This window comes from Anguilla rostrata, chromosome 19 (assembly GCF_018555375.3).
Source record: "Anguilla rostrata isolate EN2019 chromosome 19, ASM1855537v3, whole genome shotgun sequence".
NCBI lineage: Eukaryota > Metazoa > Chordata > Actinopteri > Anguilliformes > Anguillidae > Anguilla > Anguilla rostrata.
This window is the reverse complement of record NC_057951.1, coordinates 5,083,797-5,226,633: the sequence shown is the minus strand read 5'-3', so window position 1 is coordinate 5,226,633 and position 142,837 is coordinate 5,083,797. Positions and strand designations below refer to the sequence as shown.

The following is a 142,837-nucleotide window of genomic DNA, read 5'->3' as shown; positions in this document are numbered from 1 at the left end:
GTCAGATGAGACCAAGATGAATTTGTTCGGCTCAGATGGGGTCCAGCATGTTTGGCGTGAACCTGGCCAGGAATACCACAGTGAATGCATAGTCCCGACAGTGAAGCACAGAGTGTGATGATATGGGGCTGCATGTAAAATGTGTTGGGGAGATGACATTTATAGATGGCACCATGAATGCCTGTGGATATGCCAAAATACTGGCTGACAAGATGACTCCCAGTCTCCAGAATCTTGGCAGAAGAGGAATATTCCAACATGATAACGATCCAAAGCACACTGCCAAAATGACGAAAGAGTTTCTAAAGAAGAAAAAAGTGATAACTATGACCCTGCCAAGTATGTCGCCTGACTTGAATCCAATAGAACACCTTTGCGGTATTTTAAAGAGAAAGGTAGAGCAACACAACCCCATCCAGCAAAGAGCAGCTGAAAAAAATTGTCTCTGAAGAATGGCAGAACGTCTCTCCAGAAATTTGTGCAACACGGGTATCCTCCATGCCGAAGAGGATTGAGTCTGTCATCAAAAATAAAGGTAGACATACGAAATATTGAAAAAATAAAAGATTTGAATCTCAGTAATGAAAGGTGTACTGACTTTTGTTGCATTGAGTTCCTACTGTGGGGCCTGTATTTTTAATATAGTAAATCTAAACTGTTAGTTTTTAATTTTACATAAGAGCAAATACCCTACTGCTCAACTTAGAAGTAATGCAATTACCGTAAGGTGATACAATTTTAAATCATTTGCCATTTAAGTGATATTGCACAGGGGTGTACTCACTTCTGTTGTATACTGTATATGAAGTACTGGAGAAGCAAAGGTAAGATTTAAGCCCCATTGCACTGGCTCCTAGCGGCCGACGGTGAGCGGAAGTGATGTTTTAGATTTTTCGGTCTTAGTTTTTAGTGTTAGTTTAAGTCTAGACTACATCCCTTTAACATCGCACAGAACAGGAACCCGAGCGGCAAGATCGACATACTTCCTCTTTCTCAGAAATAGAAAAAAACGTTAAGTCTTATACATCCTCCACCTGCCGGCTGTTTATTAAAGAGCAGTTTTGAGAGGTGTAAAAAAAAAAAAAAAAAAAAAAAATAAATTGTTAAGATACTCAGGTTGGCTGGGAGAGTGAAGTAACCATGCGCCATAACTCTTGGCTGCCCCCTAAGGACCGAAGCAGGACTTTCAGTTTACGACTGATGCAATACCTCAGGAAACTGACAAATCCTCAAAACGCACCCCTCAAAGTCTTCTTTCGTAATGAATCGAGTCACTCTTACAGTATTCCCCCCAATAAGGTTAAGGGCACCTGGAGCTTCTCTATTTAAAAAATAAATTAATTAATTAATTAATTAAAAAAATAAAAGTTATTAACAAAAGTCTCCGTCTGAAGTAACTCTGTTTCTAACTTCTGAGGGGAAAAGCGTACGCCTCACAAGCCAAACCGATTCCGTTGCTGTTTTTCCAAAGGACTAGCGGACCGCAGACTTTCGATTGGCCCAGAAGGGATTCGATAGCTAAGCTGAATCAGACTGAATCACAGCACACAGGAGGCTCCACCGGGTCACTTAGTCCACACCCGGGCCCAATCTGACGTGACTCACCTACCCTACATGCAGAGGAGTCGGTCCTGATGGTACATGTATGGGCCCACCCTCGTATAGAGACCTGGTCTTTGCTTCAGTGTTAATGGCTCAATTAATAATACTTTTATGAGTCATTGAGAGATGGATGTTATTTTCAAAGTTCAAAAGAAATTCACACAGACCTCTCAAGCCGAGTTCTTGAGTAGAAACATGAGCGAAGTTTACGTGAACTATCGCGCATTCACAGATAGGTAGGTATAATGTTGCTCCTGCTTCCGCAGGTTATTATGTACCCCTTGCCCAAGGGGTTAGGCTTTCCATAAGCATGCACTAAGAATCTAATATTATAAAAAAACCAAATGAATCCCACACTTAAAAGGCAAATCCCTCTGTTTCTCATCTTCCTGTGGTCTCACTGGAGGGAAGAGTCGCTACTCAGACAAAATGGGAGTTGCTTAAAAAATTTTTTTTTTTAAATTGTCCTCAAATTGCCGTTTTCTTTGCATCTGTTCTTCTGGTTTTGTTAATCTTTAAAGGCCATTCTGCCGCTCTAATACTCTTAGCCTCTTGATATCTTTTTTCCCGCCCTTTCCTCCAAGCCACACATTTCCTCTGTGACATCAGGACGTCCTTTATGACATCATCAACAGCTGCATTTACTCACAGCATATCAGAAGAATTCTACTCGTATCCTTCATACACTCCTCCATTTGTTGTCTCATTTGCTGATTCACATTTACAATCTCATTTTCTGTCTTTTTGACCTCTTCTTGCTCCATTCATCTATTTCTCTTCTCCTTTCTTCCTTTTGCGGGCAATTTTTACACTTCCCCGTATTTGTTCATCCTGGCTGTCGCGGTTCCTCTTAGCGAAACGGGTTGCGGTTGCCCCCATCTTTGACCTTTGCCCCCTGGACGGCTCCACCCAGCGAGGGCTCCTGTTCCTCCTCCTCCTCTTCTGGTCCTCCTCTCGTCCTGGCCATTTCTGCACACGCTCACCCTTGAAAGGCCCTGGCCTCCTCTACATCACGACACCGCAGGTGTCTCATCATGAATGCAAGGGCCATGGTTTTTCACACGTGTGAGACAACTGGCATCTGTAATTCTCAGACTGTGAAGAACCACTCTGTTTTTTTTATGGTTTGTTACATGCGGACAAGTCACAGCGAACAGAAATGTGGCATAAATAAAGGTATGAGACTTAGAGTAAGCCTGATATGACCTCGTCAGTCTTGCCTGGAAACCAGTGATGTCATCCTGACAAATAAGGAAACTTGGTCATACGGTTTGACTTTGCGGAACATGCAATGATGTCAGAGGAGAACGCAGGGAGAGAGTCACAGGTATACAGAAAATTATTAACCACCACTGGTGCTCTTTCAAACCAAAAAGAATCAAGCTACTCGCATAGGGCTGTATTCCTGCCTTCGCCCACTGCATGCTGGGATAGATTCTAGCACTCCACGCAACCTGACCAGGAATAAGTGGGTATAGTTAATGGATGAGTGGATGGATTATTTTTATTTTTGTAACGCTACAATTGCTAAGTAGACAGTTGTTGTCTAAGGATACTTAGAACTTATGAGACAATTACATAAATAAGTGAATAATATCTGTGTTCACATACTTCAGTGCAAAGCGGTTTGGCTAGCATGCCGACACAGCACAGAGATTGAAGTTACTCTCGGTATTATGACTGCAGGATGGTTTGGCTAACACACGCTCACAGCACAGGGAGTGAAGTTACTCTCGGTGTTATGACTGCAGGATGGTTTGGGTAACGTAGTCACAGCACAGGGAGTGAAGTTACTCTCGGTGTTATGACTGCAGGGTGGTTTGGGTAACGTAGTCACAGCACAGGGAGTGAAGTTACTCTCGGTGTTATGACTGCGGTGGCTTGTACGTAGTCACAGCCAGGGTGCAGGACTACCTCGTGTATGATGCAGGGCGTTTGGACACCGGTCACACACAGGAGTGAAGTTACTCCGTGTTATGACTGCAGGATGGTTTGAGGTACGGTACAGCACGGAGGAAAGTCTCCGGTTGACTGCGGGTAGTTTGGTGAACGAGTCCAGCACGGAGTGAAGTTAACTGCGGCTGTTGACTGCAGGGTAATTCGCAACGTCAGTCACAGACAGGGTGAAGTTACTCTCGTGTTATGAACGCGACCTGTCCGAACACGGCCGGCTGTAGGACACCGAGCCCTGCGAATAATGCACTGGTCAGTGACCGTACTCGAGCGCAGACGCGTGTCACGACGGCTGAGGAAAGAGCGATCGCGTGACGAGAAAGCGTCGCTCAGTGACTCTGTGCCGCCTTCCTTAATAAGCGTCGACAGTATTGCAGTCAGTTTGAACGTGAATTCGAAGCAGCTCAGACAGGAACCAGTTGTTAGGCATTGAGTCTAACAAATTCGTAAATAATAAAACTGCAGTAGTAGTAGTAGTAGAAGTAGCAGTAGTCGTAGTCGTAGTAGTAGTAGTAGTAGTAGTAGTAGTAGCAGTAGCAGCAGCAGTAGTAGTAGTAGTAGCAGCAGTAGTAGTAGAAGTACTAGTCATAGTCGTAGTAGTAGTAATAATAAAAATGAAAATGTACACTGTGAGCAGTATGTCTGAGAAACAATGACAGAAACCGAATCCCAGAATTTCCATGGAAATTTTCAGCATTCCTCATGTCCAGCCCGTCAGAAATGGGGCAGCACTGATCAATATTATTGGATTGATTAACTAATTGAATTTTCCCATGCAGTTTTTTTACACAGTGTTGCAACAATGCAAAAGCAACCGTTTAAATGCTGGAATCTTATGACACCCAAAGCAATTACAAAACAATTTCAGTCCTTTGCTTTAATTTATGTATTTACAGCCTATTTGCTTTGGTGTAAAAAATTTCATCCATATTAAGATGAACTATAAATTGGTTTCTGGTGTGAGGGGAGTATACTCAGTGAACATGGCCGCCATATCCGGCAATATATAATAAAAGAGTGCCTTGTTGACTTTGAAAGGAGAAAGCCAATGGCTTAATATATCCGCTGTGATGTCACACAAATTAATCATCGGCTAATCAGATCTGCCCCCTAAAGTCCAGCTCAGCAGTGGCTCGTGCTTAACCTCCCCAATCCGGGAACTGGGAGTCCATATCGCGCGTGACGCACCGGCGGCTCCCTTTTAACACCGAACCCCCCACCCGGCTACAGCCCACAACAAAAGATAACGGCGCTAATATGGAATTTAAAGGTCCGATCTCAGCTACGCCCTCACATTCCTGGGAATGAAAGAGGATTAACGCTCTCTTTGGAAATTGACGGTGTCACGCGGTGCTGCGTAATCACGAGCGCTCGGGTGTACAGTACCGCAAGAGTTTTGTTTTGTGAACGGATTCGAGCGACTCCAAGCCGTTGCCTCAGACGTTTGACTGCAGACGCGGGAACCTGTCGTAGAACCTCTGTGGCTGAGCAGAGCTTGTCAGTTTAATCAGCGCACGGACTTCTGCAGATTGTTTCATTCTAATTAGGGGATTCGGTGCAGTTTCTTTACCCGAGTTAATGGGATTGAAATTTTTTACCAGAACAAAGTTTTTTTTTTGTTCTTTCAAGACAAAAATAAAGAAATAAATGTGAAGGTGCATAGGAGAAGAACAGTGGGTGAATGAGAGGAAGAGGGGATAGAGAGGGTGATCTGGGGACATGGATGAAAACTGTGCTTTCTGCTTGTGGAAAATATGGTACTAAGTTCAGCAGAATAATGAAGAGGTCTGTTGAAGTTGGGGGGGGGGGGGGTCTAAAGTTTATTATGTTCATCCCAAAGCTATAGAAATGTAACATTGTTCAGAAAAATGCAATTTCTTATTCTTATAATAATATGATTATGATGAATAATTATCATATTTAGTGTCATCTTTACACTTTACATCTTTCATTTTTATCCACAAGTAAGGAAGGTGCTCATCTTGATCAATTTCAACTCCTTCAGAAAGAAAACCTGGCCACGCTTTTCCTCAACCCCCAAATGGAAGTCACAATGAAGTGCAATTCCTTCACGGAAAGAAATGCTCCCACGCAACCCCATGCTCATTAGCGCAGAATGTCTTGAACCCGTATAATCCCGGTCTAATTGAAAGCAGCCTCCGTACACCTAGTCATAATGCACTACAGTCCGAGGCTTAAAAAAGCCTTTTAAAAAAAAAAACAAGGAATGCCGCACCTGAGGATTTGAGCTTTGTTAACGAGCCATAATATGAACCAGCTGGCCTTGAGCTTTGAGTGAGTTCCAGTATGTTTCACTTTGAGGGGATTTACCCAGATAGGGCACAGCACAACTGCAAATGTGGGAAAAATTTAACTAGCAAGAGAATTTACCTCCGCAAATGGCTATGATTTTTGGCGATTGTTGTTATTACCATTTATTATTTACATGTCTTGCATACAATGTGAACACCTTAATTTCAGACTATTAACACTGGCTGAGCGACGTTGGGGTTACATTTCAAAACTACAAGCTTGATGTGAGTTTACAGATCTACTAACCTCTGATCCTATAGTTTTTTTAAAAATGCCCTCTTGGCAGAAGCATTTTTATAACTTAAATTTTGGAAAGAAAAAAGTACTAATTACTTCAAGACTAAAAAATACATTTTCATTCATTTATTCACTTTTGTTATTACCCTATTACTGGTCTCACTTCACTGCGAGATTATGTTCTACTGTGAAGTCGAAATCACCACAGATATTCGTGTCTTTTTCTATATCGGCTTCAGTTTATTTGTAAAGTCGAAGGCATTTCTCCCTACTATTATAGTATCTACAATTAATGGTAAATGGCTACCCTCTAGTGGCCGTTACCTGTAATAACACAGATTACATAACCTTTTCACGGAAAAATGGTTGGAGGTGGGGGGGGATACTTTTACCATTTTCTATTTTATTTTCCACCCCGTTATCGTCAGTTTAGGGAAGATGTGACGGTGCAATATCAGCTAAACACGAATTTGCGTCCGTGCACACAGGAGACTTCCCTATTTTGTCAGCTGTTGGCAAAACCCTGCAAAGGAAACGCTTCAAGCCTGTCCTGGTATAATATCGGCAAAAGGCCGGCTACAGGAGAGACCGTATGCGGAGGGGTATTGATGCTTTTATCATCTTTATCAAGTTCACGATCAAAGGCTGTCAGGTCCTAGCTTGGGTTCAGTTCGCCTGCAGCAAAGGAACCGAACACCTTGCTAACTGACAAATCACCACAACGCAAGGTCTGGTTATGCGGTCGTTATGAGCCAACGAACTTAATACTTTGTCCAAACCCGGCGACACAGCATAACCTGGAGGGACACGTGCGGTCTAAAGATGTGCGCGTTTTTACACGTAGGCTATAGTTTTTTCATGGGTTTTCTGGTGTGTTCTTGCAGCCAGTAGAGTTACAAAACGTGTAGGGGCTCCTTTGATTGACAACACGACAGAGTGGAGAAAAAAGCAGTTGACATCCTTTATGCAATCGCAGCGATAATGCAAACGAAGCTATTATAATGTGATGTCTTGTAATAACTTCCGCCCGGCCAACCCTTTGCCGCGTTACCTCCATTAGCCACAAGAGGGAAACAGTACGCCGTACTACAGCTTGGTTGGGTTTGCGTCGATGCTTGCGAACAGTGTTGACTGGTTGGATTATATTTGTTCCACAAAACATATTCATGGAGACAGCAGTGAGATACGCTCTTTTTATTTCCTTCCAGTTACTCTGAGAAGTGATTTGCTGTGTGTCATCACTGACATGGGCAGAGACTGAACAGGAAAACTGATCAAGTAATGTATTTTACACGAAGAGATACAAATAAATCAAGACTAGTACGTAAAAATAATTCACACAGGCACTTAGACCCCAAGTCAAAGCTTTCTCACCAGTAACCTAATACACACTACTGCCCAAGGAAATAAAACAAAACCTCTTTTCAACCATTCGTGTTCATAACAGTACTCTATATAATGACTTCCTTGTTTTACACATTTAAAATAGGGAAGCCATTCAATAATAATAATTATAATACAGGATCAGGCAAACATAGGTGACACACTAGCCTTTGTTATTCCAGGTGTGCATATGCACTGTTGCTAGCAGAAAAGGCCCCTTGGTCTTTGAGCAGTTTCCCTTGTTTGGCTTTCCTCTTTATATCCCGGAACAAATACAAACTGAGAACAAACTGGAGGATCTAGAAAACAGCAAACACTTCAGTGCAATGTTACATTTTCAAGAAGTCAACACACAAACGTTACGCTTTCAAGAGTGCGCACGCTATTGCGACCTTTTCAAAATAGTAGCCACGCTAATGTTACGTGTAAACATGCCAATGTTACATTTGCAAGAGTTTAATAACCACACTATCTTCTTTAAAACAATAACACATTGCTGTGACCTCAAGAAACCAAACAAATGTTACACAGACAGAGAGAGAGTGAGTAAGAGTGTTCCATGTGATGACATCTACACCCATTTCCCCACAGCATCCTTGGTTCCCAGGTTTTAGAGATACTGAGATACGTATCACCATCAAGGGCTACTTCTTGACAACAGTGCGTCTGAGTCTCTGTCTCTCGTTTTTACTAACCCCTAGCAAATCCTCACTTGCCCCCCCCCCCCCCCCCCCTTTAATTGGCTTGATAATCCCACCTCTCCCAGTGCACTGCTCGTCTTTAACTCTCATCAGCATTAGGCACTGTATAGATGTACGACCGGACGCGCTTGTGCAGGAGTCAGTGTGTGTTTTTCTGTTACCTGAATGATCACCAGGCCAGCGTCCATGCCCAGTATTGCGTAGCCGTTTTCTCGAAGCCAGGCTTCGATGCGGTCCTGGCAGCCCTGCGCACGAAACCGTTAAGACTCCGTTAAATTCGTTAGCACTAAAGCCTGAGCAATCACTTAAATTTAACACGTCACAGTTAACATCCAGCGTTATTTTAAATGCCTTTCAGTGCTATGTTCCCGTGCTGTCCTACCTCGGTGTAGAAAGCCGACCCATTGCCAAACCTTTGCGTGGAGTCATCATTGAGGTGCGGGCAGGCGGATTTGAAACACGAGCACGGATACACGTTTTCGTCGAGGAGAGCTTTAATAAACGTGTTGTTCTCCCATTGAGTGTAGTTGGTTCTTCCACAGCACTTGCTCTATAAAAAAGTCATATGACTTAGTTTTGGGACAAATCGTAAATATTCATCCGTTTTGATTTAATGTAATGTACCTATAGACAATCTCTGAGGTGTTTTACGCACATTATGTTGTACAGCGTCGAGGACATTCCAGAGATTTGTTGAAGTGTTTGCGTTTTCGGTCCCGTAGTCCACAATTATATCGTCCACCTCCTTCTCCAGTGCCTTTATAACCTATGGATGAACACCGATTAAAGTGTATTTGCAAAAGTCGTTTGCCCAGGGAAAACATTTCAGCCATAGGCCTATGTCACTTCGTACAACCTTGGAAAAAAGAACCGTAATATTATTTACTATATTAAGGTTGTATTTTCCAAAGTTTCACAGAAACTAGACAAGAAAATGAAACAGAAATTTAATAGGACATTACTTTTTGGAATTTTGGGGTTTTGGAATGTTCACTAATGGTAGTAGCCTACTACTGGGTCCTATACAACAGAACAGCACAAGGAATAGGCTACACGTAAAAAAAACATTTCATTAATTATTGTGGCAGTGCAGAATAATGGGTAAGGAGCTGTTCTTGCAACGTGAAGGTTCTGGAAAATGTTAGTACAGAAAACGCGAAATAACTGAAATATATTCTTACCGTATCACGTCCCAAGAGCAATACGAAAGTGACGAAAAGCTGGCCAAGGAATATGACGATTAAAAGGATCATGTACTACAAAAAGGGGAAAAAAGGTATGAGATAAACATAAAAGCATATTCCAAATGAACCGCAATCTTTCAAATGGGTTGAGTATGGAATGTATGGCTGTTGCGCGTGCTGTGGATGGAGTGGGTTGAACCGAAATAAAAAATAAAAAAAAAACTAAAACACCATCAAACGTTTATAGAGATACTTACCAAAACGATAAGAAGTCGTATTTCTTTAGCTGTGGCTATATATCCGAGGACGCTGACACCGACCGCAACAAGACCGACCATGAAAAGCCCGCCGGCGACGGTTTTCATTTGGCCTGTGAAGAAAATGGCAAAAGGCCAATACGGCGACAAATGACGGGTAAAAAAAAGAGGAAGACTTATTTCCACATGGGACCAATCACAATTCACTATGTATCCATGCTGTTCATATCTTTAAAAACCCTTCAGCTGTCCCCCCATTTACAACAAGATTGATTGTAATATTTGCTCTGTAGGACAGGTGAGCAGGCCGTAAAAGGGTTAAGGAAGACCATTACATTACGTTACAGGCATTTAGCAGACGCTCTTATCCAGAGCGACTTACACAACTTTTTTGCATAGCATTTACACTGCATCCATTTATACAGCTGGATGTATACTGAAGCAATGCAGGTTAAGTACCTTGCTCAAGGGTACAACGGCAGTGTCCCTACCCGAGAGCTGAACCTGCAACCTTCAAGTTACAAGACCAAGCGGTGGTCCCATCCTGAAACTACTCTACTGTAGGGTTTTTACATTCGCATAGCGAAATGAGTCTGAGCACACCGACGTTGCCTTCCTGAGTCTTCAGCCCTGGTCTAGAATCCACATGACCTTGTTTCTCGTGTCGGAATTGGTTTCTGACTTTAAACTGAAAGCACAAAACCCACAGACCCTGCGGCCTTGCAGGTCCATCTTTGCAGACGGCAGCGAAACGGCATCGCTCAGACTGTCGGGGACTGGGTCTCTTGAAAGCCGCTTCATCACGAGATTCGCCCCCCCCCCAACGACCAGAGTGACCCTGAACACTCAAGAGCGCTTTCCCGCCAACCATGGTCCGGCTCGCTTTCCCGCCATTGCCCGCCGATACGTTTATCCGCGACGGGCTCGCGGCATCTCATCAGAAACCGCGCCCGTCTGCGGCGGCGGCGACCGTTCGGTCACTCGTTCGTTTAAAAAAATGTGCGAGGCCATGAAAGCGATTTCCCCTCCGGAGGAGGATGATGATGATGATGATGAACCATCGCGTTCTAATCGGTTCTACGGCACACCGCCCTTCGACCGCATGGCGCGTGCTTCGCGTGTCCGGTCTCAGTAGCTTTAGGCTGGAAGTTGCTCTTGTTTAGGAGCGTCTGTGCGGACAGTGAATGTGAATGAAACCAGGACGGAGAGTCGGTTTGCTTGCATTCGTTTTCTGACCTCCTTCGGATTTTGGTGCTCGGACCGGCTACGTCAAGAGGACGACTCCCAGCGGATCGGCCATCTTGTCTCAGTCCAATGTTCCAGTGGGTTTGGGTGTGAAGGACGCGTTGTGACACTATCAGTTTCTACATTTAGAATCCTGGTTTATAGGGTTGTGAAACCAGGGTGTAGGGTGTGTAGGGTGACCGGACGTCCCTGTTTTCCGGGGACTGCTCCCGTTTTTGGTGCCCTGATTGGCCAGACCGTCTTCACACCTGACCCCCCCCGCCAGGTAAAGGGAGGCTGGAAGACCAGCACGGCCCTCGAGGACCGCGATTTGAAATCTGGTCACCTTAGGTTTGCAGGGGCGTCCCTGTGATAGACCTTTTGCATTCAGCGATGCTTTAGCTACCAAGCAAAGCCGGCAGTTTCCGGACGTTGTGCCAGTTGCGGGTCATGCCCTCGGTCCGACCTGAAAAAAGTGACAGCGCTATTTGTTGACCTTTACTTCCTGGTTGCTCCCCGTTGCTAAGCTCCCGTTCTTCCGCGTGCGGCTCGCGTAGCGACGGACTGAGCAAACGCCACAGATTTACATGCCCGCCGTGTCGTCTCCGCACAAACAGGAGAGCTGCGGACGGCACGGGCAGTACTCACCGTCGCCTATGGTCACCACGAAACTGCTCTTGTCAAACAAAATCCATATTCCACACCCAAAGACAGCCAGCCCGATTATCTAGAGAGGGGAGAAAAAGAGTTACACGTCACACAGGGCACACTGAGACTTAAAAAATGGGTTTGTTGTTTGCATGCACGGTAAAGTTATTTTATGACAACTTGATTGGTGGAAAGTATTAATGTGTATACTTTTTAGGCCACTGATTTGTTTGAGCAGGAAAACAGCTTCTCGGCGGAGCATCAGAAACTGAATTTATCCTCTTGGGTTTTTTTGAGATGAAAGAAAGTAAAAAATATTTGAGGCCTCACCACAAAGATGCCGTTGAAAACCATTAAGAAGAATTTCAGAATCTGAATCCTCTCTTCCACCTTCATTCTCCAGTTCAGTGTGATTCCGGCTCGACAAGCAGCAAACAGAAGGCTTTGAACACTGCACTGGAGTATGCTACCTTTGGTTTACTTCCTGGTTACACATCAAAACATGACAAATGACATTAAATATTTAATACATGGTGCCTTTACAATATCTGTATGTATATCTGTACTATTGATATATGAATTAAAGAGAGATTATACATGGGTATGTGGGTTTGTACTGGGTATGGGTTTGTATGTATTCTAGTCAGCATATATTATATGTATGTTAGTGTAACAAGAAGACAAAAGGCACTGCAAACAAACCATATCTATACATAAGTAAAAAATATATGTAGGGTTGAATAGAAAATAAACATAAGCACCATTACTTACTTTTGATACGGCCAGTTCCTAAAGGAGAAGTCTACCTATGACGAACCATAACACGTTTGTTCCCTTTAGTAGTTCATTCTCCGACTTGCCTGCAAGTCTGTGCAAGTTTCAGTTGGCTACAAGAAATGCAAATCCATATCCAAAGTCCACGAAAAGTAATTTCAAAGTGCAGCCTGCTGCTTCCTTATAGCCGTCTAATAGTTAACTGCGCGCCATTAAAAGCCGTTAAGTAAAGTGTCAAGCGCGTTCCATCGTCTGTCTACCGGTTCCCAACCCCTAGGGGGCGTCCTCCCTAGAGATGGTATCAACAGTTCAAGCGCAATCATTTTCGAGGATTTTAGGCTATTTTTTTTGTCCGCGTCTCTCCATTCTGCACTACGCCCTCGCTCCCATTTTTTCCCCCGTCTATTTGTCAGGGTGGGTGTTGTTATTAATGATGCACGTGATGATGTCATAACTCGGAAAACCTTTTAGTTTTAAAGCGTGGCAATAGAATAGAATACCTCTATACCCATTTGCTGTTATTATGTGTGGGGCCGTTAAGTGGTGATATTATAGGGGCTTTTTTGAACGGAAAAATATCAGGTGTATTTGTAGTTGAAGTTGTCATCATTTTCTTCTGTACAGATTGTGAATCAAATTGGTGGGGCTGGAGCCTGTTGGATGCTCTCACTTTAAATACACTGCAACTTCTTCCTGCTCTTGCCTAACCATCTAAACATGTGTTAAAACAAGAAAACTGCCTGACCACCTGCAACCTACAACAGAAAAGTACCGACACAAAACATACAGAAAACAAAACGTGGCAGCGGCAAACTGTAACACACAAAAGTAAAGAGAGTCTAAAAAAAAGAGTCTGAGCCAAAAAGGAATCGTTCAAAAGCCCTTCAGCTGAGGTGTCTTCGGGCTTTATCGCACACAGGTGCACATCGTCAAGCAATCAAGCCCCAATCAGCTCCACCTGCAGGATTAAGACATGCATGCAGACTCCAAAGTAAGGGAATGTAACGGTAACATATTTCTGAATGTGTAAATCAATTATATATTTCTCCATATTGCTGATTATTACCAGGCGGAATACTTGAGGACCGCTGCTGATCCATGCAGGTCACAGATCAGAAAGGCGACAAGAAGGATGAGGTCATTTGCGAGAGGTTAATTGCACGTAGGTGGCAGAATGTAGATTTTTCATTTACAATTCTGATCTATTTAGAGTTCCCATCATTCATTATAAGGCATGATTATGCAAACATACATGAAATGGGAAATGTATATTTGTATAACTACCAAGCCACTCATTATCCCCAGTGTTCTACTGCGTGGCCAAGAAAATGTATGTCTTGTTAAAGAAAAAGGGAAATAGACTCAATTACAAACCTTCGCCACAAGAGGGAGCATGGTACCCGTACAAAGTAATCTAAAAAATGTGGCAACACGTTTGTCTCAAGGTCAACGGTTCTCTGAGAAAAAATAATAATCATTGTTAGCCAATCTGCTTCTTGTACCACAGAGATTCACAGTTGTGGGAGTAATTGCTATCTTGCAGTTAGCTGTGAACATTCTGATTGCTGAGACTTACCCAGTTGAAGTCTGGGTCAAGTGTAGACATCTGTGTTTACTGTTCAGCGAAAACATACTTGATGTTTACATTTTGAACAAGCGGAACCATAAATTAACTTACAGTTTTGTGCATTGAGTTCATGTTGTTGGTCCTCTGGAGAACAGTTGCTTTCAAACAGACTTGGCAATTGAGAAAAGATTTAAATTTCAGTTCAATTGTATTAAACATTATTTAATTAGCTGTTAAATATTATTTTGTTATTTTACTTCAGTTACGTGAATGAACATTTAAATAAACTAAATAAACTATTATTTAGTTTACAAAATAATAGAATAATTATTGCTTTCTGGTTTCGTTTTATGAATGGCTTTTGCATGTCCATCACATTTGACTCAAAGGTGTTCATTTTGTACTGTACAGTTTTGCAGCATAGAAGTGAGTAGTTTGTATTTTTAGTTTTGCGCTTTTATTTTGAAAAAATGAGTCATAGCCGCAGATCTCTGTGGGGTGTTTACAGACGAATGTACATGTTTTTGTACTCATCCGCTAAAAATTAATTTTGAGTCGTGCGCATTAGCATGTTCCAGTTTTAATTCACGTGACTTTACCTTACCTATTTTCCTTCCTGATCTAATTTGAATAGCTGCCTGCTTAAAGCTATATGAGATCATGCAAAAAATCTGGGCCACCAGCATGCGTCTCCTTTAAAAAATCACCTTCAAACATGGCTCTAGATATCAGAGTCAGAAATGAAAATGATAAAAATACTTCGTAATATATTAACGTAAAATCCCAGTGATTAAGAAAGTGTAAAACGCATTCAAAAGCACACATTTACTGGGAATATGATGACAAAAATAATCTGTGTGTATACCTGTATTTTATAATGCAGTCTCATATTCCGCATAAGTTCCATTCCTGCAATCAGACGCACGTTCTGGAGGCAAGAAGATACCGTTATTTTACAATTTACTGTCTTACCGGATCCTGGGCTAAATCACAAGCATTGTCACCATCGGACATGTTGATTAGAGCTTGGCCAGAGGAGGTTTGATTAATGACTTTGAATTGACATGGCTGTCTTCAATTAAGTGTTGGCCAAAGACGATGGCCGGACACAACAAAGATGCACACTACAAACTCCTTCCGCAGTGCATCCTTCCCTTAGGGGCTACAGCTTGAAGTATTTTTCTTATTTCCAGGGAACATCAAACTCAAAAAGTTGCATGCGACTAAATATGCAACAGTAATTTCAGTCGTTTTCTTGAAGGCGAGGACAGGGCGCATTCTGCTGGAACTGAAGAGACGCCTTCTTGACTTTTATTCTGGGTAGTTAAAATGTTTCCACGGGCTTTTAGATGTTGTTGTTTTTTCTACATGGATTGTTTCCAACACTCTCAAAAATAAAGGCTCATTGAGGGTCGATGTTTGTTCTTTAAGGAACAAATTTGCCAAATGTACCCTGAAGGTACAATAATGTTATATTTTGGTACTAATGCGTGCCTCTTCCAAGCAAAAATGGTACAAATGAATTATGTATTTCTACCTAGGGATATAATTTCATGTACCCGATACCTCTGTAGTGACAAGCGTTTTACCGTTTTTGACACATTTTCATGCTTTTTTTTTTCCTGAGACAGAATCATACGCGATGTTCAGTGTCGCGGGTAAGGTCGAAGGGTCGTAGCCGCGTGCAAAATTACGATTGGCCGGGGCCTCGTTATTAATTTCAGCTGACTCTCACATTCCTGGCATTCTGGGAGTGACCCGAGCTCGCCGTGTTTACCCACCACTTTCGCTGATACCGGGTCCCCCCGGGTTAACGATTACAGGAACTCTGCGCTCGCTTTCTAAACCAGTGGGTAAACATTCAGGCCCTCGGGTTTTGTGAAAAGACTTGCACGTTGACACAGCTTCAAAATTACACCATGGTTATCAGCATATGATATGAGCGCACTTATTGCAACAATGTTAATGGGCAAAACTCATTATACTTTGAAAATTCATATGATAAAAAAAAAAAAACACCTGAAAGGAGTTTGGACATGATGTTCGGGTTGGTAATATTCTGTTGTGACACTTTTGAACTGATGCACTTGTTGTACGTCGCTCTGGATAAGAGCGTCTGCTAAATGCCTGTCATGTAATATACCCGACGCTGTTGTAGCATGAAATAGAGCAGGGCCCCGTTTCGTGGAGCTGGATAACCGTTCCGAGTAAAACCCGGAACGGCTCTATTTGCTTCAGTCCATGTTCCAGATTTGGGAGGTTTCCGGGTTTTGCTCAGAGCAGTTGCCCGGCTACCTCAGTGATCCTGCTTTTGTGATATCAGGCCCCAGGAACGGGGTTCCCAGTGGGTAGGTGGACGTGTCTGTCCGCTTCCCACGTAAACCGCTTCCTGCAGAGTGTTCTCCTTTCTAAACGGGGGTGATGCGATTCCTAGCGCAAGCCCGCCGCAGCCGCTACCAGGGCGCTACGCTACATCAGCCCAGGACAGTATGAGCTTAAGACTGGGGCCAAGGACTGACCTTATTACACTGCACGTTGGTCACCTGTGTTCTTCTAACCGAGAGAGTTTCTCCCCCCCCCCCCCAACTCTTGCACCAGACTTTGTTATTACTGCTGTTGAGCTCTCTGCTCCTCCTGTTGGCTGAGTTGACCGCAATGCAAGAGGAACGCTTGACGAGTAACCATATAATCAAGAATCATGAGGGAAAAAAACGGGTTAAACTGTGAATTGGTTGTGCATTTTTGACTGACCCCTTGATTTGAAATCTGGGGAAGCTACTAAGGTTGGAACGGGGGTTGGCCAGAGGTGGAAAGTCCAGGGCTCAGAAAGTAAAAGTCCCATCACATATTTCTCCCATCCTAGAACTCAGCCGGCTGATTTCACTAATTAGATCTACCTCCTGTCTGAGGAATTGTGCTAATTGGCAAATACAGGTGGTTGAAACAAAAAACAAATTATGCGTGCAGAGGTACGTGTTATACACATTTTGCTTCACAGAGAACAAAACCTTTTTTTTTAAAAAAAAAAGTCTCTTGTAAATCCTTCAGTAAGCAGGCCTGAGGGGTTGGAATCTGGGGGAGAGGAAGGGGGAAGGGGGAATGGGGAGGGGGAGTTAATTTCTTTGTCCCTTCTTTGTACTTTGAACTTGTATTACTGTTAAAACCGCACCTGTCAGTCTTCCAGACCCACGTTACTGGAAGTGCCATACAGTGAGGACTACACTTGCCTGATATGACACGTGGTGGGTCATTAGTGATCACAATCATCCATAAGAAGTTCTTTCGTGTGGTTTCTGCAAAGTATTTTCTTTTTCTAGCTTGCGTGAAAGAAGCAGGAAGGTCCTTTATTCGGTTCTTATTAATTTATTTTCGCTGGTCCTGTTGTTTTTTTGTTTTGTTTACTGACATCCTCCTGCTGATAGATTGACAGGAAATGAAATGGTTGGGTGGGATTTTGAAGCCTACGGTGAGAAGCGAAAACGCAGGTCCGTGTTTTCTCTACAAAGCCTGTTTTCCGCTGCGGCTACACGACGGTCGCCAGGAGAAAACAAAGACCGCTTACAGGCGTCTGTCATCGGGAGATGTACGGCAAACGTCTGTCCCCGCATGAACCGAGCCACTTATAACTGGAGCGGTCTGCAGGAGGAAAAAAAAATGATGTATTGGTTTTATTGCGAGCATGTTTATACAGGTAGATGGCTGAACGTGTTGGAGTAGGTGCAAATCTTGGTCATGTGTGCAAGTCTTATGTAAAATATAGGACAGTAAATGCATTGTGGTCATGATGTTTGCCTTTCTATTTTGGCGTTCATCAAGATGCTCTTACCTAGAGGGGTTATGTTTAAATTCACAGTTTAATTTGCTTGCCAGGATATGACAGCGGCACCACAGCCTTTGAGTTACATACCCAGTTCCAGAGACCGGAAACACATCCCTGATATGCTAGAGATAGGGGGGAAAAAAACAGAAGTAGCCCCCCTTCACCGTCAAACAATTTAATCTGGACCAAAGTTAAAAATTCTGGACACAAAAGCCGAAAACTGTTTTTCTGACCTTGCCACACCCAGTTCCCTAACCGCAATACTGCAAGTTTTGAGATCTCATTTGCTAAAGCTGTGATGTGACAGTTGTCTCACAGTAGGGTTCTACCCAGATCAGTTGCTTTGAGAGGTACAGAATCTGTACTGGCCAATAAGATCCGTACTGGCTTATTGGGGACAATGCTTTGCACCAAAGCCTTCTATGTTAACCGTCAAATCATGGATAATATGAAAGCCGTCAATATTTCCGCCAGCACGTCACACCGGAGTGTTTTCAAGCATTTGTTTTTTTGAAAAGGGAGGAAGGAAAAGAGCAGGTCTATGGGTGGAAATGGACCACAAAAGATACCGCGGGAAGGGTCAGCGTTCCATCCACACTCCCGGGTCCGAGACTGACGTCACGCGCGGGTGGAATCTGCTGACCTTGCCGCGCGGTCGCCCCGAGGCAGGAAACCCAAACGGAAAGCAGCCATTGTGTGAGCAAAATAGTCGAGAGGCAAAATTAGCGAAATTTATTTTTTTATTTATTTATTTTTATCTCAGCTGTTGCACAACATTATAACAAAAGCTAGGGACAGCTTCCTCGAGGACTTCAAGGAACACGGCGGGTGACAGCAGAAGATTACTTCTGGGCGGAAAATAAAAATATTCTCACTCAACCATGAAGCCACAAACTGAAATCTTTCTGCGACTTTATCAGCATTAGCTACATTCCGCATTCTCTTACCCGGTGAAAATCTGCTGCCAGTGTCATACTGAATACAGGCATACACGTGGGTTCTCTGGCTGAAGATGAATGTGTTTGGCAAGACCGGTTTGCATTTGGCTGCAGTTCTGTAATTATTAAAAACTTCGCAGGAGCAGATGGTTCAGTCACTCTAGTGTTGTCTCGTCTTGATAAATCGGTTTGAAATGGAAAGAATGTGCGCAGATAGGATCGCGTCCAGCATCACATTATGATTGTATGTGACCAAATTACTTAAATATGTTTGAATGAGGGAGCAGTAGTACTAGTATTTTCATCTGGGCTATTTTACGGAAATGCATGAATTGTTCATTTATTCTTCACAAGTTCATAAAATGCAATGCTTGGACCAACTTCACGAATTTCCTTTCCAACTCCAAATGTAATTCCTTATAACTGACAGCTGGGTTTGATTAATGCAACCGTTAACTGCGCGCGACCTAATTGTAACCCCCAGTAATTACCACAGTCAACGTATAGGTTGGTTTATAGCTGGCCGTTTAGTTCTTAATTCTCTTTTGGTGGTGTTTGTGGGTTTTCTTTGCAAGCACGGGAAGTGCGACGAGGAATACGGAAAATTAAAGGGAATCGGTTTCATTTCCCAGTGATATAGTGTCAAACAAAAAGCAATGCGTCCAGATTTTATAGCAGCATACTAGCCGCAGAAAGACAGTGCAGAGTATCAGAGACGGTTTTTCTCACGTACACCACCGGACACCTATTGAGCTGTACCGGGGGGGTTAGGCTATTTACGAGCCTCTGTTCGGCGCCCCGGGCCAAATCAAATGCGAGCTTTGACCACCAGCCGAAGATGAATTACAAAGCCGCCGCCTTCGGCAGGTCGCTCGCCTCCGTCGTCTGATCTCTAAAATTAACTATTAATGGGACTGTCAAATCAACAGCGTTGCTCGAAGAGCGCTGCCAGCACAGGAAAAAATTTACAGGGCGCGACGTTTCCCAGTCAGAAAAGGAGACCCCCCCCCCACAGTAAGAAATGACGTCATCCGAACCGCATTGCAAGGCTTTGATCCGGTAAATGAATACATGTACGTATAGGCTTACATTATTGGAGATTATGAGCAGCAAGGTGCTGCTTTCGCTTCCGAGTGGATGCACTTGCCGTCATGACTGGCTGCTCTGTTTCAGCACTGCCACGTAGGAACAGGAAATCCAGACGGACATCTTTCATCATTCAAACTGCTCATCGGCAGATGGCTTATTGTCTTTCCTTAATTACACGCCTTGAACCAATCAGCGTTTGCATCCTTACAAATGCACAGAACGACTAAATTTCTCATGGGACCTATTTGGGCCTAACCGTAGAGCCTTATGCATTTTTCTAATTTTTCTTTGAAATGCAGTTTTCATAGAATATGACTTCAGCATACTTAGAGTTTGGAAACCGCTAAGTGTGAGCGTTGATGCAAGATTCAGGTTATGTTTAGGAGCTAGGGAAATGATTAGCCTTTAGGATACTATACCCTGATAAGTGTAATCAATGTGTAGAAACATTTACACTTTAATTGCACTTGCAAAAACTGTATCTTGACATTTTAACGGCACTGATGGTGTGGCCCTGATGTTTTAATGGTCGGACTGCAATCAAACCTTGAAACAGAGATGCAAACAAGTTTTGAAGTGCTGTGTAATAAATGTGTATTTACACAGTAGTTACGCTGTGCCTACCTCAGTCACTAATGTGTAATTACCGCGTAATAACACTCCTCTTCCACTATTTACGAGATCAAATCATTATACAGCGAGCCAATACCACTTAACATTCAAAATGGTTCAGAGCGCATCTTAACCGGGACAGATGGCTCTCGACTTGGACGCGTGATGTCACTTCCTCCGGAGTGACGCGGGTATTCAGCCAAGGCCGAAGCCTGCTCGAAAATTCCACCCGTGGTTTGACGGGTTTAAACCCCAGCGGTGACGTTAGCGTTGACACCGCTCAGCCTGCATTCGTACGCGGTCCGCAGAAAGCAGGAAGAAGTCGGTCCTGTCTTTACTTGCTTGCTCCCGGTTTCTTTCATTGCCCATAATAGGGAACATTAAGTCCCTGAAGGGTAAATGCGCACACAGAAATAAGTCACTGGAAAGATGTCAGGTGCATCTGTTTAGAATTCAAAGGAGCGCACCCACTCGGCACAAAAAAACAGCGTGCCGTTGAGCTGCATTCTGTGCGAGGATAATGAGATTGTCTTTTAAAAGAGGATGTTCGCACAAAGAGTTAGTTTTTACCCCGGTTCCGGTGCTCTCTAAAACACACAGAACCTGACTCTTACGAGACTCTATTTGACATTGTTGTGTGGTCATTTTAGGTGTTCTTCTGTACGCGAAAGCAAAACAGCTGTGCGTACACTGTGACACAAGTGGATATACACACAAATGTATATGTGCACACACAAGAATGCAAGCACAGAGAGAGAGAGAGAGAGAAATTAGACAGGTATCCTAAAATGTATTATATAAATACCTACGGAAACATGCACTAAGCCTCCTTAATATTTAAATGACACTTAACGGATTGTCGGTTTTTTCTTGGATTTTGTTCTATTGTAGCACTCAAACCTTAATTTAAAAACGGCCTTTGTAAAAAAAAATTCTAAGAGCCTAAAGGATTACAGCTGAAACGAGAGAATTAAAACCTTCCGTTTACTGTCAATCCAACATTTTTGTAGGAGTCAAAACTGACATGCTCACACGGGTGACTTTGCATGTCATTTTCACTGTTAGTGAACTGCACTAAAACCCACTGACTGCATATAGTTGGTACACTAAAATGTAAACAGGAAGATGCAGTTAATTATATACAGTGAATGTCCGATCCTGTGTAATTGAAGCAGCAGCTTTGGAAGTACAGTATACACTCGCGTACTTCCGAGAAGGTTCGGGGATTAAGAGCAGAATTACAGCCGAGGTTTGCGTCCCGGTGCCTGAGCTCGGGGTATCCGCGTCGACCGCAGACCCGCCAATGCTCCGCGCCGAGCAGTGACAGGACGCGTATCGTATTAGCCGCGGGGCGCGTGGAACGAAGCGTCCTTTTAAAGGAGCGGACTACGCTCGCCGGAGTAATGGGGGGTGCACGAAAGGGGCGGAAAAAGGCGGCGGGATAACGGAGAGGGGAACGAGGGGTAGGTCAAACCCCCCCCCCCCCCGTTCCAGCTCTGGAAGAGACGCTTCCGCAGATTAAAAGGGGGCCAGCGGCACCCACCGCAGACATAACAATGAGAAATACCTGCAGGCCTAAAACTGAAAGAGATACTGGTACTCTTTAACTTGTGGTGCGGAAACGTAGGGGCACAGTGATTTGGATGGGTGGAAATGGCGTTTTTACAAAGACACCCAGACACCCTCATACATAACTTTAGACATATATCCCTGTGTATGTAGGCATTTGTGGGCGTGCGTGTGTGTGTGTGTGTGTGTGTGCGTGTGTGTGTGTGTGTGTGCACGCACGTGTGTGGGTGTCTGTATTTACACACAGGAATGATATAGGGCCTTTGAGGTTTGAGAATGTTGTATGAAATATAAAGAGAAGGTTATTGTTTGGAATGAATGCAGGGTGGAGTTTAACCCAGGGAAAGGGCATCAGTGATAGCAGTCGGGGCAGACTTCCTGCAGGAAGGGAAGTGGTGAGGTCAAAGCCTAATCAAAGCTGCGCTGCTATTGGCTGTGCGAGCCTCGCGGGGGGCGGGGTTACTGCACAGGAACAATGGAGGGTGTTTCCTCTGGGGCCTCCTCAACTTATTTAACCGTGCAGGAATTTGTGTGTGTGTGTGTGTGTGTATGAGTGAATGACTGACTGTGTTTATGTGTGTGTATGCACGTGCGGAGATTGTGTGGAGATGTGAGATGAAGATTTTGTGTCTGTGTGTATGTGTGTGTGTGTGTGTGTGTGTGTGTATTTGCATAAGGGCCACCCTTTACACACCGTTACTCACAGGGATATCACACAGACACACGGCCCCTTCCTTAGTTCCCAACGCCCTGTGGAGAGGTCCTGACCCCCCCGCCCCCAGCCTGCAGGTGTTCCCCACACTCCCCGCTCACACGTCTCTGGTTCAAAGACCCGAACCCGCGCTCGGCCGCGGCCCCACAAAGCGCTTCGGAGAGAAACGGCCGCGGGGACCTTCCGGAAGGAACCGGAACTCTTCAGAAGCCCGCTTTAGCCTCTGTCTGGAACGAACAGCGCGGGCCATGCTGACGTAACGCTAACTAGCTAATGCTAATACAGCTAATTACTGTATGCTAATGCGCGACGGGCAGTGTGTATTATACAGAACACCCTGTGCGCGTCTGTGGGAATTCTGGTGCTGGAACAGGAACAATGTCATGTGATGGGATTCTTTGAAACCCTCCAAAAATGGGGGAAGACCTCTGACTCATCCAGAGTCTTCGCTGTTATGGTTGGTTCAAAACGGCGATCTTGCTGGTGAAGTCAAGAGAGGATGCAGGAGTGTTGAGAGGATGCAGTTTTTGCGCTTTCCTTTAATTCTGAAGACCTTGTGCGAATGCGTTTAATTGGTCCATTAAGCCGCCCGTCAACAGAGAAATTCCATTTTGTAAATGCCTCTGTTTAAAGGTGTCTGCTAATTGGCTGCGGTGTAGCGTTATGCAAGCTGAACTTCTGGGTGGAAGCCAGGGGTTTGGATTGGTCGTGGCGGAGCCCAGGGAGGGAGGGAGGGAGGGAGGGACACGGCCAATGGGCTTTCTCCGCCCCCTTATCACATGACGCCGTCCCTCCGTTCGATTGGCCGAGGAGCAGGAAGTGTATACCCCCCCGAGGCGATGACTTGCGCAGCTCAGCTGGTGGACTGAAAGTGAAAAAGGACTGGCAGAACGCCTCCATCGCGATGCTCCCTGAAGCGTCTCCCTGGGGAGAGTTTGGTTCATACTCCGACGGGTGTAGATAACAGGTCTGACAGGATCGGAAGGAACCCTGCTACTTAAATCCTGTCTTTTGTGATACAGTGTTTTCTTTTTCGAAGTTTCTGAATTCCAGTAGACAGTAGTGGTTCTGAAATAGATTCGATAGAATCCTGTTCTATTAAAAGCATTACATTACATTACATTACAGGAATTTAGCAGACGCTCTTATCCAGAGCGACTTACACAACTTTTACATAGCATTTTACATTGTATCCATTTTATACAGCTGGATATATACTGAAGCAATTTCGGTTAAGTACCTTGCTCAAGGGTACAACGGCAGTGTCCTACCCTCGGTTACAAGCCCAGTTCCTTAACCACTGTGCTACACTCCGTCCAAGCGATCATCTTCCCGGTTTTTTTATTTAGCTTTAAATACCTCCCTGCACTTCCAGCCTCAGGTTCCTCACCCTTCTCTAGCTTCTCATTTTTAAAACACGAGAGAATAACGACAACATCTGGGCTCGCCGATGCCCATTAGAGGCATTATCCGTGGCCTGGGACTGAGGAAATGTAGTTTTAAAGACTAAACCGGGCTTCTAATATTTATTTATGTTTTCGGCGCGCGGATAAGGCTAATGAGTTCTACAATGGCGTCTTCCTTTTTGCAAGGCTAGCCCTGGTAATTCCTCCATTGTGCGGTGTCGGGGAGTTATTTTTTCCGGAGCGAGGGGAGATTTAGCCTTTTCTCCCCTCACCCTATTGTTCCTTTATTTTTTGGGGGGATTTGTGGTAATACCCCCACCCCCCTCCCCCATTTCCATGGGGACTCTGTGGGTGGCTGGCCTGCCAGTCACGCAAGGGGGAGAGAGAAAGTTTGGCGGGACAGGACGGGACGGGGCGGGGCGGTGTTTGCGCTCGTGCGTGTTTACCGCCGGCGGGGATCTCGCGTGCGGGGGGACGGGGGGGATTACGGAACGCGGAGCCGCGATTACGGCGGAGGCTAGCGCTAAGCCGAAGCCGGGAGGCTCCGCTAAGGCTCCGCTAAGACGCTAATGGTTTTTCGGTTTCTGCGGCGGGACGCGTCTTCTGTTATGCTCTGGGAGGGGGTCGAATTGGTGGGAAACTTTGGAGGTGGGGGGGGGGGCTGTGGGGGAATTGGGATGGAGTACAGAAATTAAGTGATCGTGGTTTTGGCGTACAATGTCGCCTTTTCTGTGTTTGCCGTTGCGTCCTCCTACTTAGCCTCCCTTCTTGTTATTCTGTTGCACCTGACAAGGGTTTGGCAACAGCTCCGCTATTGGCACTTAGTGTATAACCAGGCAGCCAATTGGTGCGCTTCTTTAAAATGAAAAATGTGTAAGTAGTGTATGTGTGTGTGTGCGTGCGTATGTGTGTGTGTGTGTGTGTGTATGTGTGTGTGTGTCTTCTCCCTACAGGCTCACAGCTTCTCCTGATTTGACTTGTGTGGGTAACTTTAAGCTGAATCATTTCAGTAAAGCTCCATTTTGGTCAAGGAGGAATGTCATGTCTGTCACACACACACACACACACCTATCTCTCTCTCTCAACCTAGGGCACAGTTTAGGGTCAGAGATCCCTCCTAGTGAGAGATTCATGAAACTGTGTGAACCGTGTGAAACTGCGGCGATTGAAAGAGAATGGAGGGACACTGCACCCTGAAAAAGATCAGGAAGCGTTCCAAAACCTGTCAGGTCCGACCCGCACTATTGCAGCATGGCCTCGCATGGCTAATTATGTATACATGAACGCGGTTTCAGTCCACCATTTTACAAGTCGGGGTTTTGGATGGTATACAATTTGGATTTATGTATGTCAATTATTTTTTTAACAATCATGTTTTGAATCAGCCTAACAGGTCTTACCTTTCATGTTCACATAGCTTTCAAAATAATTATTTTTTTTATACGCCACCCCTTTTGTGAGCGGAGCCAAAGGCCTTAGGGGGCCAGGTTTCGCCCCCGGGGCCACAGTTTGGGCTTCTCTGTTATAAAACATTCCCTCGCCGCCATGGCAACCCTCCATTGGCGCTGCGTTAGAGATGTAAATGAATTAGCCTTCGTTCGCACCGTGAGCGCGAAGTCAAACGGGGGGAACGGGTGATGACCGCGGTGACGCTACGCTCCCAGGAGGCCGTCCGGGCTCGTGTCCCGAGCCTGCTCGCGGACGCGTGCGTACGTACGCCGCGCCGCGGGCGAGAAATCGAAAGTCCTCTTTCTGGAAATTTCCGACGGGCTCCCCAGCTGCCGTCTTGTCGTGCATCGCAAGAACATTCCAGCAAAAACACACTTGGAAGCGCAGCTTCCTCCATATTATTATATATTCTGTATCTGGTTAAAAAATAAACCCCACTAATTAGCTGTCGACAATGCGAGCCCTGTACTGCAACAGAATGAATCCCTGTGGTTTACAATCTGCGTGTTCTACGTGCACAGGAAGCTCTTAATTGCGCTGCGCTTTGGCTTCTTATGAAGATGATGCGTCTGTTCACGCGGAACACAAGGCAGGGATGGATCTTATGCACTGATACTCACAGATTCTGGATTCTTGTATTGTTGTCCGAATCACTTCCTTATCAGAACCCAAAAATGAAGCGCATTATTTGTAGGTGTAGGCTCTACGTGTCCAAATGGACACTTTTCCTGGGTTTTCTTCTCGAATGCCTATTTTGTTATTTTGCACGTGCAACAGGAGAGCGCACAGCTCTCCTACTGCGTGTGCTATATCAGCTAGAGTGCTTTGTTTTATCACAGAACAGCCCATTCTGTTTTTCCATTGCCAAGTTGTTCTTTGCATTGATTGCATTCGCATCAGAAGGAATGGGGAAGGGTGGAAGAGAAGTCACGTGACCTCTGACGTGCTCCTCCCAAATAAGGCGCGTGTGATATTTGCATTGCATACATGACGACGGTATAATATTTTCCCAATTTTTCAACGTTCGTACCGCAGTGCAGATGACCCCCTTGCCTCCAGAGCAAATCTAAAGGGCTCTGCGACGCACTTCAGCATTTTGATGCCGCAAACGAACCACTAATCAGCCTCTAACTAACCGCGTCCAGCCTGTGCCGCCCCATGCGTTTGGCCTGGCCCGTGCGGCTCCGAACGCGGTGAGACGGGTTAAAACGCGCGCGGCGGCGACGGAGTCCCACACACGCGACAGGACCGTTTGATTCACGAGCGACCGCGCCCAGCGCCCCGGGTTCGGCCCGTGACCTCGTTCCAGGCGCGAGCGCGCGCGTCGCTTCTCGTATTTCCCGTTCCTCAGAAAGGCGCCCGGGGGGGGTGGGGTGGGGGGGGGTCGCTTCGAGAGCAAAAATCAAAATGGCCGCCGGGGACTTAAGCCTGTGAGGGGAAAAAAAAATCTTGTGTTTCCAGAGATGATCTGGGTTTTTATGCTTTTGGCATCTTTACCTTTATCGTCTCAGCAGTTATGTGACACCTAATGAGGGCGAAAAGAACAGATTCTAATTCACACGTTTAGCAATCGCTGCACTGAATGCCTTTCTCTGTGGACCCGCGGTCTCTCCCTTGGATAATGGAAGGTTTCTGACTGGCTGAACCGCTGTGGCAAAGCACAGAGCTTCAGAGGAGCAGCCATCTTCAATGCTGGTGCAATCTTTAAAGTGAAAGGCAGGGTGCTCGATGAAAAGGGCTGTGTGAAGTTCGAACTGAACCGTGTGTGTGTGTGTGTGTGTGTGAGTGAGAGAGAGAGAGAGAGAGAGAGATGAGGTGTGTGGGTTCTCGAAGAGAAGCAATTTCTCCTTGCGGCATGACACCTCATCTGCTATACATGTGAAAAAATTATTTAACACTTCTCGGCAAAATCCATGGATTAAAGGGAAGTAGAAAAAAAACCCCCCTCTTGCTTGGAATTCTGGGACATTTTGTAATTGTGTTCCAGAACTTTCTAGCCCCACTGGGCCCAGCTTCAGTGAGCCTCTCCTCTCTTCCGGCCCACTCTGTCAGGCCACCTGCCTTTTCTCAATGCTTGCAGCTCATTTCATCTTTTATTTGACATCGTAAATTTTGTGAAATTTGGAACTGTTATGGAGGCGTCCACATGCTGTTTTGGCTGAGTCAATTGCAGTCATAATAAACGTGTTCTGTCATGTCTTCAGCAAGGCTGCATATGATATGTAGAAATGGCCTGTTTCCTGAGGGAAGAGAGATGGCTTTGAGCGTGTTTATTGTTGCTTCTTTATTGGAGAGAAAGAAAGGCATATTTATATGGAAACTCTGAAATCATTTGGGACACTACTGTAGCATTCGTGTTCCATGAGAACACATACACACACATAGACATGTGGACGCGCACACACACGTGCAGACATACATGCACAGACACACAGACGCACTTGTGCACACACACATTCAAGCACATGCATGCACACAGATGCACACACACAGACGCACAGACAGACACACACATATACACACAAACGTACCCATGCACACACGCATACACGCGCATACAAACACATACACATGCGCAAACACACACACACACACACACAAATTTAAACACTGCATGTTTGACATTATGAGCCCTACCCAGAATCCAAATATGTCTGAATTATGGCGTACATACATTATTATATCCTTTCTGGTATATTTCTGAGTTGTGCAATCATTTCGCTGGAGTGTTTGCCTTGTGTTCATTTCCTGAACTCCCCTCCATGCCATTAAGATACAGGTTAAACTGAGCCGTATATGGGCTATATCAGCCCTTACAGACAGACTGATAAGAGTTTGCTGGGTAAAGACCACCAATGCATAAATGAGTAGTGATGTACCTAAATACTGACCCTATATTGGAACTGTGGTATCTCAATATTGACCCTATATTAGTACTGATGTACCTCAAAACTGATCTTATATTAGTACGGTTGTACCTCAAGCACTGACCCTATATTAGTACGGTTGTACCTCAAGCACTGACCTATATTTAAATTGTGTAAGCCCGTAAGTGCTAAAGCAATGATAATGCTCAAGCACTGACCTTTTAGTTTTTAAGTACTATGTATGTGTACCTCAAGCACTGACCCTAGATTAGTACTATTGTATCTCAAGCACTGACCCTAGATTAGTACTGTTGTACCTGAAGCACTGACCCTTTTGGATTGGATGTCAGGTGTCCACATACGTTTGGCCATGTAGTGTACCTGAAGCACTGATCCAATATCAGCTTTTCACTTAATAGAAAGAATCAGACGGACAAGGCGATCCATGTTTTATCGTTCTAACGCCAAAGCTCTCAAAAAAATGCTTTCCAAATCAAATATGTCCACAAAAAAGTCAAATTAAATTGAGTGAAACTTAAAGTTAGATGTTGGCTGGAGTTTCATAGTCTGGCACAGCATCACCCTTCTAGGTATCATAAAGACATTTTGGAGGTTCTATGAAAAATTAAATATAATTTATATGCACTGTAGTCTGGAATCAGTGTGACAGCCATAAACAGCAAGAAGTGAGTTATTACAGAGTTCAAACAGGAAAACCATAGAAGGATTGCGTAATGACTCATTTAGTTTTACGGTTTTCAAAACATCTCATTTTAGTTTTACTTTTCATCCCCCGTGAATATACCGAAGACTGCATCCCAGAGAAACACTGCCTTCAAGTCTGGAGCGTATTATTACCTGCTTTTATCTACCTGTGAGCATTTAAGGTGAAAATTTATGCTTGGTTTTATGTGTTTTTACGACATAATTATCGTTTTTTAATAGTATTGTCATAAACTACAATAAACCGCTAACAATTTGGCGATTGACAGCCAGCTATCAGAGCTAATTAAGAACGGGCGTCCGGCATCGATCCAGCACAAAGTTATTACGCGCGATTTACAGCTGTCACACTACGGCTTTAATCTCCCTAATTCTACGACTCGCGTGAGAATAGGAGCCGCGAGCGCGCGCGTGTCTGATACAAATGCTTTGAGAGATAGCGCTGGTAACTGGAGCTAGCACACGGGTGAGATCACGCCCGATTTAATGCAGGAGGCTTTGTTTCGCCAGTCGTGCTGTCTGAACGCGCGTCTGCGTAATTGCGCGCCAGCGCTGCTCCAAGTCATTCTGCAAGGGGAGAAACCTCGGCCTTTCGCTCGCGCGGCGCTGAGAGGAGCACCGGGGGCGATTTGCCGGAGAACAGGGAGGAGCTGCCTTGTGGACAAGGGATCAGAGCCTCCGGGCGTGAAAAGAAACCTTGAAGATCACAGCTTCGATAAGGTGTTGAGTCGGTGGTTGCGTTTTGAGAGCTGGCGTGCTTGAGTCACTGGTCTTGGTGCATGTGAAAGTGGGAAGGTCCTTTTTCTAAGACGATGCATTTGGAGAGCTAAGTTTGTAAAGAGGAGGTTGCAGGTTTGAGTCCAGGATCAGGCTCTGTTACATATGGTTGAGCCTGGTAGCTTGTATTTTCGCTTAATTACTACAGTCTCCCTGAAAAATAGCACAAAGCTGTCTGTAACATGAGCACTACCTATACCTATTCCTATACCTGTACCAATACCAGTTCCTATACATGTACCGCAGTCGCTCCCTATACCTGTCCCTGCCAGTCGCTGGAGTAGTTTGAATAAACATATGGAGGAGGTCAGAAAGAGGAGCACAAGACATAGAGTGAGAAAGGGACTCTGACTCAACGCAGACCGCTCTCTGAACCAGTAAGTCAGGTGACCCAGGGGTCATGCATACACAGATAGCGCCGTCGTAGCCACAGCGACTGCCACCTCCAATCATGACACCCTAATAAAAAAAAGCCATCAACTGCAGTTATCGCCATCACATGACCAGATCGTGGCGTGTCCGGTCTTGTTGTGGGCTCGGTCGTTTCCGAGTCTCCGCTGTCCGGCCGATTCCGGGATGGGACGTCCCGCTTTGCTCAGCGGCTGAACCTGTCGAAACTCGAGCCGTTGGGCCGAATCCAAGTTAGTTAATGAAATTCGCAGCGCCGCCTTTGAGCCGATCACAGAACTGGTTATTCTGATCCCGAGCACACAAACAATTTGGGAGCGCTGAAGGAAAAAAACCAAACGAAACTGTTTTCGTTCGCATTGAGGCGCCGATTCTCATTTGGAATTCAGTTACGCCTCAAGTTTCTTTTTATTAGCTTTATCAGATTAAATTAGGCCAGAGATTTTGCTTTCATACCCGTAGTTTCTTCACCTTGCTTACTCATTAACTGAGAGTTCGGATAGTTCATGTTCAAACACAGTCCAAAATTTCCATATCAAAAACAAACATAACATCCTTTGGCATAATATGAGATCTGAGTCTTTTGTTTTTGACTTGAGAGCCAAATTTATTTGGCATCAAAGGTTCTAGGAACATTACACAATTTACCTTAAATAGCAAAAATGTTATTTTTTGTGCTGCTTAAAAATGATGGATTCTGCTTTCATGTGACATTACTGGCTATCACCTGTTTCAGTTGTGATATCACATGTCCATATCACTGTGATATCAATATTCCAATGAAATGGCATACCAGTTAAAAAAAATATATAGATCTTATACTGCAGTTGTTTGTAAATAAGTCTGAAATGTTCATAACTCTGAAGCGTACAATGCTTCCTGTTTCATACTGGGCTAACCATCAGTCCATATCTTCCAAGGTATAGGCTGGCCGTCAGTCCGTAACTCAGAGTTATGTGCTAATCATCAGTCCATATCTCAGAGGTAGTGGCTGACTGTCGGTCTGTAACTTTGCAGTACTGCTGTAGTTTCAAATACATTTCTGGATTTATCATCAGGAAAGAGCAGCTGTACGTTATCCTGTGCATTGAAATAAGGTTTGCAATATAACAAAGAGGGCTATTTCCAAGAAATATTTTGTACGGAAAATATTTATTTTAGACATTTATGGAACATATTTAACATATTTTCTATATTAACAAACAAATTATGTCAACATCATTCTTTGACACCTCACCGCACAATACAAAATAATTACTGAAGGCACGTGTGAGATAAACTTACGGGTATTTGGCATGTTTTAATATAAAACAACTTAAATTTCAAACTTAAACAATTATGCACATCTTATCAAAAAATATGCCAACTATTTTAAGTGCTAGTTGTTTTACATTCAAATTTAAACTGAAATTTAAGCCACGTGGAAACAAAAATGAACAGCAGCTTGAAGAATCAAAATGAAAATGGCAAAAAGTATTCAAGTAAGGAATTCTAACAGAAATTAATAAACAAGCACGAAACCGTCCAGACCCACGGCACACCTCTGTAACATTATTTGTTGTCCTCCGTGTGTCCATACATCTGTATCGGTGGTACGTGCTAACTAGGTTAACTAAAGTAGGTGAAACGCTAACATGTTAGGGTTAGCTAATGTAATGTTAGGTGACAAAGCTGTGCCTAAAAATCTCATGCCGTTCGAAGTGGTGATTTTGGGAGATGCACCTGCGCATGCGTCCTACTAAACGAAGCATCACATGCGCATGTGTCCTACCAAACGTCCCTCTCAGGTCGCCCATGAGTGAGTGAGTGAGTGAGTGAGTGAGTGACCATTGTTTGCCACGCATAGCCCACGGCAGCAGGCAGTCCTGCACCGTGGGAAAAAGACTTTAAAAACTATAATCAACAACTGTACAGAGAACTACATGCCTTCAAAAAAATCGAAACAAGTGCAGATTGCAAACCCTGGCCAGCGCCCCTTGTGGTGAAACTATGTTACTGCGCTCTTCTCTTGCCTAACCCCTTGGGGTCTCTGTAACTGACAGCCAGAACCTGGACAACAGCAGCCAATGAAATACTGAGCAATTCCTCTAGCTTTTGGATTCACCTTAAAATGATGCAGATAGTAATAATGATAATGGTAGCTTACTTTGATTCACACAGTGGTTTGATGGACCTGGAACACACTAAAAAATATATTCCAACAGTCAACATACTGCAGCGCTTCACAACATACGGGCAAATATACAAATGATTCAGTTATCGCAATGTACGTATTTTTAAAATACGCTGCGGTGAAATATATCCACGGTGTACACTTTTCCGAAAGGTCGGTGTGTTTATAATACGTCGCAGTGCGTTCGCCATCCGAGAGGGCGATTACACTTGAGTCTCCAGTGGGGGGCGCACGTCCCCGCAGGGGGACAGGGAGTCCTGGCTGTGGGTGGAGCTTATTCCCGTGTCCGAGTCGGTGTCCGTCCCGTCGCCGTGCGAGAGAACCTTCCGGAGCTCGGTGTGGGCGGCGCCGGCGTGGCCGGGCTCCTCCGTGAGGTGGGCGGGGTCGTGGGCGTGGTCGCGGGCGGGGTCGTCGGCTCGGAGCGCGCTCAGCTGCTCGGCCAGCATCTCGCACTCCCGGCTCTTGGAGGCGAGGACGGCCTGGTTCAGCTCCAGCTCCCGGTCCAGGTCGGCCAGCTGCGCGTTGAGGGCGAGGCCCCGGTACATGCTGTGCTCCAGGTCCCTCCTGACCCGCTCCGTCTCCGCCGCGTCGTCCGGGGGAGGGGGGGCGCTGGAGCCGAGCCCCCCCCCGCCCGCCGGCTCGCCCGCGCCCGCCGCCGAGCACGCGCCCCGCATTTCCGCGTCGATGTCGCGGGTCAGCCGCTGGATGAGGTCCCTGTGCCGCTCCAGCTGCCTGTCCAGGCGCCCGAGCCCGTCGGCGCCGCCCGGGTCGCCCGCCGCCAGCCGGGCCACGCTGTCGGCCGAGCCGAGGTCGGGGGGGGTCTCGAGGGCCGCCCCCAGCCCCCACTCGGCGCGCTCGATCTCCCGGTCCAGCTCCCGCATCCTGAGGGCCTGCTCCCGGAGGGCGCGGTCCTGGGAGATGATCAGCTGGACCAGGCCGCCGATCGCCCCGTCGTCCCCGGGCGAGGTCGCCCGCTCCTGCTCCCGCATCTTCCCCAGCTTCCGGAAGGCCTTCCTCACCATCCTCTTCTGCCTGTCCACCGGCAGGGACCTGACGTACTGCGCCGGGGCCTGGTCCCCGACCTTCGACCCCGGCGGCGACAGCGGCAGCGGCGATAGCGGTGATAGCGGTGGCGACCCCGCGAGCCGAGGCCCGTAGTCGCGCGCGCTCACCAGGACGAACTGCACGAAGGGCCGCTCGTCCCCCCAGGCGGTCCAGAGGCGCAGGATTCGGGTGAGGGGCGGGAGGGCGCGCTCGAAGCCCTTCCACCTCTCCAGGAGGCAGTACTCCGCGGGCGCGGCCCCCCCGGCGTCCGGCGGGCGCGAGGCCCGGTCCTCCAGCAGCGCCTGGACCACCTCCGCGCAGGTGGTGTGCTTCGTGAGCCCGCACACCGTCTTCTCCTCCCGCCGCACCCACACCTGTATCTCCTTCCCCGGCTCGCCATCTCTGCCTTCGGACCTGTAGCACAGAACACGGGAACACGATACCCCTTCAGTCGCAAATCGCCGTTCGCTTGTCAAAAGCGCAAACGCAGGGCAGCTCGGTTACTTCCTGGAATTAAACGCCGAAGTTATCAGGAATGGTTTAAGACACTTAATCTCTCCTGTTCAGTAAAACGAGACTAAGTGGAAATTAACTGAGATTTTCTTCCATTCATGAAAGATTAACTGAAAAAGGCCATTCGGGCTGAGTTCTGTCAGTAGGACAATGAGGCTTCGGTGGAAACGAGCCAAAAGTAAATAGCGTGAAACTGCACGGATATCAGGAAGTATTTATTTTCACTGAGAGTCCCGTCCTGTGTTTCTTCCACCCATGAACTCAGCCAGCTGATTTCACTAATTAGTTATAAAACCTGGCTAAAGAATTATGCTAATTAGCAAATACAGGTGATTGGAACAATACCAGGGAGGACTTTTGCTTTCTGAACCTGGATTTTCCAGCTCTGACTGAGAGTTGTCAACGTGTGGAACTGCTTGTCAGGTACAGTGGGGCCGATTGGCCTACAGTCCTTCTGTATTCTTATAATCTTAACTAATTTCTGCATTAGGAAACATTTCAGCGATAAGTTGCAATGAAATGCAATCATCAGGCTCTCTCCTCATTTCAAATCAGCGTACAGTTCCACCTGATCATTATCAGGGGGACATTAAGCTTCAAGTAAAATGTGGGAAATTCTATTCTATTCCCGAGCAATAAGTAAATAAACTAAATTTGAAAAAGAATCTATTAGGGTGGGCTCACTCTCTGGCCTATTTAATCAGAGCGTGAGCAAACGGGAGAGTGAATTTTAAGGGAGTGACCGGGCATTTCTTCGTGCTTAGCTACACTCAGAAATAAGGGTACGGTGGAGGTACATTTTTGTTCTTTAAAGAACACATTTCGCAAATGTAGCCTGAAGTTCTATTTGGGTACTAATAAATACTTTTTTTTATGGGCAAATAAGGTAAAAATGAATTATGTATTGGTGGCTAGGGGTACAATTTTATGTGACAAGCGTGTGTACCTTTTTAGACACTTAGAGTGCACTCAGAGAAGCTCCGCCTGCGAGAAGCACACACGGGCATGATCAAAGGACACCGCAGTCCTGGAGGAAGGGTGGGGGGGGACCTCAAAATCCTCAAACAGGAACCGCTCCCGCAAACTGTCATCGGCGTCGTCGCAAGATCGCGGTGTTTCTCCGTAATGCGGAGAGACCGAGAAAAGGAGATACTGGGCTCTGCAGAGTCTCTAGGTAACACCGTACACACATTCACAGGTTTCGCACGCAAATATGCACCCGCCCACAACACCTTAACCCAAACCGCTTTCAACGCCTGCAAGTCCGATATAATCGGGTCAATCAATCCAGTCCGGTACAAAAACCAGTCCTTTCTCAGATGAACAGAAACACACCTGGAGGAAGTTAAACTTTCACACGTTAACAGTCTGATAATTATCCATTCCCACTTCTACGCGCGCGCCACTTTTGTCTGGCTTCTACACTAAATTTACTCATCTGACAGAGCCAATTATGGTTGAATTAATAATTGGACAGTCATTTCCGTCTCTCTCAGTTATAAATATAAAATTGAAATCTGTTCCAATTAGGTTTTAAAGTCCATTCATCACATTTCTTATGACACTACAGAAGTGTGACTCTAGCCTTGCACACAATGCTATACCGTAAACATGTATTTCTGGTCAGTGCAATGCATTTAATTTGTGAAAATGCTGCACAATCCAGGATATTTTATACTGACGATAATAATTTATGTGCAAGAATGTATTACTTCTGTAAAGCATTACTACTACTACTACTAATAATAATAATAACAATAATAATTTGCCCAATATGTTGCAGCATTTAAATACAGCTTTGAACTTGCAGCTCCCTGTGCCCTCGTCATGTGTTACTGCTTCTATGGCAAGGTCAAAGATTTTTCTTCAAAGAACATTTCATAGTCGGCCAATTACCGTACATCCCTCTGCCACACCAGCAGTCGGAATGTGTGAGTCCAGCCAATTAAGAACCAAAGATAACCCCACGACCTGTTATATCTCGTTATTTAAATTCAATGGGAAAACCATCGCATTAAACGTTTCATAAATAAATATTTGGCACAGTTGTTTCTTTCTGTCATTTTTATCGTCCGATACCGTAAGAGGATAAAAAAACAATTAAAAAAACGCAAGACATGCTTTGTGAAAGCGCGGCTTTGAACAGCGACAAATGACCTCGCGGGAATGGAATGTGCGCGCAATAGTGCACGGGGGCTGGTTAATGTTTACGCGCTCGCCGAGCCAAATCTGGCACTGTAAATAGCAGCGCCCGCGCGAGGCAGTGAAAGAAAAGGATCGCTGCGTTCCACCGGTGTGTGAATGCAACCAGTAGGAAAGCATGCCAGCAGCCGACTCCCATGACTTCTCCTATTGGAACTCAAATACAAATACATGAGATCACATGCATATATGGGGTTGTGACTGGGGGGGTCATTTTTTACCACATCTTTGATTTTTGATGATTGATGCTCTGAATCATGGGCATAATAATAATAATTCTAACACGTTGAATTAATAAGTTGGTAATATATTTAATTAGCACTGTTAGTGTTGAATTAACACTGGAAATTTTACTGTATGAAAGGCATTTGCAAAAAAGAAATAAAAAATATATAAACATTGAATAACACAGGTCAAATAGTTAACATAAGGAAGTAAACGAGTTTAAAAATGGAGTGCCTGAAAAAAAATCACCCAATTATTACAAAAAACTGGAGTCCTAGCCGCAAAATCCCTTACCAATTTACCCAGTGACAGTATAATGAACGTGCACCTACGAACATGCACCTTCGTTCAGCTAAAAATCTCTGGCGAATTCAGCCAATCAGCTTTGTGTCTCGCCTCGCTCAAGGGGATGACAAAGGGGCCCCACCCGAAAATCTGAGCCCGCCAGTTTAGCTCCCTCTTCACCCCTCACCCCCCCCCCCCACCCCCATAGGGGCTACCCAAACGCTTAGAAACGCCGAGCTCATAATTACAACTCTGCGGCACGAAAACTCGCTGTTCACCGGTCACATTCCCACATCCGTATTAGCGACATACGCGCGGCGCCCACCTGCAAAAACATATTTGAGTGACAGCCGCAGTTAAGATAATCACGGTCCCTACTGTCACTTTGACGTATCCAGTCGTTGCTGGGAAATACGTTTTTGACATGCCTGACAAGCACGTCCATTGACCGCCCCGGCTAGCAACCGATGTCATTAATAAAGGAGAGGTGGAACACTCTGGAGGACTCTGGAAGGTAGCATTCCGACAAATGGTGCTTTATATAAGTTTGGGCAGGAGCACATTTCTTGTAGGGGTGAGTGGGCGAGAATTTAAAATGGGTTTCTGTCGTAAAACCTTATTAACTTGCTTCGGACTGGCACCAGACTAGAGAGATGGAAGACTTAACAACCTATTATTACAGCTTTACTCAGCCACCTGTTCTATTGATTCTTTTGCAAATGCTTTTTTATTTTTTATTTTAATGAAAACCCATTGTGTTTTTTATGAATGTAAAACCTTGGCTTTTTTTTTCCGCCCGTGATTTTAGGGATTGTAAACTGAACACGCCCCCGGGCCATTGTTATACGGTCAGCTTTTCGGAAACAATAGATCCTGCGTTCTAAAAATCAATTTCCTGCAATTGCCTGAAAAAAGCTGAGGGAAATAAAAACAGGCGCTGATGTCTCCAAAGCTGTGGAACAGCATATTGTTCAGACGCAGATAGAATAAAGAATCTGAGCCTTCAGCTGGTGCAATGCACTGAAATGCCTCGGTCCTTTTTCCGGAAAAAAAAAAAAAGAGAAAAACCTGTCAAATTTTCAAATAACACAAACGCCGCACAAAGCCAGATGAATGCAGAGCTCGTGCTGTACACTGACCATTATTTCTGAGGGCTCGTCGTCTTACTCTATCTGGGATTGTCTTAAACTGTTCCCAGCTGAACTTGACCTCTGAAGTGGAGGGGGTGCATTTTGATGAGCTGGAAACTAAAGAGCCGTGTTCAATCCTCTCTTATAAAACCACTTCCAAAATACAATACATGGCCAAAAGTCTGTGGACACATGACATCCAACATCTCATTTAAAAACTATGAGCATTAATACAGAGCTGGTCCACCCTTTGCCGGTATAACAACCTCCATTTTTCTGGGAAGGCTTCATCCTAGCTGTTGGAGCAGCGCTGCAGGGATTTGCTTCCATTCAGCCAGAAAAGCATTAGTGAAGTCGGGCACTGATTGGGCGATTAGGCCTGGCTCGCCATTTGTTTTCCAATTGATCCCAAAGGTGTTGGATGGGGTTGGGGTCAGGGCTCTGTGCAGGCCAGTCAAGTACTTCCACACCTTTCTTGACAAAGACTTTTCTATATGGACCTTGCTGTGTGCCCAGGGGGCACCGTCATGCTGAAACGGGAAAGGGCCTTCCCCAAACTGTTGGGGAAGCACAGAATCATGATTTTGTGCTGTGGCATTAAGATTTGCCTTCACTGGAACTAAGGGGACCAGCCCAGACCACGAAAAACAGCCACACAACCAGAGGTGTCTAGATACTTTTGGTCATATAGTGCATTTACTGTGGTTACCACGGTCTTTCACAGATATGACAATTTGATATTTCACAGATATGACAACATTCTCTGCCATGAAATGATTTTGTTTGTTAAAATATATTTTTTTGGTATTTTGGAGTATTTTACAGTCAGTCCGTATCAAATTTTGAATGGTGCCCAATACCCCAGAAAATTTAAAAGAATAAACTTATTTTTGTCATGATTGGACTGCAATGCAATACTCAAGTAAATCACACATACTGTGGAAATACAGTTTCACTTATAATGTGAAATATAACACTAGCACCATGTCTGTATTTGGGACTTTCCAGTGTACAATTTAGTTACTTTTGATATCTGTACAAATAAAGGATATCAAAAGTATCCTTTTATCAAGTAAATCTGTCAGCAGCAACATGAAACACGTGTCCCTGCTACTGGACTATCCAGTAACAAACAGACTAGATAGATCTTGGCAAGCAGGCCCAAGCCTTATTTGAAGGTAAACCTAATCAACTGCATTCGATGCAAAAATCATAGTAACCGCAATGAACGGGTATAAACAAAAACAGAAAGACTAACGTAGTCATTTCATGGCTGTCCACCCGCCACGTGCGGCCACTACAGCCTGGATGTGCCATGGCTTAGAGTCTTCTGACGCCTAGGGTTCTCCTTCAACAGAAATACCACACCGCGCTTCTACGAGAAAGACAATCAATCAACATACGCTTCGTTGACGGGAAGTACACACGCTGCCTTGAAAACTGTTTCAGAACATTACGCAAATGCGTAACTGGTTTCACTTGTGGTGACTGTGAAGGCCTTGACCTATGGAGAAAACCGCTTACACCGTGCTCCTTGGCCATGGGCCAGTTAATCAGTCCTGCAGAATTCCTTTCCAATGATTGGGCGATACACAGACAGAATATCGAAGGCCATTACGCGAACAGAGAACAGCGCGAGAAGTTTAGACCTTCCTAAACTTCCACAGTGGCCAGTTTAAAAATTCCCATTGACATACTGAACCACATAAGCAACTTAACACCAACTGCTTCGTTTGCCCACGTCTTAAATCGTTTAATACATGTCTGCAAACGATTATTGTCAAGTACAATGTTTGCACCTGAGCTCAAACAGAATTTTAAAGAAATGACACGAGCATGACACGATCACAGGCATAATCTGATCTGCTACCAACACGAACAGGGTGCCAGTTTAGTTGAAACTGATATGTTTGGGATAGATGCCAGCCATCTAAGCACCTTAAGAACAACTGCATAACAACAAATCTTTAATTTGTCACGGGAAATGTACACTTAACTACGTTATCAACTTTTTGACAAGACTAATTACAAAGTAGGCGCTACTGACAATACGCACACTTGAACTCTGAAACCCTGCTTTGTAAAATGACTATCGTGTAAACTTTATCAAATTACTATTGGGCAGTAGCATTGAAAAATCCCTCACCGAATTATAGCCTACAGTTTAACAAGTTACCACCAACATCAGTTATGGCAAAAATGTAAAAAGTACAGAAGTAGTGTAGCGTCATGCATATTTTAAGATCATTTTAAAATCATGTGAGGAACCAAAGTAGAATAGAATTTTAGTAGAAAATTAGTATTTCCAGTTTAAAAAGTGTAACTACACTGATTTAAATCCGACATAAAAGTAGTTTCAGAGGTACTTAAGGACAGTGGTTTACAAATCAAAAGGCAACCACTGCCCAGAAATCTAATAATAAATTATTAGTTTCGTAAAATATGCGATACAATGCGTGAAATGAAGCTTTATACTTATGTGAAATAACACAAGTAGACTATACCGTTGCCAAATAACCTTTCCCACGGGTTAAGTAGTCTATATTTTCAATGCTACAATAGTGCTCAGACTAGGGCTAAATTCACAGAATAAACACGTCGCTTTAGAATTTTCATTGTACCTGTTTTTCAAGCGCGCTTTCAGAAACTTCTTTCCGAACGGTGCCATAGCAGCTCACGCATTTGCAACTCACTCAGATTATAATTTGGTGCTTTAAATCAATCTCGCAGCACGGCGATAGCAGCCTACGGTTAGCATTGCCCCCAACCAAATGTGAAGTGAGAAAAAAAGTTGAGAAATTCTTTGAGCTCTCGTGGGATTCTTACGCACCCAGCTTTGAAGCCCATCCCAGTTCAGTAGGTGGCGTTACAAAATGACTGCGCTCGTAAAATCTTATTGTGCTGCACAGCACCTTAATGTCCTCGCTCAACCAGTTCCGTGATATCATATATCAAAAATGATTGTATAGTATTATATCTTACTGCGAGCACAAGAATTGGACCATCAGACACCAACTAAACAAAAACAAGGATTATGTTTACGGTTGTCAGCTGGAGACTAAACCCCCTTCCCAGCAACATGTGGACATTGATATGTAGCCTACTGTCTGCACAACCATTCTATTCTATTTGGCGTAGGACGCACTATACTTCTAAAATCGTATTTCATGTGTGTAGATCGCATTATTTCTTTATCAGCCTTCTAAAAATCTGGACTAGAACGTGACACGAATAATATGAAAGCGCAAGGTCGCACCTCGCACAGATTCTTGTTTTATCCTTGCTTCCGAGTGTTTACTTCAATACGTTCTCTAAGAGACAATAGTTTTCAGACCAATTGAACCCAGTGAGAAGTATGTCGCTGCCAAGCAACGCTGTGCAAAACTTCGCAGGCGGGCCGACGTTCCGAGGAGTGACACGGGAAGGGCTGCGCGCGGCCTACTAAGGGCCCGTATAATTCCCAATTATCTTGATTCTGTCTGCATCCAATTGAATATAATAGCATTTCTGTTGTCGGTGCGATTATATTTTTCACATGAAATGAACCTAGATGGATAGTATCCTGTATTTTAATCATTTATAAGCACGCACAAAACAATTTATTTATGAGGGTTGAAATGAATAGATGATTAGTCCAAACTGGTTGAAATGGCAGCTAATCTGAATGTTGGAGGTTTGATGTACTGTAGTGGAACTGCAGAACTGCTGAAAGTTGCGCGTGCTATTGTCAAGTTTCGACCCGCCTCTTGGTACCCTTATGTTCATTCGTATCAGCAAATATCCGACAGTGTAATTAGGAGATTGATGTCACTATTTAGAAAAAGTATGTAATCCAGTGGTTTAATAACTTGTTTCCTGATTCAAATATCTTTATCCTTTCGTCTGATGGTAATTACCTTACTCAGTGGTGCTTGTAATTATGCAATTATAAGTGTCATATGTTATTGTGTTCTATAAAATCATGTTATCACACGCTACCAGTGAGTCCACAATGAAATGTGCCTGTCAAAAAATGAAAAAGATCTCTAAGGCTCATCCGTACAGTACATTGTTCATAAAGTTATGCGGTCAATTCTGTACTCTACGCATTTTCTCAGACCCTTCTGTGTGTGAAGTGGTGAGGATCGTGAACAAGTCCACGCGCTGCTAAACATCGACCACGAAACGACTGCAGGCGTACATTCGATGATAGCTGGTTGCGCGGCGTGCGCGTGCTAATTAACCGCAGAGATTTCACAGCTGTGCTCTGTGATGTCACAATGGCACTGTCTCACGGATGGAAGGTGGGTACCTTCTTTTTTTGTGGGGAGGGAGGGGGAGCGCCCTTGACATCAGACTGCTGCTTATATACAGAGTGAATGGAGTTTCGAACCTCTCACTTCCAGCCCAAGGCAATCGAACGGGAGAACATTCCGGTCCTCTCCTCCCATCCTCTCTCTATGGACCTAGCCGGCAGCTAGACACACACACACACACACACACACACACTCATCTTCCGATGATGAAGGTGCCACTTGCTTGCCTGCTTTTCATCTGCTTTCCTTTTGATGGGATGTGTTCAGGTGAGTCTTGTAGTGATTTCCCTTTCGAAATTGTGGATTTTGCATGCAGACAGCTGTGTATGATTTGATTGACAGGCTGAGTGTGATGCAATCTCTGAAAGTTTTATTTCACACTTTTATGAAAAGATTTACTGCAGTATGCCAGATGCTGAACACAGAAGTTTTGTATTTGTATAATTTGCTGTCTGTAGCAACTATATGCACAATACTGTATTGCCTGCATATGTACAAAAATGCATTTGGTTGGAAATGAATAACATCAAAATGAGCACTTTTTAAAAAATTAAAATGGGTCCTTGGACAATTTCCGAATCTTTAGTTAAAAAAAATGCTTCTGTTATCAACAAACAGGACCCTGTGTGCCTAAAAAATAAAACCACACTTTCCTAGAGGGAGAGAGGATGCTCAGTGTAATGAAGGTAAGGCAGGAACACATAAGTTAAATGGATTCATACAATCTTTTGCTGGTTTTGCAGAATGGCCTCATTGCAAAAGACCTCATTTCAGACACGCTAGTCCACTTTCACAATCTGACCTGAGGCTCAACCTTAACACTTGCGCTGCTGGGATCCTACTGTAACGTTCAGACCTGTGATTCCACGCTGACGATCGAACGCTACGATTCCGCTTTTGCATTCCGACCCCCGAGATTCGGCTTCTGCGTTCGGACCTGCGGATTCCACTCACAGTCAGGCGCTGCGATTCCACTGCTCCCGTGTAAAAGTCTCAGACTCAAAGGACATCAGAGGGATTAAGCTGTAGGATACGCACAGGATTTCTGTCAGCCCCACAAACCCGTCTGCTAGAGAACAAAGCTTGTGTATCTTATCATTGATCTGACTTCAACTTGCTCAGGATTGTAAGTATTGGGACTGTGTTATTGATTTTTACCCGTGCAATAGCGAGAGTGGTAAAAAAAAAAACTGGGACATATGAAGGTGGTAAAAATATTATCTTGACTTGCACTTTTAATAGTGCTAAGGGTAAGTATTCTGTTGATCCAAAATTGGTGTCTGTTGAAATGATGAGATTTTGCATTACAAATTAAATGAATTATTATTATTATTATTATTACATCTGGTAAGGAGGTGCTTGTTCCACACCCACTGCTCCACACTGCCAGCCAACAGTAAACTGACGGCTTAGCATCACGCATTCGCAGGACACAGAGTAACTGGTGTGTTTGCCTTGTCTCTTCATCAGATGCTGACCAGGAGCAGAGGGCAAGAGAGGAAGATTTGCTGAGTGGTCTCTTTAACGCAAAGGTACCATTCTATGTATCCTGTTTCTGTGTCTGACAATAGGCTTAACCTCACTGTGTCTACCAGCTCTTCCTTCATAGGAGCTGTACTGCCTGTTACTTGTTATTAATTCCTCCCTTCATTAGTTTGTGGATTTTAACAATCATGGACATATTTAACGCTGGAACTTCAGAATTCAGTAATACAAGGCAAATGGGCTTTATTTGCTGCCACCTAGTGGTAGACTCTGCATATTTCTCTTTTCGTTGAACACCGGAGTTTATACTCTTTTTGTAGTGTCAACTGCCTGTTTGATTTTCCAGCGTTTTCCAATGAAAAGCAAATAGGAACCATTCTATGTGCTATCCTGGCAGATTTCAGCACGAGGAAGGAAATTATGTCATTTGCTTGTCCAGCTTTCATTTTGAATTTTCTAACTGTCATTAAGGTCGAGGCTCCAAATGGTGATCTTAGTGACTACTCTTCAGGGGGCATTATTGTGGCATGTCAGAGGTCAGAGGTCAGCTCAGATTCCAGCATATTCCAGAGCAGGTCTGTCCACCCACTGGTCACATGATCACTGCCATCAATGCAGGTCCACCCAAGCACTGGTCACATGATCACTGCCAACCATGTAGGTCCGCCCAAGCACTGGTCACGTGATCACTGCCCACCACTGCAGGTCTGCTCACCCTCTGGTCACATGATCACTGTCACCCATGCAGGTTCACCCACCCGCTGGTCACATGATCACAGCCCACCACTGCAGGCCTGCTCACCCACTGATAGAGTGGATATCGCGTTACCTCAAAGTGCTCTCATTCAGCAGATGCTCTTATCCACACCTATTCACAATGCGTCTTAATCCTTCCGACAGCTTCTCTCACCATCCTCTCAGTGTGGCACTTTACTCCATTACAAACTAGTCACTAAATTATTTATGTACTACTTGAGCTCTAATATTATCCATTATCATACAGCTGGGCAAGTGCAGTTAAGGGTACAAAGGTAGCATCTGGCTTAGGTACCTGCTACAGGCTCCAAACTACTTCAGCATTAAATAACGTACCTGGAAGGACTTCTTCAAAATGCAGAAATCTGCTAATGGGAAATAGCATGCTGTCTTGTCGACCGAGAGAGGTGCATTAGGGGTATGATGAAGTGCTCATGGGAGATGCGGTCCGCAGGCGGGTGTGTACCTCTGGATGGCAGCGCTGCGGACCGTGTGTGGGCGGAGCCCCTGGCCAGACCGGCAGGCGCAGGAGGTGTGGCCTCGGTACAGGGTGAGCCACCCCAGCACCCAGCTCCAGGGGATACAGAGGCTTTCCCACCCCCAAAAACCCTGCAGGCTACTGTACCTGTGGGAGGTGAGAGCACGCACACACACATTTATACACACACACACAAGCACACACACTCGCATGCACACACAGACACACACACACGCATGTGTACACAACTCACACACACACACACACGTGCACGCACAAACACATTTATACACATACACACGTGCACACACACACACATACACGTTTCACATGCATACACGTTAGACCATAATATTAAAACAAATTTCCCTTTCATATTTAGGCCCCACTCAGTTTTATTATTAGACAAGGTGCCATCTCCACACTGATGAAGATTGTACATGTTTGTACTGAGATCTGCCAGGTTGCTTGACACTACATGTAGTGTATGCTGCATACGTAAGCTTATTGTCATGTTGACGAGCAGGTCATTCCAGAACATATCCATGGAGACCGATCCTAATTATCAATGACTGTTTACTTTGGGTTTTACACTTTGGGAAAGTGCTTTGAATGCTATGTAAGTGCTTTAAAAAGTTCCGTATTATTATTATTATTATTATTATTATTATTATTATTATTATTATTATGTGATCTTATTTCAGACTGCACAAAAGGAGCACGCAGGTGCAAATCATGTAGAAAAGAAGAGAAATCACAAAGGGAAATCACCGTACACACCGCGAAGGCGGTTTCACGCCAACGCAGCAAGGAAGCCATATCTGCTCAAGCGGAGAGGAACGGACTGATCCCCTCCCCAAAAACACTGCGTAGGGGAGGCCATGTAAATACTGCGAATGTCTGCGTTTGTGCTAGCTCTGTAAACTCTGCAAATGTTAGTTCTGTTAAAAAATAATATATATATATATATAAAATGTACAAAGTTACAGGTTGGCGGTGCATACCCCATACCTGCAGAAGCTGAGTAATTGGCACTTTTCTGAGTTTCCCACAGAAATAACAGTAATAGCTTCAGACTCACTCCTCATATACTATTTGACCTCTGACCCCATGTGAAGACAAGGAATTCAGATACAGCTAACAGCCACACAAGTGGTGGAGGAAAAAACAGTTGGACCCAGGGGCATCTTAAGTTGGGGGGGGGGGGGGGGGGTGGTTGGTTGGACCTTCCACAGAACTATTGCTGATTGGAATGGGCCATCTTGATGTCCATTTTTGTGGAGGAAAAATAGATATGAAAAACCACATCAGTAATAAAAATGCTACTTTTTCGGACGGCACCCTATGTAGACTAAATACATTGTGTCTCAGTCAAGACAACAACAACAAAATAGACTTCAATAAACTATAATACATGTAACAGAGAACGAGAGAGAAATAATGCAAGATATACGAAACATACAAGTGTAGGCAGAACCTGCGTTGCTTATTAGGTCGCGTGCGGTGCTGAGGCTGAGGGAGAAGCGGGAAGGATTTAAGTCAGAGCTAGCTAACGTTAAAGAGAAACAGAGTTAACTCATGACAAACTGTCATAAACTACAATATTAGGGTACACAATAACATAGTATGTCTGTATGTAGTTTTATTATCGGTGTGATGTGTGAGGAGACCAGGTAGCGGCTCAACACGACAGGCGAAATTTCACCAGGTGTGTCTCATCAGAAGGTCAATGTCATAGCGTGGCCGACAGACATATCGGCTATATCGTAGCGTTTGGTTTGGGCGAGTTAAGCCTATTTCAAGTTTAAAATGTACAGTAGGCTACACGATAAATTAGTTATCCATCGTATTAGCGACCCAAGATGCCGGGAAGATTTAGGCTTTCTCGTCAGAATAATGTTTTGTCAGCGACGTGGGGACGCTGCGCTTGAACCTTCCTTCTCATCGGCTCGCCTGCCTTCCTCGCGGACCTTCGCCACTCCAGAATCGATGATATCGTGAGTACAGACAACACCCGTTAAAGCTTTTGTATGAGGACACTGTATCAGGTTGTGAGGATATCTGAAAACTAATAAATAGCTAGCTGAAATCCTTTTAAGAAACACACTAAATGTCATAGGCAGGCGCATAGCGGCAGCTTTACGGCTGTGAAACGTTTAGCTTGTTAATAAGCAAAGCGTGTCCACAATAGTAAAGTTTACAAACCAACTTCACTTGTGATGCCTTTGTTTATTACTGTCTGTGTCAAAGCATTCCGGTGTCAGCGAGGTCCACTTTTTGAGTGTTTCATTTTCGACTAAATTCGTAGCCGACTCTTGAACCGAAAAGACGTTGGTGTAGCATATTAGGCATATAAGCATGGTTTTAAAAAGGGCGAAATGCTAAGCAGTCGCATATTAGAAACATAAGTTATGTTCTTGTTCTCCACAAGTAATGTGTAGCGAGTAGACAAAGTTTGCTCGCTGCACGGGTAATGGTGTGTTGTGGAAACTAATTTGATTTCAGTACGTGCCTCTGCTTCGCCACTTTTCTCATTATGTAATTGTCAGGAACAATAAAGAAGCAGAGCGAAATGAAGAAGAAATGCAAAATAACAGTGTGCATTTTGTGATAATGTGAAGTTGTATCTGAATTCTGTTTGCTTAATGCTTGGCTACATGAGGTCAAAAGGTCCCCAAATTAATGTTCGGATGGAGTGAGAGTGTGACGTCACATTGCAGTCATTTCTGTGGGAAACCACGTGGTGTATAGGCATGTGTATGATCCCCCAAATCTGTAAATTACCTGCCACCCCAAAATGTTTTATCCGTGTGTGGGGGGCACAATTTCTGTGCGTTGTTCTCAAAGTGCTACAATGTGTGCTGCTGTTCTTGCATGACGTCAGATTCAAACATCAAGGAATTTGAATGGGTAGGACATGTATTAATGTTTGGTAGTTTGAAGTGCTGGACTTAAAAATAACCAGCAGTGTACATGGTGGAATGGGTGGGGTGGGGGGGGAGGGGAGGGGAGGGGAGGGCGTCACTGCATTGTGTAAGTGTATGATTGGATCACTCACTTCAGCCAGCCTGGATGGAGGCGCCAAGCCGTGGACCAGTCAAATAAGGTAAAACAACGAGAGACATCATTACGTTTTCCAAAAGGCCTACTTATGTACAGTACAAATACAGTGTATTACATTTCCGAAAGGGTTACAAGGATTCAGCTTGCTCCATTAAAACTCCAAACAGAACTTTTAATTAGTGGGTAATACAAGGGCAGTCCATCAGAGCGCACTCTTCATTGAACAGGGTTCCCGATGGAACAGTCTTGAGTAAACTGGCTGATTTACCCACATTATATCTTGTCTGTAAAACGGCAAGACTGCCTAGGACCCGGAGAAAGTAAAATGGACGCAGTGTTCCTTCGCCACTGTGCGCAATAATGAGCTCATTATTAAAACCAGTTGTCATCCTGATTGGCAAAAAAAACTCCAGCGTGACCCTTCTGCCTGGGGATTCTCCTCAGTATCTGGGTTTTAAATCATCAAACATTTCAGTGTGTGGGTTGCAGCCCAGGCGATGACACAAGCGGAAGGATTTTCAGCCAAGCAGCTGACAGTTTCAAGTCCGAAGAGCCAGTTTCCTAATTGTGATCCCAGAGGAAGTGTTCTTCTCTTTTCTTCTGTGGTACTGTCATGCACCATTGAGCAAAAGCTGCTCAAAATAAAAGTCTGAAATATACCCGGTAATCAGTCACTACATGACAGTCTGTAGCCATTTCTCACCTCTAAGCTTAAGGCAAAATAGTGAATATTTTGGTCTCCCTCCACACGGGGGAAGCATTGAACAGCAATGTTTTACAGCTTCGTTTATATGATGGAGAGGGTGATTTAAATTAGAATCAGTTTTTTTTTTTCAAAAACAAAGATAAAGAGTCAAAAATAAAGATTAAAATATATATTTAAGAAGCACCCAGCATTCAGTCACGTTAAGTATAAGAAATGAAAAGCCGTCTTCTTCCCAGAAATGTTTCTTTGTTGCATTTATCAAAAACAAGATGGAACGTGTAGGTTTCTTTAAGGTGTTGGTGTTTCTAAATATACTGGATCACGTCTTAATTTAGAGAGAGAAAAAAGACAAGACGAAAAGGGCGGGTGTTTTGAAAATCAAAAGCTTCGCGAATTTTAAATTGAGACTCGGATTTACGTTATCTTCACGATTCAAAAGCTTTCTCTCTGCTAATTAGGCTGTTATCTTTAAATATACCTCAAGCAGTTTGACTTTAACTACTTGTGATTCATCCTGTTACATATTTCAGAACACCCAGTATTTAATCAGCAGAAAGATTTGGGATGGTTCTGTAATTAACACAGCTGTTGTGGCTGCAACAGGATAAATGCCACGCCCTTTGTGAGTTATTGTGTGGATTATGGGGTCTATACATTGCCTTCACATTTAAATGGTGGGAGGATGCATTGATAAATCCGTCACTCAAAGTATGGGAGGATGAGTAACGTTCATTCCAAGGGTGAGTGTGAGGACGAGTGCTGTGATAAGCGGTACTTAATCACGGACAATGAAATGAACAGAAAATTAGTTTTGTGTTTATAAGCATTGCCACTAGAGGGAGCCGTAACCACATTGAATGACTTATGTTGTTTTCCGTGGCGTTTTTTGTTTGGTTATTATTGTAATTTTATACATAACACAATACCCCTGTACAGCGCTGTGTCCTGTGGTAGAATAATTAGTTTGGGGAATAGTTTCTCCTCTCTGCCTGGGAGCTCTGTCGTTTTGCACCAGAAGCGCTGAAGCAAGTTTGTTCACTTAATCCAATTTTCAAGCTTTGATGGATTTTCTTGTAAACTCACCAAATAACAACATGAATCGAGTGTTTTCCTCCCCCCTCACAAACACAAACCCGTTCTTTGATAAATCACAGAACCCGTTGTCCAATTACCAGGGAAAGTGCAAAGACCGCTAAATTGCATTATTGAACGTTAAGGACGAGCTGCATTGCGCTACGTCGAGTCTTGCTCGCTTGGATTTTATGCCAGGTCAGATTAGTCGGACACCGGATTGACACCTCTACCTTCTCGGAGTGTCGCGGGAACATCTTCAGTCAGACTAAGTGGAAGTGACGCTGCGGTCCGAGACGCGCTGTAGGTTGCGTTCGATGCGCTCAGATCTTAATTGCTTGCGAAGGAACGAGATTAGTCCCTTTGTGAGTGGTGGGAGTCCGCGAATTAGACGACGGCATAACAAGATCGGCCTCGTTCAAGGGTCTTTGACAAACAATCAGGGTCTATCCCGGTAATGATCTCGGCGAGGCCATAGAAACACGCAGAATGCTTATGGTACCGCTTCTATTGTCGGGTATGGAAGTAAATCGCCGGTCTTAACTAGGTCCGCTTTGTCATGATGAAGAGAAACGCTATTCCTCTCGAAAAACAAAGGAAAAATGCTTTCCCAGCGAGCGACGCGTACTTAATTAAATCTGTTATTCGGAAATAACTGTTGGCAGTCAGAGTTACGCAGTAAAACCGGCTGCTTCTGTTGGGCATATTGTTAAATCAATAGACAGTTTGAGCCTTTGGGGGCCAAACGGTTTGGAGTTTAAAAGCAGTGTTGGGTAATTATTCCCCCGTCTACAGTTTCTCCTGCTGTGGTAGATGACTGTTTGGTCGTAAGATTTCTTCCCCCGGCTCGAGCCACTGCTGTTTGATGCCCTGCTTTATGGTAGGCTTTGTGATTCTTTGAATGTGACAGATCAGTGTGGTTCCTGTCCACTAATCACATCATCTGAGTATGCCTCAGAATTCAGGGTCCGTTACACAAGGCTGGACTCGGATCGCACACAAGCACGAGCAGCGTTTAATCCACAGGGGGCAATCATAAACAGACGTGCAATTAATTTGTATTTGTGCGCATGGAGAGTTTCCAGACCTGGAATGCTGCAGACAGGCTGAGTGTGTGTGTGTGTGCGCACGCCTGTGTCTGTGCGTGCGTGTGTGTGTGTGTGTGTGTGTGTGGTGTGCTGTGATGGAGATGTGGGAGGCTAATGAAAATGCTCTTTGTGGCAGATGGTGAGGTCCCGTGTGACCTGTGTGGGGCGGGAGAAGCTGCTACGTGAGGTCCTCTGTTTACTGAGAGCGTACGTTTCGCGAGTTACGGCTGCATTCGAGCCACCGTAAACATAACGACGCCGACGGCACTGTTTGAGAGGAAAAAGTAAAGGGTTTTATCACAGCTACCGGGGAGCATACAAAAACACTGCAGCCCAGCGGGCGAGCTCAAAACAGAGAGAGAGAGAGGGAGCCTCTGAAGTTCCCCAGTCCACCTCCTTAAACTGGCAGCTTCTCATGAGGAAGTCTTTACCTCAGCTTGCAATAGGTGTGCGGGAATCTGCAATTAGAAATGTGACACCCGTGCACACCAGCGCCCCCTACTGAACTCGTTAGGGTCTCTGTGACATCCCTTTTCACCACTTGCAGACGGGTTAGCCAAGAGAAAGAAGTCACTCTTTTTTTTCTCTCAGTCTCTCAGGTACAGTAGCCATACCCAGCACTGTTATGACTTTATTGCTGACTGAAAGCAAAGTCTCAAAGTCTTCATAAAGGGTTATGCATTTCCCCTTTGTAAACGGCCTTTTTGCTATCCAGTTGGTTTGCTTGAAATCCACAGTGCTCTGCCGACTGTCTTTGTTCAGTCTAGCGTGTCGAGCGTAACTGCTGTCACGTCCGGCCCGGAGGCCCCCAGTGGATTGTGGGTCCTGGAAGACGCCGGAACGGCCCAGATTAAAAACCAGATTTTGGGCGTGGCCCGCATACGGGGTGAACCGCCTGTCAACGTATTTTCAAAGCGCCGTTCGGACAGCAGAGCGTTCTTCGTCGTCCTTCAGTCGCACGTTAAAACCGAACATCCGACGTTACTTCAGCAAACGCGTTCGATCAGCGTAATAACTGGCCGCTTTTATTTTGAAGGCCTCGAATACCCTGCGTGACCTCGCGGGACGGTAAATTGAGAGATGCGACCTGGACGCGCTCAGCGGGCTGTAAAAGCGCGGTATCTTTACGTGGATATCGGGTAGCGGTCGGATGACGGGCTGTTTGCTTTGCCGCTAGCCGCTCGAGCGACCCCCGGAATCGAACCGTTTCATTTTTATCGGCCCTGAGCAGATCCGAGTTTTACAGCAGGCCCGTTGGACGGTGTCCAATCTCGCGGACTCGGTGAATGTTGAGCGTGATGGGGCGTGTGTGGTTTGAAGATCAATACATTTTTATAAGTAAACCGAGCAAAGTTCGGTGCTGGCGTCTTCAGGGTCCCCGTGCCCTGTGCGTTCAGAGTCGTACCGAGGGTAGGTTTTCAGGCCTCTGGCTCCCCCTGTGGCCCCAGTCTGCAATTACAGCTGTCTCTCTCCTTTGTAGCTCCTCAGTTAACCCATCCACACACTAGAACAGAGCTTTAACAGAAACCTCATCATGGGGCCGTAAGTATTTAAATAAAACCGAACGCTTGGTTAAATACGGCACTTAAAGGTAAAGACGAAAAGCAGTGTGGTCTTCCAGAGCGCACAGTCTTTAAATCGGAAACCAAAACCAGCAGCTGCGACACGCCGAGAACATTCTCCCCCCCCCCCTCCCAACGGCTCTATGGACATGGAGACCGGGAGATTAGAATCGGGACGACAGCACGCGGGGGCGTTGGCACAAAAGAGCACTCTTTTCGTAATGAGTGCGATCATAACCGTTTGGAGAGCGGGGCTCCCGCCAAGGACCGTTACAGAGAGTTAAACGCAGGTCGCACTTCCTTAGCACGAAATACGGGGAGCCCCCCCCCCTCACTGTGCCGCTAACGCGCGTCCTCCCCGCGAGCCATCTCTTTTTTTGGGGGAGACGAAGTAAGGCTTTAAGCGCTAACATCAATATTCGCGCCTCGTTTTTTTTTTTTGGGCTACGCTAACGTCTCGTCTAGAGGGGAGATTTACGACCTGGAGCCGGGAGCCCCGTCGCTAAGCCTCCCCTTAACGGCTCGACTCCGCGGAGAACGCGTCCGCGATCGGAGGATCAAGGGCAGCGCGAGCGTGGCATTCTGGGTTCATCTCGGAGAGGCGGAGTTTTTCCCCCTTTTTTCCCGCGCTGGCGGAATGGCTTCCGCTAAATGAGAATTCGTCTGAAAATGAGAACCTGTCCTCAGCAGACCGTCCTGGTTGAACAGAAGTCTCCCGCTCTGAGCTTTTTGGGGGGGGGGGGTCATTAACCGTAATCAATACTTAACGACGGAACGCAAACAGGAAGTAAAGTTTCCGTCTGGGCGAAAGCCGCGCAATGGGCGAGTCTCGAATTCCCCCGCCGCGCCGCCCTGATTTCCCAGCGTACCCGGCGTTCGAAACAACGGGCTCCAAAAAAGATTGCCAAACCCCCACTCCTCCCCCTACCCCCCCCCGCCCTCCCCGTTCCCCACCCTCCCTGCCGCTTCGTTCGCTTCTAACGGGAGAGGAAGGAAGCGTTTCGACCGGAACGTTCCGCGCTCCGATGGAAGCGTTCCAGGTTCCCCCCCTCCCGTTTGGACTCGTTAATCCCAGTTTCCTCGCGGGAGACCCCCCCCTGAGCCGCGTTCGGCGGGGGGGGGCGGGGGCTGGGGGGCGGGGGGGCGCTTTTGTGGAATAGCGGAACCGTCTCTGTGGTCCCCACGGCCCCATTAAGGAGGATAATGCGGCCGGGCAGGTGTGTGTATAAATGGGCGTAATTAGAAGAGCTTAATGTGCCGCTGGAATGGGGGCAGCGTTTAGCCCCGAAGGCGCCGCCGCCTCAGACTGCCTGTCAGCGACAGCGCGGTCGGGTAGCCCAGCTCCCATCGTGCTTTGCTGCGCGAGTAAACAAAGCCAAATATAAACAGTGTGTGGGTGGGCCCCACGGTCTGGTATCTGTTATAAGGCTCTGTTCCAGTGTGTGGATGGGCCCCATGGTCTGGTATCTGTTATAAGGCTCTGTTCCAGTGTGTGGATGGGGCCCATGGTCTGGTATCTGTTAAGGCTCTGTTCCAGTGTGTGGATGGACCCCATGGTCTGGTATCTGTTAAGGCTCTGCTCCAGTGTGTGGATGGGCCCCATGGTCTGGTATCTGTTAAGGCTCTGCTCCAGTGTGTGGATGGGCCCCATGGTCTGGTATCTGTTAAGGCTCTGCTCCAGTGTGTGGATGGGCCCCATGGTCTGGTATCTGTTAAGGCTCTGTTCCAGTGTGTGGATGGGCCCCATGGTCTGGTATCTATTATAAGGCTCTGTTACAGTGTGTGGATGGGCCCCAAGGTCTGGTATCTGTTAAGGCTCTGTTCCAGTGTGTGGGTGGGGCCCATGGTCTGGTATCTGTTGAGGCTCTGTTCCAGTGTGTGGATGGGCCCCACGGTCTGGTATCTGTTAAGGCTCTGCTCCAGTGTGTGGATGGGGCCCATGGTCTGGTATCTGTTGAGGCTCTGCTCCAGTGTGTGGATGGGCCCCATGGTCTGGTATCTGTTCCAGTGTGTGGATGGGCCCCATGGTCTGGTATCTGTGAAGGCTCTGTTCCAGTGTGTGGATGGACCCCATGGTCTGGTATCTGTTGAGGCTCTGCTCCAGTGTGTGGATGGGCCCCATGGTCTGGTATCTGTTAAGGCTCTGTTCCAGTGTGTGGATGGGGCCCATGGTCTGGTCTCTGTTATAAGGCTCTGTTCCAGTGTGTGGATGGACCCCATGGTCTGGTATCTGTTGAGGCTCTGCTCCAGTGTGTGGATGGGCCCCATGGTCTGGTATCTGTTAAGGCTCTGTTCCAGTGTGTGGATGGACCCCATGGTCTGGTATCTGTTATAAGACTCTGTTCCAGTGTGTGGATGGGCCCCACGGTCTGGTCTCTGTTATAAGGCTCTGCTCCAGTGTGTGTATGGACCCCATGGTCTGGTATCTGTTGAGGCTGCTCCAGTCTGTGCTGCTGTCCCCATCAGCTCGTCGACAGACGGCCGTGAATAGGACGGGAAACCCGCCGTTCCGCCAGGACGCCCACCAGCGAGCCGCCGGCCTCCGCCGCAGCGTCGTAATCAGAACGGAATAATCGCGAGCGATCCATCATCTGCGCCCCTCTCCCCCCCGCCCGGCTGGCTGTGCGCAGCGGCCTGAGAAGACGTTACCCACAATCCCCCGCGCTCTCCCTGCAGCGGCGCTCTATTTCGGGCGATCCTTATTTATTTATCTGCAGAGTTTCTTTGGCCGCCCCGGTTCTCGCCGAGGTCACGGCGGGGGAACGGCTGCCGGCTCGGCGGTAAATTAAAATGCGCCGCTGGGAGAGCCGGGCCAGGACGGTGCGCCGACCGTCTCCCTCTCCTTTCCATTTATTACTTCTTTTTTTTTTTTTACACACCAAAGTAGATTAAAGTGAAGATATTCATCACTTTGGGTTGTCCAAAGAACCCCAGTAAGGTTTATTGCAGGGTTCTGAATGTAAAAATGATGACAGTAAAATGATAAGTTCATAATGGAAAAATGATTATGGGTGTGTGTATTACGACTTTTCTTTGTTCAGTCACCAAATAGCTACTGACCTCGCCTGTCCCGCCCCCCCTCTCCTCTCCCTTCAGCACTTTCCTGTAGATCCACAGGAAACTGGCCCTCCAATGCTTTTCTGTTTCCTGTAGAAAGCTGTCCCTTTAGCACTTTCCTGTAGACCCACAGGAAACTGGCCCTCCAGTGCTTTCCTGTTTCCTGCAGGAAACTGGCCCTCCAGTGCTTTCCTGTTTCCTGCAGGCTTCCTTCAGGTTCTCACCGTCGCTCCCTTTGCTCCGCCCCCCTGACTCCATGGCAACCGGCTGCTCACGAAGGCACAGAGCCCCACGCTCGCACATTTAGGCTAACCAATCGTCCTTTGGCTGACCTACCTGCATTGCAGTTTCATATTATTTCCACGTTTTTTAGTAATTTATTCAGTAAAAAATGTCTTGAAGTTTTAAATTTGATGTCTTACTTCACGATGTTACAATATTGAAATACGCCACAGAATTGCCCTCGGAGCCAAATATTCCATCTGTGCGGTTCTTTAATGGAGCGGCAAAGAAAAAAAAAATGATGGGTTGTCTCTTTACAAATATTGTCAAAGGTACCAACTGCATTAAAATGTAGATTGATTTTTTTTTTTTTTCCCCTACCCAAATGTCTGCTGCCGTGAAAGTGATAACTATCGATTTGTTTTCCCTGCTCGTAATCTCTGTTTTTCCATTACGCCCGCGATGGCGGCGGGGTCGTAATTATTAAGGGGAAGAGCGGCCGTCGCATCGACGAGCGCGGTCGATCGAAACGCGGGGGACCGAGAGAAAAGGAGTTTTCTGTCCCTCGTTTGCCCACCTCCCCCCCCCCCCCCCCGGCGTTGACCAGGTGGTCTCCCGCTCTTATTGGCCTCTTTACGATGGCCCTGCCTTTGCCACGGCAACCGGGGACCGTTCGGGCACCTTCGGGACGGCACGCGGTCGGCGAGGCCTGGGTTGCCGCGGTAACGGTAGCGACCCCGCCCGCTCTCTCTTTCGCGGCTCCGCTCGCGCCGTCCCGACGGGAAACCGAAAATCGCGCGACGTTAAATCCCGCTAGACGAAACCCCCTCCAGAAAGCGGCAGACGCAGGCGCGTTTTCGTTCGAGCCCCGAATCCGCCATTCTTTTGTTTGACAACATTATTTACTCTGTTTTTTTTCGTTTGCACGGTAAAATATTCAGTGCTAAGTCAACCGTGCTAGAGCACGTTTTTACTCGAGAGACCATTTGATCTCTCTCGGAGCAATTTATTCACAAGGAGAAACTGACTTGCACGTTCGCATTAACACGACGAGTGTTAAAATTGGCGGAATGATGTAATTATTACCGTTATTACTGCAGATAAATGAGCTGTACAGTGTTTTTCAGTTCAGCAGTCTCGTGACCAAAGAGTCACGACATCCAAAGCTATGATGAATATGGCTTTTTATCAAGTCAAGCCAATTGGCAACCCGGTATCTACAGAAAAACAATCGAATTGTGTGATTTTTTTTTTTTTACGATGAATTTCATGGCTGTGGTATTAAAGCCCTCTAGGCCAGATCACCTCTGTAAATGAATCCATGATCTGAACGTGACCTTCCTGGGTAAGTTTTCTTTCTTTCGATGGGTCCCATTGTGCGTCCGTGCGTATCACGTCCGACGTCTTTCGGCATCGCAGCCGTTCGCTAAATAAATTAGCGTCTCTCGCTGAAAACAGTTTTCAGACTTCCGACAGTTTTCAAGGCAGTCGCACGGGTCGAAATTTCTGTAAGTAAGGTGTTTGTCCTTTCCTGAAAGCAAACACGGACAGTTAGATAAAGAACTATAATTCTGAATATTCTTGAGGCAAATAAGCCTGTATGCTATGTATTCATTATTCATATATTCAAATATCTGAAAACTTATGTATGAATAAAAATGAATAATTTATGTGGGGAGTTTCTGCTTTTGGCAACGGAAGCTTCAGTAAAGCTCACTGAAGGACTCTCCTATGAGTGCATTAGATTCAATGGACTATGAGTCTATGAACAACACTGCAGTTTTTTTAATTGTCCCAGCAGTTATTGCTCATCTACACTATAGTTATCGTTGTTTATCTACACTATAGTTATCATTGTTCATCTACGCTATAGTTATCGTCGCTTATCTACACTATAGTTATCATTGTTTATCTACACTAGTTATCATTGTTTATCTATACTATAGTTATTGTTTATCTACACTATAGTTATCATTGTTCTTATATAGTTATCCCTATCACAATGTCATTGTTTATCTACACTATAGTTATCATTGTTTATCTACACTATAGTTATCATTGTTTATCTACACTATAGTTATCATTGTTTATCTACACTATAGTTATCATTGTTTATCTGCACTGCAGTTATCATTGTTTATCTGCACTGCAGCTAATCATTGCTTATTTACAGTTGTTATCATTTCTTATCAACACTAGGTATCACTGCTTATCTACACTAGTTATCACTGATTGCTTGTGTGAGCAATCACTGTTCTTTGGAAAATACTGTAACAATCCTGGCCTGTGAAGTAGACTTGCAGGAGGTCTATTACACACCTGTATGCTGTAGAGCCTTACTGAAGGCCCCTTGCACGCAAACATACGAATGCGCAACCTTGTGTGTTACCGCTGATGTTAATGCAGCCATTTGCATACAAACACACACACCGGCATATTGACACACTCTCTGGCACAGCCATTCACTCACCCGCACCCATCCGTTCTGTCTCAGGTGCGCAGAGTGGATCATTAACGCTCCCACAAACGCACTAACGCGGTCACGCCGCCGCTCGCTCGGCTACAAAGGGGCGCGTTAGGACACCCGCGCACCGTCCCGCTCGAACGCACCCCCCTCCCCGCTCGAACGCACCCTCCCGCTCAACGCACCCCTCCCGGCTGAACGCACCCCTCCCGCTTTGAACCACCCCCCTCCGCTGCTCGACGCACCACCCGGTCATTAACGCCCCCCCGCTACAACCGTCACCCCCCTCCCCGCTACCGCAGCGCACCCCCCTCCCCGCTCGAACGCACACCCCCTCCCCGCTCGAACGCACCCCCTCCCGCTCGAACGCACCCCCCTCCCCGCTCGAACGCACCCCCCTCCCCGCTCGAACGCACCCCCTCCCGCTCGAACGCACCCCCCTCCCCGCTCGAACGCACCCCCCTCCCCGCTCGAACGCACCCCCTCCCGCTCGACCACCCCCCTCCCCGCTCGACCACCCCCCTCCCCGCTCGAACGCACCCCCCCCTCCCCGCTCGAACGCACCCCCCTCCCCGCTCGAACGCACCCCCTTCCCCGATCGGTCATTAGCTATGCATTAGCATTAGCCAGCGTTCACTCACTGAGGCAATCGCTCAAGCACACATTCGCTGGCGTGCCCACTCAGTCTCCAGCACAGCCAGTCTGTGGCAAACTGAGCCACATAGACGCTGGCGCATGCAGTGACTGTCACTCAGCTACCTGTTCACACACACACACACACACACACTCTACACACACACACACACACAAGCACAGGCACACACTACACACACACACACACACACACTCGCTCTCTCTCACACACATACTCCTCTCACACACACACACGCACACCTCACACACACACACACACACTCGCTCTCTCCTCTCTCACACACACACTCCTACACACACACACACCACACACAGCACACACTCTCTCCCCACAACACACTCTCTTACAACCACATTGTCCACCTACACACACAACACACTGCAGCACATGACTCCACCAAATTGTACTGCCACCTCTAGCTTGACTTTAATATCTGAGCATATCTGCACCGTTTTTCCTCATTTTCTTTTCAGACAATCAGTCATGTATTGTGAAAGCAGCATACTGTCATGATGATGAAGATGATGATGATAATAACGGAACAAATAATATATCTTTGTAAGAGTTTTGGCATTCATTTAATTCAAACACAATATGAACTCTTATCCATTACAGTATATGCAGTTGAACAACTACATTGAGACATACTTAAAAAAATATATGTCATTATCATTTTACAATATACATACAGTACAGTGCAGCCTACAGTGGGGGGAAAAACACTGAGAAAGTGAACACCTTTCCACGTACTCTCCACTTTAATCACAACGTACCACGTCAAGGGAAATTACAACAAGTAATAAATATACTGTACATGTGATGGACAAAATAAACAAAACAAACAAACAAACAAAAAAAAACACTTTGCCAGTAAAGGCCCAGATTTCATCCGCCCACAATGCACTTTGAGTTTGACTTTGAGTGACAGATTTCAGCTTTTTTATTTTTTATTTATGCATTCGAAAAAATTGCTCCAAAAATGGAAAAAACACCCTTAGCTCATGCTAATCCTACAGTTACTCCCGACGCTATTATCGTTGTTGCTGTTGTTCACGACTCAAAGTTAAGCTGAAAGTACGCTGTGTTCAGAACGAGCGAGCGCGGGCTCCAGTTCAAAATGGCGGCGGCGGGATGGCCAAGCGGCGGTTTGTAGACGCGCGCCCCGATTTCAAGATGGCGGGGCCTTCTGGAAGACGGTAAAAAAAAAAAAAAAAGGACCCCTTTTCTCCGCTCCACGTCGACGCTGATTTCATCGCGGATCGTCCGTTCGCAAAACCGCCGTCGGTCGTCAGACTCGTCCGTACGTTTTTTAAATGAAAGCAGGCTGGACGCACCCCTCCACGCCAATTAGAGTTTGTGGAACGCGGCCGATCGTGTGTTAACGACTTGCTGTTAATTAAAGTCTGTCACTAAGGGTCGGGTAGTAACAACGGGCACTTTTTTTTTCTTTCTTTTCTGCACCCGGACGTGCAAATACTGTAAAAATGGTATGAAACCGCACTGCGGCGTCACAAAAATACTCAATATCTTTTTGTTTTATTTTAATAGCAGAGCTTCAGTTTGATCTAAACCGTCACCGTGTCATTTACCTCGTTCCCATTCTGTCTCGAGTATTCTTTGTTCTGCGATATTGGCGCTTCCTCTCCACGACGCACCCTTTGATAACGTCTGTCGATCAGCCATTTTGATTTATTCTGGAAACGCGTCTTGTTTTTTTTTTTTGTTTTTTTAAACGGCTGCAGCAGAGCCGGTTCTAGGCACCGGAGACGCACGCGATCGCCTAGGGGCCCCCCTCTGTCGGGCCCCCTCCCCCGGGGTCCCTAATCGCGAAACGGCGACCCCCTAGGGCAACAGAAAGGCCACAGCCGAGCCTGAGTAGAATTTAACTCCGAAGGGGGCCTCCAAACAACAGAGTAGAATTTAACTCCGAAGGGGGCCTCCAAACAACATTTAGCCTCGGGGCCTCCGATGGCTCAGAGCCAGCCCTGCCTCACAGTGTACCAGCGCACCGTCGTTTGAGGGACAGTTCGCAGTCGTTTGGCACCCAGATTCAGCTAACGCTCACGCGTAACTTTGATTTACAGTTTTTCCCATTTCGCTTCACAACCGTGGTTGGTAAGAGTCCATTTTAGTCCTTAAACTTAGCTTTAGCCGCGCCGCGTCAAAGCCGTTAGCACGTTAGCACGTTAGCTGCTGCCGCCTTGAGGACCCGGGGTCGGCCTGCGCAGCTTGGCTTAGCGCGCTCGGACTCTCCTCCACAGGTTAGCGCTGCACAGCCTGGGCCCACGCAAGGCCCTGTGACACTCTCTGAAGCAGCAAAGCCCACCTCTGAGTCAGAAGCTGGCTACAGCGCACATCACAGTCTGTCAGTGTTCTTGTTCCATTTGCTCCTTTGTTCTGCGGAGCTATTTTTGAAAGGATAAGCAACACGTTGGCGCTGTTACTCGAAGAGCAGCTTGCGGTAATGGTTTACTGTAAGAAAACAAGCTTTTTTTCCCCCCTCAACATCTCAGTATGATCACACAATGAGCGCTGATTCGGTATTTTCAGTGCAGTACAGAAACGACGATGGTGTAGCGTTTGTGGGAAACAGATTTCAAACATGCAGTGAGGACAGCAGTGAAAGGAGAATGTTTAATGCAGCACACACAAATTCACTTGTGTGTACACACACGCACACACTCACACACGGACACACATCCACTCACACACACACACACACAAACACACTCTCTCACACTTTCTCTCTCACATACACTCCCTCTCTATCTCTCACTCACACACACACACACTGACACAGACCCACACTCTTTCACACACACTCTCTCTCTCTCTCACACACACACACACAGGGTGGAGCGGTGAGCCAGTCCTCAGAAACGCGGTCGCTCGCTCAGTTCAGTAAAACGTGGGTGGGGGGGTACGTGTGGGCGGGACGACGAGGACGGAATCGCATTATTGAGTGATTTAAGACCGCACCTCCCGGGCGCCCTTTCCTCTCCCACACCACACACAGGGGGGCCTCACAGTTACCCAATTTGTACCGGCAAAATCGCACCGGGGTGAAAACCTTTAGCTCCACATCGTTTGTCACTGAGAACTCCAGCCACAGATCAGCAGCGGGCAGGCAGACAGAACAAACACTGATAAACACAAAGCGGTTTGAACAGAAATAACCCCCCCACCCCAAATACTGAAGCATGAATGGACTCAATGATTTTAATGACAGTAGAGATTAAAATTAAAACCCCTGTGAAATCAATAATCATTTACCGTGGAGGAAAAAAACATTGAAATCGTTATAACAGACGAAAAACAAACAAACAAACAAACCCAAAAAAAAAAAGATCTCCTGATGTTGTACAGCCAGCCGTTTAGCCGTCTAACCAGCTGCCGGTGTAAAAAAATGAAGTTCCTTGCTGTCTTCCTCGAACAAAATGGAACGCAAACACCGTGTAAGTGGCAGATAAAGTCTGAAATAAACACCGAGGGCCTGCTCCGAGCGAGATTGCCTCCATTTTGGACGTTTCCCCAGAAATGTAGCCGCGGAGCCAGAATCACCTCGGAAGGTGGCAGGCGATGCAAAATAGCGCGCGGTATAAATATAGCCGGGGCCTGTCAGTTTGGGTTTAACTGCCCCGGGCTCTACCGAAAACCCACGTTAAACTCACCGCGGGAGCGTCTTATTGTAACGAACACTTTTATTTCCCGGGAACACGGTGAATATCTGACCCAGCATGAACTGCTTGAAAGGAGCCGGGTTTGTCAGGCTAAACTTCCGCTCTCGTCGGCCGGCAGTATCTGTTAAGGTTTTTGAGTAAATTAAATTGACGGTTCACTGTGGAAATGAGCGCAAACTCCCGAGTTTTATGCATATGTTCCGGAATACCGGACCCAGAAAGGGGCCCTTGGGGCTTCCTACAGGAGCAACTTGCAGCCTACACCAAGACTAAGTGCAACTCACACTGCACCATTTTTTTAAGCATCCAGGCTGGCTGCCAAAAAGACTAGGCCCTACTAAACCTTTATTTTTTTAAGAAACTTGGTAGTTAACTGAATATACCACAACTTGGTGAGTTACTGGAATGCTATTTTGTTTTCAGGGCTGCTAGGGCGTGAATAAATGTAAGCGCTGATGCTTTTTAGAACAGTGCTGCCTCGCCCTGAACTTTGACTCGCAAACAAAATACGAGTTCAACTTTTTTTCCAGTCCGAAAGCCGTCGGTTTCGTTCGTTTAGCGACAGGAGGACTGGCCGATCTGTGTTAAGGAAGAAAGAAGAAAAGGGACGGCCGCGGTTGGGTTAGAGTGAATTTCAGGGCGAACGCTGCCATTAGCTGGCCGCTCAGGCAGCCCGTCTAGACGACACCGTTAGTGCCTAAGAAATGCCGGTCGAGCGAATAAAGGGGGGCTGAGAAGCGGTCGTGACGTTTCGCGGTCCGTTTGCGCCGGTCGTGCGGGGGGCGGTCGTCCCGTTCGGTCGACTCGGCGCCAGGGAGGCACGTGCGCTGCCGCTGAGAGCACGCACGAGGAGGCGCAGGCGCGCCGGGTCCTGGGCGGGGCTCGGACCGCGAGGAGCGGCAGAATTCTCGAGGACTCTTCCCACGCCGGACCGCTGGAGCAGAAATCCTTTTTTTGTTTTTGAGGATTTTTTTTTTTTTTGTCCCTGACGGAGAAAGGGAAGCAAAGTAGCGTAACAAAACCATTACAGTGTTTTTCAGTTTAATCAAAAGCACGTTTTCTTTCGGGTCAGCGCACCATCGATTAAAAGCTGACCCGCCTGAATTCAAGCGTCATTAGACCTCTTTATAAATAAATAAATACATAAATACATAAATATTTAGAGAGGAGTGAAAGTGCTGTCACGACGGCCGGGGGGGGGGCTGCGGCGCCGCTATTGGCTCGCCGGCTGCGTAGTCCAAACGCTCACGCTCCTGATGATCAGCCACTCCTTCTGGCCGGCCGTGACCACGATGCGGACGCACGAGACGTCGAACGCGATCTTGCGGTCCACGTCGCCGACCTCCACGTTCCCGCTCCGGAACTCCCCCAGGGTGATGTACGACGGGCACTGCCCGCCGCGCCTGGCGCCCGCCGCCTTCTCCCCGACCTCCAGGGCGCCGTGCCGCAGGACGTCGCTCTGCCGGTCGTCGGAGCCCGTCACCACCCTGATCCTGCCCACCTTGGCCGGCTTGTCGAAGACGACGAGGAAGAAGTCCCCCGTGGAGGGCGCCTTGCCCCAGAAGTACTCGTCCACGTTGCTGTAGGCCTTGGCGGCGTCGTACTTCTCGAAGACGTCCATGTTGGTCTGCAGGCTGGCGGGCGGGTTGTCGGGGATGTCGAGGGAGTCCTCCTCGAAGTCGTCGTCCTTCAGCTTGTTCTCCGAGCCCCGGTAGGACGAGTAGTAGCCGGTGTGCTGGAAGAGCGACGGCTTGAAGCGGATGGCGTCCTTCTGCGCCAGGAGGCCCCGGAAGTGGATGAGCAGCCAGTCGCAGGGCATCTCCTGGTAGAACATGAGCAGGAAGTGGGCCAGCCGGGGCAGGTCCTTGGAGTGGTAGAGCTTCCCGATGTAGCCCAGCTTGGAGAACTCCAGCGTCACCCAGGAGGAGCCCTCCCGGGAGGCCACCACCTTCCTCATGGCCGTCAGGAAGTTCTTGGCGCAGCGGACGTCGTCCTCCAGCATCACGTAGAAGTGCGAGAGGTTGGTGCAGAAGTTGAGCAGGAAGGCGTAGTCCACGTTCTGCTTGGACCGGAAGCGGACCCGGTCCTCGGGGTCGCCGTAGTTCCTCTTCAGCCCGTCCAGCGAGGGGTAGGACTCCTCGGGCGCGTGTATGACCAGCAGGCGCCCGGCGATGACGTGGTGGGCGAACCTCCGGGAGATGTCCCGCACCAGGCCCTCGCACCAGGCCAGGTCGAAGTCGGCCAGGTGCACCACCACCACCATCTCCTTCAGCTCCTCGTAGCTCGACTGGTCGAAGATGGACTTTATCGTCTCCATGAGGTAGTTCCCCCTTTTCCTCTTGACGGACGACAGCCCGATGGTGAGATACTCTGCGGAAGCAAAAAACAGCGACAGCGGGGCAGTCAGGCGTTGAAAACGCACGTCACGTTCCGCATTTCTGTTTACTGTTTCGTGAGGTCACGCACTCATTGATTTTTGGCATTTTTGAAACAGTGACATTTTCTAATTCGTCTGTTTCGACAGCTTGTTCGGCATATTGAACGCGTTAGTCAAGGCTTTACGGCTTTTATTTTCCTTCATTACTCATTATCTGGAGTCATTTGATGGTCACCCGAAATCCATTGTATTATATATATAATATCGGCACTGTGCATCTGTGTCCTTACAAAACACACTTGGGCTTTTGAACCAACTTTATTAGTTCTTGAGTTACGAAGCAGTGACAGAAAATATAGCTGGACAAGAACTTTAAACGCGCCCTTAGAAAAGAGAAAATGGACAAAGAGACAAAAAAATGGAGATACGAGGTTTGTGCACAAATGCACATATACAACCGGTGAACGGACCGAACGGCGCCCGGGGGGAGTCGGGGGTGGGGGTGGGGGGGGTACTCACTTTTACGCGGCAAAGGCGAGCCCGCGAGGTAGCGGTACGTGACGTTTATCGTCCCGGAGAAGTTGGAGATGTCCCTGAAGGTGTGAACGTAGCGCTCGGAGTTCAGCTGGTGGATGGACGTCTCCCTCAGCTGCCTTCTTTCCTCCTCCTGAAAACAAAAACAAAAAAACGCAAAACTCACGGCTAGCGGTCTCACTTTGGGCTTTTTTGTGTTTACTGGGCGGCGCGCGAAACGAAAAACGTACTTGGCGAAACCGTGCTAATGGTTGCTAACGGGGAAAACGGGTCGTGATTGAACACTCTTCTGTCGCGGAGCTCCTAAGGCTACGCCAGCTGCTCCGCCTAATCGTTTCTGCAGGCTAGGGAGTCGCTTTTTTTTGCCAGTTAACGGAACACCAGTTTTGACTGAGCCCCTCCCTCCCCCCGGGGTGACGACCAATCACGCGCCGGCTTGCAGGGCACTCAGGGTCAGTCAGGGTCCAGTTCCATATCGTGGGGTGCGGCATTAATGCTTTATCTGAATTAACCCTGCAGTCTTCATATAGGGGTTTAAGACCAAACTGAAGTTTTCAATGTAAAGAAATAAATATTATATTAATAAATGCACAGTTTTTTTACGTAACCATTTTTAAAAATCATGCAGTTAGATTATGTGGACTGGGAGTCTCGTAAGGACTCCTGAAGACCATGTTTAAATGCGGTTGAATAAAAGCCATAAGAAACTTCGGCGACTACCAAAAGCTCCAATAAGTACACGCATTTAAACAGAATTTCTAAAATAAGCTCGGCTCTTTAATAATTGAAAGGGCAAACACAGAAGACGTGTTGCCATCTCAGAGTTCCGATGGCCTCATGAATAAGAGATGCATTCTGGATCCGCATCGAAATTGAACAGTGTTGCATTTGAATGAAAAAACGAGTCAATTTTCAATTTTGCAAAGTAATAGGAAGGAAGTTTTGTGTGTGTGTGCGCGTGTGTATGGGGGTGGGTTGTCTGGTCATAGGTTCTGGTGTCTGCTGCTTTCTCATTGCATTCACTTTCCTGTGTCTTTATTATTTTTGCCCATCTGACCAACAGAAGAGAGACAACACTGAATGGTTCTGGTGGTTCTGTGGCAACCGACCCTGTTCCTGGAGGTCTACCATCCTGTAGCTTTCCACTCCAACCCCAACAAAGCCACACCTCACTCAACAGCTGGAGATCTCATTGAGCTGCTAATTAGTAGAATCAGGTGTGCCAAATTAGGGGCTGGATTGAAAACTTACAGGACTGTAGATCTCCAGGAACAGGATTGGTTACTACCGTGTTCCAGTAGTATTTAGTATATACACCCTGTATGCTGTAGGGTGCATATTCCTGGCGTGGATCAGGTACAGTCTTGCCCCTAGAGGCAAGGTCACAGCTAATTGCCACTTAATGGCGCAGAGCGATCACCATCGCTCACGCCCCTTAGAAGGCCGACGTTAATCGCTGCTTAATGATCCCGAGTGATCGTCTCCACCCCCGTCCCGCAGGGAGAGGAGGCGTCTTTTAAGATGGGATTTTTAAGGAGCGCAACGCTGACATCGACGCCCATGCGTGTCACGGCCTTCACCAGATCCTGAACCCTGTCGAGAATTAGTGGGATATGTGTGGAATATTCTGGAATGTGGGATATTTTGAAGTGGAACCTTCTATGGTGTTTTTCCACCCTAAGCTAAGTCTGAGATGATGTATTTTCTCATGAAAAGGTCCTTCATCAGAATCCCACACAGTGGTACATTTAGCCCTGTGGCTCATACTGGCCAGACTGGCCGCACATGGCGGCCCAGCCCTCTGTTAAGCAACTCTAGACAGGCGCTTCTAGATTCTATTTATCTACGACGTGTCCGTGCACCTGTACACGATTAAGCGTGGTAAATTGAGAACATTTTTTGGTCACGTAATAATTAAGGCGTGGCGGTTTACATGCTGATTATACGGTTCAGCCTTAACACCCCCACCCCCCCACCGCTTGAGCACTTTTAACCGTGACCTTTTCAGACACGCGGCCGCAGTCTACCAAAGTGAGAGGGGATACGCAGAACCTCTCTGCATCTGTAAAAGGCAGTTAAATCCGAATTGTCGTAATTATATTTAGAATGTTATTGCGAATGGAAAAGAAAAGGCGGATCGCGGTTTTATTAATATTCGGAGTCACCGTTGGGGTTCAAATTGGATCGAATACCCAGGAAAGAAGACCCCAGCCCCCCCCCCCCCACCAGGAGCCCCCGCAGAGCGAGAGAGAGCGGGCTTACCAGGACGTAGCCGTCCTCGATGAAGAGGTTGAGGAAGAGGAGGCCGGTGGCGAGCACGCCCAGCAGGGGGATGGCCGAGCGCTTGCGGAGCCACCTCACCTTGTCCAGGTACTTCCAGAGCAGCCTCATGGCGGACGGGCTCCCGCGGGGGTCTGGAGGGGAGGGGAGGGGAGGGGGAGAGAAGGAGGTGGGTTAGCGGGCTGGATAAGAGAGACTGCTAAGTGATGGTGAGGTAAAGTACTGTCTCCGGCTCTCGGCCGCATGTTTTACCGTTCTCTGCGGCTCACCCACACCCGTCCCTCCCATGTTTGACCGGGCCGTATGCTTTAGAAGGCTGTGGGGTGGGTGGGGGTGTCCTCATGTCCCGTCCTCCGTCCCGTCCCCTCCCCAAATTTAACCCCAACGAAGGGACAAGGCCTGTTCTCACGTACATGCTTTGTGCGTCCAACCATACGTCCCCCCCCACCCCCCACCATGTGTTTTTTTCTTATACTCAATCACATTCTGTACCGGATTCAAGCCCTAAGAGTATAGACACCCATTAAAATAAGACTAGACGGGCTGAACGGCCTGTCCCGTTCATAATCCAGTCTTATTTTCTGGTGCTCTTGAAGGACTGAACGGCCTGCTCTTAATACAGTCAGAGACAAAGAGATAAACGGCACCTCGCTCTGCCGGTTCAGCATTCGCAACGCAAAGCGACGGGGAAATTGGCATCGCCTTTGAAAGTGACCGACGCTAACGCCGTAGATCTCACGCTCCGGCGGTGGCGCGGTCCGCACGGCCAGAACACTCACGTCGCCCGCACGCAGAAATACGCATAAATAAAAATAATATATAATATAAATAAATATCAGCGAGCCGTCCCCGGAGACGGAGAGGGGAACGCGGGACGCCGCTCTCCCCCGTTCGGCCGGCCAGACGCATATCGATCCCGCTCGCTTGACCCGCCTTTTTTTTTTATCAGAGTGCATCTCATCTTCTCCTCCTCCTCCTCCTCCTCCTCCGCCTCCGCGCGCGGAATGCTAAAATCCACACCGCCCGTCGTTCCGCTCCGGAACGCCGGGCTTCTTCAAACTCAAACCCGCGCGTCACGTTTGTTTGCGTCGCGCTGCCGGACAAAAAAGCGTTTCGGAGTCTCTCAGAGACGCGATGCGAAGAGACCGCGCGATTAAATTAGAGCGTCCCGAGCATTCATCATCCGTGCGCGCGTCAACCCGAAAAAAATCATTTTGTGTACCGCAGCGGGACAATAAATCAAACCCCCAGGAAAATTTGAGCATTGAAGTAAACCGTACCCCCTCCCGGCCCCTCCCCCTCGTGTTCATTACCAAATCCCCACTGACTTCGAAAGTCTGAAACGTTAAAAGCTTTCGCAAAGTTTAATTTGCCGTATTAGCCGCGTCGCGACTGCACGCAAAATTTCTGAGAGCTTTTCGGAGCCTTGTAAAGCGGTCAGCGCTCAGAAATGAGCTTGATGCCCAACACCCGCAGTTTAATGCAGTGTTTTGGGGGGGGGTTCTGGTGGGGCCGGTGCCATCTCTTTGAGCCCTTCAACTTCAGGACCAGCACCTCACGACTTTGCCTTTAAGAAGCCCAAGGAGAGTCGCTCGGAGTAAGGACTTGCATCCTGACAATTTTTTAACTGCTACCAGGAAATGAAAGATTTGCCTGTGTTACCAAATGAATCCTGATGAGACTGTTTTTGCAGTCAATTTCACAAAGGGGGACGCGCGGGGGGGGGACTGTCTGCGGAATGACTTATCGCCGCTTTCAGATAGTTTGCGGAGCTAACAGTGGGGAAAATTGATTTGCCATATATGGAGTTTTCCTCAAGATGGAACTGTCGCACGCGACTCCACGCAGGGCTGAAAATTGAGAAAAGTTTACCCGGGATATAAAGGCAGAAACGAAGCATTCGAAGTCCCCGTTGCCGGAAGAGCGGGACTGATATCCCACAGTAACCCCACTCGAGGTTTTTAAAGGTTCTTTTTCTCTCTCTTTTTCTCCCCCAGTTTGGAGCGCGTCAGCCTTGGTAGGCGCACGAGAAGGAGGAAAGCGCTTCACGCTCAGTTAGACAAAATGGCGGATGCCCCATCGACCAGTCGGTGGCGGGTGGGGCGGGGTAGTCTGCGTGCCGTTTCGCTAACAAGCATTAAAAGAGTAACACAAATGTGTCATTCAAATTTAAACACCCTGTACACTCAATTTTTTTTCTCTTGTATTTAAAGTGCTCACATAACCAAAAGCTAAAGTTGTTTACAGTCAATCAGTCAGCCATCGCGTAGCTCTTTTTCGCTTTGCGGAGCTCGTTTTCTTAAAATCGCTATTTTAGTTTTTTTTAAATAACCGTTTATAAGCAGTTAGGTTTCCGTGGCGACGCTGGAAACCGGGCCGAATGGCCGTCAGATGGGATTTGGCGCGACGGCGGCGGCGGCGGCTGGGAAACGCAGATACGAGGGACTCCGTTTTCCGTCTGTCCTTTCGATTACGCGCAGGCGAGCTCGACTCCCGCTTCGCCGCCGCCGCCGCCGCCGCCGCCGTCTCTCTCGGCCGGGACATTTTCCCGCTCAATTTCTCCTTCGCAAAAAAGCGGTTTATCTCCGGGCTCTTAAAATAACTCGGGAGGACGTGCGAAACGCGAAACGTTTCGGGGGCAGAAGGGCGGCTCTCCGTTTCTACCTCACCGGGCCACGCAAAGAATTTAGTGTCGGGAGGCTGAAAGCTGATCTCGCCCCTGAGTTTGAAAGCAGGGAGACCACCGTTAAAAGGGGCCACTGAATTAGGCATTTCTTAGAGTACTTTTCTCCAGCCGTAAAACAAAAGCGAGAAGCTCCAAAGGGGGAAAAAAAGGACAGGAAGGAACAGAATGAATTAAAAAGCCTTCATTTGAAATGGCTAAAACGTTAAACAAATGGTAAATGGTAAATGGACTGCATTTATATAGCGCTTTTATCCAAAGCGCTTTACAATTGATGCCTCTCATTCGCCAGAGCAGTTAGGGGTTAGGGGTTAGGTGTCTTGCTCAAGGACACTTCGACATGCCCAGGGCGGGGTTTGAACCGGCAACCCTCCGACTGCCAGACAATCGGTCATACCTCCTGAGCTATGTCGCCCCTATGTCGTAAACAAGCCCCAGCACTTAAGGAAAGCCAACTCGTTTCAACCACAACTGGTCTTCATCACAGCTTAAGAGAAGCACAAGTGTGGTTTTACTTAGTGTGCAGTATATAGAGTTAAACAAGTTAAACAACAAGAGGCAAATGTCTCGCATATAAGCAGACTCTACATGTACAAAATACCGGCCGCTAACTCATCCTTAGCAGCGTACAAAAAAAGAAGAAAAAAATAAATGAATGGAAAAGGTGAGCGAGGACAAATCCGATAAAATAAAACGGGGGGAAAAAACTAAAATAAACGCCCGTCTCTCGGGGACCGCAAAAGGGTGAAAAAAATTAAAATAATTACTTGTTCATAACCGCCGATATGAATCTCAAAGAACCGCCCACCCACCCACCCTTCCTTCCTTCCTGCCTCCCCCGTATCACTTCATGAAATCTCTATTAGCCGCGCTCGCTCCTAACGACCCGGGGAGCTGCGAGAGGCTCCTCTAATGGGGGGGGGTGGGGGGGCCCTTAATGAAAAACCCATTTAGAGCGAGGGAAGGGGAGAAAAGATTAATAAAGGGCCGGGCGGAAGCCGCTTTCCCACGTTTAATCTTCCTCCCTGTTTTACATTATTTCCCCGGGCGCCCTGGAAGCTAACGGACGGCCGCGCGGCGCTGCACAAATAATCAATTAGGCCCCGAGGGAGCCTCCCTCCCGCGCTCCGCAGTGGCTTTGTGTCAGAGCTGCTGCCACTCTTATTGATTTCTCTCTTCTTCTTCTCCTTCTTCTGCCCCCCCCCCCCCCCCCTTTCAGAGCAGAATAAAGGGTTTTGAACGGTGCCTCCCCGCCGACAGCTAAAACGTTAGCGTAGCGTCTCCCCGCCGTCGCCACGGCACCGGGGCAATTACAGCGGCAATTAGACGCCAGGCCACCCGAGCGAGGACCGAGGCTTTGGTCCGGCCTCCGCGTTTTACAGAGACATGGTGCAGACACACACACACACACACTCGTACTCACACACGCACCCACACACACACTCACACGCTCACACACACACACACACACACACACACACACACACTCTCACTCACACACACACACACACACACACATCATACCACACACTCGCACACCCCAACCACACACACACACACCACACACACAACTTGTCGAACTGACCAAACACACCATCAACCCACTCGTAGTCTCGAACATATCTGCAAATCCGACCACCACTCTCACAGTAACACAGGCAACCACACAGACACACCCGCCACACACCAGCTCACTCACACACACACACACACACACACACATTCATACTCACACACGCGCACACTCACAAACTCACATGCACACACACACACACACACACACTCTCACTCACACACACACACACACACACACACTCGTACTCACACACGCACCCACACACACACTCACACGCTCACACACTCACAAACTCACATGCACACACACACACACACACACTCAAACGTTGTTCGAGCCACCGCCATCTTTAAAGTCCTCCATGGCCGTGTCTGATAAATGTCCTTTTCTGAAGCATCGTCTGCCTTTTTTGGCTAAATCCGACGCAGTTTTTCCTTTGTGAGCTGCTTTTGCTGTACAGTTGCAGGGTGGGCTACAGGGGAACTGACCCTGGCTTCATATTCCAGCCATGTGCTTAGAGCAGCTGTAGAGACTGAGCACGCTCAAAAGCAGTCCATATATATATATATATTTAACCAGCTACAATGCTGACATATGTTCTCCACACAATATTGATCGGGGATATATATGAAATACTGGGGGGGGGGGGGTGGGGGGGCTGAACTCTCCTCAAGACCACGTGTCGGCATGTTCTTAGTTCAGATTGTTCTCGTCCATTAACTTTTGCAGACGCACATACACCCTCCCCCCCCCCAACCCCCGCTCCGTTTTACTACCAATTTTGAATTCCCGATTGTAGATAAAACCCGTCGGATTATCTTGACATGGGAGAATACGTTCTTTTCCCATTAGAACTTAGCGTTTAATGAAGGAAGCGAGGTCACCGAGGCCCGACTAGGTCTAAAGAGCGTGGGAACGGGGGCTGCGGGTTCGACTCCCGGGCGCAACGCCCTCGAGCGAGGTGCTTGACCTCCATCGCTTCGGCGCACGTCCAGCCGTATTAAAGGACGCTGAGCAGAGAGCCGCGTACGTCGCTCCGGATAAGAGGCTCTGCTGAGTGCTTGCAACGCGAGGTGACGACCACTTCAGCGATCGCCCTCTCGATTCGAAAGAACCAAAAATAATGTGCTAGCGGAGAGCGTCAAGCTTTTTATTGTGTGTGTGTGAGACCTCACCTGCCTTCGCTCCGCGTCTAGCTGTCTGGTACCCGCTGAGACGCTAGTGCTAACAGGCCAGAGCGTTAGCACGGGGCCGGCTCTTACCAGCTTACCTGCCCTGGGGGGGAGACTGGAGCCGCTGCTGGATTCGGCGGCGCATGGGGAAATTGCTCTTTGATGTCGGATGAAAAATATTCATAAACTTCAAATGGGAACAAAGAGGTATATGGCGAACGTATACGTGGAGGGTATATCTTGGAGAAAGGGTCGTGTTTTGCCGCAAGAATCGGTTAAAATATATGAAGTGAATATAAATGTGAATATAGTTCGACTACCTAGCTAGCGCACAAAGCCCTGGTTGCTGAAAATGGTAAGACGATGTTATTGGCAGTGCGTGGCTGTCACCTGCTTTAAACGTGTTTGAGTGTTCGCACCCCAACCGCTAAATGTCTACAAAGCGTGACATCCGTTACAAAACAAATGGCAGCATTAAATATTTCCACAAATAAGCAAGCGTAGAAGAAACCGCGTCCCTATTTGATGAGATGCAGTTAATGCAGTGGATAGACGCTTTGGGTAAGGACGGCTATGCCTTTCAGGGGGAAAAAAAAAAAGCTTCTGGAGAAAAGAACACGGGGAAGGGTTAGTCCTTAAAAGGTTTTTTAAAAGAAAAAAGAAAACGTCCAAGGTCAGTCCTTGGTCACAAATCCAAACTGAGGAAATTGCCCGGGGGCCAGTGGGGCGGCTGCAGAGGCGGTGGGGGGGTGGGGTAGGGGGGGTGCACTATCTCATGTGACCACCTTCAGCGCTGAGCACATCCGAACCACGGCCTCCCCGACTCCCACTCGGAAAGCAGCCCACAAACACAGATAAAGGCCCTGTCATCTCCGGTGATTCAGTGGTGATGCACCCAGACCCTGCGGGAGAGACCAGAGCTTTATATCTTTATATATAAAGCTACATTCTATGTAATATGATGCAGTGAGAAGGTCTGTATGAGCGACTGTCTTTTTCCCCCTCTTCTGATCTTTGTTCACCGCACAGCTAAATCATGGGACACAGTATACTAAAACTGACAGGAGACCAAGGTTTTAGCAGGCTATGTCAAGCAAAGGAGGTATTTCTGAATAGATAATAATCTGTCAGGGCTGATTTTAAAAGAATATCTACAGTATATGTACGAACATATAAGCCAATAAGAAGACAAGCTGTTTCAAACTCGATTCCACACATTTATATTCACTGGTAGAGGCACACTGAAACCAAGGCATTCAGAACGCGCTGTTACTACACTGCACACCGCACACTGCATACTGCATACTGCACACTGAACACTGCATACTGCATACTGCACACTGCACACTGAACACCCTGTTCTAGAAACTGCTGAACTGAAAACTCAATCGCGATGATCCCCCCTCCCCCAAGGTTCAAAACTCCAGCGGCCGCGGGATCTCTTTAGCCAGGTCAGGATGGAGCGCGGGAGCGCGCCCTCTCCCTTCCGATGAACATCTCTGCCGGTGCGGCAGATGACCGACAGCGAAAGAACACATCTCAAAGGCCTTGACGTAGCGGACACGCATTCTAATGTAGCGGAACAGAGATCGTCCTTTTAAAAGACGCCCCCCTCTCTCTCTCTCCGAAGCCTCGCAGCGGACGTCGAACGAGACGCGCTGAATCCGCGCACCGCTAACGTTCGATGAAGGTTACGCCGCGCCGACCTATCGCAAAGAGAGAGAGCCGTTTATCGTTGAATTTCGGCGAGAGCCTGCGCGGCCGTCCTATCGCGGTACAGCCGGGTTAGGGCGCGCTAACGAGCCGCGCGCGCGCGGTCGAAACGCTCATCGCCGGCCGATTCCCGCTCAGCGCCCCGATGAAACGATCTTTTAATTAGAGCGCCCGTTTGATCAGGGTGGGGGGGGGGAGGGGGGAATCGCAGCAGTTAATTCTAGAATTTATTTAGCTCTTCCACGCTGCTGCTGCTGCCGCCGGCGCGTCTTCAAAGAACGCAAACCCGGCTTCGCGTTCGCCACGAATTACCCTGAGCAGCCCTGTAGGTTTTTTATTTTTATTTTTTTAAATTGGACTTTGTGTTCTAGAAACGCCCACGGGAGGTGAGTGGCGCACTTGTTTATTTAGCCTTAAGAATCTTTTATTTTTATATAATCGTGCAGTTCCCGCCCCCCCGCATACTAACCCTTTTTACAGAGCGTCTGTGCCGTTGGCTGCAGGTGAATTCTCTGTGAGCTAAATGAGAAACGTGTGGTGAAACATCTTGGAAAAAACCTGCAACATCTTTGCAAGAAAACAAAACAAAAAAACATTCTTTTAGACGCACACGAATTGCAGCTCTTTGGCAAAGATGGAAAGGATGTCTGTGCCACGAGCGGTTGTCTGGCAGTCGGAGGGTTGCCGGTTCGATCCCACGCACTGGGCGTGTCGAAGTGTCCCCGAGCAAGATACCTAACCCCTAATTGCTCCCAACGAGCTGACTGGCACCTTGCATCCTTGCATCATCACCGTTGACGTGAGTGTGTGTGTGTGAATGGGTGAATGAGAGGCATCAATTGTAAAGCGCTTTGGATATATAAATATATAGATAAAAGCGCTATATAAATGCAGTCCATTTACCATTTACCATTAGTCACCTGCACACACACCACACATGCACACACACTTGCCCATGCATACACACACGCACACACACACACACACTTGCCCATGCATACACATACTCTGCCTGCCACGCCCCTCGTAACCGGCAGGGGTTCGAGCGCCCCCCCCCCCCCCCAAACCCAGAGAAAACAGACTGCAGGATTAGGGACGTGTAAACACTCGGCTTGTATTATTAACGCTCCAGGAGACCCGGAGGTCGTCTCTCTCAGCAGGTACGCGGCGCGCGGGCGGGGAAAACCAGACGAAAAGCGCTAAACAGAAGCCGCCGCGGAAACGTGCCGCGAAACGCGCTTTTGTTAGCGGGCGTGTACCGCGGTGCGGTTAGCCCAGAAGTGCGGCGGGCGGGTTTCCTCCGGAGGGAGGCCGGCTTGTTCCGCCACGTACCGCCCAGAGAAAACACCTGCCCCCCCCCCCCCCCCCCCTTCTCTGCTTCTCGCCACGGACACGCGCCACAAACGCGCGCGCCAAAGCCGCCCACGCCGAGCTCCCGCAATTACCGCCAGCGGGTCCGCCGCCGCCGCCGCCGCAATTAATGCTAATTCTGCTGCTAATCCCCGGCAGGAAAGAACCGGAAAAACAAAACAAACCTAAACAAGAAAACAATCAAAAGAAATAAACAGGCGAGGTTGAATCGAACGGTAATGAACGCGCGCCAGCCCGCAGAACGAACGGCTCTGCCGCGCCCAAACGAAACGGAAGTCTGAGAATCGGACAGAGGGAGGGCGGTGCGGATTCGCGGTTCTCCCCCCCCCCCCCCCGCCAGTGGATGCAGAGCTCGTTTGGCTCGGTGGGCCGCAGGTGCGCGCCAGTCCCCCCCCCCCGAACCCCCACCCCCACCCCAAACCCCGTTCAGCGCCTTCCCCGCGGTTAATGAATATGCATCAGCCTGCCTGCCGCTTCTCCGGACCGCGCCCGCTCACGCAGACGCAGAGCCCGAGCGCAGCTCAGTCAATACAGCGCGAGGCGGCCGATCCCGGCTCTAATTACATTCCACATTAGCGACGGGCTGCGTCGGGAAACAAAGCTCCTCGGTAAACAACGCTGTTCATTTTGTAGATGACACGACGGGAGAGAAACAGAACCTCCCAATCCCCCCCTCCCCCCTCCCCCCCCAATGAAACTCATCAAGGATTTATCTGGGAAACACACCTTAATACTTAGCCAATTTCCATTTAAATGAGAAGAGGCGGGGGCTTTTAGCGACGCAAAGAAAACGCAGCTTTTGTGTTCTGCGGGTAAATACAAGCGGCCCGTTTCGGTCGAAACGGGTACAAGAGCGTTACGGGAGCTTAAAAAAAAACAATGCCCGTCGATCCCCTGGCCGAGCGTAGACCCACCAACGGCAGGGACCTTCCAACCAGACCCCCGAAAACGAACTCTTGGCTTCGATTGGGCGTCTGCCGCCGTCCCGCGGGTTGGGTGGGGGTGGGGGGGGTTTCCGTGGCGATGGCGAATAGCGTCCCATCGCTGTTCGAGCCAAAAAAAAAAAAAGCGTGTGGGCGGGATTAAGCGCGTTGATTGACATGTAGACGCACTGCGACTTGGCGGCGTGCTGTATGTTCGATTGAGCTTGGCACTCGTGGAATTGCTGCATTTCGCAAATAGACACGTGCACCACAGAGGAAAAAAACTGCTCAGGAAAGATGAGCGGTGGTTTCCCCTGAAGGTGGTTTGTCCCTGACGGTACGTCTGTGGAACTTTCTGGGCTAATGTTTTCCCATCTTGTTTAAATACATTCTGCCGCTGCGAGATAGGGCCAGGGTGGTTAGAAGAATAAAAAAAACTGCAAATTGGAAAAAAATGAAATATTCGGTGAAGATATGAAAACATCGTTTTTGGTTTTTTTAAAAATGAGGGAACAACAGTCCTGTGGGCTTTGCTATCAGCCTAAGAACTTCAACACACAGGAGTGTGTGTGTGTGTGTGTGTATGCGTGTATATGTGTGTATAAAAGAAGATCTGAAGGTTAATACCCCTAGATACCCAGATGGGATACATCTTCCCTCGTTGTACAGAAAAACAAATTTCATTTCACGCTTGGTCAAAGCGGCGTTTTTTTTGGAAGTACGTGACAGATTCGGCATCCGGAGTTTTCCAGCGGCCGAGCGTTTTGGGCGGTTAATCCGGCGCCTGCGTCCCGGTCAGCGTTCCCGGTCTCGCCGCGGACCGGCGTGTGGGCCGGCCGCCCAGGGCGGGGTCCCTCCTGACACCGCACCGCGGGCTTCGTCAGGGAGAGAGAGAGAGAGAGAGAGAGAGCAAGAATCCTGCCCCCCCCACCTCTCTGTCCTGCTGTTTAAACACCACCATTCTGTACGTCTCAGGCTTTAATGGGCTTTAAATATTCATCAAATTAACTAGGAGACGTAACCAGATGGTTGTGGGCTCTAATCCCGCTTCCAAAGAGCTCCACTGCTTCAGAACATTTCGAGTTATATGGAAAGGTTATCTGAGTTATATAATAATAATAATAATAATATAATAATAAAAAATGATACTTGCTGCTACTATGCTTTCTATGTCCAAACACAGATAAAAGTTAGTTGGATGCAGGCCGTGGGTGAATAAGGGGTGAAGTCAGTGGGATTTAGTGAAAACAGAGACAGATCAAACCCTGGTCAGAAAATTGTTTCATTTCCAAAGGAAAACAAAGCGAGCCCAGAGGCTAAACCGGCAGACCAAACCGCAGTCTGTTTTTTTTTGTTTATTTTTTTTGACGTGTAATCCGCGGGCGGCGTTACCGGCGGCTTAGTGGCGAGGCGGCGAAAAGAACGAGCCGGCGCACGTCGCCGCCGCCGCTCCCCCCCCCCCCCCAAAAAAAACGCCGCTCGCTTCTCCCCCTCCCACGCTCTCGCTTCACGCCTCTCCGCCTGCCGTGCTCATGAACGAGGGAAAAACCCGCCATTTCGCCCCATCGAGCTCTGGATCAGATCCGGAGTAAGCGGGAGTTCCCGCCCTCCCTCTCTGTCGCGGCTCCTCCTCTGACTCCGCCCTGCGGATGGCGGTTCTGCACGCGCTCAGTGTGCGCCTGGGCCCCCGACCGCGTAGCAGCGACGCGCTTCCACTGCAGATGAGAGATCTGAGCTAGTGGAGCGGCCTGAGGTTTTAACGCCCTCCGTCCGTCTCATTAAAACGAGTCCGCCTTGGCGCTCGTTAAAAGAATTTTAATTGGTCCAAGCCTTGGAGCTCTCCAGGTGTGTGTTTTGAATGAAGGGAGTCGGTTTTTGATTTTTAGCAGACGAGACGATACGTGATTCATACGTGCCGTGGTCCTACATTAATATTCTGGGTCCCGTCTGTCTAAACAGACCAGAAAGAAGTTTGTGTCCGCTTTGCAACAGATTAAAATCAAAAAGGGCTTTGGTATAATTTATTTAACTCTTTAAGGTGTGAGGTCACAAATATGTGATTGGAATGTTCTTAGCTGAACATTCTAATGCTGATGTCACAATCACTGCTGGCGATTGAAGGCACTGAAGTTCCAGAACACTGACTTTGAATTTTGAAAAACCATTATTAAAAAAACCGTGTGAGGTCGAGAGATGGTGAAAGTTTTCCGCGGCTTCCGAAAGATTAAAGATTTATGACAACTTACCCGTACGGCTTTTTGAGCGAGGTGCGGCGGCTGCGGGTCTGTTGTCTCTCCTCCTTTTTGAAATAAACCACGTGTTCTGCTCTCCGCGCTTTGTTCCCGAGCCAGCTCTACAAGCCCCTGGCCTTGGCTCCGAGCGACGCGGGAGCAATCTGCACCGCCGTTCCTCAGGACCAGGAGAAAGGGGGGGGGCGGGGGGCGGGGGGCGGGAGCTCTCACCAGGAGCTGGGTTTAATTTCGTCCCGGTTTTCAGAAAGCCGCTACGTGCCACGCGCCGGCCTGGTGCCTGTCTGTGCGTAGGAGGCCAGCGCGTCGAATCCGAACCCCCCAGAGTGTGTGTGCGTATGCGTGTGTGCGTGCGTGTGAGTGTGTGTGTGTTCAGGGCCAGCTGGGGTAATGAGAATTGAGGGCCGCAGCTGAACGTGGTTGAATGCAGATGGCGGGCTCTAATGAAAGTCTGGAGCTTCAAGCCAGAGCAGGCCAGCGCTGCTCCCAGATCAGCCACCGGCCCGAATGCTGCTCCCAGATCAGCCACCGGCCCGAACGATGGCAGCGCGCCAGCCAATGGGAGGGGGTGGGCGAGGGATATGCTAATGAAAAGAATATGCTCGCCTGCTCCGTCTCAGCTGCGTAGGGAAACGCGCTCGGCTCGGCCGGACGCTCGGAACAGAAGCCGCGGGAAGGACCGACCGACGGCCTTCCCTAGACCCGACGGCCTTCCCTGGGCCTTCCCGCTGCGAGGCCTTCCCACCCAGCACCTGCGCCGCCATTCGGCCGACTGTGTGTTCCTGGGAAACGTTACAGGACTTAAAGTGTGAATTCAGCTCTTATTTTAGAACTCTCACTTCGGTTTCCTTAGACATGCTTCTCTCACAGGAAAAATAATTTGAGCCACTTTCGTGGGGAGGGGGGGTTTGGGGGGGGGTTCTTAGAGTGCCACTGAGATCCCTCCCGTTGTGCCAACGCCACACGTTCCAAATTGAACATGTCGTCCTGACCTTGGCTTAATTAGCAGCACGACAAACGGCGAAACGAATACATATTAATGAGAACAAACGACCATATGGTGATGACAGGCCCGGCCTAATGGCGGTATGGGGGGGAGGGGATGGCGTGAAAAGGCCAGGCAGCAGGCTGGAGGTCGCCGAGGCTAAGTTTTGATAGCGGATTCGGAGGGGGGGGGGAAGGGAGAGGCACCGAATAATTGGCTGGGGCGTCTCCACCCTGACCCAGGCCCCTGGAGATAGCCAGCACCTCTGAAACTAACCTCCCAGTTTCTGTCGTCGAGGCGCCAATTAGGGGGGGAATGGAGGCTCCCGAGCTTTCTGTTCTCTGTGCGCATCACCGGCGATCGCAGCCGTCGCACGGACCGCATAACGGCGAGTTACTGGCGGCGGGAAACGGGAAGCGCGCATCGCCGCTAATGTTCCGCGTGACACGCCTCCGCCCAGCCTGAGCTGAGGGCAGGCCCCCGGGGGAACGGAAATCACCACGAGTTCACCACGCAGCGAGGGCCCACTCGCTCCCGTTTTTTTTGATCTGGCGGGCATCCTGCCCTCGCCGCGAGGCCCCTCCACAGCCGCGGGCGCCGGCGGCGGAACGTTCCGGATTCAAACTCGAGCTCACGTCGGAGGAAGGAGAATACAAAAAAAAAAAAACACACCGGGACTAGAGACACAGCGGGAAAATTCCATTTAGGAACTTGCAGAGCCGTCAGCCAATCAGGCACGAGAAACAGCAGAGCGGTCCTTCTCCAGGAGCCACTGCCCTCCTTTCATGGTTTTTTATTTTTTATTTTTTTTCCAGTCACAACGCCAACACACAAAACCCTTTTTCTTCTCGGCGAAGCGAGAGGGAGCGAAGCAAACTCATTCGGCCTCTCCATAGCAAACACAATCAATTTTGCATTATTGCATCCTGCGCTGCCCAGAAAAAGGGAAATGATATTGCTGTCGACTCGCTAGGGGAAGAGGAGGGTGGTGGCGGTGGTGGGGGTGGGGGTGGGGGGAGGACAAGAAAAATAAAATATTTATGTGGGCGATGTAGTGGGAGGAAATTGGGAGCCGTCCAGCTTGTCCAAGGTCACGCTCCCAGCAACAAATAAACCGTCTTTTTGGTGAGTCCAGGAAATAAATATAAAGATTCCCACAGCGCGACGTGGCCGATTTCAGATGCTGAAATAACAGGTGCGTCTTCCATTCAGCACGACGGAATTGCTGCAAGGGAATCCACTTTCCTTCAAATAAGAAGCGTGCGGTTCATGAAAAGAAATTGGTCTGGGGGAAGAAAAATAAAGAAGAAAGTTTGATCACTTTCGACGTGAGGCGCTTGATCTGACGCCATTTGCGTGTTTGCGTCTGCGCCAACTGTGGAATATAGACCGTTTTCTGAAACGGATGAGGATGTTTTATATGTAGCTGAGATGTACGCCGAGCTGTGGGGTGTCGTCTCCCCCCCTCCCCCCCCCCCCGTCGTTTTAGGGGACGGAGGGGGGGTGCGATGCGGCGCGCAGGTTGGGCTTTTTGATGTTGGTTGCCGTGGCAACCCCGGATCGGTTTCCCTCGGTAGCGAGCCGTTACCGAGGACACCCGCGGCCGTACCCCCCCCCTCCCCCCCCAAAACGTCCTGCACTTTACCGACCGGTGGATTCTGTTATCATTATCAGCAAGGGGGACACCAGTTCTTTAAAAAAAAGGGCGCCCTTAGGCCTAAGGTTCGAAAAATAACGTTTTAACCTTTCGGACTCCCTGTCAACACAGTAAACACTCTGTTTTCCGTTGGGGGGGGGGGGGTCTGATAAGAGGCAGACTTGCGTGAACCGCCCAACACTTTCAATTACCGGCGGTGACTGTGACATCACCATTAGAACGTTCAGTTAAGAAACGTTCTAATTGCCTATTTGCGCTCACATCTTAAAGGGCCAACGGTCATAAGCGCCGTAGCGCAAACGTTCGGCCATCGCAGACGTCGAAGAAAATCCATTTGCTGAATACGTGCAATGAGCCAGCAGTAGCCTTTTTAAAAAAAACGGTGTGCAGTAGAATTCTGAGCGTGAGGCTATGCTGCAGCAGCAGGCATTCATGGTGCGTCCTTATGCCATTTCACGCTCGCTTTGGGATCGCAGGCTGGCAGAAACAAGTCTCCCACCATCCCTCTTATTATCAGGCAGCAAACCTTCCCAGATTAAAAAAAAAAAAAACCCAGTGCTATTGAATTAGTCATTTTTTTAAAAAATTGCTGCAATGGTCTTATTCAGTGCAGTTTAGCATCCTTAAAGCAAAAAAGTCCTTTTATGGGCCACCACAAAAAGAGGGTTTGGTTCGGTCGTTCTGAGACCGCGTTGCACGTGTAATTACCACGGCATGTACATTTTAGCCAATAAGCTCTGCTTCCGTTTAGCGGGCGACCAATCGGAAGCGGAATTAAAGCAAACACTCACACCAGACTGACGAGCCACGTCAGTCCCTCAGCTTTCTGTACTTAGAAACAACGTACTTTCCGTATTAAAAGGAAACTGTATTCTCTTCCTGTTGAAAAATCGCACGGGGTCTTCATACAACATACTAAAGCACAATGACAGAACATGGAGGAGCCTGAGATGAGTGAGTGCACACACAGCCCCTCCCCCCCCCCCCGTGCTGATTCAGCTCGCTGTACGGCTCCCCCATCACCGTGCTGTCTCTCACCATACAGGAAGATGTCTGTCCCCCCTGCATGTTCACACAAAACGCGATTAGCGTCAGGCATTGTGACACAAACGTGCGAGAGGCGTCGCTCGGTGACGGACGGCAAACAGAAACATCGACGGTCCCGATCCCGCAAACGTGCTTCAGTCAGCCCCGTCCTACACGAGCCGGGCGTTGGATGGCTCGCCTGCGCGGAGCGCTAAGCGCGGCGGCGTCTGTGGTGCGTGCGCTAAGCGCTAAGCGCGGCGTCTGCGGTGCGAGCGCTCATTAGGGTTCCCCTGAACGGAACTGCGCAGTCAGCGAGGCTGCAGATACCCGCCGCTGGCTAACTGCGGTTAGCGCCCACGCGAAGAGAGATCGGGGGGTTTTATTCGCCGAAAAGCATGAGCCTTTATCGTCTGTTGTAAACTGAAGCAGCATTAAACATAGCAAAACGAGTCCAGATGATTTGAATGAATTGATGATAGCCAGAAATCTCAAATCTGCGAGAGAAATGTAATTCCACACTCCCGTTAAGGCTATGTAAGGGCACATTTAATTAGAACTACGTAACGGTGCACTTCATTAGGCCTATGTAACGGTGCACTGATTTAGAACAATGTAATGACACGCTTGATTAAGGCTATGTAATGCACACTCCATTAAGGCTATGTAATGCACACTCCATTAAGGCTATGTAATGTACACTCCACTAAGGCTATGTAATGCACACTCCATTAAGGCTATGTAATGCACACTCCATTAAGGCTATGTAATGCACACTCCATTAAGGCTATGTAATGCCAGCTTCATTGAGTTACGCGAGGCGCTGGGATTTTATCCTTCTAGTTCCTTATTGCTCTCATGAAACATCTCCAGTCCGCGATGGAGATAATCTCATTCATTTATTCACACATTGACATGCGCGGCTGCCTGCAGTGGCGGGTAGGGTCAGAGGTCAGTGGCGGGTAGGGTCAGAGGTCAATGCCAGGCCACAGGACATACCGGCTGCACCAACACCCCCGTGCCGGAGATACTCAGCCCTTCACCCTCGTACGTTAACATTCACTTAATTGCTTTCTGAGCCACAATGGCTCCCACAGCATCCGCCTGCGTGACTAAAACTTTATGAACTTTAAAAAAAAATTTTTTTTTTGTGCGAAGGCGCAGTGACATCACTGACGGTCAGTCGGCTTATTCGTCTGTGAGTCGCGCTCGTAAATCCCAGAGCAGCCACCTCTCAGAAACAACGCAGCGGGGTTTTCCACAATTGGGGGGCGTTGTGGGGGGGCGGGGGGGTCGCTAGGAGAAAACCGCTCCGCGCGCCCAATTAGCACATTGGGGCAGCTCTACAGCAGTGTGAGTTAGAGCTGCTGCTGCTGCTGGTGGTTGTGCTCACTTTGATTAAGGGCTCAGTCTCGGGCTCATTATCACTGAGAGCTGTTTGCAGGAGTTCTGCCTGAGCCGCAGTGTCTTAATCGCGTTACAATGAAATGATTAGTGACCGCGGTCATCGTGACCGTTCCCCGCTTTGGTGCAGACCGTGCTGAAACGTGACCGTTCCCCACGGTGCAGCAGACCCTGCTGAAACGTGAGCGCTCCAGGCTCCGGGGCAGGCCATCACTCATAAGCCATCGCTCAGCGACGGCAGCCAAAGCCCCGTCCGGCTCTGGGGTTTTCAGGTTCGTTTATTGCACACAAAAGAAACGCCGGTAATCCTCAATGAGGATATTACACACACACAAAAAAAAACTCACAGGGAGGCTTAGATCAGTGACGGCTTATAAAGGGTTTACGGAAACACAGAGAGGCCGCGGCGCGGGGACGAGGGGAGAGCCAATAACGACAGTCGGTTCTCCACGGCCGTCGCTCTCTAATCCCGCCGCCCTCGTCTCCTCCGACCGCTCGGCCTGTCAGTCAGTCAGGCTGCCCCCCCCCACCCTCGAGCCGCTTCATAAGTGTCACTCCGGCTTAGCGTACGCCGCTAAGAGGTCCCCCCCCCTAGGGCCACACCGCACCAGAGAGCGCTCTTAACTGAACATTCTAATGCTGATGTCACAGTCACTGCTGGCGATTGAAAGCAACGGAGTTCTAGAACACTGGCTTTAGAATTCTGAGACAAACATTCCAGAACTCTGCTCTTCAATGGGTTGAAAGTAAATATGCATCATTCTACCTGTGGATTCAGCACTGTGTGGGAAAGAGCAGGAGCCGTGGAATGAGAACCCACCGCTATAAACAGCAGAGAGGTCTGATTGGTGGTTTTTCTGTTTTGTACTGATATACACTCCAACTGTACGGATATATACTCCAAGTTCAGCCTACCAAGTAGTTACACTTTAAAATAAGAAGACTTTGATTACACAGTGTCTTGGATGGGGTTTTTTTTTTTTTTAGTCGGGCAAGGATGAGGCCTACTCAGCCGTGGCAGTGGTGGACGAGGACCCCTAGCTGGGGGGCAGGGGAGCCCACCGTGACTGGGGGCCTCCTCGCTGTCAGATGTCACTGTCCTGTGGAGCCGCGGAGCGCTATCGTACGATCGTCCGAGGCTCTGCCCGTGCAGCACGGGACCCTTCCCCTGTGGCCGCGGCGGCGGCTACATGCTAATGAGGCTCATTAATGCAGAAAGAGCCCTCCACCCTCCTGCAGCCGCGCTGATTATTCTGCATTTAAGCACAGCGATAGCACAGCCTCTCTCTCCCTCTCTTGGTCTCTGTCTCTCTCTCTGTTTGTCTCTGTCTCTCGGTTGCTCTGTCCATCTCTCTCTCTCTCTCTGCCCGCCTGTCTCTTGGTCTTTCTCTGTCTGTGTCTTTCTGTCTCTCTGTCGCACACAGGTATACACATATTTGCACACACAGGCAGAGAGGCACAGACACACACACACGCTCTCACACACACACAAAAGGGTGCACTACATAAGTACACTTGTGTGTCCCTCTCTGGGCACTGTGTTTGTGTAGCTAAATATTAAGTGACGGCTCAGCATCAGAACAGAAGCTACCGCTCTGACCGCGAAAACAAACGCGCTGCCGGGTCCGTGTACGGCATTCCCAGAAACACCAAAGTTATTAAAGTCCGTCCGAACGCAACAGAGTTATTTCGCGAGGCCCCTCGAGCTGCAAGCGGGCTCCCCTCCTTACCGTCCGAACAGTCTGCGACAAGCGACATGGTTTACAAACCAGGACAAAGGAGGGCTGTGGGGAAGCCGCGGAGGGGCGACTGGCGAAGCCCTGGGAAGCGCCCTGAGGCGAACCGAGCTTCACGGACGTCAGGCCGCTTCACATTTTGAACCCCGCCCGCTCAGCCCCGGGCGAGCCCTTATCGACGTCTCCACGACGCCAGTTCCGGAGTGTTCCGCCCGCGACATGGCGTGGGGAACCCAAACCATTTCAAAGCCAAAAACGTCAGAATTGACAACCGGAGTTTGACAAAAGCTTCCGAGCCTCGTCTCCTTCCCAGTTCAGCGCATTAACAGCTGTAGCTCATTTGCTGAGAGACCGCATCGCCTGCACGTTAGCTTAACCGCGTCTCTCAGTAATGATTTAATATTTTATCTATTCACTTTCCCCCCGAGCGCCGGCAGGCAGTCCTTCCAGGCGACGAGTCCTCTTTTGATCTCAAACGTCTCAAACGCCAACCGTAGAAAAAGCCCGCTTGTGAAAGCAGCCCGTGCGCGCGAGCGGACTGACGAAGGACATGGAAAATGTGCCTTTGTAATCTGCACACATGTGCGCTGTGAATTAATCGGCTCGCGTTTTTTTACCGTGTTCGAAAAAAACAGAAAGGAGCAATTAACGGAATCGATGCAATCGACGGACCCATAAACCGCCCGCGCGTAAAAAGCTGGAAAAGCACGGTTGCTGAAAAACCGAACGGACAGCGCTACGGCGGTCGATAGAAACCGCGGCTCTTTAAGCTAGCGAGCGAACTTATCAAACGCAAAAAAACGTCTGAGCTCGGGCAAGCACGCAGCATTTCGCTCTCGTTTTCAATCCGACGGTTTTTGGTCCGCCGCTCCCGTCGAGCGGAACCGCAAACGACGAACCAGCCGCGATTGGTCCGCGCGCTCGGGACGAGAGGCTGGAGAAAGGCGATAGCCACCTTGTAGCGCTGATCTATATGGATCTTACAAACCTGCCCGCAACTCAAGGGCGCGCAAGAATAATAAAGCAGTGCTCGTGTGGACGTTAACGGATTTGGCGGTAAAGCCAGACGTGCCCGTTCGACGGGAGCGCCTGGTTTTCTCTTGCCGAAAACTGGCTGGGAGCCTAGTGCCCCCCTCCCTCACAGAACCCCCCCCCCCCTCCCCCCATGTGCTGAAGGTAATTAGCTCCTCCTTACGAGACTGAACTCATTCCGTCCCCTGACCTTCATTAGGGGCAGCCGTCCCTCAGACAGCCCGAGAGCTCGCACAGTAATTACCCTGCGAGACGAAGGTGAGGAGGGACGCCTGCGTTAGCCGAGCAGCCCGCCGCTCCCCCGCCAGCCGCCCCTCCCCACGGATCTCCTGCCACTGTAATCTCAGCAACAGCACAGGCAATCACACACACACACATACACACACACACACACACACACAGAGGCACACACACACACACACAAACACACACAGAATCACACACACACACATATATACACACACACACACAGAATCACACACAAACACACACACACACTCACACATGCACACACACAGTGATACACACATGCACACACTGTTGTATGCAGCTCACATCTTAAACACATAATGAGTGAAACATATGGCAGCTGCTTTAAATGTATTTAGACCGTGCGTTCATACATACAAGGGCATGAGAAAGACATAAGGTAGAAGACAGAGCTGTAAGCCCGTGTGTGTGTGTGTGTGTGTGTGTGCGCGTGCTTGCATGTGTGTGTCTGAAATCCATGCCACACACAGTTCATCGGGGTCAAACGCGTTCATTCAGAGCAACACTGAACCACAGCGACGAGAGACCTGCCAATCAATATAACCGGATCCAGATTGGCGGCTGGATCCCGCCTGGCGGGTGTTCCGGCAGGGAGGAGGGGAAGAGCGAAGGCGAAGCTCGTCGGTTCGCCGGGCACCATGGGAAACGGGGCCCTGCCGCTTGGGGGGGTCCGATCTCGGCCCGGGCCCCGGGCCCCCGCACGCCGATCCCGTGCTAACCAGCGCAAACTCGTTTCCCGACCCGCGCTAACGAAGAGCCCCGGAAGCCAAAACGAAGCAAACGGCTAACGGAAGGCCGCTAATTAGCCAGCCCGCGCGGCTGAAGCCCGGGCCCCTCCCAGGCCCCTCTCGGGCCCCTCTCTCGGGCCCCTCCCGGGAGCGCACGCTCTCTCTAAAAGGCCCCTTTTCCGGAGCCCCTGTTTATCTACGGGAAAAGTTTCCGGGGAGAGCGGCGAAACAACTTTGCTTCCCTCCTTGAACACACCGCTGCAGAATCTACTTGGCGAGAGGGAGGATTTACCGCGCCTGTGGCTGAGAGATGAGAGAGGGAGAGAGGGAGGGGGGAGAGGGAGAGGGGGAGGGAGAGAGAGAGAGACCAGAGGGGGTGTTGTGTCTGTGTTCCTGTTTCTGTGTGCTGTATTTGTGTGTGTGTGTGTGTGTGTGTGCTGTATTTGTGTGTGTGTGTGTGTGTGTGTGTGTGTGCTGTATTTGTGTGTGTGTGTGTGTGTGTGTGTGTGTGTGCTGTATTTGTGTGTGTGTGTGTATGTGTGTGTGTGTGCTGTATTTCTGTGTGTGTGCTGTATTTCTGTGTGTGTGTGTTGTATTTCTCTGTGTGTGTGTGTGTGTTGTATTTCTGTGTGTGTGTGTGTGTGTGTGTGTGTGTGCTGTATTTCTGTGTGTGTGTGTGTGTGTGTGTGCTGTATTTCTGTGTCTCTGCACCATTTGGGGTCTTCTGGGGCTGAATATCAGGCAGACCAGGCCTCCCCGTGCCGGGTGGATTCCCCGGGGGTCAGGCAGCAGGGCCCGGTGCTCCGTCTGCCTCATCCAACCAGACAGCATCGCCCGGGAAAACACAACCGGAGCAGCAGCGGAACAGACCGGTTCATCCCGGACAGAGCAGCTTAAAAAAACCCCCAAAAAAACCACCACGCGGCTCTCTCTCACCTGCCGCACTCGCGAGATAACATAACCCAGAAGACGGGGAGCAAGGTGCTGAGATCTCCATTACCGCCTCTCTCCCCGCGACCGGGCTCCTCGACGTCATTCTCCAGTTTCATTTCCTTTGACGGTTTCCTCTCCTCTCCGGTTTGGCGAAGCCGTCCGCGCTCGCTTTCGGCAAACAATGAAAACGCAATTATGAGCCCCGAAGGAGGCGTGCCGGACCTGGGACTGGCGGAAATAACGCTTACGTCTCGCTTCGCGAATCGGAAGAACGTTCCGGAACCATCGGCTGAAGTGAACTGGACCGTGGGAAATGTAGTTTCAACCCGGGGAAAAACGGATTCCGAAACGGAAATGGAATTGGATTTCTCGTAATACAATAAAAAAAAACTTCAGAACCGTAGTTAACTGGTTTCTTGAGCCAACGGAATAGTGCAAATCGAAATCTTGATTGTTCGTTAAGCCTGTCGTGCAAACGTTGCTTGGGCTTTTAGGCTTCTGATATGAAACCAATCGCAAATAGTGCAACAAACAAGCCACGGCTGCAATGCTGGCCTGAGCCTTTGAGCAGGGTTCGATTTGAGCAGGGTTCGAATTGAGAATTGTGGGTAATATAATATTCTGTTTCGTTAGCCATAAATATATTAAGAGATTTCTTTTTCTGCGTTTAACTTTGTTAAACCTCTTCTGTTTGATTAGACCAAAATTGGAACTAAAGGTTCCTTTCCCCTCTTAAATGTTTAATTATTTTATTTATAACTGTTATGTAAAGTAAGACACCATAAAAAAAAGGAAATTCAGAAACTATCTCCCATCTACAACTCACGCAGTTGTACTTGTAAACAGACTGCTCTGAAACGTGATTTTCATTAAATATTCTGCCTCGCAAAAAATCTGAACGGCCGGTGAATTTCTCCAGCTGCTGTTCGAGCCGGTGGAAAAAAGAAAACCAGTATTAACTTCCCGCGCGTTTCTGTTTCATTTTGTTGCGATCAAAGATGAAAAAAAAACTGATTAGTTCTCGCGGGTCCTGGGGAACCTTGAGCCGGGAAAATCCAAAGGGCTACGCTCTGCACACAAGGCCCGTTATTGCTTTCCTTTTACGGCCTTTTTCAGAAACACATCGTTCAGGACCGGAGAACCGAGGTCGAACAAGCCGCACGTTATTTCCCTTTTTGAAAACCGCTTAACGAATGAAAACAGGTCAAACGGCGTCGGTCGCTTTCGGGGGGAAGGTTGCAGACGGGGCGCGTTTTCGTGGCGGACGAAACCCGCTTAAGCCGTCCCACTTACTCCGCGGTCCGTCTGCCGAGAATTGTGGGTAAAACGCTGAAGCAAGCGAGAAGGGAAAATAAGACGAACGGGGGTGTTCTGCTCCGTTAGCCGTAGATGTAATAAGGGCTTCCCTTTTTTTCCTCCATTAAGAGTTTATCTCTGTTAAAACTGTGATATTTTTTTCTTCCATTACAGCAATATTTGGAGCTGTTCCCTTCCCCACCCTAGCGGGGTGTCCGGTCTTATCCCAAAAGGGCCGGCGTGGGTGCAGGCTTTTGCTTTAGCCCGGCACAATGACACCCCGAGACTAACTAGTGTAAATGGTAAATGGACTGCATTTATATAGCGCTTTTATCCAAAGCGCTTTACAATTGATGCCTCATTCGCCAGAGCAGTTAGGGGTTAGGTGTCTTGCTCAAGGGGTTTGAACCGGCAACCCTCCGACTGCCAGACAATCGGTCTTACCTCCTGAGCTATATCGCCCCTAGTGTAGTGTAATACACACAGTGTACTACAACGCAGTGTATTACACTTTACCTCCGGTCTTACAAAATTAAATGTCCAGCGTTGATTCAACTCTAAAGTCCAACAGTATGTACTCTGGAAGAGTTAATTTAACACTGAAGATTTAAAATTGCGAATCGCAATGCGGTTTGTGACGCTGCTTGATGTTTCCTGTGTCGCGGCTTCTGGTCCTCGCTGCAAGCCAAATTTCCCTCAGGACAGTGAAGTGGAGACTGAAGCTGAAAGTTTAAACAGGAGCGAGGTGTTCCTGAAAGATTGAAATGGTAAAAAAGGCCGCCCCACCTGCACCTCTCAGGTATATTTATACCCCAGGCAGTCGGTTCAGGACACGTCTCCCCCTGGGGACCCCGTCCTGCGCATTAAGGGCCTGCTATTTTCGGCTGAACGCCGCGCTCTCAGACGCGTCCGGCTCGTACCCCACTCCCCCTGCACACAGCCTGCAGCAGGGCGCTACCCACGATGCGTATTCGGCTTGTCACGGCAGCACCGACCTCGCCTCCGCTTCCTACCGGGGGGCTGGGAGCTCTGGGTCTGGAGCTCTTTCGCTGTTCACTCCAGTGCGACTCGCTCAATCGGTTGGTCAGTGTGAGGCGGTCGGTCGGTCAGTCGCAGTCAGTCAGACAGATGGTCGGTCAGTCGGTTAGACGTCAGACAGTCAGTCAGACTGTCAGTGAGATGTCAGACAGTTTAGTCAGTCAGTCTGACAGTCATAGAGTCAGACAGTCAGTCAGACGTCAGACAGTTTAGTCAGTCAGTCTGACACTCAAATGCAAGTAGCTGCACAAAGAGGTCGCCCCACACATCACATTAGCTGTGTGAGAGTCGATCGGACCCATTATAAACGCCGTGCGTAGAATTTAAAAAAAGATTCCATTGTGGTTTTTCAAAACGTGCAGAGCTCAGATTACGCTTGAGAGAACAAAAGATGAGAGAGAGAGAGAGAGCAGCATTTCATTTCCTCTGACAGCTCAGCACACAGGCTTCCCCGGGCAAAGTCTGGCTCTGTGTGTGTGTGTGTCTGTGTGTGTCTGTGCGTGCATGTGTGAGCCCCTCACACCGTTAGCTCTCAGCAGCACCAGCAGTACTGAGTGTCGGGTTCGGCACAGACAGATGGCAGAAACGCAAATTCGGCGCATTCCGGGGCGCACCTGCACCGCCTCGGACCCGTCCTGCTCACCGGGGTCCGGAATCCACCAGGCGGTTCCCCAGCCCAAACCCCCACACCCCCCCCCACCCGCAACCCGCGCTCCCTCCGTCCTTCACCGGATTCGTCTTCACACCTCTTCCTCACCTTCCCTCGTCGCAGCTGTTCGCCCGGGGTGACTGGGGGGGGGCGGGAACCGAGACGCAATTGGACGGCGGCGGCAGACGCCGACGTTCGATTCGTCGCACCGCGGTTGAAGCCCATGGGGGGGAAAAAAAACGAGGCGGTCGTCAAGCGAATTTCCTTCAGCGCCCGAACTTCCGCGTTCAGTCTATGCGACGCGCAAAGGGTGAGTCGTGGCAGTTTGAAGATGTTAATGACTTGGGACTGGTGTGAAGAGACCCCGTCAGCTTTTACATTGAGCCGCCTTTAATGCAGACGCTTTTTGTCCGAAGCGGCTTCCGCGGGCTCTTTTAGCAGAACGCCGTGCGCAAACAACCCAGGATACCGATGACCGGTGCCGGGCCGGCAGTAACTCTCCAGCCATCCGAGCGCGGTTCTTGCTTTACGCCGCGTTCTTCGTGGTTTAAGGTCAGCTTTTACGGCGTCGCGCGGCGCGGGTATACGGCCTGGCTCGCTCGACGAGGAGAAATAATTTCGGACGGCTCGTTCGGTTCGCTCCGTCCGCCACGCCGACCCGACTCGTTCCGCGCGCGGTAAAGATCAGCCGACGCGAGCCGTGACCTTAAACGACTCGACTGTACCCCCCTCTGTTCCATCCCTGCGGTAGCACAGGGTGAGGCAACCCCGGTCCTGGGGTGCCAGCGATGTTCCGGGTTTTCGCACCGTTCAAAACTGCAGCTAAATAACTGCATTAACCCTTCAAGGCGCGCCAGTATGTGATTAGAATGTTCTTACCTGAACATTCTAATGCTGATGTCACAATCACTGCTGGCTAATAGAAAGCACTGGAGTTCTAGAACACTGACATTCCAAAAAGCCCTACTCATCAAAAGGTTGATTATTAGGCTCAATACACAGGTGACCGTGCGGGGGGAGGTACCATTCAGACTGAGAATATTCAGACTCAGCCTTTTAGTTGTTCCTCAAAACTCATGAGGTCAAGCTCAGGTGGAACAGCAAGATCACCAGTGCTTCAAGACCCGGGTTTCCCACCCCTGCTGTAGTACCTCACAGCCCAAGGGTGCGGAAGAGGGCGAGCTCCACATACGAGCCAATCAGAAAGAAGCGCGCGCGCGCTCGAGGGAAGCGTACCTTCGCTCAAATGTCCGTGGAGCGCAGGGCCGGGCGCTTTTCTGGGTTGACGCTGAGCAGCTCCCGAAACGAGTGACCGTTCGCCGCACCTGCAGAAAGAAGGAAAGGGGGAGACCTTTTGTGTGTGTCGTGTGGTTTCTACAGACCCCCAGTGAGGCAGTGGTGTGGTTTCTACAGACCCCCAGTGAGGCAGTGGTGTGGTTTCTACAGACCCCCAGTGAGGCAGTGGTGTGCTTTCTACAGACCCCCAGTGAGGCAGTGGTGTGGTTTCTACAGACCCCCAGTGAGGCAGTGGTGTGGTTTCTACAGACCCCCAGTGAGGCAGTGGTGTGGTTTCCACAGGTCTTCAGTATGGTTTGTACAGCCCTGCCCGCTGCGATTAGCATATCACACAGAAACAGCACGGCACATACAAACAACCCGGGAGGGCTAAACAAGCTAGCGCCCCTACAACAGAGACGCACAAAGTCCGCTGTTTACACGAGCCCAAGCGGCTCGGAGTTCCCTTCCTCCGCTCCCCGCCCGTGAGTCGAGTTCCAGAGAGCTGTCCCCGCTAATTAAAGCGGGCCGGATTAATTCCTGGACGTCGCGCTGAAAAACCGACAGGTCCTCCAGTTAAATCAACATCATCTCGCTTTTCCTCTCCCGGGGCACTGAATTAGAGTGATGCGCGCGCCAAGCTGAAGAACTCCTCTCGATCGCTTCCTATTACCGAGACCGTTATTAAAGTGCGCCATTTCCATTCTATTAGCGCGGTGAATGGGAATGTTTCACGGTGGGCGTGCTGAGCAGGAGGGGACGGTGCTGGTACGTGCTGGCGATCGCAGGCGAATGCAAACGAACGACGCGCGTCGCGAGTCATTCCGGTACGCCCCCGTAGATCAATGACCCGGCTGGGGAAAAGCCTGCTTTGATTTAGCGTCACATCAGCAAACTGGACTTCAGTGCACTGGATGACACTGTTAGCGCAGCGCTGTCAAAAATAAACTACATTTCCCAGCATCTTAAGAAAAAGGGCAAAGGTCAGAGCGTTGGCCTTTTGCGCACTTAGAACTTAGAAAGCAGTGAGTGAACTAAGCTTCGAGGCCCCAGTAAAAGGGAACATGGTTTATTCGCTTTGTGGCTCGGGGCGCTGGGTGGGACCGCGGGCGACGGAGCACCCCGCCGCGTATCCCAGCAGCCCCTGTGCTCTGGAGGAAGGGCTAATCCCTGAGGGGAGTCAGAGGGACCCGCTCATTATTTGTCATTAATTATTCATGATTAGCATTTCTTGGTCCACATTTCATTATTCATTATTCGGTCACTGTTCATACAGGCCCCAAGACTGATCTATTTTTGTCTGTCCCCTTGTCTGTGTGTTTCCTGGTCCATATTCAGCATCTATTGCACACTCAGGAAGTGGACCAGAAGGAAATGATGCTGCATTTAGCCGGTCTGGTCTGGTCCAGTAATGTCAGAAAAACATCATGTGACTAAGTTGTATATTCAAGGTGTTTGCGGCCGGGCAGTCATTGGTACGTTTATAACAAAATGCTGGTGGAACCATAAGCAGGACTGACCACAGGCAGTGGGGGGAGGCTTCACCGGGTGCACGGGGACATCATTTTTTGTAACTCCGGTTATCGGAACCACAAATAATGCAGCATTTGTTGTTCTGAAAATAGGGGCAGCCATCTGACTGGGTCAGTGACGGGTAGAGGGGGTGGGGGGGGGGATCACGGCGCTTTACTGTCAGACGCACCCCCCTAAAAGGGGGCGAGTTCGGTCACGTAGACCCGGGCAACGGAGGGGAGCGCTTTTAGGCTGCCGGGTCGCATCTCGTCAGCACGCTCCCCTTCGCTTTGAGTTACGGTCAGGGCCGCGGCAACCACGGCAACCGCGGCTCTGCTGACCGGGCGCCCGGCCGCTCCTCCGTCTGCCCAACAGGATATGATGCGCGTTCCCCTCCTGGGCAGCGCGATGCGAGTTGCAATGGAGGAGAATGCGAAGTGCGCAGTTCGAAAATAACTGTCAAAAGGATGCGCCCATTTGTCATTGGCTCTGCTAAATAGTCACTGGCTCTCCTGTAGTACTGTGTGGCCTGTAGGGTGTAAAATAGTCACTGGCTCTCCTGTAGTACTGTGTGGCCTGTAAGGTGTAAAGTAATCACTGGCTCTCCTGTAGTACTGTGTGGCCTGTAAGGTGTAAAATAGTCACTGGCTATCCTGTAGTACTGTGTGGCCTGTAGGGTGTAAAATAGTCACTGGCTCTCCTGTAGTACTGTGCGGCCTGTAAGGTGTAAAATAGTCACTGGCTATCCTGTAGTACTGTGTGGCCTGTAGGGTGTAAAATAGTCACTGGCTCTCCTGTAGTACTGTGTGGCCTGTAGGGTGTAAAATAGTCACTGGCTATCCTGTAGTACTGTGTGGCCTGTAGGGTGTAAAATAGTCACTGGCTCTCCTGTAGTACTGTGTGGCCTGTAAGGTGTAAAGTAATCACTAGCACTCCTGTACTACTGTGTGGTCTGCAGAGTGTAAAATAGTCACTGGCTCTCCTGTAGTACTGTGTGGCCTGTAAGGTGTAAAGTAATCACTAGCACTCCTGTAGTACTGTGTGGTCTGTAGAATGTAAAATAGTCAGTTACTCACAGGCGAGTGCGTTGGAGGAGATTCAGCTCTCAGTTTCCAGGTATGTGCGCATGGGTGGACAGACTTAGCAGTCGCCCTTACAGCAGCTGCTGGCAAGCGCACCTGTCCACACAGGAACTCCCACAGAGCTAAGAAGGTTCCGCTCGCTGCCAGAACAGCAAAGGACCGGCGCTCAGCTCTGTTTCAGGAAGCGCGTTTTTAAAATGTCAGGACACGGCCACAAATGATCTCTGGGCTTTTGAGTTTTTTTTTCAGTCCCGCCTACTTTAGTGGGAATTAAAAAATCTGTCAGGAGCCTCATTTTCATGAAATCTCCGTGCTGGAATGGGGGGGTCACGCCCGTTTTCCTCAACTCAACACGCCATCTGGTGTTTCTGCACACTAAACAATATTCAGAGTTTGCTCTGGAATCTGGAAAAAAAAAGCTAGAATTGCAGAACATTCTAGAACCGGAAGCACAGTCCTTTTTCCGCGAGTGTTGAAACCGCTACAATATTGTTCTCAGCCAAGCCAGCCGTCGGTCCGACCCCACAGGTCATGTGGACTCCAATCCTCGGCAACAGATGGTGCATCCGATTGGCCAGAATGAGCGTGTGTTCTCACAGCGTTTTACACAGAGACAACCAAACACTCAAGTTCCAAGAGTCCAGTTTGCAACGAAGTGTTTTGCTTCAGTACTATATCAATGTAAAGTTAGGATCAGTACAAAGGAGTGTTTTGCTTCAGTATTGTACCAATGTAAAGTTAGGATCAGTACAAAGGAGTGTTTTGCTTCAGTACTATATCAATGTTAAGTTAGGATCAGTATAAATGGGTGCTCTGCTTCAGTACTATATCAATGTAAAGTTAGGATCAGTATAAATGGGTGTTCTGCTTCAGTAATATATTGATGTAAAGTTAGGATCAGTACAAAGGAGTGTTTTGCTTCAGTACTATATCAATGTTAAGTTAGGATCAGTATAAATGGGTGCTCTGCTTCAGTACTATATCAATGTAAAGTTAGGATCAGTATAAATGGGTGTTTTGCTTCAGTACTATATCAATGTAAAGTTAGGATCAGTATAAATGGGTGTTCTGCTTCAGTACTATATCAATGTAAAGTTAGGATCAGTATAAATGGGTGTTCTGCTTCAGTACTGTATCAATGTTAAGTTAGGATCAGTATAAATGGGTGTTCTGCTTCAGTACTGTATCAATGTTAAGTTAGGATCAGTATAAATGGGTGTTCTGCTTCAGTACTATATCAATGTTAAGTTAGGATCAGTATAAATGGGTGTTCTGCTTCAGTACTATATCAATGTAAAGTTAGGATCAGTATAAAGGAGTGTTTTGCTTCAGTACTATATCAATGTTAAGTTAGGATCAGTATAAATGGGTATTCTGCTTCAGTACTGTATCAATGTACAGTTAGCATCAGTGTAGGAGCGTCCTGCTACAGTACTATATCAATGTTAAGTTAGGATCAGTATAAATGGGTATTCTGCTTCAGTACTATATCAATGTACAGTTAGCATCAGTGTAGGAGCGTCCTGCTACAGTACTATATCGGTATATCCGCTGTTTTGTCTGAAACCTCTGAATCAATTTAGCTCAGCAGGCTTTTCCCATTAGGGACACCTGCTGACTTTGTGCCGCACTGAATGGACACCGCAGTCACCGGAAAATATCAAAATATCAATACCGCCACCGCGCGCGTTTTTTAAAATGGCAACCAGCCTCACCTGCGCGGTTCATCCTCCGGGCCGTCACGGGCGAATTCTCCGTCCGGAGGTCCCGCTCACGCTCGCCTTCGGGCCTGGGGAGAGAGGGGGGGAGGGGGGGACACGAGGGTGAACGGGACGTAAGGAAAGCCGTACCCCACAGACGACGGGGAGAGGCATTGTGGGAACTCAAAACCTGAGGAGCGATCGATTTTTCTGCTGAAGCGCCAGTCCGTCATTCTCATAGATGCTTCCTATCGATCCCCCCAACCCCAACGCCACCCCCCCTTCCTTGCCCTTTAAGTTTATTTGTAATTTTGTTACCTCAGAACTAACTGCCGAGATAAATCTCTGCGCGGCCTGGCCCAAACGACAAGGCGAGCAGAGAGCGTTTCTTTGCTTTTGTGGTTTTTTTAAATTTAAAATTTTTTTTAAAGAACTCTGCACAAGGTCTTTTAACTCCACCTCTGAGGAAGAGCAGACCTGCTTCAGGTTACACTACCAGCCTCTGAAAGGATTCTTCCAGCTTCTCTAAAGGCCTCTGGGAGGAAGTGTGCTCGTTCAAATGCACTGATGCTTAATTTAACAATTTTCCACCAAATATATATATAAATATATATATTTTATCTGAGCGAGTCGATATATCACATTCTGGAATGGGGAAATGATTGTGTTTGTATCTGCTTTCTTTTTGGCCTTTGCATACAGGTCAGATTCATCCATTTATCTGCGCGCAGTAAACAAATCCTCTCTGGGGCATTTCCCAGCAGCCTCTGAGAGAACCGAGCGAGAGAGAGGCTCGGAGCCCCGTGGGCGATTTTTGTAAAATGATTTTTTGTTCTCTCGCCGCGGCTCCCGTTTCTCAGCGACGCAGCGTTCCGCCCACACCCCTTCACCCCGCCATCTCCGCCAACCCGACGGAGCTTTTCCCAAATGTCTTTGTGACAGCGCCTCTGTAAAAAGTGTCGTACAGATGAAACCGATTCACACGGAGCAAGTAGCGCAGTCGCAGACACGCCCGCCAGTCAGCCCGACCCAGAGCCGGGGGTTGGCTGAGGCACCATGCCCGGGTCACGGTTCCCCTTCGCCCTCCTCCTCCTCCCTCCTCTCCCTCGAGAAATGGCCGCCGGCGCCGCGAGAGGTCCTTTCCCGCTTCCCGCCGTCGTTTCCCCCGCCGGGCCGGCGCGAGCGATCCATCACCCCCCCCCCACCTGGCGGTGCAATAACGGCGCACAGATCTCCTAATTATCCGCCCGCTATCTCTGTGTGTTTACACACGGGCCGTCAGCGTCGCTGACAACGGCGTTTCATCAGCACGCCAAACTCCCCCCCACCCCCCACCCCACTCCCTGGGACAGCATCCATCTCAGGGACCGCACAGGCGGCGGTCTCCCTCCCCCCCCCCAACCACCCCCCGCCCCTGCGTAGACGCGGCTTTTCCCTTCGAACCCTGACTGGCGCCGGTATGGACATGCCGGCGGTTTTCCCGGGACAAGGCCGCGAGCGGAGGAGGGGGGGGAGCGGATTTGAATACGGAGCAGGTGGGGAGCGAAGGCCGCTCTCTTAACGGCGCCGTAACTGCACCTCGGAGGAGGAGGAGGAGGAAGAGGAAGAGGCCGTAAAGCACCCGCCGGCTTTCCTTACCGCGCTCCTCTTCATCTTAACACCGCTAAATCACTCTGGAACGAGTCCGCGCGGCTCAGGGGAATTAATGGATCGCCGAGCGCGGATTAATGCGTGCTGTCTGCCGCGGTCGGCAGCGTGGAGTACGCCCGACGCTCGCGCCTGTCAGAGTCTTAAACGAGGGATTAATAAACGCGGCGGCGGTCTGAAGTGCGAGCGGAACGTCCCGGAAATGCGCCTGGAGCGCCCGCCTGGCGAGGCGTCCTGCTGCAGGGTGGGGTCCTGCTGCTCTCAGACGATCCCCAGCGCGGGCTTCCACAGTCTCTTTGGGTTTAAAACGCTTCCTCACATGCAGCGTGCAGCATCAGCTCAGTCACATCCCTGTCATAACCTCAGTCACATGTCCATCATCATCTGTCACACACATCCATCATCTCAGTCACATGTCCATCATCTCAGTCACATGTCCATCATCATCTCAGTCACATGTCCATCATCATCTCAGTCACACATCAATTACCTCAGTCACATCCCTATTATCAACTCAGTCACACATCCATCACCTCAGTCACATCTCTTTTATCATGTCCATCTCTGTGTATTCGCTCTGCCGCTGTCCCATTATGTTTATTACACAGACCCCCCCCCAGAGGGTTCACAGATGGACTCCAGGCTAGCTGAACCGCGAGGGCCTCAAACCCACCCAAACCCGTCCGTCTGTAACGCCATTTCCTCACACGGGCCGAGAGCGACGAGCGGGACACGACACAACACAGGAGCGCGCGCGGGTCTCTGTCAGGAGGCAGGCTAAATCCCTGCTTAAATATTCATGGCGAAACGGCTCAAAGCAAGGCCACGAGGGTCGCTGCGGGAACGTTTATCTGACCTCCCAAATTCACTCGCCAGCCCAGTCAAGATTCCGCTCAAATTGAATATTCCATTTAAAACTGAGAGTAATGGCAATAAAGCTATCTGCTACCCCGCTGACCCAATCCCTTTCCAAGGGACTTCACTCTCCTCTATCCAGTAGGATTAAGAGAGGCCACAGGCAGTCCAGAGTCAAGGCATAACATGATTCCTGTCATTATTTGCAAATAATAATATAGATACGTGACTGATGTGTTACCTTACAGAAGCATGTCATCCTGTCTGCTTTCTACAGGGCTCGTGCCGAGACAATCACTCTCGTTTCAATTTAAGAACGTGACGTTTTGACAATGACCACTTCAGCCAGGCAAATTCAATAAAGTTTTTGTTCAAACAAAAAAAAGCAGCCGATTTTTACTTTCACCGGCAAACATCAGATGATTAATTACATTACATTACATTACATTATAGGCATTTAGCAGACGCTCTTATCCAGAGCGACTACCAACTTACTAGCACTTACATTGTATCCATTATACAGCGGATTATACTGAGCATGCAGGTTAGTACCTTGCTCAAGGGTACAACGGCAGTGTCCTTACCCGGGATTCGAACCTGCGACCTTTCGGTTACAAGCGCAGTTCCTTACCCACTGCGCCACACTCCGTCCTATAATTGAAATGGGAACCTCAGCGCGGGTGGATGTAATTTTAACATATGCGTTTAGAGAACAGCATCACGATGCACAACGCCTGTAGTAGCCCCCCCCCCCCCGCCCAGAACAGAAACAGGGCAGCTGTCGTTTGCATTCGCGCCCGAAACAAGACCGCTTACTGCAGCTAAACCTTCTGACAGCGCGCCGCACATAAACGTCTTATCTCCACGTCTTCAAACACGCAGACGCAGACGCACGTTCTCTTTGCCCCGCCAGGCAGTTTTGGAACCGCTTCTGTAGATGACGTCCTGGCACGAGAAACGCTTGGATCAGGACCCGCGGCGGAGGTGGGCGGGGCCCGTTTCCACGGCGCAAGGCGAAGCGGCCGCCCTCCGTCAGCAGACTCGGCAGCCGCAGGTGCTCACAGTCGAAAAATCAGAAAGATTGGAAAAAAGCGCCGCTCGCGCTCCGCACAGCAGAACGGACCGGAGCGCCTCGCAAAAAAAAAACGAATGCATTTAAATCCGAAATTACGTAGCGAATGAATTAAAGACGCGACGAGCGGGTTGCGGGAGCGAACGCCTGGGCTTCACGCTCGCGCCGGCGCCCTGTCTGCGTCCGCCCCGGCTCCGCCTCGCTCGTTTTCACCAAATCTCAAACGTAATCACGTTTATGATCGCTACACATCTGAGCTCAATCCTCCTTTCTTTCTGTCCTTTGTAATCAACAAGGGTCGGGGTTGGGGGCATTGCCAGGGATTTTGGGCCCCAACCAGCCCCATAATAATAATAATAATAATAATAATAATAATAATGTATGGAGGTGCTCGCGTTTGTCCTGAAGTCACAGTTAAAGACACAGGTCAGCTGGACCCCGCCCTCTGGGACAAACGGTCTCCCTTTCAGAAGCGTTTCATTCGCCGCCACCCCCCTCCCCTCCCCTCCCCCCGCTCAGGAGCACGTCCCGACCCTGAGGGACGCCGGGCGAACACGTCCGCTCTTTAAAAGTCAATAAAGTCCCCCCCCCTCCCGAAAATGAAAACGGAGCATCCATCAAATTTGATTTCTTCTATTTATTTATTTATTTCTGACACAAAAAAAAACACCACCACCACCAGCAGCAGCAGCAGCAATAATAAAATCCACCAAAAAAAAAACCCCCGTAGTGTTATAACGGTCTGATTGCCCCTTTCACAGGAAGCAGTAACCCGTTGAGGTTTCTCGGCTCGTAATAACGGCGAACCCTCGCCCCATACCCGTCCCCCGCGGCGGCCTCTTACTCACGCAGGTTACGCCCTTAATAACGAGCGGGCGCCGGATTAACGGGAGATCTGCCTAAGCCGCTAATAAGAGGCGGGCCCAGCCAATCCGGGGAGATGTAACCCCCTTGGAAAATGTACCCCCCCCACTTCGGATTTGAACCCGCAACCTCCGAGTCGTGCCGCACTGATGATACGGGGTTTCCAGCAGGCAGATGTGCCGACAGCATCGAAATGGCTGCTATTCGTAAATGCGGTGCTACGTCTAAAGCCAACTGTTTGATAACGGAAAACGTTAAAAATCCGGGGAGGGCGCCGCGGAAAACGTGAAAGGGAAGTGCCCCCACCTCGGATTTGAACCCGCAACCTCCGAAACGCGCTGCGCTGACGATACGTGTTTTCCGGCGACCCAGATGTATTGAGAGCATCTACATGGCTGCTGTTTGTGAATACGGTGTGTCTGAAGCCAACTGTTTGATGCATAAATATCATGTGTGGGGAAAAAAAATACTGTGTGTTACTCCAAATTGAGTGCTTGTGTTTTTTTTTTTTTTCGGTAATACCGGTTGTCTACATGTCAGTACGTCCCTCGCCGTATGTGTTTGTTTATGGAGCGTTTAATTAAAATAAAAATAAAAAATGGCCGACTGACAAGAGAATAATGGAGCCTCATTTTGAACCGAGCACCGTTTTATTTCCCGTCATCTAATTCCCCGTGGTCGCCAGCGGTTGTCGTGGGGGCGTGGTTCATTATGCAAATGAGGGAATCCGGCGGTATGACGGACAGGTGTGCGTGCAGCTAGCAGCGTGCGGCGGCGGCAGCGCTTTTCTAATCCGGGTTGTGGGCTAGGCGTTGGCGCTCGTCTCCCTAGCAACCAACAGCGCGGGGGGGGGGGGGGTCTCGTCGCGTCTCGTCCCGTCTGCCGGGAGCAGCGATAGCGACAGCGGGAACGTGGGGCGAGGGAAGAGGCGCAGAAGCTCAAACCGAGAGCGATCGGGGAGCTGCTCGTATATTCTCCACCACGTCTCTGCTCATTTGCATAATCTGCATCTAAAAGCAATGAGCCTTTTTTTTTTTGATTGACAGAGCAGCAGATATGATCTTTGCACTATTAAATGTTGTCGGTGTAGATTTGAGCGCTTAAAAGATACTGGTTTATTTATTTATTTGACGGAAGGCCTGTTTACCTGCAACAGAGGAACATTTTCACAAATATAAATAAATATGCAAAAAATAGCGAAAAAATAGCGAAACAATCATTATCTGTGTGTGACCCTCAATTCTTAGGGCCTGGGTTGCAACACGCTCAGTGTGGCAAGCAGGTAATTTTACCGGCTGCTTACAATCTGTTCGCTAAGAATTTTAACCATTTGAAGAGTAGTTTTTTTTTTGGAATGTCTTTTCAAATGTCAGTGTTCTAGAATCCACTGCTCTCAGTCACAGTAGTGATTGTGACATCAGCATTAGAATGTTCAGCTAAGAGCATTCTAATCACACATTTGTGACCTCACACCTTAAAAGTTTAAATGGCAGCTGTGCTGCATGAGCAGTGAATGTAAGCCTCAAGATTGTGGTATCTCATCGGTCCGTGCTGCATTTTCCCGTAGCGTAGAGAGAGACCGGCCCGAACCGCCCCCGTCGACACGGAGCCCGAGGCCCCGCCCCTGCGTCCCCCCCCCCCCCCCGGTCTGAGATTCACTGAAATTCAGGAAAGCCAGAGCTCAAACCACTCGCTCAGCAGCACCGCCTCCGGCGCCCGCTAACAGAAAAGGCGGGTCAGCAGCTCTGCAGCGCGCGGTCGCTCCCGTCGATATCCCGAGCCTCTTCAGCGCACTAAAAACCGCCGGGCTGCCAAAAAAGCATCCGTCTGACGCGCTCGGGACGCAATCTGACTCCTGCAAATTAAACACCTTTCGCCGTTTGGCTCCGCAGCAGAAATCCATGCACTTCAATTAAAGAGCCAATGATGATTAGCAACATTTTTCTAATGCTCATCCCTCCTCCCCCCCCCCCCCCTAAAAAATAACACAAGAAAACACACTCACAGCAAGGGCTGACACACAGCAGTTAACAAACGTTCATGAATACGCCGTCCAGGGAAAGGCTGTGCTGTTAGGTTCTGCGGTGTGGGTCTATGTGTGTGTGTGTGTTTGTGTGTGTGTGTGGGTCTATGTGTGTGTGTGTGTGTGTGTGTGTGGGTCTGTGTGTGTGTGTGTGTGTGTGTCTGTGTGTGTGTGTGTGTGAGACACACAGAGAGTGCTGTGAGAACTGCAAGGTCAGGATCAGCCTGTGGTCTGTAGTGCACTTGTGCTTGCAGCCTATGAGAGGCTGGCTCTCTCAACAACAGCGAGTTAGACCTTAGATCTCCTTTCAGCAGAAGCGCAGCCGCACGTCATGCGCACGACGGTGTGCGGCTTCCCTTCGCTTACACCCACGCCCCCCCCACGAAACGAGAAGCTCCTCGGACCTTCGGCGCCGGGTCACGGCTGTAATTAAAGGCTGCGAGCGGCGGGCAGGGCTTTTATCCGCCGTCCGATTGGCCGGCCGGCCGGTTGCCCCCTGTGCCGATTGGACGATTCGCAGGACTGATGCCCCGTCGCACCTTGACGATCGGGCGACGGCTCACGGCGGGGCAAGCGCCGGACCGTGTCACATAGACGCTGCCTTTTTCCGATCGGGATTTGGGCCGCCTCTCGACCGCACCTGCCCACACCATCACGTCTACCCGTCTACCCATGGCCCGGCTGCGTATCTTTACTATACACAATACGTGAAAAGAACACCGGTTAGCCGTCTTCTCACCCGTCACGATTAAACAACCATTAAAACCTCCTCCTTCTCCTTCTCCTCAACAACAATCACGTCTTGATTCGGTTGCTCTTCCCACCCTTTGCTGGGTACCCCTCACAAAGGGAAGAACAAAAGCGCGTTGAGCGTGGGCGGCGTCGACGGCGGCCAAGAACGCTCACAAAAGCCACCGCGTTACCGGGAGACAAAGGCCCCGCCTCGCACGCGACAAACAGTGAACAGCGAGAGGAGGAAGAGGAGGAGGAGGAGGCCGCGCGCCCGCCCCCACGCTGGGGGGAAATGCGGCAGCTCTGTGAAGCCATTGTGGGTCTGAGCTCCTGAGCCGGGGGGAAAGCAGGTATTTAGCACACAATGGAAACACCGGGGATAAAATGGGGGGAACAATCAAAGCACCCTCGCAAAATGGAGGACAATTTACCGCAGAGCGAGCGCACTTAGCGTGAGAAAGGTACGCGCTCCACGCCAGAACAAATGGAGTCTTTAAATAGAACCTAATGTTTTGTGTGTGCGCATGTGTGTGTGTGTGTGTGTGTGAATAAAAGTAAATTTACGCATGCTGGTGCACACAGGAAAGCCCGATATCACAATGAATATATTCTGTCCGTAGCCACGACTCTAAAGTGTCTCAGTTCACCGAAAGCACAGAGGTGAAAATGTGAGAAAATGGCGGCATAGCTTACTGTTTGTGAAAAGGCTGCGCTGTTGCAGTGAAGCTCAGAGAGCGACACGCGCAGCGCCGTTCTTTAGCGGACAAACAGGGGAACGGAAGGGTCTTCGCTGAACCGCCAAAAACCGCCGGAAAGCCATCGGGGGACCGGGCCAAGGTCACGCCCCGCCCCCCCCCCCCCCAGTGGTGATGTCACGTTTCCGCCGGCGACACGCTGTCGCGTCGGATCGCGTTCGCCGTCAGGCAAAACCCGCCGATACGTTCCATCTCTAAAGTGACAGGGAGGAGACACGCTAAAGACCGCTGTCCACGCTCGGTTCTGCTTCTCAAACACCGGAGATTTAACTACAGCCCTTTCTTTATCATCACATTGTAACTGCAGGGGCGGCAGTGTAGCACAGTGGGTAAGGAACTGGGCTTGCAACCGAAAGGTCGCAGGTTCGATTCCTGGGTAAGGACACTGCCGTTGTACCCTTGAGTAAGGTACTTAACCTGAATTGCTTCAGTATATATCCAGCTGTATAAATGGATACAATGTAAATGCTGTGTAAAAAGTTGTGTAAGTCGCTCTGGATAAGAGCGTCTGCTAAATGCCTGTAATGTAATGTAAGTAATGTAACACCCCTATAATATTAATTTCCGTATCTTGCAAGACGGTGGTGTCCATTAACCCGTTTAAAAGGAAATATTATCGGAACAAGAAACTCCTCAACGCTGCGTATCTTGCCAGTTATCAAACGGGATATAATGGCGGTATTGAGCAGAGAATAGTGGAGATGTGAGAGAGGAGGGCGTTCTGCGCCTTTGTGTATGGAGGTGTGAGCGTTGGCTTGGTGGATAGCGTCCCACGCGGGAGAGGTTACGAGGGGGGGGGGCAAACTTGACTGGGTTTTTAAGTTTGGTGAGAACCCATTGGCAAGACGACAGGACAACTTGTGTAGGCGAGATTAAGTTATCAGGATGAACCTCAAATGGATTCCCTCCTCTCTGGAGTACGCCCTATCTGTTGGCGCGAAGAAAGGGATCTCATTGGCTACTCGATAAAGCAGGGGAGGGGCCTTATTTTGCCACGCTGGTTGAGTCGGGGCCGGTCTAAGGACCGGGGAGAGAGGCAGCGACCGAGCACAGCGAGAGGGACACAGTGCCGTAGGGAGTCGCTGCGTAAGGGACCTCCCCCCTGTGCTGTACCTTGCGGAGGGGGCGGTGTGCCCTACAATGCTCACATGGCCAATACGCGCCTGGCCTAACCCCCCCCCCCCCCCCCCCCCCCGCTCAGGGGAAACTAGGGGGGCGGGGGGTCCCCATAGAAATGAATCCCAATAGTAACGTTTTCAGAAATGTGTGTGTGTGAGAGAGAGAGACAGAGGGAGAGAGACAGTGAGAGAGAGAGAGAGGGGGACAGTGTGAGTGAGAGTGAGAGAGAGAGAGAGAGAGAGAGAGAGAGAGAGAGAGAGAGAGAGAGAGACAGACAGACAGAGGGAGAGCGCGAGCCGCTGTGAAACCCTGCCGTTATTTCCTGACCCCTGCATGGGGGGCCGCTCCCACAGGAAAGCAATTTACCGCTCGGCTGCTCCTGGAGCTGAATATCCGGATCACCACCGCCGCAGATAAATGACAGGGGGCCACTTTCTGAGAAGGGCCTGCTCTCTAAGCCTTTTCTATTTCCATTTTTTACTTTCCATTTTTTCTGTTTTCATTATGATTATTAATAACGCGCGCTCCCAGCCCCAGCTGCCCTCGCGGTGGCAAAGACGTTGGAGCGCGCGGAAGGGGCTCGGCGACGGAAACACAGGACGCTCGCGCCGTCCCGCCTCGCCCTCGCCGGAACGCTCCCCCGAACAGCGATCACCCCCCCCCGGGAGCGCGCCGAAGGGTACGCTCCTGTTCTTTTCCGTCTCCGCCATCTCTCCAAACGCGATTATTTAGCGAATAAATAATTTATAGAACGCCGCGTCGTACACATTTATGTGATAAATCACCGCTTACGAGGAGATAACGAAGAAAGAGCGATTTTCACGGGGGGGGGGAGGGGGAGGGGGGACTGAAAGGCATCCGCGCGGCGAGCTTGGCGGGCGAGCGGCGGCATTGTTTTCCTAATAGGCCCTGTATCGATCGGGCCCAGAGGGTTATAAAAAGAGACCTTGACGCGCTGCCAGTTACTCGCAGGGACTGAACGGCCTCTCTCTCTCTCTCTCCCTCTCTCTCTCTCTCTCTCTCTCTCTCTCTCTCCCTCTCTCTCTCTGTTACCGCGGCCCGGCCTTCGCCACCCCGCCGCCCGGAAGAACGTGCCGCGACACCACCGCGGACGGGGGGAAATTAGAAGGGGACCGAGGAACGGGGGTCTTTTCAGCAACGAAAACTTGCGCCGGTCACGTCGCTCTGCGAGCGATTAGTCGTGCCTGGCGGAGGAAAGTATCGGTCTGTGGGATGCGCTGCGATTTAAGATCCGCCCGCACGGCCTGGACGCCGGCGAGGACCCGCGATCGGAAGCGAGCAGGGATTTGTAGTCCTGAGGATTTGTAGTTCTTAAGGTGGCAAACGGGTTAGAACGAATTACGCAATCGAAGGAACAGTAATTCTGTAAATAAGCTCAGACGCATTCCGGTAATATATGCAAATTGCTATTCATTTATGCGCAGCCGCGCATCGGCGCGTGTGTAATATTTAGCGTTGCACTCGTTCCGTTTACACAGTTCACACGAACACAACGTATGTCGTGAACGAAAACCGCTCAGCGTTTGTTGGGCTGAAGCAGAGAAATATTCCGGCGATCGCGGACGTTAGCGGTCGCGATGAGGAAGGTGGGGGATTGGCTGCAGCGGAGCAGGCGTTGGCATGAACGGCTCAGGTCTTATTCCGCTCTAGCGCAGAAGAGTAGAGTAAATAAATGAGGCGAAGCAGCGAATGGGTTTGAGGGTGGATGTTTAAGAGCTGGTGAAGTTGGGAGTAGAGCTTAACCACGGGATAGATTTTGCCTCTGTCTGTGTGAATCACGGCTCTCTCTCGCTCCATCCTTTCTCTTCTCTCTACCTCGCTCACCCTCCCTCTTTCTTCCCTCTCCTCTCTCTCACACTCCCTCTCTCTTCCTCCATCTCCCCATCTCTTTCTCTCTCTCCTTTCTCTTCTCGCTACCTCTCTCACCCCCCCGTCTCTCTTCCCACTCTCTGCTACCTCTTTCTCTCCCTCCTTTCTCCTCTCTCTCTCCCCCCCTCCCTCCCCCCTCCCCTCTCTCTGGCATGCAGATGCAGGTCTGGGCAGAGCCCTAATGAGAGCCCAGCATCACACAGTTCTAACAGCACCGGCGACCCCTGGCATCTGTGCCAGCCCCCCCAAGCCCCCGAGCCCTCTTATTCAAATTCTGACTCATTCGGTCAGTTCAGCCACTGATTGGAGTCGCATAAAAGCCACTTCATTTTCTGTGTTTTAAAAAAAAGAATTACTGACAGTTTCACTGTATGTTTTCAATTGCACCAGACAAGTTGTGTGTGCGATGAGGGACATCCAAATATTTCCAGAAGTTTCTGAAGACCTGGCCGCTTCACAGGGGCGGGTATTGGAGCATTCAGAGTTTGTGGTTTAAAGCAAGAAGATCCCTGGCAAATCCAAGTGCTTCGGTCTTTAATAAGACCTACGGTGGTACTTAAAGAAATTAAGTGAAGCAAAGTATTGGGTTTGACATATTAAGTGGCTTTTTATACAAATTTGGAGAATATAAAGTTTTGGGTTTCAAATTAGTTTTCTATAAAATTTGCAGCTGCCCACATTACAAGATGATATTTGCAGAGATAATGCGTTTTCCCCCAGTGAACAGAGATGGGGCGTGAAACAGAAGCGCGGCGCTTTGAGTTCCTTAACGCGGCCGCAGCCTGACAGGAATAAGAGAGGAGTCGGCTCTTCCCACCCTGAGCCGGCCCTGGGGGGGGTACGGGTGGCCCCAAAACGAAAATATTATTCCTGCCCCGGAGTGCTCCAACCTAAACAAATTTTAAAAGCTCACATTGCGGGGTCCAGGGACGGTTGTGAACGACCCTGAACGACCACGCGGATTTTTCGTTTCGCTTCCACCGGCGAACAAAAACGCCCGTTTCTTTTATCGCCCCTGCGCGATAAACAGAATTATAGTGTTTCTTTTAAAAAAACAACAACCTGACATTTATCCAAAACGGCGGGGGTCGCATTCATTCGTTAGTTCGACGCAAACGGCGTCCGCGCGCGCGTCCGGGAGAGATTTTTTTTAAAAACCGCGCTTCGCTAGAATAACGCGACTCAGCGGCGAGCTTTCCCTCGCGCTAGCGAGCGAACGGGTCGGAGCAGAAAAGCAGCTCTGAAGGACTTCTGAGAGGCAACGAGCAGTAACAAGTCCTGTTTTAAGAGCGCGAGACAGGCGTGAATATTTAACAGCGCCGCTGTTGACAAACCACCTCAAATAAAATGTTATTTAATGCACCGGTTGGCGGTGTTAAAAAAGAAAAAGAAAACTGTGAGGCGTTGAGAATTTCGGGAAGGCTGGTGAGAAAGCGGCGTAGGCCCAGTTTCGGAGGAGAGCGAGCGCGTACCGCGAGGCTAATTTCAGTGAGCCGCAGCGTGCGGGGTGCAGTCCGCTCAAAGCGAGGTAGCGGTACCAGTTCTTCCCGCGAAGGAGAGTGTCACGGACGGGGGGGGGCGGCAGAACCTGAGGTGGCCCACGCAAAACCAACCCCCCCCCCCTCCCCGAGGCTAGTAGAATCTGAGCTGTTATCCCCGCCCCCGAAGTCCAGGACGTTGCCACGGCGTCCAAGGTCCCGCCTCCCTCCAGGGTCCCCCCCCCCCCCACTGGCTGTGCTTCATGTCTGTCGTGTTGCAGTCGCGTTCCATTGCGGTCAGAAGCGCTCACCTCACCGCGCCCGTGCGACGCAGCCAACGCAGTACCCAGCGACCCGCGCCTGAGACGGGCTACAGCGCTGACCGTAAATAATAAAAAACGCCCAGCGACAAGCCGTCGTCGCGGTAATGGACGTACGCGTCGTCATGCGCTCGCGCTGACGCTTATTGACGGGCGTGTTTTACGCCCCCGAAGGCGCGCCCAGTTCAGTCAGCGAGCACGTTTCTGACCGAGTCGAGCGCCCCGTGTTTACCCGCGCTACATCAACGCTCTCTCTTCAGTTACAGCCGAATTTACAACTCTCTCTCTCTCTCTCTCTCTCTCGCTCGCTCGCTCATGTTGCTAGGCAACGGAGGGATTGCCGTCGGGACTTTTTTCCAGGAAAAACCTGGTGAAAGAGTGCGATTTGTGCGGCCGCCGCCGCGTCGGAGCGCAGACGAACCCGAGCCTCGGTCGTCGACTCACAGCCCGCGCCCTGCTTTTAGTTTTCCCAGAATGCCGCAGGCCGAGAGGCCAGGGACCCGCGGATCGCCGCTCTCACGTTCTGCTCCAACACCCTCGTCCTCCTCTGAGCTAAAAAAAAACCCCAAAAAGACAAACAGCCGTCACGACAGCAGGCAGAATTAGTTCAGCACTTTTCTAACACTTTTCTTTATTTCCGACACGTTTTCACTCGCGTTTCGTTCTCACGTTTAGCATTTTAAACAAAGGGAGAATTGCAGTGCTTTAGTATGATTCCGTCACAGATGAAAAAAGTATGTGCTAATTTTGGGGGAATGGAAGGGACAAAAGTTCAAGACCGAAGACGTTCGGCATCTTCAAGATGCGTGCACTCAGAGGCACATCAGCATTGAGGTTCTCTCGACGCAAACCGTCACGTTTATAAAATCCCACTTTTGGTTGGTTGTTATGGAGTAGTGAACAGTGGCTCGCATACTCAAGGGAACTCTGGGCTTCCGTAAAAAATTTCGCCGCGCAAAAAGAACCGAGTTTCGAAAGCCTGGCCCCGATTTTTCACAAGCCTTCAAACAAAAGAGAACCTTCAAAAGCCTTGAAGCGCCAGTAATGCTAATTACTGTGGGCTTTTTCGTAGCCGTCACGATGTTTTGTTGTTTGCCTAATTGAAAGGGAGCGCGCGGGGAACGTAATTTCAAAAGGGAAGTAAAATTCTTCAGCCAGATAACATCTTTGTTGTTTAGCACGGGGAGGCTTTATATTAATTGCGCTGTTTTTGTTGCCTTAAACGAGCCCGCTGCCTTCGTGCTGAACGCTCGTTATCGGACCCCGCAGGTATGTTTCGGGGGCCCCTGTGATCAAGCGCCTTTTTTGCTGACGGGTCCTTTTTTTTTTTGCCGGGACGCGCTGCCTTTTATTTCACCCTTAATCCTTTTTTCGTTTCGACCGCCCCGCACACAGACTGCATGCTGGGTCCCCCCCCCCTCCTCCTCCCCCCGATGCTTTAATGCACTGGATTTGTCAGTGTCAATGTTCCGGCTAATCTCTCTGGCCCCCGGAGGCTCTCGCCCGTCCCGCGGTTGTTCGGTTCGCCCTGCCCGCCCTCGCCGCTGCGCCCCGCCCCACCCCGCCGGGGCCTCGACGAAACGAGTAAAACAGACGTCCCGGTTCCCCCACCCACACCGTTCCAGTGTGTGGATGGGCCCCATGGTCTGGTATCTGTTATAAGGCTCTGTTCCAGTGTGTGGATGGGCCCCATGGTCTGGTATCTGTTATAAGGCTCTGTTCCAGTGTGTGGATGGGCCCCATGGTCTGGTATCTGTTATAAGGCTCTGTTCCAGTGTGTGGATGGGCCCCATGGTCTGGTATCTGTTAAGGCTCTGTTCCAGTGTGTGGATGGGGCCCATGGTCTGGTCTCTGTTATAAGGCTCTGTTCCAGTGTGTGGATGGGCCCCATGGTCTGGTATCTGTTATAAGGCTCTGTTCCAGTGTGTGGATGGGCCCCATGGTCTGGTATCTGTTAAGGCTCTGTTCCAGTGTGTGGATGGGCCCCACGGTCTGGTATCTGTTATAAGGCTCTGTTCCAGTGTGTGGATGGGCCCCATGGTCTGGTATCTGTTAAGGCTCTGTTCCAGTGTGTGGATGGGCCCCATGGTCTGGTATCTGTTAAGGCTCTGCTCCAGTGTGTGGATGGGCCCCATGGTCTGGTCTCTGTTATAAGGCTCTGTTCCAGTGTGTGGATGGGCCCCATGGTCTGGTATCTGTTATAAGGCTCTGCTCCAGTGTGTGGATGGGCCCCATGGTCTGGTATCTGTTAAGGCTCTGTTCCAGTGTGTGGATGGGCCCCATGGTCTGGTCTCTGTTTATAAGGCTCTGCTCCAGTGTGTGGATTAGGCCCCATGGTCTGGTCTCTGTTATAAGGCTCTGCTCCAGTGTGTGGATGGGCCCCATGGTCTGGTCTCTGTTATAAGGCTCTGTTCCAGTGTGTGGATGGGCCCCATGGTCTGGTATCTGTTTATAAGGCTCTGTTCCAGTGTGTGGATGGGCCCCATGGTCTGGTCTCTGTTTATAAGGCTCTGATCCAGTGTGTGGATGGGGCCCATGGTCTGGTATCTGTTAAGGCTCTGTTCCAGTGTGTGGATGGGCACTGTGGTTCTTGGGATTCGGAGGAGGAGCTGGATCTGTGGCGACACACGAGCTGGACAGTCTCTCACTCTGCCTGGCCAAATGCGCTGACTCAGAAATGACTGAGAGAACTGTGCTGGATAGAGAGGGTAACCCCCCCCCCCCCAAAAAAAAACAGCGATGTCGGGCAGGAGGATCTGCGCAGTAAAGTACCGCTAAACACGCGTGACCCCCCAAAAGAACCCCCCGATTTTACAGCAACAGATAAAAGAGTGACCCCCGCAATTCAAGTCCGCTTCCCTGGCGCACGCACCGATGATAATAATATTATTATTAACGGTGCCCGTCGGTTGCCAGCCGAACGCTGTAGCGCTGGAGCAGTAGTTTCCTTTTTTTATGAACGTTACAGATAGCATTGACCCTGGGAAGGTGTAAATTAGCTTTGCAGCCAGCACAATATGCTGCCGACTGCTCCTTCTGCTTTTCTTTCTTTTTTCTTTTTTTCTTTCCTGCGGTGGTTTTTTCTGTATTTGAGATGCTACATCATCACGCTCGGAAAGATTGTGTGTGTGCGTGCGTGTGTGTGTGTGCATGTGTGTGTGTGTATGTGCATGTGTCTGTGTGTGTGTGTGAGTCTGTGTGTCTGTGTGAGTCTGTGTGTGTGTGTGTCTGTGTGAGTCTGTGTGTGCATAAGCGTGTGTGTCTCTGTGTGCGTGTGTCTGTGTGTGTGTGTGTGTGTGTGTGTGTGTGTAAGCGTGTGTGTGTGTGTGTGTCTGTGTGTGTGTGTCTGTGTGTAAGCGTGTGTGTGTCTCTGTGTGCGTGTGTCTGTGTGTGTGTAAGCGTGTGTGTGTCTGTGTGTGTGTGTGTCTGTGTGTGTGCGTGTGTGTGTCAGTGTGTGTGTATGTGCATGTGTCTGTGTGTGTGTGTGTGTGTGTGTGTGTGAGTCTGTGTGTCTGTGTGAGTCTGTGTGTGTGTGTGTGTGAGAGTCTGTGTGTCTGTGAGTCTGTGTGTGCATAAGCGTGCGTGTGTCTGTGTGTGTGTGTGTGTGTGTGTGTGTAAGCGTGTGTGTGTGTGTCTCTGTGTGTGTGTGTCTGTGTGTAAGCATGTGTGTCTCTCTGTGTGCGTGTGTCTGTGTGTGTGTGTGTGTGTGTGTGTGTAAGCGTGTGTGTGTCTCTGTGTGTGTGTGTCTGTGTGTGTGCGCGTGTGTCAGCGTGCGTGTGTGTGTCTCTGTGTGAGTCTGTGTGTGTGTGTGTGTGTGTGTGTGTGTGAGAGTCTGTGTGTCTGTGTGTGCATAAGCGTGTGTGTCTCTGTGTGCGTGTGTCTGTGTGTGTGTGTGTGTGTGTGTAAGCGTGTGTGTGTGTGTCTCTGTGTGTGTGTGTCTGTGTGTAAGCGTGTGTGTCTCTGTGTGCGTGTGTCTGTGTGTGTGTGTGTGTGTAAGCGTGTGTGTGTCTGTGTATGTGTGTGTCTGTGTGTGTGCGCGTGTGTGTCAGTGTGTGTGTGTGTGCGTGTGTGTGTGTGTGCATGTGCATGTGTCTGTGTGTGTGTGTGTGTGTGTGTGTGTGTGTGTGTGTGTGTGTGTGTGTGTGCGTGTGTGTGTGTGTGCGTGTGTCTGTGTGTGTGTGTGTGTGTGTGTGTGTGTGTGTGTGTGTGTGTGTGTGTGTGTGTGTGTGTGCCTATACCGATGCACAGTCTATACCAGTAGACCAGCTCATCCCCAGTGTCTCCATTCGGTTCAGGGAGCGCCCCCGTGCATCCAGCCTGGCTGCTCATCTCTCCGTGCTCCCGCTCTTCTGAGTCAGAAGAGAGGCTTCCGACGGAAACAAAGGCCTTTCATCCCGGCGCTCAGAGCTCTTCTCTGGAGCGGTGCTTAACCTCGGCATCCGAGAGAGAGAAAAACGTTGACCCGTAATAACCACTCATCCGTGACTGCTTATTAGCATTCCGTGGAGAAAAAAAGAAAGAAAATTGAACGTTTCTGCAAATCGAACTCACAGGAAATCACAGGCAAGCGGACAGGAAATGACCCGCTGGGCCGTTTTTGGCTCTGTTTTTTTACGCGCTAAACACACTGGCGTTTAAATCCGGAAAAGGTCGGCGTTCTACACGTTTCCACCGCCGCGGTCATCGATACCCGCGCGCTCTCCTTCCTCCTGAGCTTCGGACGAAGAACCGGCGAAGTGATCGCATTTTCACGCGACCGTTTAAGAACATTTTTGGTTTTTTTGGTTTTTCAGCAGCCCGCTGACACAAAGCGAGTGCCTGTCGGGGCTGGGGTACAGATTCGGGCTGGGTCTCAGAGGGGCGCGGGGTCCCGGCACCCCTGGCACGGAGAACGGGGAGCTCTCTCTCCCGACCGCGTTTCGGGGGCGAAGGCTAGCGCTTTCCGCTCAGCCGAACATCGCCGCTGACTCGGTGCTACATTTTGAGCCCCCCCTGGACCCCAAATTCCCCCGCAATGTCGCCGGGACAGGTCGCCATTTTGTTTCTCATGATAGTGGGTTAAAGATTCTGCGGTTTGGTCGCATGAGACTTTGTTAAGCACCTGTCCTTTTTTGTAAGAAAGTGCATTTTAAAGCTGACCCGTTCCGATCCGTTATGACCCACTCTGTCCAGCTCCGACCCGCTCCAACCCGCTCTGACCCACTCCGACCCGCTCCAACCCGCTCCGACCCAGTTCTTCCCGATTTACCGCTCGCGGCTCCCCGAAGGACAGGACTTTATTCCGGGGAGTCATAAATCTCCCGCCGGTTCTCCAAGCTGCAGTTTCATCCTGCCCAGCTGCCCGCGAGCAGCACCGGACCGTGCGGCAAACCCGCGGCGGCCAAACAAAACACACAAACCGACAAACAAACCGGCAAACAAACCGACACACAAACCAACACACAAACCGACAAACAAACCGACACACAAACCGGCAAACAAACCAGCAAACAAACCGACACACAAACCGGCAAACAAACCGACACACAAACCGGCAAACAAACCGACACACAAACCGACAAACAAACCGGCAAACAAACCGGCAAACAAACCGGCAAACAAACCGACACACAAACCGGCAAACAAACCGACACACAAACCGGCAAACAAACCGACAAACAAACCGACACACAAACCGACAAACAAACCGGCAAACAAACCGACAAACAAACCGACACACAAACCGGCAAACAAACCAGCAAACAAACCGACACACAAACCGGCAAACAAACCGGCAAACAAACCGACACACAAACCGGCAAACAAACCGACAAACAAACCGACACACAAACCGACACACAAACCGACAAACAGGCGCACAAGCAAACAGCCGAACAAAGAAGCAGTCAAACAGTCAGCGGATAAACAGAATCTGCACAGAGAGAGAGAGAGGGGATGCGTTCTCTACGGCGGCATCCTGCCCCCCCCCCACCCACTGCCCCCCCCTTACCGGAATGGCACGGGACTCTGTAGCATCAGTAAACCGGAGAGGCACAGTTACGCCGCCTCTGCCCAAACCCGGAGCGGCCGCACGGCTCAGGCGGGAGAGAGCCGCCTCCTCCCGCCGGGCCTACACGGGGTCGGGGCGACGCGCGGGTGACAGAGCGCCGCTCCTCCTCCCTCCTCCTCCTCTCGCGGGCCAAGAGGGAGCTGTGCAGCCGGTCTGAGCGCGCTCAGACTCGAGCGATCCCCGGGAGCCGCGTGCGGGCTGCTGACTGGCTGGCAGAAAAACTGCCTGCACATTCATCACACTGCCACCCGCCCGCTGGACCCCGCTGCGCTCTCTCTCTCTCCTCCTCTGTATCTCTCTCTGTCCCTCTCTCTTTGTCTGTATCTCTCTCTCTCCTCCTCTCTCTCTCTCTCTGTCCCTCTCTCTCTCTCCTCTCTCTCTCTGTCTGTATCTCTCTCTGTCCCTCTCTCTCTCCCTCTGTATCTCTCTCTGTCCCTCTCTCTCTCCTCCTCTCTCTCTCTGTCCCTCTCTCTCTCCTCCTCTCTCTCTCCCTCTGTATCGCTCTCTGTCCCTCTCTCTCTCCTCCTCTCTCTCTCCCTCTGTATCGCTCTCTGTCCCTCTCTCTCTCCTCCTCTCTCTCTCCCTCTGTATCGCTCTCTGTCCCTCTCTCTCTCCTCCTCTCTCTCCCTCTGTATCTCTCAATTTCAATTTCAATTTCAAAGTGCTTTATTGGCATGACAAATATAGGCACTTGTGTTGCCAAAGCAGTGGTTATAACATACAACTATATACAATTAATCCGTTATATAAAAAAATAAAATAATAAAATAAAATAAATAAAAATAAAAAAATATATACAAAAATACCAGTAAGTGATGTTAGGTGTGTGTGTGTGTGTGTCTGACTATCTGTGTGTTATGTGCATGAGTGAATATTATGTGTCTGCTTGTACATGTGTATGCTGTGTGTAAATGTGTGCATGAGGTGGTCACACATTGTCCCTCAGAGTATGGCAGGAGAACACAAATTGTGCTGCTAATATGCAGCAGCCTTTTTCTTCTCCTAATAGGTAGGGTAATCTATCGTCATTGGGTATATAATTGAATTGGGGGCATTTCTGGATTATTTTTTGGTAGAATTTTTGGCGAATTTGGTCAAATTTTGTGCATTCCATTAGGAAGTGTTTTTCAGTTTCAATTTGGTTGCCTTTGCACTGTTGGCACAATCTTTTTTCTTCTGGCAACCATGATTGTCTGTGCCTGCCAGTTTCTATAGCTAAGTGGTGCTCGCTGAGTCTGTACCTCGTCAAGGTGGTTCTCAGTTTTTTGTCAGTAACTGTGGTCAGGTAGTTCGCTACAGCATACTGTCTTTTTAGGGCCAAATAACATTTCATTTTACTTTGCAATTTTGTTTTAGTTTCCCAGTAGGTTATATAATTCTGTTTCAGCTGTGTTGCAATTTGGTTTATTCTAATTATGTTTGTAGTTTTGTTCTGATCCTGAGCAGGTGAGGTGTTAGTGTGTGTTAGTGTATGTGGGAACTAAGGCTCAGGACCAGCTGAGTGAGGGGATTGTTTGCTTTGCTCAACTCTTGGTATTGCAGGGCTTTGTATTGATGTGAGTGGGGGTCACTTTGTTTTAGGTGCTTCCAAAATTTGATTGACCTTTTTTGTATTTTGATAAGTAATGGGTATTGGCCTAATTCTGCCCTGCATGCATTGTTTGTTGTGTTTCTATGTAATTTCAGGATATGTTTACAGAATTCTGCATGCAGGGTTTCAATTGGATGTTTGTCCCATTTGCCAAATTCTTGACTGATGAGTGGACCCCACACTTCACTGCCATAAAGAGCAATTGGTTCGATTACAGCTCCAAAGATTTTAAGCCAAATTCTAATTGGAATCTCTACACAAATTTGTCGTTTTATGGCGTAGAAGGCCCTGCGTGCTTTCTCCCTTAGTTCATTCACTGCAATGTTGAAGTTTCCTGTAGAACTGATTTTTAGCCCTAAATAATTGTAATTTGAGGAATGTTCAATGTAGTGTGTTCCTAACATGAATTTGTGTTTTGTTCCCTGAGATCTGGATCTTTTTTGGAATGTCATAATTTTAGTTTTGTTAAGGTTTACTGCCAGGGCCCAGGTCTGGCAGTATTGTTCTAGCAGGTCTAGGCTTTTCTGTAACCCCTGTTCACTGGGGGAAAGGAGAACCAGGTCATCTGCGTAGAACAGGCACTTGATCTCTGAGTTGTGTAGAGTGAGACCAGGCACTGCAGCCTTTTCTAATATGTTTGCCAATTCATTAATATAAATATTGAAAAGAGTTGGGCTAAGGCTGCAGCCCTGTCTTACTCCACGTTCCTGAGAGAAGAAATTTGTTCTTTTGTTGCCAATTTTTATGCCGCATTTGTTCCCTGTATACATTGATTTTATTAGATCATAGGTTTTACCCCCTACACCACTTTCAATAATTTTGTAGAATAACCCTTGATGCCAAATAGAATCAAATGCTTTTCTAAAATCAATAAAGCAAGCAAATATTTGTTTTTTGTTTTGGGTTACATATTTCTCAATTAGGGTGTGTAGGGTGTAAATGTGATCAGATGTGCGGTGATTTGGTAAAAATCCAATCTGACTTCTTCTCAAGACATTGTGTTTAGTAAGGAAGGTTAAAAGTCTAGAATTTATGATACTGCAAAGTACCTTCCCCAGATTACTGTTCACACAGATGCCTCGGTAATTGTTTGGGTCAAATTTATCTCCATTTTTGAATATTGGTGTTATAAGCCCATGGTTCCAGATGTCAGGGAAGTAACCTACACTCAGAACCAAATTGAATAATTTTAGGATGGCCAGTTGAAATTTTGTGCTTGTGCATTTTAGCATCTCATTTAAAATACTGTCAGGTCCAGATGCTTTTTTAGGTTTCAATTTTTTAATTTTATCTTTAAGCTCTTGTTCAGTAATCGAGAAGTCCAATGGATTTTGATTATCTTTAATAGCCAATTCAAGTTCCTGCAATTTTTTATTTATATGGTTTTTGTCAGGATTTGCTCCTAATTCCACTTTTTTAAAAAGTGTTTGAAAATGGTTTGTCCAAATATCCCCATCTTGTATCGCTAATTCTTCTTGTTGTGTTTTTTTCAGATTTTTCCATCGGTCCCAAAATTGATTTGTATTTATTGACTCCTCAATTTCTGCCAGTTGCTTTTCAGTATATGTTTTAGATGAAACTAAAAAACGCAAGACGCAAGAAAGAGGCGCGGTTTCTCTTTTCGCGCACTCTTTTAACCAGTTTTTTACGAAGTCAAAGTTTTCACGCTGAAAGGGGGGGGTATTACTGGGTTACCCAGAATACACCTGAGCCGAGAGGTGTTCTTAATTTTGAAAAGCACGTGCGCACGTTCACGAGCTATAATCAAGCGGGACCTATCAGTCCTTGTAACAGTTGTTTAAACTCGAAATGAACTGCATTTTCACATCAGGGTGCAGATTAGTAATTGAGTTACATTAACACGCTACTCTTTGGGTAAGGAGCGCGATGTTGCAACTGAACGCTCAGTTCCGTTTTTTTTTTAAACTCTCGAACATGATTTTCAAGTAAACACCAACATTCATTAAAAACGAGTGTGCTGGAAACGTGCAATCTGCATCAAGTGCGTCCTAGGGTCACGTTTAAAGCCGATGGAAGCTGAGCTCGCGTAGGCGTACCGTACTGCCAGGGACACTGTGGAGAAACGGGCTCCGAAGAGCGATTCGATTTAAGTGATCCTCGCTCACTCGCGAGGCCTTTCAACGATTGCGGTGTATGAACACGTAAAGGACGGCTCTCGCAAAGCACTCGATAAATCCAACGCTATCGAACCTTCACCGATCCAGGGTACCACAGTTTTAACGCCCCTCTGCTTCTACGGTGAGACAGTCGACCTTAAAAGAACACTGCACTTCACTGCATTATATTACATTACAGGCCTTTAGCAGACGCTCTTATCCAGAGCGACTTACACAACATTATGCATAGCATTTACATTGCATCCATTTATACAGCTGGATATATATACTGAAGCAATGCAGGTTAAGTACCTTGCTCAAGGGTCCAGCGGCAGTGTCCTACCCGGGAATCGAACCTGCGACCTTTAGGTTGCAAGACCAACTCCTTACCCGTTATGCCACACTGCAGCCCACTTCAACAAAGCCACGCCTTTGCCGGCAGGCTCTCAGCTGGGCTAAACCACCTCCGCCAGCGAAATCCCACAATGCACCGGGAGGACGTTTACGCCGCCGCGCGCGAAGCCCCCCCCCAGCCGACAGAGAGAGGGACGGGACACGGAGGACTGCCGGCAGAAATTCCCCGGCACCATGGCAACAACAGACACCGCTTGCAGATGGGATGCGAAGCACGCGTTTGCACCTTTCATAAAAACGACAACAACAATAACAACAACAACAACAACAGCAATAATAGCGACAGCAACCGCAGAAATTACCTTGACAGAAGCTCATGTTAATTTCAATGGACAGGGCCCCCTCTCGCACCAGAACCGGAGAACGGATTGAAGAGACTCTGCAAGGCCAACAGGAGATTATCAGCAGTCTGGACCCTCTCCTACCCCAGCAGAAAGTGCAGCCAGTGTTGAATCAACTCTAATGTGAGCATATTGTAGTCCGACAGAACACAACACGATTCCCCCTGGACCCATATAAACTACAGACAGCTAATGCTTCCTGCTTTACACGTAATGCTTTTCAGGAAGGAGAAGTGTGAGAAGTTCCCAGGCGGGAACTGGCGGTGGCGGCGTTTGGGCAGAAGAAGATCTCGCCGCGCCACGCCGCACACCCCTCACCGTTCACCAAACGTCAGGCTTCGTCATCCGTCTGGAAACTCTCAAAACTCCTCCTAGCCTATCTTGAGTTTTTTTTCATTCTAGTTAAAAAAGAAACAGCATTTTTTACTCAAAAGCACGCGGAATCGAAGCGCTTCGGCACTCCTGGCTGCGTCTCATCGGCGTATCAGAGGATCCTCTCCGAGCGCGATTAGCCGGCCCGACGCTCCTCTCTCCAGTGCAAAGCAGCTGGGTCGCGGCTAGCGGCTCTGGAGCTCCCCTCCATTAAGGCTCCACATTAGACCCGCGGTCACTCACCACGCTATTCTGTCTCAAGGAAAGGGGAACCCTAGGGTCGTTCACATAACAGGGATGCTAGAGATGCTCAGACATGACTTTGGATATAAACGGAGGTATGATTAAAAAGAGCTTAGGGCAGGAGCCGGATGGAAAATAGGAACATCTGAATTCCACGTAATGTTTTGTGGGGTTTTTGTTTTTTTTTCCCGTTTGGTTCCTCAGCAGTCGGAAGGGGTTAGAAAAACGTGTTTTTTATCGGTTTTGTGGGTGTCTTGTTTTCTTTCTGTCCTCGCCCCGCGATGCACCCCTGCCTTTGTGACTCATCGGCGCACCGCGAAAAAGCGCCGGGAGTGGGCGTGGTTGCCACGGTGATCCGAAAACGCTGGCACCAGGGGCCGATTCCTTCCGAGAGAATTTTGTAACCGATGTGCTTTTTGTTACTGCGTTTATTGGCGGACATATTCATTTCCTCTCAGAAGTTAACACTAGGGTGAAGCTTTTCCCCCTTCCAAGGCTGTTGCAATAAGGGGCTTACTGTGCTCAAAAGAACCAGGCAGTTTTTTGTTTTGTTTTGTCCTTGAAAAATGTACTGGAGGAATTTCAAATGGGGGAAAAAAAAACCTACACGCTACAAAGGAAGAGAAGATATCTGAGTCACGTGACCTCCTCTGGCACAGCCCCACAGCACCTCGCTCACATGCACAGAGAGCTCTGATTAAAATGAGCAGGGCAGGTCAGACGCACCAGATGGCCATTAGGCGGCATCTGGGAAGCCCGTGCCATTGGTCAGAATGACTTGTTGCGCATGTGGGCGGGGCTAACGGGCAGGAAACGGCAAATGAGAACCGAGTATATCCTCCTGAGACACGGCAGAAAAGAAAGTTTCAAAAATATGATTTATTTTATTTTTACTGTGAATGTCCTTGTAGTGTAGATTTCAGCATACTACAACATAATCCATGTCCTCTACAGGGGACAAAAATGACTACCTGGGTCTTAGGAAGCCATGTATTGTTCATCCACTCATTTATTGAATAATATCCCAGCATGCTTTGGGCTTTTGGTGGCAACTTCAGTAAACGGGATGTGGCAACGGAGGAGAAAGAGGAGGGGGGAACCCTTACTTTTTGGAACCGATTATTACATTCCGCCCCCATGCTAGCCCAGTCCTAGCGCGCCAGCAGGATCTCCCATAAGGCCGGCCGCTCCAGCGCTAGCCGGGCCCAGCGCCACTCAGCTTCAGCCGTCCGCTAGGAAAATGGCCGCGGGGTTGCCAGCGGTAACGAATGCGCCATTGCGCCATTAACTGCGAGGGGGGTCAAGAGGACGTGTCCACTTCACTGCTCTTAGTGCGCCGCTCAGCGTGGGCGGCCTGGTCCACTTCACAGAATTTAAAAGTAAAAAAAAAAAGGTTCTAAATGTAAGTAAATATAATATAAGGCGTGCATGCTTCCTCAAAACCTGCAGCTTTCATTCAGTTTAACCCTTTAAGGCGTACGGGCACAAATGTGCAATTAGAACGCTCTTAACCGAACATTCTAATGCTGATGTCACAATCGCTACTGAAAGCACCGGAGTTCTAGAACACTGGGAGTTCTAGAGTTCTAAATAACATTACAAAAACCTACTCTCCAATGAGTTAAAGCAGACACTTTCTCAACGATGCCGATGTTCAGTACGAACCATGTCGAATGCAACAAATGCAAACACCCGTTTGCAGGGCAGAGGGCAAGCGCTGATAGAATTCCGACCGCAGTTTATAGCGCTCGGTGTTTAAAATGCATTTGCGTATTAAAAACCCGCAGTTATTTTCCTTCTCAAACTACCCGTGCTCAATTGGAAAATCCATTCTGTTAAATCACCTCATTAAATCACCCCTCCCCTCCCCTCACCCCCCCCCCCCCTTCCATTCCGGAAAGGCTCCCGCAGTGGAAGCCAGCTTTCTTCGTTCCATTAAGCCCGTCAAATTATATCCCTCCCTCTCGGCCCGCCCGGGTCAGGCCCCGCCGTGTTGGGCCCCGGCGTGTTGGGCCCCGGCGCGGTCTGAAAGGTCGGGGCGTTTCCCGCCGGGACACCCCCCGGATCTGATCCGTCTCACGGCCTCGGCAGCCGGGTCACTTCCTGCCTGAGTCCCGGCCGATTCCCTCTCGCCAACGGCCAGTGCACAAACAGAGTTTCCCTTCGGCAAGTGCACTTGCAGTTAGTGTGTCTACTGAGCAGCGCTATGAGCAGCACCAAGAGCAGCGCTATGAGCAGCACTATGAGCAGCACCATAAGCAGCACTATGAGCAGCGCTATGAGCAGCACCGCGAGCAGCGCTATGAGCAGCACCATGAGCAGCATTATGAGCAGCACTATGAGCAGCACCATAAGCAGCACTATGAGCAGCGCTATGAGCAGCACTATGAGCAGCACCATGAGCAGCACTATGAGCAGCACCGTGAGCAGCACTATGAGCAGCGCAATGAGCAGCACCATGATCAGCATCCCTCCGCTGACTTCACTTCATTTGGTATTCCAACAGCAGGGAGGAGGAGGCCCAAGCATGATCCAACCTCCAGGCAAGCGTCCGGCTAGACTGTCTGTTGCCACTGGTAACTGTGAAGCATCCGTACAAACAGTCATTCTGTGTTGTGTCATACCGGACCAGAAAGCAATTTTCCTGGCCTGGTCCTCGCTAGCTCTGCTACAACCCAGCCAATCGCGTCCCCCCTGCCGCGGGCTTGGAGCCACGGTTAGCCAATCACGTGCGGGCGCTCGGGCTCCCATCACGTCTTCACGATTCACTTACGCTCGCAGAAACTCTTTCGACTCGCTACGTCTGCTTGCACAGCTGCTATTAGCCGCGATAGACTGTAATGCAATGAGCAATTAGCCGCTGTTCAAGTTTGCGGTTCTGTGCTACCGACTACAATCGCACGCCTAATTTGAAGCCTTTGTTTGCTCAGTGTGGAAGCGTGCGAGCGGGGCCTAGCTCGCTCTCCAGTTCCGCGGCCGGCCCCCGCCTTAATTGAAAGGGAACAATCAGAGCGCCGAGATGACTCAGTTACGGGAAACGTACGCTCGGCTAAGTACAGGTAAACAGCACCTGCCGGCGCGCTCCGCTCCTCCTGTGTGCCTGGCAAATAATGGGCTTGTTTGAGCTCAGGGGAGCCCCAAAGAAGGGCTGTTCTGGCGTCTTCAGCTGCCGGTTAGCTGCTCCAGCTCCCGCGGCGAGAGCCTTCAGGACCGCGGACAGCGGCAGGCTGACGTACAGGCAGCACGGCTGGGGCTGACTGATAATAGGCCCGGGCGCCGCTGTCGCTGGTCGCCTCCTTCAGGCTCGTCCTTAAAAGGGCCGGTTCGTCCGTTTTTAGGAAGGACCCAGAAGCCTCTTTGGCTGCGAGCTTTGCCACAGCGCCGGCCATCAACCCGTCAAGCCATAGGGCTATCTTTAAACCTCGGTTTGTTGCTCTCTGTGTTTTTTTTTTTAGCAGAATAATGGGACCAGTGTTTTTTTTTTCCCCCTATACACTCTCGACCAGACACAGGCCCAAAACTGACACCGCATCACAGCCCCGACCACTAAACCCAACTCTTGAGAGAAGCAGCGGGTAATGACTTTTCAGTACTTGTGGTTGCAGCTTCACACACGCACACACACCACACACACATACACAAAAACACACACAGTCTCTCTCACACACTCACCCACACACACAAACACACACACACAGACTCTTGTTTAAATTCAAAGCGCGTGCCGCTCGCATCAAAGACTTTTGTCGACTGCTTCCCCGCCTCTAAGCCAGTATCTCTCCCCATCTCTGCAATGAGCTTCAGCAGAAGCTCCCAGTCTCTTGGGAGGCCGTGTTTCTGACGACTGAACAGAGCAGCTTTTCCCTCTGTGAAGGAAATAAGAGGGAAGCAGACGCACGGCATTCTGGGAGAGATAAGCCGCGCATCGCCGCCGTTTGATTTGCATCCTTATAAGTCGGCTCTCGGAGAGGAACTCTTTGATGAAGTCGCTGAGGTTTTTTTTTTTTTATAGGAACAGTTATGGAAATAAACCATGATGAAAATCGTCCAATAGAATTTCACTTACGCCAACATTCTATAATATTATAATAGAATTCATATTAATTCGGGGTACACAGATTAGCTTATTTGCGTCCTGTGCGTCCCTGTGTGTATCCCGTCCTATCCGGGCCACGCAGATGGATAATTGCCGCAAGGTTGAAGCTGTGTGCTGAAGGGCAGTGCCCCGTTTGGGACTGAAACCTGCACGCCCGGGCTCCTAGCCGCCGCGGCCCCACGGGCGCCGTTCCCCTGCGCCAGACAGCTTTGTGGATGCAGGCTAATCCAAGGATTTAACGGGCGCTGCAGCGCGTCTTTGACATGAAAGGGGGAGGAAAAGAGAGAGAGGCAGAGAGAGAGAGAGAGGGGGAGAGGGAGAAAGACAGAGAGGAAGAGAGTGAGGAGGGAGAGGGAGAAAGACAGAGAGGAAGAGAGAGACAGAGCAAAAGAGAGGGGGACAGAGGGGGGGAGAGGGAGAAAGACAGAGAGGGGAAGAGGAGGGGGGGAAGAGAAAGATACAGCGAGAGAGAAAGAGGGGAGAGGGAAAGACAGAGAGGTAGAGAGACACTAAACATGAGAGAGAGAGAGGGAGGGAGAGAGACAGCGAGAGAGAGGGGGGGAGAAGATAGAGACCACCCTCTAAGGGTTATCTTTAAAGCAGTACCCCTCAGTCAGACCCTGCTTCTTTCACCATGTTGAAGTGATGGTCGCCACACGGCTATGGACACGCCCGAAGAGAACGGTGACACGGAACAGCCATGCACACGGGGCAAACGTGGAGAGGCCCGCCCTCCCCGCCCGGCGTTGTTTTAATACCCCACCCCCCCCCCGAAAGCTTACGTAACGAGACGGCTAACCCGTCGCCGCACGATCCGACAGGCGGGCGGCGCGGGCTGTCGCGTGGCGGAGTTTAAAAGCTACGTTCGTTCGCGTGACTTTCCAGACGCATCACGGTTCCGGTCCCACACAGCTCCTGGGTGAACTCGCGTTCTGATTGGCCGTTGGAAATCTGCTTTGTTGCCGATGAAATAATAAAGGGTTTTATTTTTAAATCTGACAGAGCAAAAGGATTTTCGCAAGGAGGCAGTGCCCGTGCGCGTTTACACTGATTCATGAAAGCGGACAACCTTGTTTATTAACGCGGCTCGATGTCCTTGCTGGGATTCTTTGATGTTCATTTAACCGTTTTTGTAAGAATGCTTGTTTCGACCAACAAATGCAAGAACTACTGTTTGTGTAAAGAACCAAGGACACGTTGGAAAATAACATTTTAATTAGTTGACTGATGCTGGGCTTCTATAGGGTATATGGCTATATGTTGGTGATGATGGCAGTCGGTATTTGACCAGGAGAGTACCATATAACTCCAGTCAGCTCTGAGACTGCTCAGTTACACAGTGGAAAGTGCAGTTTCATTTACATTGTCAAACTATGTGACTAATTCAAGAATTTAACCAGAAAAAAACGTCAAACCAGTGAATCATAACCCGTGGAATGTGTTTTGATTTCACGCTTGCATTTATTGTTATTTTTTTGTTTGAAAAAACGTACAAAACATTAGAATTAGGCAAGTCCGCGAGACTCCGCTGGTCTAGGTTGGGGCTAATACCTGGGCCTGTGTGTGTGCCTGTGGGGTTCTCCAGGCACGCTCTGTCTGACTAAGAGTCACATATTGGAGGCAGGGCACGCCGAGTCTGATGGGCTGGGAGTATGATAACTCAGGAGCGTCTATCAAAGGCATCCTTGATTTGAACCGCGGAGCCCGTAAAAAAGGTAATTACTGAGGGGGGGGGGGGGCGGCCTCCGAGCGGCCCCTATCTCCTCCACATTAAACAACTTTCTCAAACGGAAGGGGGGGGGGTAGGGTTGGGAGGACAGGATCAGGGAGAGGGAGGGAGGGAGGAGAGAGGGAGGGAGAGCGGCAGGGCTAAAACACAGGGGAGGGAGGAGAGAGAGATAATGGCCCCGGCGCGGAGGAGAACAAAAAGCCAGCCAGGCGGGAACCGGAAACTTCCGGAAGACCCGCGCGCGACGGTGGCAGAGCTGGCCTGTCAATCAGAGCAGAGCCAGCAGGAGCTTTCTCCTTAAATTTATACTTTTTTTTTTTTGAGAAACGGATTTTGTTTCAGATGGAGGGGAGGGGGGGGGGGAGAATGTGAAATTATTAGTATTTATCCTTTTCGGCGGATAATCCCTCTTGTCTTTGTTGGTCTGCAGGACCGCGAAATGCACCCGAATGCCTTTTTCCCTTCGCTCCAGCGGGAGTGACGCGTTGAGCCGGGCGAACGGGGCACTGGGAACAGCGGATTTCGGGAGGATCAGGGGGACGTTTGGAATAAGAACGACTGCGCATTTATTACAGCCCTCAAAGCCTGGCAAAAGAAAACACGGTGTACGGATCTAAGGAATCCTCAGTTCTCTCCCACGTCCACTCCTCTGCTGAGGTCACCCCCACTGGCTACCGGTCGCTGCCAGGACCAGGTTCAATGTCCTGACCCTCGCCTACGCGGCAGCCAACAGGCTGACCCCCGCCTACTTACAGGACATGTTTCGATTCTATACGCCTGCTTGACCACTCCGCTCTGCGGCAGCAGGGCGACTTGCACCCTCTCCCATCCGGGTAAAGGGTTCTCGCTCGTCCCTACCACGGAACTTCTCCACCCTAGCTCCCCATTGGTGGAATAAACTCCCTGTCCCTCTTCAAACCTCTCCCTCATCTTCCGTCGTGGTCTGGAGACTCATCTCTTCAGACTATACCTGGACTATCACCACTCTGCAGGGCACTCCCAATTTACTGTAGGATCACTCATCGCTTATATCCTTCCACTTTGTTCCTGTACCACCTTCATATTACGTGCACCTCCATCCAGCACTTATATTGCCCTTGTATCGTTATCTTGATATTGTTGCTTGTTGTCATTGCTTCCTAGTTTAACTTACCATTACTCTCTGACCTAGCCTACGCTTACTGTGTGAACTGGACTTAATGTGTTCATGGCTATGAATAACTGTCACATAATGAGTATTGCACCTTATCAGACCTGTGTTTTTGTAGTTGTTCCAATGAACAACCACCTCAGCTGCCCCCTTTTTTTTTTGGGGGGGGGGGGTTCAGGCCTGTTTTTTCTTTCCTCTGTGAAATGTCTACATGACAGAATCTCCATAAAAAGCACCGCAGCCAACACATAAAATTGAACTGAAGAAGATTACACCCTACGTGCTAACGAGCTGAGCTGGATGCTCTCGCACGAAGACAAATATTTTTGATGGATTCTCCCCCCCCCCCACGGGACCACGCGAAGCTTCAAAAGCCGATATCGATCAGTCGCGAGTTATCCGGAGCGGACGATCGGAATCGCAAGTTTTGGGGGGGAAAAGGCGCACATCCGTGTCTTAGAGGCGCTAAGGTGGGTTAGCACAGAGCTAGGAGCCCGCCCGCCGGCTCCTCTTAGCATTCCGATAGCGAAGCTCCTCCCCGCTTTTTGGGCAGAGGGCGTGAGAGAGAGTGAGAGAGAGAGGCTCTTTTCTTTTAATTACGCCTCTCCGCATCGATCGGCGTCCGCCGTCCACGCGCACTCGGGCGTTACCGAGGACTTAGCAAACAAAGCGAGGCGCCACAGGTCACGGGCACAGAGAACGCGGATCGGAGGATGGCTAAGCATCCGGATTGATCTACGTTCGGGGGGGGGGGGGGGGGGGGGCGCAGTTTTAGCACTTTGAGCGAGAGGGAAATAAACGTTTTTTTTGCTTTGCTGATGGAGGCCCCCGGTCCCTCGCTAATGAAACTGTACGTAGCGGCCCGATTCCCACAGTCCTTCGGGGTCAGCAGCTTCCCCGCGTCCTCCGGCTCTGAAGCAAGGCCGAGCGGACCCGGTAACAGGGCGGGGTTTAAAGCATGGGGGGGGAGTCCATTCTTGGGTGGGACCTCTACCATCTTTGCCCCCCCCCCCCTTTAGAGAGAAGCGCTCTTCCTCTCATCGGCTCTGCGACCCTTCGGCCGCTGTGTAAACCCCGGGCAGCCGTCCCAGATAAAGCCGTCGCCCCACCAAACGTAAATAACGTCCCGCCGCCCGACTGCAGGTTCACTCCCGCTGCCCCGCAGCCTTAGCCTGCGCGGCGGGGCTAACCTAGCGCTGGCGCCGTTACACTGCATTACATTCATTAGGCAGACGCTTTTATCCTAAGCGACGTACAATAAGCGCATACGGAAGGTCATTGGAACAACTACAAAACGCAGGTTCCGATAAGGTACAATACTCATTGTGTAACAGTTATTCGTAGCCATGAACACATTAAGTCCAGTTCACACAGTGAACATTACTCTGCCCTAACCTATGCTAAGTAAAACTAGGAGGCAGGACAAGCTATGACATCAAGACAATGATACAAAGTACAGTATAAGTGCTGGATGGAGGTACAAGGTCATATTTAGTTAGTCCAGGTATAGTCTGAAGAGATGTGTCTTCAGACCATGGTGGAAGATGGGCAACGAGGGAGAGGTTCATAGAGGAACAGGGAGTTTGTTCCATCACTGGGGAGCTAGGGTAGAGAATGATGGGGTTGAGCGAGAACCCTTTATCCGGATGGGAGGGGGTGCAAGGCACCCTGGGGCTGCAGAGTGGAGGGGTCAAGCAGGCGTATAGAATCGAATCATGTCCTGTAAGTAGGCGGGGGTTCGTCCTGTTGGCTGCAGCGTAGGCGAGGGTCAGGACTTTGAACCTGGTCCTGGCAGAGACCGGTAGCCAGTGGAGCGTTCAGTCCGATCCATTCCCCACCAACACTATTTCCACAGATCAAAAACAGGCCTACTTCTCCCATGATCTGCAGTCAGTAAAGCAAAGGTTCATAACGATCGCAATAATCACAGAAACAATCGTAATAATCACAGAAACAACCGTAATAATCACAGAAACAATATTCTTCATAAAATTAGTTTCTCACGGCTTCTCTCAGACAGCTGTAATTCCGTTGCGTGCGAGAGCTGGTAAATCCCCGGCGCATCGAGTTCATTTTGTTGAGCAAGACTGAAATAAAATTCTGTGATGGAGAACACGCCGAGGCACACGGAGGTGCGGAACCCACACAGAACCCGCACAGAACCCGCACACGCTGTGCAGCGTTACTAAGAACCGCACGTTTCTGACGGGCTTCAGAAACGTTTGGGCGTGCCGAGGATTTGCGACGTAGAAGCTGCCGTTTTCTGTACTTATTTTCCTTCAGTGCATCATAAAACACACTCGATATTTGTGAAAACAAGAGCAGGTCAAAACCTACTGTATGGCTGGATCTAACACACTTCATCCCGCCGACCAATGGTGTAACTTCATAACTCGGCCGACCAATGGCGTAACTTCGTCACTCACTCAGTCACTCAGATCACTCAGTCACAGACATTCGCTTTTATAGGGCTGGCCCCGCTGTTGCGGTCCAGCCAAAAATTAAATCAATAAATAAATAAATAAATAAATTTAGAAAAGAGTCCCACATGCTTTCGTACCAGTTTAGAGGACCGATACAGTGCAAACGCCAGGACCAGAGCTTACAGCACCGAGCCCCGCAGCGGGAAAGCCATCGCATGGCGGTCTCTTAAGCTGAGAGCTCCACGGCGCTCGTTTGCCTTTAATTAGCGTAATTGATAACGGTTTAGAGGGTTTTAATCAGGCGGGCCTATCGGCGGCCGTCCGAGGGGGAGAATGAGAAACAGCGGAAAGCGCTCTCTTTCGCCGTGATAAAGTAGGGGGGGGAGGGGGGAATTAGAAACCGCAATTAATGACACGTACATTCAATTAAAGAGAGGCGGGGAAGGAGGAGGGGTGTGTGTGTGTGTGTGTGCGTGTCTGTGTGTGTGTGTGTGTGTGTGTGTGTGTGTACGTGTGTGTGTCTGTGTGTGTGTGTGTGTCTGTGTGCGTGTGTGCGTGTGTGTGTGTGTGCGCGTGCGTCTGTGTGTGTGTGTGTGTGCGCGTCTGTGTGTGTGTGTGTGTGTGCGTCTGTGTGTGTGTGTGTGTGCACGTGCGTCTGTGTGTGTGTGTGTGCGTGTGTGTGTGTGTGTGTGTGTGTATGTGCGCGCGTTTTCATCTACGTTCGGTAAATAGCGCGGTAGGAAGTTCACCACTTCGTTAAGGTCAAACGGGTTGAAGCCCAACGCATTCTCACTGTCCACACGTTCGCGCGGTCAATAACTATCGCTTTGGGGTCCCGCGCAAGAGCCTAAGCACCTCCCCCCTGGAAAAGGGCTCCTCCTTTTAAAGCAAAGCCCCCCCCGCTCCCCAACAGTTAAACGGGGCGCAATGCCGCTGGACTTGCCCCCATCGGCCCCGAGGACCGACCCCCCCCCCCCTTTCTTTTTCCTTTTCTGTGAGCTTGTTTTTTTTTTTTTGTTTTACCCTGAAAGCATCAAGGGCAGATTAATGGACGCTACGTCTTTTTTTATTTATTGAAAATGCAGCCTCTCCGGCCGGCTCGTTCCGTGCGTGGAAACAAAGGATGCTCTAATGGAGGAAGCGCGAGCCGCCCCCGTCCTGAGAGCAAATCCCTCCTTTCGCTCTCAGAGACGGCGGCGTGGCCAGGAGCTAATGGCTTCCCTCGCCAAAAGAAGCCCAAGCGTCCCCAAGGCTCCCCCCCCCCCCACCCCCCAACCCCAACCCCCATTTAAACCGCGCGTCCTAAAAAAGAACTGTTAAAAAAGTCACCGCCCCCCGAGGATTCAGACGCCGTCTGCTCAATTAAATCTGTGTATTATTGTGAATTAATAATGCGGGTGAGATAAGAAAAGGATTATTCCCGTAACTTTGGCTGACGCTGCGCAAGTTCCGTGATTCATGTCTGAAGTGGAAAATCCGCTTTGCGCCGATGTAAATCGGAGACAGTAACGGAGGTGAGGGGCAGTAACGGGGTGGGCAGTAAGGGGTGGAGGGATGGGACAGTGGGGGGTGGGGGGGGGGCGGCGGGTGCTGCTCTGCTGGTTCTTTGAGTGACAGATCTGAGGACTCCCCACCCCCATCAGCCACTGCCTCATGCCACTACACGCTGGCCCTCTCTGAAATAGAAGACAAATACCTGCTGGCAAAGCAACAGAACAGTTAAACTGAACGCTCCCCTGCCTTGGGCTTTATATCCAGTACTGAGGGAGCATGGAGGGCAGCCTTAAAGAGGTGTGTGTGTGTGTGTGTGTGTGTGTGTTCGTCTGTGTGTGTGTGTGTGTGTGTGTGTGTGTGGTGGCTGTGTGTCATGCTGTGCTGCTGTGTGTCTGTGTGTGTGTGTGTGGGAGTGTGTGTGCGCATGTCTGTGTGTGTCTGTGTGCGCGCGTGCGTCTGTGTGTGTGTCTGCCATCTCTGAAGTGTAATATGACAGCACGTGCATGCAGTGGAAAATGCAAATGGGGGCTCGGGGGAAATCCTTGCTTTTAAAAGCTTCACAGCTTCAATTTATAGACAATTTCCCTTCCGTTTTTTCCTTTTCTTCTCCAGCATAATTATTCCAAAGCAGCGTGGTTCAACCTTCAATTAAAATGAGTAAACCTGACATTAAAATGCAAGCAGTCAAATGTTAGAAAATAGAGGACAAAGCCATACTGTGTGTTGCTTGTTTGCATGATTGATGAGAGGAGTTTGATGGTGCATGATGGTGCATGGTGATGGTATGAGGGTGATGCACCCTTCTCTCTCTTTTGTGCTCTCCCATGGACACAAACATGTATGATGTGTATGGGGCATGCAGCCAATGTGTGTGATGTGTATGGAACATGCATGTAATGTGTGTGTGATGTGTGTGGGGCATGCAGCTAAATGTGTGTGACGCGTATGGAGAATGCATGTAATGTGCCTTATGTGCATGTAAAATTTCGGACGGCATGGTTAGAGGGAGAGAGGATCACAGCCAGCATTATATTGTCATTTGAGCAAGATTCTGTTTTTAAATGAGTTCTCTTAGTGAAAGAAAATTGATTGGCAAACAGCTCAGATAACAAACTCCCACGCGCACCAGTGAACCGATTTCCTCCAAAATATGCATAATTGCGGTAGTTATCTGGAAAAAAAGGAAATCCACAGGTGCTCTCTAGAATTGAGCGAGACTTCACAGATCACCTTATTTAAAGACGGCGCTCACCAATCGCAGACCGCACGACATACCGGGGAGACATCGCTGCGCTGGGCGATGGAATTTCTGTACGGATGCATCCCCGTGAAAAGATGACTCGACATTTCACCGTATTTCAAGACCGCCCACATAACCCCGGTAACATGAAAAGGCCACGGCTTTTGAGGTTTTAATGCGCTGATACGTCCCGGTCTGCCACGAGCCACGCATTTGTCATTCTCCTCGCTCTCGGTTTCTCCTCTGGTCTCAATTAAACTGTAAGCCCAGGTTTGCCCTGGTGGCTGAACGCAGTAAGGGACTGGAGGTCCTGTCTAAATGCTAGGAATCGGCTATATACCGTCGTAGTAAGGCGTGCGTTTTTATTGAACGTTTTGCACTGCGAATTGTTTGAAGTGAACGGTAAAGGTTATTGCGCACTATGCTGAATTGTATGTTTGCAATACAATACAGAACTTCAGAGCTGATCATGATATCAGAGTACATTCACGGACACAGCACCAATGGAGAAAAGTTTTCCTTTAACTCGTTTTGTGAACGTTATGAATCTGTGATCTTACGTTGGTTTCCTGCTGGGTAAGATTGCGCAAAAGTTACACGCTGCCGTTCGTTGCTGCGTAATATCACGTCCGAGTAAACGATCCAGTAAAAAAACAAACAGAGCCTTACTATTCTGCATATGTTGATATTAAGGTTTGTAGCAGTACGTACCATCACCCTCGGGGAAATCCGTGGACGAGGCGCGGAACTTCGTATCCGCCCGCCTGACAGCCGGTAGCGACGAGCCCTGCGCGATATCTCGGTTAAGTAAAAATACAACTGAACGGATCCTCATCGACAATAGATTAGCGGTCCTGCAGATGCTTCAGTTCTAGAGGATGACTGACTACTGCCCGACTGCACGTGGAGCATCACGCATGAATGGAGAAATTCAGCGGTCCGTCAGATGCGATGAACTGAAGTGGTCGAACGCGCTTTCGTCTGCGTGCACGCGAGAATGCCGAGGTGGGGAGGCACGCGCAGCTCGAGCTCGTGAAGTGACGGGGAAGGTTTTTCAGCAGAGAGCAATCCGAATTTATCACACCAGGCAAGGCATCAATAACACTGCGCTGTCAAGTCACTCGACGCGAACATTAACCGAAAGATTAGTGACTTTGTATGATGATTAAAGCGTACCGCAATAAATAATAGAATCTCGATTGAATAATTTTGCCGACAATAAAACGCCTGGGTTCTAAAAGATATATCTCAAAATCATTCAAAAATGATTAAAAAAATATTTTAATGGAATCAAATGTTACATCTTCACTCAGAACTGTTGCGATATTAAGATGGGGTCAAATGGGTGGGTGAAAGAACCTGTTCCAGTTCACCTTATTGGATCACTATGGGTATTTGTCTGGTCCACAGCCTTTTTTGTCGAATTAAGATGTATTCATAAGAACACATGGCAGAAGCTAAGTACTGTATATGTGGGCTTGGTTTGTGCTTGGATGGGAGACCTCCTGGATAAACTAAGTTCCCACCGGAAGTTGGGTTAGTGGGCCAGTAGGGGGCTAACTTCCCTCTGGTTGAAAAATGCCCCAGTGCTGTGATGATGATGGGGACACTGTGCTGTAGGAAACGCCACAGACCCCTCGCTCCGTCGCCATCCCGCCGGTCCGTGCCGTAACGCGGGATTTTCGCCGCATCCAGGCCAAAGAAAGCGCCTCGCTTCCGAAAAAATAAAAATAAAAAATGAAATAAAGTAAAACAGACGGCTCAGACTTCAGAGAGCTGAGGGGGTAACCCGCCGGGCCGTGCGTGTTTACCGGAGGATTATTTCTGTCGGTGCTTTAGCGGAAATGAGTTTGTCGTGTTGTGACACCGAACCCGCCACCCTCCAGATCCAGCGAAGAATAAACAAAAACATTTTTTCCCTTGCTCATTTCCGGGTGCGTTTCATCTGAAGGCGTCTCTCGTTCTCCTGCTGAGCAGATGTTTGTGCGACTTCCTCGAGTAAATTGCTTTCTGCGTACAAGTGAATAGTCTGTGGGCTATCAGAATGGCCTCTCTTCAAACTGAGAATAATAGCCCCTCTCCAGTCTGAGAATAGCCTCTCTCCAGACTGAGAATAGCCTCTCTCCAGACTGAGAAAAGCCTCTCTCCAGACTGAGAATAGCCTCTCTCCAAACTGAGAATAGCCTCTCTTCCAACTGAGAATAGCCTCTCTTCAGACTGAGAATAGCCTCTCTTCAAACTGAGAATAGCCTCTCTTCAGACTGAGAATAGTCTCTCTTCAGACTGAGAATAGCCTCTCCAAACTGAGAATAGCCTCTCTTCAAACTGAGAATAGCCTCTTTCGACTGGAATAGCCTCTCTTAACTGGAATAGCCTCTTTTCAGACTGAGAATAGCCTCTCCTTTGACACTGGATGCCAGTTTCGAAGCTGGAGTCGATACTCTTGGATCAGAGTAGGTTAGGCTCAGATTATCTACCACTGTAATCTCCTCAGTGTATTTAAATGTTGTACCATCCTTCCTGCTTAAAATGTTGTTTTCCTGTTCACCCTCTTACAACTACGACGGCACGTAACTTTTGTTGTAAACGTAAGACTTGGGATCAGACTTGGCATGTAAGACTTGGGATCAGACTTGGCATGTAAGACTTGGCATCAGACTTGGCATGTAAGACTTGGGATCAGACTTGGCATGTAAGACTTGGCATCAGACTTGGCATGTAAGACTTGGGATCAGGCTTGGCATGTAAGACTTGGCATCAGCTCTGCTGTAAGACTTTGTGGATCCTCTGGATTAAGACTGGCATCATGCTATGCATGTACTCCCTTGTGCGCCCCTGATAGAGCGCTGCTAACCTCTAAGAATGCAATGTGGTCGTGCGGCTTAGACCTATAACCCATTTACAAGCAACCGGGCGTTGTTAGACACTAAACCCGCTACAGACCGTTTGACTTATGGAACACAATCTGCACTCATAGCACAGTGTCTCCGTGTTCTTGTGGTAAATACGAAGGGAACACTCATTACAGCCACACGCTGCCTCCAGTTCTGATAGAGCGAAGTACATTCCACACACACACACACACACACACACATACACACACGCACTCACACACACACACACACACACAGCATCTGAAATAAACCCAGTCCTCAGGGCATTCATTAGCCCTCCTCTTCAGTTGGGTTCGCCGTAAATGATTTAGATTTAACGGCAAAGAGTCGTTTTAATCATCGACACCAGCGGCGTGGTTCCGCCACGGGACGCGAGACGCGGAGAGGGGCGAAGGCGCCCGGAAGGTTCGCTCGTCCGCCGCGTTTTACCCGGAGACAACGATGGCGGCGGCGGCGGCGGCGGCCGATCTCTCCGCGCATCCGCGAGAATTCAGAAGCAGGCTCCGGAAAAAAGGGGGGCTGGAGCGTCACAGTTTCCGCACGTGCGCAGACATCAGACGCAAACGCCGCGTCGTCCCTGCCGGCGGCCCGCCGTCGCCGCGGAGCCGTGTCCCGCCGACGCGCTGTCATCATCAACGCCGTCAGAACCGTCGGCGGGGCTCTCTCATCTCGACTTCCTGAAAAGCACACCTGCGTGCGGCCGGCATATAAACGCGACGGGGCGTGGTCTTTTTTCGGGGGGCGGCTGCGTGGCTGGGGGGCGTTCGTACCCGCGTTGTCGGAGTCGGGGGGTTCGGAGCCGAAACGCGTGGGACGGACCCGGCCGGAGGTTCCGTGGCCTCGCGTGGGACTGGCAGCGAGCTGCTGCCGCTCCTCCTCCTTCAAGCGGAGGTCTTGGCAGGTGTTCGATTTTCTTCGAGTCGTAAACCTCCCTCCTCTTCCTGCGTCTGAGTCATCCTTCGGTTTCTTCGGCGGCGCTGATCTCGCCGCGTGTGGCAGTGCTGGTGTTTGTTAATGCGGCTAATTTGTAATCTGTGACTGTGTGGTGACACAGCCTGGGTTGGAAACTATGGAAACCGGTGCTGCTCGTTGCACATTTTGCTGTGTTTTCTGCTTCTGACTGCCTGCCTGCCTGACTGCCTGCCTGACTGACTGTCTGCCTGACTGCCTAACTGTCCGTCTGCCTGCCTGACTGCCTAACTGTCCGTCTGCCTGCCTGACTGCCTTTCTGCCAGTCTAACTGCCGGTCTGCCTGCCTAAAAAAGCGTCTGGTTAAAGGGGTCTTCCGCCTCATTAAAAACCCTTCGGAAGAGCAGTCTGGTGAGAGAAAGCGGGAGCTGCGCGCGGAGTCTGGCGGCTCGCGGGGCCGTGAGCGCGCTCCCTCGCTCCCCCCCCCCCACCCCGCCCGGCACCCCCCTGCGAAAGCACTGGATAAATTATGGATCCAATATTTCACATAAAGGCCGTGTCACGTCTTCATCTCCTCTTAATGATGGCACATTTCATACAGCCTGTCAGCGGGGGAACGGGAGAGAGAGAGATGGGGAAGAGAGTGACGGAGAGAGCCCGAGAGAGAGAGAGGGCAGAGAGAGAGAGAGAGAGAGAGAGAGAGCCAGAGAGAGGGCAGAGAGAGAGAGAGAGAGAGAGAGAGAGGGCAGAGAGAGAGAGAGAGAGAGAGAGAGAGAGAGAGAGAGAGGGCAGAGAGAGAGAGAGGCTGCAGTAAAGGAGGGAGAGTGAGGGATGAAGAGAGGTGGAGGGAACGGGGCCCTGACCTCACGCAGAGCGCCTCCAGGTCAGGTGGTCTCCCATGATGCAGTGGGGGCCACAGAATAGCACCGTCGTGGTGTTCTGGGCACACAAAATGGGGTGAGAAGGTGATTGAGTCGCATAATTAAATAATTTCTCAATTAAATATTCTACGGCTCCTAAGACCGAAGACTCAAATCTTTTTTTTTTTTTTTAATCAAGAGCCATTAAAATTCAGAGCCCAAAGAAATCAGTCAAATGATCACGTGATAAAATATGCGGATAGGCATTTGGTCTGATCGGTGGAATATTTTGGGCCCCGCTGTGGGCAGACAGGGGCCAGGGGCGGGGGTCAGAGGTCATGGGGTCAGGGGTCAAGGGGTGTGGCCAGAGCTCTGACAGGACGACATTGTGCACTGCTGCGCGTGCTCACAGTGAAACCACACGTCGGGCATTTTATGTTAATCACGTCGTTTGCTGCAGTGCGTTTCAACACGGCACAAGAGCATCCCCCACGCATTTTCAACGAATGAATGCATTTGGAATCGCCGTGTGTGGAAAAAAGTCTGACTGTTACACTTATACAACATCATTTGGCGTCATGTGGCGACATAGCTCAGGAGGTAAGAGCGGTTGTCTGGCAGTCGGAGGGTAGCCGGTTCGATCCCCAGCCTGAGTGTGTCGAAGTTTCCCTGAGCAAGACACCTAACCCCTAACTGCTCTGGCGAATGAGAGGCATCAATTGTAAAGCGCTTTGGATAAAAGCGCTATATAAATGCAGTCCATTTACCATTTGTCCTTTATTTTGGCCCACAGCTCACACGCGCCCCGCCCCGGACTGTAAGCGCTCGGCGTCAGCGTATCCGTACGCCGCGCGACGAGACCCCCCATCGGCGTTACGGATTTAGACGGGCTTGTTAAACGTTCGCTTCAGCGGTCAGTTACGTGTTCGGCGGCGGCGGCGGCGGCGGCGGCGTATTTCTGAAACGGCGGCAAAGGTCAGTTAGACAGCCGTTGCTCATTCCGCTGCACCGCGCGGCTTTCTGAGATAAGCATCTGTCCCCGGGTTTTTCAATCGGCTTCAGCGTATAATTAAAACCATGAAAAGAAAATGATTTAAATTCATATACAGCACCTTACAGGAGGAAATTAGATTTGGTCTCATCTTCCGAAAGATTCCTTTTTTAATCTTTAACGACGAATGGCCGTCGGATCGTCTCTACGCGCGAACGTCGAACACGCCGGACGAGCGGAGCGGGTTCTCCCTCCGGTCCCCCCCCCCCCCGGCGTGCCGACGGGGAACGTTCCGGAAGGCCGTCGCGCTTTCGCCGGTCGGAGCGTAACCGCGGGAAGAAAGAACCAGCGGCCCTTCCGCCTCGTCCCGTTCAAAAAAAAAAATCTCTTCCTTTCGAATTTATACTCGAAAGGGGACGCCTTCCTTTTAAAAAGGAGTCCGCTATTACACTTCAAAGGAGCTCTGATACGCGCTGGAGCGGAGGCTGCTTTTAATGCGAATACAAAGTAAAGTGCCTTTCGTGATGGGCCTTCTCTGACGTGGTTCAATTTTGTTGTCATCCGGGAACACTTCAAGAAGGAGCACACACACACTCTCGTGCTGGATGAAGCACAAGCACCTACACATGCAGTGACATTCATGCGTGTATGCCTGCGCGCACATTCAAACTTTAATAATAATCCTAATGCATTTACTTGAAGAGTGCTTTTCTTACAAAAGCACTCTCAAAGGTATCGATGGAAATAGTATTTGATGCAGGATGAAGGCAGACATTGAATGAAACAGGAGTACAGGTGAAATAGTTGCAAAATGTGTTTTTAAATTAGATTTAAAAGGAGACAGACCCACAGAGCCTGATAAAATCTGGCATAGAACTGGCATATTTCATAAAGCTAGAGCCTCGTCTGCGATTGTCTCACCCTCTGCTCACTTTAAAATTCACCGCTAGGACAACAAGGAGACTTACCAGCCACGGTCAGTCCAAGGCCGCGAGGCTCATCCGTGTGAGCCACCGGGCTACCCCAGCTACACTATTCCACTATGCTAAATATTTGGCGCGCTCAATAAACGCTCCATTAAAGCCCCATTACGTTCAATTCTGTCGTTTTCCAGCTTCCTCGGAATGAAACAGAGTTTCAGTCAAACCCGCAAAAGCCCCCCCCCCCTCCCTCCCCCTTGCCCCCCTTCCTTTCTGATTCCCTCCCACACCGCAGGGAGCATTCAAAAATAATGTGCGAGGCTGGCGTTATTACTGAACGGAGAGACAAAATCTCATCTCCAGTCAGAGAGCTGTCATCACGGTGATACCGCACGAAGCCACGATCCAACAGTGAAATATTCTTTCTCGCGTGTCAGGAAGAGCGTATATCAGAAAGGGGACAGACGAGGTCGGGGTGAACGCAGAATAGGTTTAAGACGCTCGGTAGACAAAATCGGTTTGGTTATGTAGTAGAGGAATATCAAAGTTCCCTTTATTTGAGTGCTGCTTATGCAAAATAAAAAAGACGTGGTATGTGTTATGACACCATCCCCTTGGTTTTCAGTGAATAAAAAGCCAGGTTGTTCTCACATACAATACGGGGTCTTTGTCCTCTCAACTCAAAATACGGTATCAAATTTGAAGTTTGATTATTCGGCTCAAAAAAACTTCTGTTCAAAGCCTTTGCCCCCCCTTCCTGATTTCCTCTATCGCTGTGCATTCGTCACACCGAAGGGTTCCAGATCTTTGGATGAAACGTAATGTTAAACGAGTCGCGCTTAACGCCGCAGCTTTGAAATCAAAAGTCATAATCAAACTTGCCACACGTCTATTACACAAAAAAAAATCAGTTGTGTGTTTTGTAGTAGAAACGAGCGGCATTGACTTTAGAAACGCAGTCTCGCTGGACCGCGAAGCAGGAAAGCAGTTATTTACTGATTTACCGATGAGTGACAGGTTGTTTCTACATGAAAGAATATTGATTTTGGGGTTTAAAATTCAATGCAGGAGGCTTTATCACAGGGGGTCTGGCGAGGCTGAGTCATTTGTGACCCTGTGGACAAGCGGGGGAGGGAAAATAATACATCCCCACAAGTGTATAAGGCTAAGTGCAGCGGCCAGGAAGACCACATGCATCGACCACACGTTTCTCCTCAGTTTGGAAGTTATAATTGTCTAATTTACCAAAGACTGCTGAACATGTTTTTTTTTGTTAATTTTTTTTTACACAGCCATGTTGTTGGACCTGTATATAACACAGGACTGTCAATTAGGGCTGTTGGTGGAAAGATTCTGCCCACACCTGCATCAGAGAAACTGCTTTGGCGACAATGGTTGATTCATGCCATTAAATCCATTTGAATTTGAGATAGAGAAAGAGAGAGAGAGAGAGAGAGAGAGGGAGGGAGAGATAGATAGAGAGAGAGCTAGAGGGAGGGAGAGAGAGAGAGAGAGAGAGAGAGGGAGAGAGAGGGAAAGAGAGCGTTATCATAACAGTCCCAGAGCTGTTTCATCCTCCCTTCAGCGCGTCACGCCAAGGACGCTAAAGCGGTCAGCTTCGACCGCCGCGACGCGGCGGAGTGGCACCCGTTTCTCCTCGTGGGAACGCTTGGTCTCCCGTCTCTTCCGCTAGAGAGAGAGGAACCAAAAAAGCTCTCGCGCGCCTTCAGGGACATTCCAGCCCGCGCGACGAATGAAAAAAAAACAAAAAAAACAAACAGGATAAAGCCCAGAAAGAACACTTAATTACCACGGGGTCGAGAGCGGCTGTTGACCCCGCGACGCTTCGTTACCGCGCGGGAGCGAACCGCGGCGGGCTTAGCGGGATTAGCGACGGCCGGCGCCGCGAGGCGGGTTCAGGTGGGGGGGGGGGAGACGCCAAAACTGTTTATCGGGGGTTAATTGCCCGCCACCTGTTTTCGGCGCTTCCGGTAAATATGCTAATCTCCGCGGGCCTGCGCGGCGGTAACTCAAACGGGGGACGGCGCATAAAGACGGTACTCGTTTTCGCGATGAGTAATATGGCTGCCGGGCGTAACGGGCTTGTTTAGATTTGCAGCCGCCGTTTAAGTTATGTATGGCAGCTAAGAGAGGACTGCTTGCAAATAATCAGCAGCAGGCTATGTAACAAGCTCAACTTAGCGAAGATAATAAACAATTGGGAAATGTGGGGTTCCCAGAGGAGAGGGGTGAAGCCGTCTAGGCCCTCCGCACCCTCTGTGTGTCTGCCTGTGATCCTACAGCTCTCCTTCTGCAGCCGCTCTGCCTGTGAGTGGGGCCGGTGCTGTCCATGGTGCTGCAGCTCTCCTGAGGCTGCTGCCCTGCCTGTGAGTGGGGCCGGTGCTGTCCATGGTGCTGCAGCCCTCTCACAGCTGCTGCCCTGTCTGTGAGTGGGGCTGGTGCTGTCCATGGTGCTGCAGCCCTCTCACAGCTGCTGCCCTGTCTGTGAGTGGGGCCGGTGCTGTCCATGGTGCTGCAGCCCTCTCACAGCTGCTGCTCTGTCTGTGAGTGGGGCCGGTGCTGTCCATGGTGCTGCAGCCCTCTCACAGCTGCTGCCCTGTCTGTGAGTGGGGCTGGTGCTGTCCATGGTGCTGCAGCCCTCTCACAGCTGCTGCCCTGTCTGT

The 142,837-nt window shown here is 49.2% G+C and overlaps 3 protein-coding genes and 2 long non-coding RNA genes across 8 annotated transcripts; 1 reads left to right on the top strand and 4 right to left on the bottom strand.

Moving 5' to 3' along the window:
• Window positions 1–7,284: 7,284 nt before the first annotated feature.
• Window positions 7,285–14,849, bottom strand: si:ch73-139j3.4 (tetraspanin-19). Of its 3 annotated transcripts, XM_064319213.1 has the most exons (11): window positions 14,709–14,784; window positions 13,853–13,891; window positions 13,651–13,733; window positions 11,833–11,986; window positions 11,503–11,581; window positions 9,631–9,743; window positions 9,371–9,445; window positions 8,845–8,955; window positions 8,572–8,739; window positions 8,351–8,434; window positions 7,285–7,787 (listed from the first exon to the last, which is right to left on the bottom strand). In XM_064319213.1, the coding sequence occupies exons 4-11, from the start codon at window positions 11,896–11,898 to the stop codon at window positions 7,662–7,664; spliced, it is 822 nt and encodes a 273-aa protein (XP_064175283.1). In that variant the 5' UTR covers window positions 11,899–11,986; window positions 13,651–13,733; window positions 13,853–13,891; window positions 14,709–14,784; the 3' UTR covers window positions 7,285–7,661. The 3 variants fall into 3 exon arrangements, with proteins under 3 accessions (XP_064175283.1, XP_064175282.1, XP_064175281.1); XM_064319212.1 differs by lacking the exons at window positions 13,651–13,733; window positions 13,853–13,891 and having other exon boundaries at window positions 14,709–14,849; XM_064319211.1 differs by lacking the exons at window positions 13,651–13,733; window positions 13,853–13,891; window positions 14,709–14,784 and adding an exon at window positions 12,274–13,131.
• Window positions 14,850–31,346: 16,497 nt separating this feature from the next.
• LOC135245844 (ras association domain-containing protein 9-like) lies at window positions 31,347–40,558 on the bottom strand. The gene is made up of 2 exons (XM_064319180.1): window positions 40,407–40,558; window positions 31,347–33,844 (listed from the first exon to the last, which is right to left on the bottom strand). The coding sequence occupies exons 1-2, from the start codon at window positions 40,451–40,453 to the stop codon at window positions 32,590–32,592; spliced, it is 1,302 nt and encodes a 433-aa protein (XP_064175250.1). The 5' UTR covers window positions 40,454–40,558; the 3' UTR covers window positions 31,347–32,589.
• Window positions 40,559–42,115: 1,557 nt separating this feature from the next.
• On the top strand, window positions 42,116–45,975 carry LOC135245999 (uncharacterized). The gene is made up of 4 exons (XR_010327486.1): window positions 42,116–42,347; window positions 43,551–43,612; window positions 44,776–44,955; window positions 45,504–45,975. It is a non-coding gene; the product is annotated as an uncharacterized LOC135245999 (long non-coding RNA).
• A 14,919-nt stretch (window positions 45,976–60,894) lies between these two features.
• On the bottom strand, window positions 60,895–134,688 carry LOC135245545 (alpha-1,3-mannosyl-glycoprotein 4-beta-N-acetylglucosaminyltransferase C-like). Of its 2 annotated transcripts, XM_064318644.1 has the most exons (7): window positions 134,291–134,688; window positions 120,794–120,870; window positions 97,581–97,654; window positions 93,233–93,321; window positions 67,541–67,692; window positions 65,264–65,411; window positions 60,895–64,737 (listed from the first exon to the last, which is right to left on the bottom strand). In XM_064318644.1, the coding sequence occupies exons 5-7, from the start codon at window positions 67,667–67,669 to the stop codon at window positions 63,581–63,583; spliced, it is 1,434 nt and encodes a 477-aa protein (XP_064174714.1). In that variant the 5' UTR covers window positions 67,670–67,692; window positions 93,233–93,321; window positions 97,581–97,654; window positions 120,794–120,870; window positions 134,291–134,688; the 3' UTR covers window positions 60,895–63,580. The 2 variants fall into 2 exon arrangements, with proteins under 2 accessions (XP_064174714.1, XP_064174715.1); XM_064318645.1 differs by lacking the exon at window positions 120,794–120,870.
• On the bottom strand, window positions 118,098–119,507 carry LOC135245894 (uncharacterized). The gene is made up of 2 exons (XR_010327438.1): window positions 119,024–119,507; window positions 118,098–118,177 (listed from the first exon to the last, which is right to left on the bottom strand). It is a non-coding gene; the product is annotated as an uncharacterized LOC135245894 (long non-coding RNA).
• Window positions 134,689–142,837: the final 8,149 nt, after the last annotated feature.

Bases quoted from the DNA above. Each gene is read 5' to 3' on its own strand.
- LOC135245545 (XM_064318644.1), bottom strand. From the start codon at position 67,669: ATGAGGCTGCTCTGGAAGTACCTGGACAAGGTGAGGTGGCTCCGCAAG. The intron at 65,412-67,540 runs GTAAGCCCGCTC...TTTTGTTTTCAG, and splicing joins TCGAGGACGGCTACGTCCTG to GAGGAGGAAAGAAGGCAGCT. The intron at 64,738-65,263 runs GTGAGTACCCCC...TTGCTTCCGCAG, and splicing joins CTCGCCTTTGCCGCGTAAAA to AGTATCTCACCATCGGGCTG.
- LOC135245844 (XM_064319180.1), bottom strand. From the start codon at position 40,453: ATGGCACCGTTCGGAAAGAAGTTTCTGAAAGCGCGCTTGAAAAACAG. The intron at 33,845-40,406 runs GTACAATGAAAA...TCTGTGCTACAG, and splicing joins AAAGCGCGCTTGAAAAACAG to GTCCGAAGGCAGAGATGGCG.
- si:ch73-139j3.4 (XM_064319212.1), bottom strand. From the start codon at position 11,898: ATGAAGGTGGAAGAGAGGATTCAGATTCTGAAATTCTTCTTAATGGTT. The intron at 11,582-11,832 runs GTGAGGCCTCAA...TCCCCTCTCTAG, and splicing joins TTTTCAACGGCATCTTTGTG to ATAATCGGGCTGGCTGTCTT. The intron at 8,435-8,571 runs GTAGGACAGCAC...TTTCGTGCGCAG, and splicing joins GGTCGGCTTTCTACACCGAG to GGCTGCCAGGACCGCATCGA.